Genomic DNA, 102,095 nt, shown 5'->3' with positions numbered 1-102,095 from the left:
ACTCGGCACGAGATATGACTGTTACTACTATTCAACGTGCCCAATTCCGATCTACCAAGCGATCCAGAAGATAAGCAGATAAATTATGCCACGTGCCTTTGTTTTTAATATACATATTACGGTGTCAAATATACCGTGTTGCACACCGGTTTCACTTTACGCAATTGTGGGCTTTAATAACTTAACCGCATTCGTAAATAAGTCCCAAGCAGGACAAATTATATAATAGGTGACGTTTCGAGGCAATGTATGTTGAACTTCTTTCACACCGTACGTAGCTAAACATGCTAATCGGAGGTGCGGGAAAGTCAATTACCCTCCTCCATAGCAGAGATCAGACGTCGATGCGATCTAGTTGGGAGATTGTGTTATGCAACGCACGTGCACCAAATAAATTAATCTGTTCAGCCACTTTCAGCCTGAAAATGCTTTTAAGCGACTCATCTAAACAATTTGCATTACCGTCCTTGTTAAGTCAAATTATTAACTATAAATTAAAATGAGGTTGACCACAGAATCAACTTACAATGCCAAACAGCATTTACAATATTGTGGTTACATTGTGCAATTTATACCGATAAAGCGTGGAGTCAACACTTGGCAGGTTCAACGACTTATCCCTAGAATTTTTTTTATCAATGGACTTGTGCAACCATTGTCATTTCACCCCTAAATGAGGGCCTCCCAACGCCGTGATTATTTATCCGTCAACCCATACGGTTTACTCATATTCTTGTACAGGGAAATTTAATTCAGGTCCATTTGCCGTACAGCCGTTTCAATACGGGCAAAATAAATTGTTTCTCCCTTGTGATGGGACTTTGTAGGATTAACGATGGGATTTACAAGTGCACGGGGTGACCAATAATATCTCAATTGGCCTGTAATGAGGTAGGCACTAAGGGGTTGACATGTATTACATTCCTGTACCACACTGGCCATTGCAGGTTGAAGGCTGGGAACAAAGACGATGCGTAGTTATTGCACTGCCCTGTGATGGCAATGAACCCTGCTGCAAAATCTATATGCATCGTCACGATACTAAAAAATTAACCCGTAAAAACAAAGTTTTTCACTATAAATCCTTTATATGCGTGGCGGCTAGAGTCCTCTCGTCCTCTGGCTTGAGATGGCTGCCACATTATGGGTCAGATGATTGCCTGCCACCATTAAGCAATTGGTAATTAAATATATTTTTTTTCCTAAAGTGTAAAATTTTGGAAAAAATGTTCACGAAAATAAATTGTCACGCACGAGTCTGTGCAAAATGTCAGCTCGATTGGATCACAGGAAGTGGGTTAAAAAACAACCGAAAGATTTGCACGGTCGTAAGCGCGCAAGTGAACTTAATGTAAAGGATTTTAAAAAATCAATCCTTTCAAGATTGGAGGACGCTACGACCCAAGTCTCAGGTAATTTAGTTTATTTCGTTTTTGGATAACTTCCAAGCCATCAGCAGTACTTGCATTGTCCATTTTATGCAACCATATTAATACTGGCCCGTCAAATACAGAAACAATTAGAGGAAAGATCAGAGTTCAATATTGCCATATTAAGGAACGATTGTGCTTTTCGTTTAAGACCATACTGTATTACAACACTTTGATGGCGAGTTTCCTGCCTGGATTCCTCTTCGGCTGGCGAGCCAGGAATAAACACCTTTGTGAGGTCACCCACATCCAACATCAGAAACAATTCCCGTGTGCCATCCACACCTAACCAACCCTGCTGCTTACAACTATGCACTAATTCGGAAAACACATTTGATTTTTTAAATGTAATGTTTATTAGTTATCTAAAGTACGGAATGTAATGCAATATACTATACATGACCCAGAACAAAACTGGTGCAATGCATCCGTCCATGAATATACAGCAGAATGAGGTGAACACCAATTCTTCTACCAGCTAAACATAACACGCACGAATACCAATTGCCAACAAAACACAAGTACCAACAACAGCAATGTTGGGAACTCTTTTATTGCCTCTTGCACTATACAAGATCTTTTGACAAAGCAAGCGACAACAAGTAGACGATGCCAAGAAGTGTTGCTGTGGGTGGCTGAACGGAGAGAGATGCTGTTGCAGCAGCAGCAGGCCGTTTAGCTGGCCACCTGCTTGGCAGCCAACCGCTTGTCCCTCTCCTCGGCAATCGTCAGACGGATGCCCTTGCCACGTGGCAGAGACACCCACGGCTTCTGGCCCTGATCACCGAATAGGCGCGGTGGGGTGGGCAATAAGGAGCATAGTCAACATTGTATATTAGAAGTGTGTTGTCAATATAACATGTAAACCAACAGTATTTCAACAAGCCTCTACGTATGCTGATGAGACCAAGGTCAAAACCTGGACCAGTTTTGTTCGCATGCTTAATCAATTGCAGTATGATATTGTTATTAAGAGAAAGGAGTTATGGTTATATCTGCTTAGTTAACAGATTTGTGTTTATGGGAGGTATTGCTTTCCAAGTGCAGGCATTACAAGGTCTGAATCAATTCATATTTCTCTATTAAAGTATGATGTGTATGGAATAATGGTCACAGGATAAAACTAAGGTTTTTAAGGATGAAAACTTTTTTAAACTCTAAATACATACAAAAAGTTGATTGGCAGTCCAGCTTATTAGTAAAGCCTTGATTACACGACTGATACTGCTAAAGTTAAGTTAAAGTAAAACACAGTGGAATTTATCTTTCTAATGGACCTCAGCCCCATATCCGCAGTGTCATCCAAAAAGTCACCAATTAAAAAATATCATCATCGGTCCATAACAACTAAATTCCATTGATGTATATTTATGCTTCAAGTGTAAAGCACATCCACCCCCCCCGTTTTCCCACATGGCAATGCGCATGACAAATAACACTCGAGACCATGTTTAATAACGGCGAACAAATCGTCATCTGGGCTTGGGAGTGCACCAAGACCGACTTCTCTGCGTGCCTCACCTTGCCGATGACGAAGATGTTTCCCAGGCGGGTGGCGAACGTGTTCCCGTTCGCGTCCTTGACGTGCACCACATCGAACGAACCCAAGTGGCGCTCGCGGTTGGTGATCACGCCAATACGCCCCAAGTTGGCGCCGCCGGTCACCATGCATAGGTTTCCTGCAGGTGCACGTAAAACGTAAGTGGAAAATGAACTGAAACGTCAAAGGAACCCAAACCCCCACCAAACTAAACTTAATTAATTCGACATAATGAATTCAATGTAATTGTTTTTTGTTTTGCTTTATGGTGATTCAGTCTTATTTCTGCCAGACCTCAGCCCCATATCCGCAGTGTCATCCAAACAGTCACCGACAAAAAGATATCATCATCAGTCCGAGCAGAATACGGCCACCAGATACTCATCGTATACATGCCAAACAAGTAGAGACCCATGAAATATCAAGAACAATTCTGTGATAGCGAATGACGCATTTATTTAGAATAAAAATTAGATGCAACTGCAAAGTCATATTCTATACACATACCTAGGCTCTTGACTATGAGTCAGATTATTTAATGAGGTAACAGAATTTAATGTTTGACAAGTGTTATTGTCGAGATTTCACTTACGCCCATGTAGACGTCAGAAAGACTATTATTTTAAGCCTCTTGGATTGTGTTAAAAAAAGTCTTGCGCTTTTTCATTACAGATTATATTTTGAAAAGTGAATCTTACCACAATTGTTTCTTCCAAGTTAATATTGGGACTGATACAGATTTTTTTTGCAGCTTAACAGGCCGACCACTTGTATTTCCTCTATCCAATGTTCAACCACCATACTGGTTAAAACATGTATCTTTCAAACGTTCCTCACACTGCTTAACTTTGTATTTCCCAAAGTTCCAGCAGCCTTGTTCAATTCAATAAATGCATTTACTCGTAAATATTACTACACCTTCATTAATAGCGTCATTCGCTGCTGGTAGCTTGGTGTTTTGGGCCTGTGCTCAGTAACCGCGCTGAGTTTTACCGGTGTCAAACTTGATGAAGTCCGTGATTTTGCCAGTCTCCAAGTCGAGCTGGATGGTGTCGTTGACCTTGATAAGGGGATCAGGGTAGCGGATGGTGCGAGCGTCGTGCGTCACCAGGAAGGGGATCCCCTTGGTTCCCACGCGAACCTTCTTCACTTTGCACAACTTGTACTGCACAGAGCCACCACAAACAACGCGTTAAAAACAGTTCTCACACAAAAAATATATGCAGAAACCTACCACTCTAAACTACCACATTATAACAGACAAAAAACACACCATATTCTCGTCATTGCAAGGGGCTCCAAAAAGTTAGATGCACCAGACAAATCCGGTCACAAAGAGTTACAAGATGCGTACCCAACTTTTGCTTCAAAACACAAGGTAAACAGCGGTCTGTAAACCATAGATTACGGTAAGAGGCTGATGTTTTGAATGCCACATCAATGAAGCATAGAGCAGATGCATAAATGTCATTGCCTGAAGGACCAATGATGTGTGTAATAAAGTAACATTTGGGTCCGTCAGTTGAAAGGTCTTCTTGGACGAATGCTCTTCCCTTAATCCATGGATGGATTTTGAGTTCTGGAGGTTGAGCAATTCAAATCTGTTCAAAACTTTGCCTTCTTAAATTAATACTACCCAAAAGCATTGATCCACATGGACTTATGGCTGATGAAATGTTATTTTATCTGTCGGTAAAAAGTGCTTCACAAATGATTATTTTAATAGCCCGCAATCCAAGATGAGGTCATAAAGTGTGCATATAATTCTCACGTGAAACATCAGCTTATCTGCACACATGCGTATCGTATAAAAAATGTCGTATAAAGTACGTGCCCAATTACGTGCGCTAATAATTATAATCAAGCTTCAAAAGCTCATCAGCAATATACTGATAACTTAGTGCGTTCTATAGAGGGGATGCGTAGCCACCGCAGATACAAATCTGATTGGTTAAAGTCCCCTCACATTGCTGTAGCATGTAGTTGGAGAGCAGTAGTCACTCAAAAAGGCTACAGCCCTTGGTTTCCATGCAGAATTATGGTATTCCCAGTTCTATTGCTGTCCCACCATCCAACACAGCTGCTTCCAACAAAAATGTACTTTATATGACGAGATCTCTACAGCCTAATCACCATCAGCCGTGCTCAACCTAATTCTAGATGAAGGCCGACCTATGTCAATGTCATCTTCTACGCAGTCAAACACCCACCTAGCATCTGCACACAAGCAAATTCCATCCATTGGCTGCTACGCCTTATTAATTCATCTATTTAGAGCAGAAAAAATAACAAAGCCAACTATGTTCCACGCACATGTGTACGACACAATGGGTGGGGGCCGAGTGATGCAATGCCCACCTTGGCCTCCTCTGCTGTGATTCTGTGAACGGCGAAGCGGCCCTTCGTGTCGTAGATCAGGCGGAAGTGCTCTCCGGTCTTCTCGATGGTGATCACGTCTGTTACGAGTCACGGACAAAACAAAATAAGTTATATTTAAAAAAACTTTTTTTTAATCACACTCGTAATGGCAGAACTCCACGACTCCAGGAAGTGGCCCCAAAGCTTGCCACAACGTAAGGGGATGTGGTCATTTACAGCCAACGTCAGTTGAGTGTGGACAATTAGACCCAAGCCAAAACACAACATATTAATAATAATGTTAAAAAATATATAATTTATATTTTTAATGATAGAATATAGTATTGTCATCAGTATGACATAAGTATACAAAGATTGCAGTCGATACCACATTGGGAAGTGGGTTAAAATTGAGTTACAAGATAAAATTGAGTTACAAGTTACTAAAAAGAGTGTAAAAATCAACAGAATTTAGAGTTACAGTAGAAGCTACAACGCACCCCCTGTGAGGAACGGTGGGTGAGCGTATATCCGAAGTGAGCTTGTATTCGATGTTACCCTCCGTCTTCCACCCCATAAGTGTAATGTAACGATGCAATTCCTCTGTGTTTATAAGCAGTTTAAGCTGAAAGAGGATACGTGAGGATCCATAGCCTTCACAAACCATCCAACTAGTCTGTTATACCAAGCCATGAATTTTACAGCAGTAATAAACTGTAGAGCTTTAATCTCTAATTCTCTTTCCAGAAACGAACTTCAAGACGACAGCTGAGAATGTAGTTGAACGTAAAGTTGCCACCAAAGCCACATGAATAAAGACAAGCGGCGACCGTCGTATCAACACGTTGCTATAGGCACCTTATTGACCGCACAAGGCACAAGAACAGCTCAAACGCGGGCTCTATTAGGGCCAGGGTAATGCACATTATGGCATTTTGTATTTCAATTCGTGCATTGTCTTGTGTATTTACACACTCAAATGGTTTGCATACAAAACTGTTCTTTCTAAAATGGAAAAAGAACAATAGTCCAATGTGATTTCCAAGTATGTGCTATCACACATGGGTTCAGCTACAGAAACATTGCTACCTTGTAAAACAATTACTTTGTGCATACAGGTTTTTTTTGGGTTCGATTACTTTGTGATTGCAATTCGTTACAAATTACAATTGACACCAAATTTGCCACACGATTACAAACATTATAACCACTCCCCTTGCGTGTTGGTTAAGACTTGAATAAATTAACGTTAATGCCCCCTTCTAAAAATCAGTGTGGAGGACCCCATGAAAATCCTCCAGTCTATAGCCAAACACCCCCAGGTGACCATGTCAAGGCTGAGGGGGGGATTGGCGCTGCGTACCCATGAATCCAGCCGGGTAGGTGCTGTCCGTGCGCACCTTGCCGTCCACCTTGATGAAGCGCTGCATGCAGATCTTCTTCACTTCGTCGCCCGTGAGTGCATACTTGAGGCGGTTGCGCAGGAAGATGATGAGCGGCAGGCACTCACGCAGCTTGTGGGGGCCCGTCGACGGTCGTGGTGCCTGCCCGTGCACACGCAGCGTTAATACTTCTCATTTGCCTCCATTGTAGACATTAGAGAGCCGGGACCATCAGATTCCAGAATCTATTTACTCTACCTGATTAGCGGTTCTATTATTCAAACTACAGGGACAAGACGATAGAAAAATAGCCTTGCCTCTGTGCCCATGATACCAATTTATAAAATACGTTTAAACACAACAGATGATTCTTTTAAAATGAATGGAATATCGGGATCATGCACAATCTTAAAGGTCTCGTGTAAAACTATTTAACTGTAAACATTTTTTTAATTTTACCAGGTAAGGCCCACTGTGCTACTCTGTATATCTTCTCAGAAGCGACCTGGCCACAAATGATAGCTTAACGAAGCGGCTTATCACGTGGGAATCTGGAGCGGCGAAATTCTCTAAACGCTTCCACCAAATTCAGTTTTCGTCCGCTTCGCGAGTGAATGTAGTTCACCGTAAAGTTGCCACCAAAGCCACGGACTGCAGGCAGGCGGCGACCGTCGTGTCAACACTTTGCTGTTGGCACCTTATTGACCACTATTTGGCACAGAAGCAGCCAAATGCGGCTTCGAGAGGGCCGTACTTGTTAGAGATGAATAAAGTATTCAGGCAATATCGGCAACACGAAAGTTTAACGGCTGCCCAAACGTTCTAATCGTTTTTTGCAGTTGTCATACAGTGAGTATAAGTTAAACTCACACCATCTAAACTGTATTCACTTTCTGGTTAAGGCAATCCCACTGTTAATTAATCAACTTTCTTTGCGTCAACTTCGTTGGCAACCTTTCGGCTCAAAAATGTCCAGATACTCTGGTGTCATCTCTCACATCCTGAGGTCCTTACAATGTAACCAACTAAACATGGCCTTACAGAACTACCCCCCCCCCTATCGAAACGAGCGTCACGACTAAATGTACTTTTAATCATGTAGGCGATTGTTCATGCTTTGTTAGGACCATGTGCGTGGCTGTTGGTGGTGGTCGTGGTGCAGGCGCTTACGAACACGCCCGTGAGCTTGTCCAGCATCCAATGCTTGGGCGCTGCCAAGCGCTTCAGGTGCTTCTTCGGTCCTCGGGCCTGGCCAGACGATGAACAACACAAGACAACATTAATCCACTCGAAAAGTCAATTTGATCAATAATAGTCGGGCGGGAGCCGGCCTAAGTTGTGTCGACGACTACCAGCGTTTTCAGCAGCGGGCAGTGCATTAACATACACACTTGCAATACATTCTCTCACGTCTTCATCCAACCTACACTGAGCAACGTGGTTGATAATTATGGTCAATTAACCCTGACCAGTCGCGCACGGTTCAATTAAGAGGCCTTCATCCAGCAGTGAATTGACCAAAGGGCTGGGGGACATTTAGATGCAGTTCCTATGGCTGGTTGCATAGAACACTTAACGATGAAAAATTATCCTTTACAATGACTTGGGTAAACGAAACTTTTCATGCAGTTATTTTTGGCATCTAGCATTGAACCACTTTAAAACTTTAATTTACCCAACTTTTCCACGAAAAGCAGCATGATATACATAAAGAGGAATAAACTAACGCGAAGCAATACATATAAATGACCATTAGATTTAGTTATAATCTATTTAAAACCTTACAGTGGCCAATTCGCGCTGGACGACTTCAGGGACACCATTTTATGAAAATAAAAAAAATTATAAAGTTACAAAATTTACTTGGAATGAAATAGGCTACGGGCCTACGTTACAAAGCCACTTAAAGACATTTCGTAACGCAACTTAACCAACACGCGTATACAAGGCACTTGTTCGCTTATACAGTATTTATAAGACAAGCGTATTTTAAAAGCGAAGTTACATTTTAACAGCCCTAGTTCTTAACTAACGCGATTTGTACCTATTAATGTAATGAGCAACGTGGTCTTACGAACAATCTCAAGTGAAGCCCGCCCGACTAGGCCGCGATTCTCTTTCTCTTTAATACCGAACCAACCACCGACAAAATTACGAAACTTATCTAGGTATAGATAATTTGAACACATCAGCATCTTAAACAAGACATTGTAAGCTCGTTAGTTTCATTCATAACGTGAGTCATTTTTTTAACCACTGCCACCACCCTTCCCCGGCATTAGCTGCCGGACAACTCAAAATATCTATCGAAATATATCCGATAACGAAACAAATAGTAGCACGGGCGCGCGCGCGGCAACTCAACGGAGCTCACGGAAACATTTGTGGCGAGATTAGCGAAGCGAAAGGCGAGGATTGAGTCGGATTGCGAAGCCGACGATGGGAGACCGGCGCGCAGCGCGACCCACCATCTTGCGAGGCGAAGAGGGAAAGGACAAACTCTCCCACAATGCCGCGCGACGTCACGTGAGCCCTCCTCGTGGCCACGCCTCCGTCGACTTCATTCAAAGCATTTCATTCGTCAGTCGGAATTCACGCGTTTCATTCGTCAGTCGAATTAATTAATTTCATTCATTAGTTCAGTTCATTCATACTCTTAATTCTTTCGGTAAAGTCACGTAGGTAAAAAATGAAATTTAAAATAATAAAATAAAACAATGAAAATCACGACGTTTCGGAGGCAACACAAGTCTCCGTCATTAGGTGGGACCTGTCACAGCCAGATTAGCTGCATCAAGTCACGAAAGCTTTAAATCTAGAATTATAATTCATTCATTTAATTCGTCAGTCGAATTTCTTAATTTCATTCGCCAGTCGAATTAATTAATTTAAATCATTAGTATAATTAATTGATTTAATGCGTCAGCCGAATTAATACATTTCATTCATTAGTCTAATTCATTCATTTCATTCGTCAGTTGAATTCAATTAACAATTTAATTCGCCAGTCGAATTTCTTAATTTCATTCGCCAGTCGAATTAATTCCATTCATTAGTCTAATTCATTCATTTCACTCGCCAGTCGAATTAATTCATTCATTCGCCAGTCGAATTCAACCAACAATTTCTTAATTTCATTCGCCAGTCGAATTAATTAATTTCATTCATTAATCTAATTCATTCTTCTAATTCGTCATCCGATTTAATTAATTGCATTCATTAGTCAAATTCATTAATTTAATTCGTCAGTTGAATTCACTTGATGCAGCAAATCTGGCTGTGACGGTCCCACCTGATGACGGAGACTTGTGTTGCCTCCGAAACGTCGTGAGTTTATTATTTTATTTTTATTAATTTTAATTTAACTTTTTTACCTACGTGACTTTACCGAAAGAACTAAGAGTATGAATTATTCTTTGGTTCTTTCGGTAAAGTCACGTATAAAGATAAAATAATAAATTAAATAATAGCATACGACGTTTCGATTGCAACACAAGCAATCATCATCAGGTATAAATGAAATAGCAACAAAAAATCTAAGCAGAAAACTATAGACAGACATATAAGCAGACACAGGTACCTGTGTTACTCTCTCTATGTATCTTGGTGATATCTGTCTGCTTATATGTCTGTCTATAGTTTTCTGCTTAGATTTTTTGTTGCTATTTCATTCATACCTGATGATGATTGCTTGTGTTGCAATCGAAACGTCGTATGCTATTATTTAATTTATTATTTTATCTCTATACGTGACTTTACCGACAGAACCAAAGAATAATTCCTGCAGTCACGAAAGCTCCAAAATTAAGATTAAGAGTATGAATCCTTGCAGTCACGAAAGCTTCAAATCTACAATCGTCGCAAAAGCCTGACCCCGCCCCCCCCCCAGCTGCGTGACGTCATTTATGGCCGGCCCCATACCCCGCCTGTCTCGCTAGAGGGCGGTGGCGAGGCGCACGAAGACGACGCAGGGAGCGAGGGAGGGAGGGAGCGCCACGGCGCAGTCCGCCCCCGGGGCGAGTTGTCTTCACACAGAGCAGCTCGTGACGGTCAACAACACCCGGAACGACTTCTTCCCACATCGACGAGTCCGTGTGTTGTGTAGTGGTGGTGTGGTGGTGGTGTGGTCTAGTGTGTAGTGTGTGGTCTAGTGTGTAGTGTCTAGTGTTGTGTTGTGTAGTGTGTTATGTGGTGTAGTGTGTAGTGTGTGGTCTAGTGTGTAGTGTTGTGTAGTGTAGTGTGTGGTGTAGTGGTGGTGTAGTGTGTGGTGTAGTGTAGTGTGTGGTGTAGTGTAGTGTGTGGTGTAGTGGTGGTGTATTGCCTAGTGTGTGGTGTGCGGTGTGTAGTGGTGGTGTGTCTAGTGTGTGGTGTAGTGGTGGTGTAGCGTGTGGCGTGGTGTAGTGGTGGTGTAGCGTGTGGCGTAGTGTAGTGGTGGTCTGGTGTAGTGTGTGGTGTAGTGGTGGTGTAGTGGTGGTGTAGTGTGTGGTATAGTGTGTAGTGTAGTGTGTGGTGTAGTGTCTAGTGTGTAGTGTGTGGTGTAGTCTGTTGTGTAGTTTGTAGTGTAGTGTATAGTGTAGTGTGTGGTGTGTGCGAGGTGGAGGTGGTAAACACGACGGCGAGACAATAACAACGGCGATCTGCAAGAAGTTGTCCAGGGCCATTTTTTGGTGAATTCGTGAGAATCCCGAGAGAGAGAGAGGGGACCCCCCCCCCACCCCGGGGTGAGATTACTAGGATCGGAGTGATGTTCAAGTCTCTGGGAAGCTGGTTCGGCGGCGGGCACAGTCCAGACGGACACGGGGAGAGGGGAGAGGACGATGAGAAGGTGGTGGAGGAGAAGGGGCAGGAAGGTGATCGGCAAGAGAAGCAGCAGGAGAAGCAGGAAGAGGAGGAGCTGGATGTGACGGGGCAGGCTGGCGTGTTTGGCAGTGAGTGGTTATCCGACTGTCGTCGGTCACACACACAGACAGACATCGACACACACACAGACACAGACGTAGACACACACAGACGTCGATACACACACACAGACGTGGGCACACACAGACGTGGGCACACACACACAGACGTGGTCACACACACACAGACGTGGTCACACACACACAGACGTGGTCACACACACACAGACGTGGTCACACACACACAGACGTGGTCACACACACACAGACGTGGTCACACACACACAGACGTGGTCACACACACACAGACGTGGTCACACACACACAGACGTGGTCACACACACACACAGACGTGGTCACACACACACAGACGTGGTCACACACACACAGACGTGGTCACACACACACAGACGTGGTCACACACACACAGACGTGGTCACACACACACAGATGTAGACACACACACACAGACGTGGTCACATACACACAGACACGTGGTCACACACACACACAGACACGTGGACACACACACAGATGTAGACACAGACACACGTGGTCACACACACACACAGACACGTGGTCACACACACACAGACGTGGCGGTGTTTACGTCAGCACGTCACGGTTGCTTGTGTGTCATCTGTATATTGTACCAGTGCGGCTACTGTGTCAACCCAACTACTTTGGATGAGTCGGGGCCGTTGCGGGTACAGTAGTTGCCTTGGCTATTCTGACCATACTTCACCACGCTGGTCCATTGCCGGTTTGGTGAAGCCAATGGTGCAATGGAGGGTACGGTACAACTATCGATTTTGGCTTTACCGCTGCCCTCTGCTGCTCACCCACAGCAGCCTATAGCACCTACCCAGTCCCCCCAAACTTTGTGTATTAGCTAAACCTATTGAGAGAGAGAAATAAGTAATATTTAAAAAAAACTTTTTTTTAAACACGCTTTAATGCCATGTGCCCTACTAGTAATGGCAGAACTCCAGGAAGTGGCCCCAAAGATTGCCACAACGTAAGGTGCCGTGGTGATTTACAGGCAAAGTGAGTTGAGCGTGGACAATTAGACCCAAGCCGAAACATACCACATAAAAATGAATGTTTAAAAATATGTTTTTTTTGGTAGAATATGGTATTGTCATCAGTATGACGTAAGTATACCAAGTGTGCAGTCGATACCACATTGGGAAGTGGGTTAAAATCGAGTTACAAGATTTGAGAATACGACAACAACAACAACAACAGAGTGAGTGAGTTCATAGAAAGCTTGTAAAATGATCGTTTACAATTTTATTTTTATTTTTGTGATAGAATATAGTATTGTCATCATTATTACATAAGTATATCAAGTTTGCAGTCGATACCATATTGGGAAGTGGGTTAAAATTGAGTTACAAGATTTGAAGATACGACAACAACAACAGACAGAGTTCATAGAAAGCGTGTAAAAAGATCGTTTAAATTATTTTATTTTTTATGATAGTATATGGTATTGTCATCAGTATGACATAAGTATACCAAGTTTGCAGTCTATACCACATTCGGAAGTGGGTTAAAATTGAGTTACAAGATTTAAGGATACGACAACAACAACAGAGTGAGTTAAATAAAAGCGTGTACTAATTTAAAAAATGTGACTTTAAACTTGTGAATGAGTTTTGGTGACGTCGCTATTCAACTTTATTTCATTTGACCAGGTAAGGCCACACTGAGCAATGCTAAATGTACAATTTAATCTCAACCTTCTTGATACATATTGAAAACGGTTTCATAATAGGCACTATCTTTAGATATGTAATATGAGAGATATTTGTTTTGTGTCGTGTTGAGTGGTCCCTCTTAGCTCCGTGGTTGTGAATGTTTGGTTAAAAGATTTGGCAACCTTCATATAAGTAACTTTTTTTTACAGAACTGTGTGCGAATCATCATGGACCGCTTAAACTCCCAACCTATTATTTTAATTCCAAAGTCTCCGAGCTTAAATATATCCAGAAGGCCTCTCGGCCAGAACGTGGGTATCTGCCATTCCTCACGGTGACAGTGATGAAGCCTGATTATGAATGATTGATTGTCATGTTGTATTATGCATAAGGCGACACACTCACTCACAGCCAGCAACTTGATGCCATAGAATCGGGTGTCGCCTGCAACACCCGTGCGATCTGGCAGAAGGAAGAAAGCAATGGCATGAAATGCATTGGCCGTAATATTTTTTAAACAAACTCCACACAATCGTGAATGACACCGCCTCAAAACTGATGATAATATATGGCAGGCGAAGTTTATGGCAATGGCTCTTCACAGCATACAGAGGCCACAGAGGCAGAATGTGTCCATGTGTATTTTAGTGTATTTCCCTCCCGACAGTTTGGCCCAGGTTAGTATTAGCCTGTATCCTTGGGGAAATTGATAATACTTGTATCCTTGGGGAAATTGATAATACTTAAGCTCCTGAAATCAGGAAGTCCAGGGAATAACAATAGTAATATTTGGATTCTATACCGCGTCATTCATGCAAATGGAAACCCAAAATTCTGAATACAGTACGCTTACTAATTTTACTTGGTAAAATATCTCCACATATTCATGTGGAAACGACCCTTGGCCTGGTGGCAGGACTACATTGGCCATGCTACCGTATTCTCTGGATTATAAGATGCGCCGGGCATTTAAGATGCACCCCAAACGTGTAGCCCCATGCCTCTTAATAAAGTTTAAAACAATCTGGTCACACACAAAATCGTACCAAAAATGTTGGTTTGAAATTACACAACATAAAATTCCATCTTGTAATCAGGAGAAATAAAGTATGTAGTACTTAAACGTATCCCGTTTCATTTCGTAAGGGGGTAACACTTGGATTAAAACCCAACAACGATGGCTGACGATTGCTGAATGTAATAGCAACCATCTGCGTGGGATGGCCACTTAAAGTCTTTCACGTGGCACAATTTTCCATTGGCTCAACGTGCTTTTGCGCATTGCAAAACACAGAGTTAGACTTCTAGTGAAAGTTATCTTTTATATTTATCTGAACTAGACATGGAGTTTGACGTGGTTATACTTATTTGACGTGACAGCATTTGGCCATACATCCAACATGATTTTATGTAAACAGTAATTTGCAAATGGGTCTACAGTGTAGGCTACGTGTTATCGTGAGGCTGAGCTCTTCCAATGATTGCATTTTCATGGGCTCTTTCAATTGGAGTGTTTTTTTTCTACGAGTAATCCGTTTAACACTTAGGCTTTTGCGACCAATATTATTCAAACGTTTTTGGGTTAGATCGCGTTATTTATAAATGTGTAGTAACCCTCCACCACCCGACACGGCCAATCAGTAAAAAAGTGTCACGTTGACAAAAGACAAATAGTTCACTGCTTTAGCCCACCGGTGTGTTGAAGCGTGAAACCACAACATTACAATTCTTGAGTACGACGCTTCGCTGGTAATTGCATCCAGCATCATCGGGAAATTCGCCATTCTGGCGACGTTTTGCTGGTAATTGCATTCTGGCGAATTGCCCGATGATGCTGGATGCAATTACCAGCGAAACGCCGTACTCAAAAATTGTAAATGTTGTGGTTTCACTCTTCAACACACCAGTGGGCTAAAGTAGTGAACTATTTGTCTTTTGTCAACGTGACACTTCTTTGCTGATTGGCTGTGTCGGGTGGTGGAGGGTTACGATACATTTATAAATAACGCGATCTAACCCAAAAACTTTTATTATGAGTAATCCGTTGTCGACAAAGACAATGGAATGATGGCTGAAAAGTCTGCAGGGAAACATGCAGGAGACATGCTGGGAATTCTAATGAATGACAGAAAGAGGAGCTCAAGGAATAGAGAACATAGGCAGGTTAGAGAGATATTATTTTGACTTCGGAAATGTACGTGGCCTTGGGTAGGACACGTCGCTCGAAAAGGTGGTGGCAGTTGGTCGAGACTAACGATGGAGTGGCAGCCAAAGGAGGGAAACTGGACGGAGAGGACGTCCACTGTGGATATGGTGCAGTCGACTCGGTTCACGCGCAAATGCGAGATGGATTGTCGCAATGCAGGACCGGCATTGATGGCAACGCCTTGGGTAGGCCTTAGAATGAAAACCCATTTCTTTATAACTGCTTTTAATGTTTAGTTTGTTGTACTTCCCCCGCACTTCCGATTAGTACAGTTGGTGCCAAAGAGGTTCAACATACGTACGTACATACAGGCCTTCATCCAGCAGTGTATTTATCACGGCTGATGATGACGATGATGTTGCCTCCACCGCTTTGTACAGACTACCTCTACAACGTGGCGGTATCTGCCACCAAGAAGGTGTCTGAGTCGGTGTTGGAGACGGCACAGACGCTGCGAAAGACGGTGGAGGAGGGGAAACTGGACGTGATCCTGGACAAGGTAGGGCCCACATTGGAGTCCGTATGGGACACACGTGGTGGTCATGAACTGATCTTTAAACAGGGATCTATTCATATTATTTAGTACGGTTATTTGAAATTAAGTTAACCAAGTTGTGTTAATGGTGCCGTGTCATGGGACAAAGAATCCAATTGGATTCTTCCCAGAGCAGTGCAAGCCTCCGTGTTAGAGTGTGGACCATGTAGGTGAATATCATAAAACCTTTATTATGAAGGATATCACAAAGCCTGCTACCTCTGAGATATCTTCAAATGACCTGGTCCTCACAATAGAGAGAAACACTTTAACACCTTCCCTGCCACGTATAACAAACTAATATTTTATAATCTCAGAGTTGGACTTCAACCAAATTATGTTAATTTTGTGCAGATTTTGATGGCTGGGCTGAGATCATCCACTCGCAAGCTTTGAGAATCCGACTTAATCACAGGCAGCTGCCTGGATTAAAATCCAGGATCTGAGCGATGTGAGCTGCTCGGCGCTTAGCCTTCCGATTCACCTGGCCACCTCCAGTGATAAAAGATTAATAATCATGTCAACGTCAGTCGGGCCAGCTGTCGTGACATCGCTGTGGTGTCACTCCCGTACATTTAGTGCAACCGTAGCTGGAGGGCCACGTGGCTTAAGTGTGTAGTTAAAAAAAAACAAGGGGCGAGTGATCACACGTAATCCATCCCTGGGTGTTATTTAATTACTTGCACAAGATTAAATTCGTTTGCTTCACTTCCGGGATTAAAAATGGCGCTCACAGTGTAGCCTGTAATTTCTCATCACAGAGTCACCTTAAAGTGTGAAATAATCTGAAGTTAAACATGGTAATAGTGTTTACAATTTTATACAACTTGAAAGCTGTATTCGTTTTTTTTTAAGATGATGATCGAGACGTTACCACGGCCAAAACCGTTGATGGCACAGAGGCCTACGACAAATCTGTCTGTGTTCTATTTTACCACTGCTGCACTGGCTATATCAAAGTTTTTCTTATTTTGTACAAATATTTAAACGGTGCTGTGAGATGATGATTTTTTTTAATTGACCGTACCCACCCATTCTTGCAATAAAACAGGTGTTTAGATATTCAAACACCCAATAGATGCCTATTGCAAGGCATCATGTCTGCACTAACCGCACATACTTGGCAAAACATGTAAAAAACATACTTTGATAATATATGCATTGCCTTTGAACATTGCATATGATGCAGACTTGATGGCTTGCAATAGGTATAATATTTTGTGTTTGAACATCTTACCACCTGTTTTATTGCCAGCAAGGGTAAAGCCTATTCTGATGTTTTCATCATCTTGATACTGGCAGAAAGGTCCCATAGTGCTGTGAGATGTGAGAAAAGAAACGCTTCAGCAACAGCAACCAGCCTAAATCTCATTGCTCGTGTATTCGTCGGCTTTAGGGCATTCTCGGGGAATTCAACAAGGAGCAAGAGAAGTTTAAGCAGGAGAATCTTAAAAAGAGATCCGGTAAGAGTATGAACTTACAGCGTATTGTTTTTGCGTCCAATGCTATGATTCGTAATTTTTATTTGGGTTAGGCTACTGAATGACCTGGCAAAATTTGTGTTGTAAAACCCTTCAACACCTTAAATTGTCATGCGTACAAGCGTTTAACAGGCCGGTGAGCTGAAACAGCACTTGGTCGCGTTGTTAGACGCTTGTGCACTGCGTACCAATTTAATTTGTTTGGCTACGTCGGATGGTTGAGGATTCTACGACTCAAATTTGGATCGAACATTAAGTGGCCTAACCCAAAAATGCATTATGAATCAGATAAGAGTCTTATCACAGTTTATTCCATATTTTAAATGTGCACACTCGATTTAATCGTAAACATTTTTTTTTACAACTTAATCTCCATTTCATGTCGGTATTTTATTTGTGTCATATATAATTGTAAAGTTATTGTCTGTGGCAGATGTTGAAAAAAGAGATATTCTCAATGGGCTCTCATCTCATAATAAACAAAGGATTTTAAGTTAAGGGTAAAACTGTGGGATTGAGTGGATTTCTTGTATAATTGATGTAAAGAATAAAATTAACAATTGTTTTAAGGTGAAGGCGCAGCCCTGCAATTGCCTTGCTCACACCACTGCTAGTGAACTCCAGAGGGTATTACGTCTACTCTTCCACATTGGCCAGATGTATTGTGTGAAATGGTTATACCCACACTTTACCACACCACACGCAAGTTAGTTCAACGCAAATGGGCCAGACAACTGCAAACCTGCAGGATTATATTTCCCGGTGTCACCGCACCGTCATGAATCTGCGTCACCGCGAACGCCGTGTGTGTGACAGATGTGGCGGTGCCCCCGTGGGTTGGCTGTCACGACGAGGACACGGTCCGCCAGCAGATCCTGGCCCTCTCCGCGGTGAGATGCAACCCGTCCGTTGGCATTGCCACTGCGAGCGGGTACCCGCTAGGTGACCCTGACGCCTGCTGTATATTTGGTGTTTGCGTGCCTCTTTTTCTCTGTGGTTGCGTGAATTTTTCTCCGGGTTATTCAGTTTTTCCCCTCCGCATTTAGAAGCACACGTTTCTAGTATTTGGCTGCTCTACATTTCCATGTGATAGGCCACTTGGTTGAGCTATCATTTGTGGCCAGGTCACTTCTGAAAAAGAGCTATGTAGCTCAGTGGGCATTACCTGGTCAAATAAAATAAATAAAAAGGTGGCACGTGACGGGTAGCCACAGCCATCGTGAGAGGCATACTGGATGTATGTTTAACTTTTTTTTTACTACAATGTACGTAGCCCACCGTGCTAATCGGAGGAGCGGATGAGGATGCCACGGATGCAGAAATATTCTCTGCGTCGCCAACCAGGCTGAGATTTAGCTCCATTAAATTAATCCCTTTTTATATATGAGGCAAGGATACATCGATTAATATTGATCCTAATATATGTGTTAAATAACAAAACACGTATATAAACTTAATTCGGCCAGGTGGCTTAGCAACAGAGCGAGCATCTCGCAATGTTGCGAGCTCAAATCCTGGTTTGGTAAATGCAATAACATGAGTACTGCTTTGTATGTAGAACTTGCTTTGCACCATATATAGCAGTGCTAATCGTAGGTGTGCGGAAAGACAACAAAGTAAACAGAAAAAGCAATGCTAAAGAAATGTGTTTTCAATCTAGATGTTAAAGTGCATCGCTCCAGTGGCTTCTTAATATTGGAAGGAAGAGCGTTCCAGATGGCCGCAGAAGCTCATCTGAAGGCGCGATGCGGTGACCGGTCTCGTTCCACGGCTAGCCAAAAGCCACTGCTTTGCGGTGACGTCAACGGCGGTTGTCCCATGGATAAACTCGACCCCTACCATAGGAATGTGGAATTTCCACCACTGACCCAGGGCTGTAACTAGATGAGCAGCGCCCCAATGCTCATGTCGGTATAAAATGTATTTGCAACAATTGTTTACTTGCTTCCCTGGATGAGAAGTCCCTTCAGAACGAAACCTCCGCACGTGGTCAATAACACTGCCATAGGGTGGGAAAATTATATCAGAGGCAACGTTTCAGTCAATGGCCCTTATTCATAGCAGAGATATTTGAACAAGGTCCACTGCCTGAAAACGTCACCTATTATATTCCTGAGGCCAGGCCGATCCGGCGCATGACGTCGGGTCCACATCGTCCCATCAGTGGTCTGTACAAATCCGAGCTAGAAAAATTCCTCCCCTGCTTCGACAGCGTTACCAATCATCACGCAGGCTTGCTTCGGGAGGTCCGGAGCCCAAGTTCTGGGCTTTTTTTTCTTTTCTGCCATGAAATATTTAGTCCTATTTTTCTTGCGTTGTTGTGGAAAATATTCCTTCCGCTTCGGTGCAGTGTTATTGACCAATGTGCTGAGTTTTTCTTCACTTACAATGAACGAGCGGACGGTTGAACTGTGTGCGTGTGTGACCAATTGACGATGACGATGATGATGATGACGATGATGATGATGACGATGATGACGATGATGATGACGACGATGACGATGGTGACGAAGATCGTAACGGTGTTTTCTAACATCGCGTGGTGTTCATCAGGAGCGACGGAACTTCCTGCGAGACCCGCCGGATGGTGTGCAGTTCCACTTCGACTTCGACGAGACCTTCCCCGTCGCCACGGTGATGCTGGAGGAGGACGAGCTGCTCAAGCAGATGCGCTTCGACCTTGTGCCAAAACTGTGAGGGTCCTGCGGCACTGGCGTTCTAAAAGATAAAGATCCCCCGTATAGCCTTAACAGACTATTGGGGCAAGTGCTGTTCGCAAACACCTATGAAGGCTGGCACGGCACACGAGGGGATGGGTGGCCAGCACCACGCCCGGCCGCCTTTGTCTCCCCAGTAGCGATGTTTACACACCGCACCAGGTACTCATTTGAGGCTGAGTCGACCGAGGAGATGCCCAGTACCGGTTCAGATAATCGCCACTGGTATTGGTGGCCGTGAGCGGGAATCGAACTCGGGTCGCCGGGTTCGTAGCGCAGCGCGCTAACCACTGCACTACCGCTCCCCACCGGCATTCACACACACGCGGCGTGTGCCGCTCGTGGTGTCCACTAGAGGTGCCACATATGCCACCGTGCCAGGGCTTAATTTCTGTGTCGTTGGTAGATTGGTGTAGGCCATAGAGGCAGGACATTTTTTGAGAGAGATGAAGGTAACGGAGGAGCCATAAAATTGCGCTGCTGGCAAAAGGATCAGTGGTGAAAGGATCAGCAGTGGACTTGCAATCCACAAGTCGCAAGTTCATTCTCCCCGCACAACAGTAGAAACAATGGTGCAGGTTTCTTAAATCTTCGCCCCCCCCCCCACGACCTCCTCTGTCCACTCAGCAGTAAAAGAAAAATGGGTGAACCACAGTTATTCACTAAGCAGGTCAGGTGTGGTGGGGTAAAGTGTGGGTACTTCCACCTCTTCTAAATCGATCGGCCAGTGTGGACGAGTCGCTCAAATACCCACGAAAGCTCTCTAAAGCTTGCTCTTGTAGAGGCCTCGGTAGTGGTGCGAGTGGGCAGTGGTAGGGTAGCACCTTTGCCTTTATCACCGATTTGGGATCGTTAAATCTTCATTTAAAGCTTTCGTGACTGCAGGGATTCATATTCTTGGTTCTTTCGATAAAGTCACGTACAAGGGAAACGATAAAATACTAAAAATATAAAATAATGTGGTTGCGGTCGTTGATTGGAAGCGTGCAATCCCTTACCCACAGGGTGAAAGAAGACCGGTTCTGGAAGAACTACTTTTACCGCGTGTCGCTAGTGAAGCAGTCGTCCCAGCTGACAGCATTGGCCGCTTCACCTCAGTCGTCTTCCTCCACGGCTTGCGAGCAGCTGGAGATGCGGGCAGGAGAGAGCAGGGACGCTGCGTGGACACACGACTCCACAGGTAGGGCCCCACTGCTTTCACGAGTGTTTGTCAAAAGAAAGCCTGTCTTGGCCATTCCCTCTGCAGTTTGGTTCAGAGCATTAGCAATACTTTTTTGAGTTGTTGCAGTAAATCGTTTGTACTGTTGGTGTTGGTGCCAAGGCTATAACAAAGGTTCTGTGTTTCACAGACAACTGCAGTAGTTTCACAGTAATGGGCAATGTTGCTTTAGGTCATTCGCAAGTAATTTGAAAATGAGAAAAAATTGGATCGTGACGCTGGCATACATGGCATCCACTTTTTTCAAATAATGTCAAAGTATCTTTGAGGCTCACTGCGAATCAGGGCGGCCGATCAGCTCAAACCACGAACCTCTGCAAAGAGCGTCAAAAGACACACCCTCTCGGCCGTGTCACGGAACAAAACAACAACAGCCGCCGCCATTAGCCACTAAGTGGCGGTGACGTGACCACAGCGCTTATGTCAAGCTCATTAAGGCCACGTGATGTGTCGAAGGCCCGCTGACAGGTCACGGGACAGACCCAGGTGTTATGGGGTAACTGCATGAGATGATTGACAGATGCAAAATAGTAACAAAACACACATGCAGAGAGTTGATTTATTGTGTCTAAATGACTCAATTACTGATTTTGATTTGCTGTTTTAGACTCCACCAAACCAAGGACGCCACCGCTGTCGATAACGAAACAGGCGACTGGACCAGAGGTATGGTGCCCTGATCTGAACAAAAATACGATTCTCACAACCCACCACACTCGGCAAAATATTTACTAAAAACACAACAGGGATTCTTAAGAGTAATAATACACAAATAAGGTGATTTACAGACAGAAAAGGGATGTTTGCGACCACACTCGCGCAACACTCTGAAGACTACGGGGAGCCAACGTACGAGCATCACCCAGAAAGGTGCCCAAATAATTGAACGTATATCGCGCCACGCTGCCACGCAGCGTTATTAACGAACGCGTTGAGTTTTTCTCAGACACTCAGTTGGTTGCTGTGCCCGTGCTGCCTCTCCTTTGCCCCGGCAAGGGAGAGGAGGAGGAAATGTCGATGAGCCCGAACCCGGAGGAGTTCGCCAGCGAGGCGTTCAGTGACCCGGGCGGCACGCGTCTGTGCGCCGACGAGCTGCAGAAGGCCATGCGGGAGCTGGGCATGGGCAAGGAGTCGGAGAGCGCGCCGGCGCCGGCGGTCACGGCGGCGGCAACAGGAGGAGGAGACGCGGCGCAGAGAACAGCAGGAGGTGGTGCCGGGGCAGCGGAATCGGCAACGCATGACGGGAAGCCTCGGCATAATTACAACACCGCGGGCCCTGTCGCTAAAACGATTATATGAGAGCGAGGTGTAAATGACGGAAGTGCTCTAATCGTAGAGTCCGGGCTGTACGGATATAAACGAGACTACGTTGCTACCAGCATCGTGGCCGTACGTATAGAACGTCCATGAAGGACGTCGGTGTTGTCTCATATGGTTACTTATTTCGCCCAGCACCAGCACCGTCTCCCCAGCGGCAGTGTGTAAACATCGCTGCTGGGGAGACAAAGGCTGCTGGGCGTGGTGCTGGCCACCCACCACCTCGTGTGCCGTACCGGCCTTCATAGGTGCTTGCTAACAGCACTTGCCCCAATAGTCTGTTCAGGCTATACGGGGGATCTTTTGTCTTGTGGAGCATCGGGTCGTACAGCTGTTCGGCGTTAACGAAGCTGATGACCGAAGCCGATCCTGACCGCTGCTGTGATAGAAGAGCGCTGCTGTGATAGAAGAGCGATCCTGGCATTGGCTGCATGGATGATCAGGATTAGCGTCATTTGAATATCGATGTCACGCAAGGCGTTGAAATTGTTCAAAATGCCCAGCTCCAGTTTTAATGTTGGAATGTATTAACAGGGTTGCGTGAAGGCGTATAACGGCTCACATTTTTCCTCGTGCAGTTAACCTTTCCAGATTTTCTATTTTGCTTTTGATAGTTGTGTTTCGTTAAATGTCTTCCTAGGGATTATAACGATTATTTAATTGTATGCACATGAAACAACTTATCTGGAAAACGTGATCTGGCACTTACAGGCCAATTGAGGTTCAACATCGCTTGACCTCCCATAAACGTTCCACGTTCTTACTTTTGCAGATGCCGAGTGGGAGGAGAAGATTCAACAGGAGATTCAGGACTACAACATCGAGGAGGATGAAGACAAGGGATCTTGGGAGGACGAGATAGAGGAGATGCTGCAAGCGGAAAACTGATGTTGTGGCCGCAGCAAAAAAAACGAACGGACATTTTTCACAGTGCCATTCGGCCATTTCCTAGCTGATGATGCAGGTGGCTCCCACCCACCAACTTGTGTCACATGTTATCGACAGATGTTTGCGCTCGTTGCGTCACCTTCCGGCATCCCTTTTCAAGGAATATAATTTGCGCTGTATTATACGCAAGTTGTTTAACTGTAATCATGTTGGCAATGTACACACCGTAATTTTTAGTACAAACGTACGGGTTGAAATGATTTGACGCCCCTTTTTTTGGTAACGAAGCAATGCAATACAATTAATAGTGCAAAGCCCTTTTGTCAACCCACCACTGGATGGAGGCCTTCCCATGCCGTGTTGGTCATGGTGTTCTTTGACCATACCTCACCACGCTGGTCAGTGCGGGTTTGTGAAGGGCACGCCCAGGAACGGTTCGATGCCCACTGCCAATGTTAGCCGTGGCCCGGGATTCAAACTCAGGGAGCTGGGTTCATAGCGCAGTGCTCTAACCATGCCACTGCTCCACGCCGCAAAACAATTACACAATACTATTTGTATAAGCATCTCTGAAATGTGCATGACTTTTCCATCTCTCGCTGGCAGACACTGAAATCCAAATTTAAGCATGCATTTATTACTCTGCACTACAACAGGTCTGCAAACATCATTCGCATCTCATGTAAATATTGTTTCAGGCCTAAATAAACAGTTGAAACGCAAGGACTCGTGACAGGTGTTTGGAGCCAGTGTTGCGTGGAGGCAGGTTTCTAGAACGGAGTTGCGCTTAGTGACGCAGTTGTGCACGTTCAAGCCATAAGGCACGGATGGTACCATTCATTCCCGGTTGTCTCATCCGTACTTTGTTCAACAACCTCACTGTAAATCACAACACTACTCTGCTTCTCCGCTCGCGGTGCTCCACTTTGTAAATCCCTCCAACCGCCTATTTTCCGAAGTTCTCACAACCTTCATTTCAATGAATGGGTTAATTATCTGCAACAACTTTTAAAGAACCAAGCTGGCCGCTTGGCTCTTTAGGCCTGTGTTCACCAACCGCTTGGTAAACATGAAACGTTGGGCAACGTTGGTCCAAAGTTCCATGTTTATAAAAAAAAAAAAGCCTCGGCAAAGTTTTTTTTTATCCTTGGAGCATTGCATCGCGGCAGTGAAGCGAGGTTCAAGAATGTTTGGCTCCGAGTGGTCTCCATCTGTATGGCCCTCCAGATGACAAGCGCTTGGGCAACGGTTCCAATTTGAGAAGTAATGAAGTGTGTCCTGATATGGTTCAAGCATAGACATGCCGTCTCCTATGCTGCGTTGGGCAGTCAGGCCCTCGTGTGCATTGGTGGGAGAAGTGTTGTCTTCACAACGCAATGATGCCTCGTTACTTTTCAGTCCCCCAACATTCTGTCGCCCCCCACCCACAGCTAAGACCAGGCCCATCCCAACCCCCCCCCCCCTATCACTCTTGTTTTGCCTGTCATCAAAACTACACCATCACTTACATAACCTAAATCTTAATTTCAAATAATTATCCTGTGTACAATTGTATAATTGCTCTTCTTGGTTCTTTCGGTAAAGTCACGTAGAAGGGAAGTAATAAAATAATAAAAATAAAACAGTGAGAATTGTTTTATTATGTTTTTTTTTATTTTATTACTTCCCTTCTACGTGACTTTACCGAAAGAACCAAGAAGATGAATCCCTGCAGTCACGAAAGCTTTAAATCGAAATGTATCATTGCTGTAAAGCGCCTTGGTTAAGGCGTTATATAAATTTAGATCCTGGAATTAAAACTCAACTCTCTGGGAATGACTACGGTAATCTTCCTCGTTTGAAGGAGCATCTTTACGCAGCACCTATATGTACGGTGGTTTGAAAGGCTGATCCTAAACAGGTTACGATGAAGGGGAACGCTGCTCTATATGGGTGCACGTCACATATTCGACTGGCGTATATTTATCTCGGCCAAGTAACCACGCACACCAAGTGCAGTATTGGTGCACGGTGGTGTAACTCACGACTACAGATGTTCACACATGTGACCTTTTCACATAACTGCACGTTGTCCCCAACGAAATGGAGAGTGACATTGTCCTGTATAGTCAACGGTTACCAATAATTATAACCATCAGCTGGTATCCTTTAATCACTCTTTAAAATGAAATCTCGCAATGTTTGCTACGAGTTACACATACGGATTCATAGTTTATGGGGGGGAACATTGTGGTGCGTAGGTGGTGTCTATAGTGGCATAGCTGTTGAGTGCACAGGAAAGGAAATGCCTATCACACGATGCCACTACTGGGCCCTTTCAGTTCTGTGTTGTATAAATGTTATGCATTCTTAATGTGCGCTTTACATCCTTAATAATGTACTTGAACATCAAGTGGTACTGTAAATGCTAAATAAACTCCACATTAAATTTGACGGCACCAACAGAGTTTTGAGTTGTGACATTACCAGTTGCTTTGCTCTAAGAGTGCAGTAAGCCAGTCTGTGTAACAATGTTATGGCCGCATCGGGTGATATCGTGAATACAAGTAATACGTTAATGTTTAGGTGGCATAGTTCATGCAAATTGTTTGAAGAATTTGTAACTCGCGTAAGGCAGTCCTCGATTTACGAATACCCGACTTACGAATACCCGCACTTACGAACCAGCTTCCATGAAATGTGTTTTTTTAAACACTGACTTAAAACGCGAACTCTCACTTGCAAATTGAACCGCGGCAACACATTTTGTTCAGCTCCGCGAGATGTAATGAGTCAGCCTCGTGCTGGGAGTGTGTGTCTGGGTATTTAAATCAGATTACTGTGACGACTTACGAACGGGTCTTAGGAACGAGTTGTGTTCGTAAGTGAAGGACTGCTCTGAAAGTTAGAATCATAGAGGCACGGGAAACCACCGACAAGCGGGAAGAGGCAATCCAAATCTCACGCCAACAATTTCCAAACTCTGTGGTCCTCTGTGAGGATGTTTGGCCAACTCCATGTATGGGTGACTTAAAGCTTTCGTGACTGCAGGAATTAATATTCTTTGGGGTATCCATGTATGGATGTTTACAGAGCTCCCTCTAGTGGAGGCCCTTCATCTCGCCACCCAGAAGTAGAATTGGATACACCACCAGCAGCTAGACAGTCCGGTGTTTTCTTTACTCATTTTCAGCGGGGAGGCACTTTCACCGATAAGACATCATCAGTGTGAGGGCTGCCACGCATGTGAAACCATTGGGGGGTTTGACTGCAGCACGGTGATGATGATGGGAGGGGGTGTTTTCACGCGTATTGTCGGAGGCCGCAAGCCAAGGGACCGTCAGTGGCCCTTGAGGCCGAGCAACGACGGACCACACGAGCTCGTCCTATCGGCAGGTCACATGTAGCGGTGTAAAGCGCGGCTCCTCCCGCCTCTTCCAGAACCGTTCGGCTCAGAGTGAACGAGTAACCCAAATACGATCTTCGAGTGAGTGGGCTCCCTTCTCGCGGACGAGGGCCAACGTCGTAGCGACGGGGAGGGCTACCTGCCACCAACTATCTCAGATCCATCGGAGAGCTCTCAACCCCCCCAACACCCCCCCCAACACCACCCCCCCGACACCACCCCGCCGCCACCACCCCCACACCACACCCCCCCCCGCCACCCCCCCCACCACCATCCCCCCCGCCACCCCCACCATCACCACCCCCCCCCGCCACCACCACCACCCCCCCCGCCACCACCACCACCCCCCCCCCGCCACCACCACCACCCCCGCCACCACCACCCCCGCCACCACCACCCCCCCCCCCCGCCACCACCACCCCCCCCCCGCCACCACCACCACCACCACCCCCCCCCCGCCACCACCACCACCACCACCCCCCCCCCGCCACCACCACCACCCCCCCCCGCCACCACCACCACCACCACCCCCCCCCCGCCACCACCACCACCACCACCACCCCCCCGCCACCAACACCGCCACCACCATAACCACCACCATCACCACCCACATGTGTTTCCATTGAAACCTAAGAATCGCGAGGCACACGGGGTGTGACGTCAGCCTCCCAGAGACCTCGGCGAGGCTGAGCATCGGGGCCCGGTGTGGGAGGATGGAAAACCCGGGCGGGCGACAGCGGAACGGAACGGAGTGCGCTCGTTCGGTTTCAAGAGGAAATATAAAAATCGAAACTTCGTGAGTTTTTTCTTCTTGGTTGTGGCCGAAACGTCGTGAGAATTGTTTTATTATGTTTTATTTTTTTATTATTTTATTACTTCCCTTCTACGTGACTTTACCGAAAGAACCAAGAAGATGAATCCCTGCAGTCACGAAAGCTTTAAATCGAAATTTCGTGAGTTTTTGTTTTTTCATATTTTTAATTTTAAAATGTTCTTCTTCAATTTTTTATCTACGTGACTTTACCGAAAGAACCAAATAATATAAATATAGAAGCGTTCAGAAGGTTGGGATTGGGTTTTTTGTTTTGTTTCACGTTGCTCAATTGCGTGCAAAAATATTTTTTTCTAAAATAAATGTCAACGAAATGACAACCTTTAAAAAAAAACAAGACAATTTAGGTGAACTTTTAAGTGTGCCGAGATACGCCACTATGTTAACTTTGTGATCACGCCATATACAATTTGTTTCCATCTCTATGGGTTTACTAAATGGCCCATAATTTGGGTTATTTGGCTACAATGCCACGGTGTAGTTACTAAATCGCTAGTCGATAACATCTCTATGGGTACTCTTTGGTTCTTTCGGTAAAGTCACGTAGGTATCAAAATAAAATAAATCACGACGTTTCGGGCGCAACACAAGCGTCCATCATCAGGTGGGAAAGCGTGGTCAGACTGTTTTAAAAGGTTTGAAAGAACCAAAGAGTTTGGATTCCTGCAGGCACGAAAGCTTCAAGATCTCTATGGGTCTCGATGGTTTTTACTCGACGGTTTGGGGTTGAATGTCCACCAAATAGCAGACACCCACGGCTGATAATAGTTATTATGGTGTTGAATTACGACTCAATGTGCAATTTTATTGAGGGACTGCGCGTGTTGTCTTGGTGTGGTCTGAGATTGTTCATTTGCTACATGGCCCAAGCTCGCATTTAGTGTCGTAAAATCGTACTTATGGACTGTACTTTGTTTTCATTCATTTATTTTTAGTGACTTCCTTAGTGTGTCTATGTTGTACTGCGATCTCTGTTGTTGTTGCTGCATTGTCCCTGTAACACGCCAATCCCCGCACCCTCTTACTGGACATCTGTGAACAAAAAAAGAGATTTATCTTATCGGATTCCTGCTCCACCTCCAGTCCAAATAAACAAATCCACTTGATTCTATGAAAAACTAAGAATTTGAATTTTAATCAAAGTTCCTATGATTACTGTTGTTACATTCTATTTTATAGCTTTAATTTTGGTGATTTCGAAAACATGGTTAAGCCATATTTCTTGCGGAAGTGCAGAGTTGGCCTGATAAATTGATTGTAAATTGTCTTACGGTTGTTATTGTTTGACTTGCATTACACTGGGATTTCTGCACACAGCGTTGCAAGACGGTGTTTTTTTCCTGGAAGATTTGCTGGTTTATCCAGGATGTTTCTGTTGCGCGTCGTCGCTTTAAGATGTTCTCTGTTAATATTTTAGTTTGTTGCGGTTGCACCCGACTCAAGAGCCACATGGCTCACAGGGTTATACCAAATAAATGAAACTTTAAAGAATAGGTTTCACCCTTTCTGGCAATCAAACAGGAGGTGTTAGGATGTTCAAACACCAAATAGAAAACCTTTTGCAAGGAATCAAGCAGTAACCACACGTACTTGTGGTGAGCATGCAAACGAACGTGTTCTGATAATATATGCTTTGTCTTTAAAACTGAGTGGCCAACACACCGGGTGTGCTGTACTAGTAACGAATTGGCATGTCCAGTTTATGTGACGAATCTTACTAATTGGCTGTGCCGGGTGGCGGCGGGTTTAACGACACATTTATATTGACGCGGTCTAACCCGCGAAAGCCTACTCGGTGTTAAACTCCTGTTTTATCGCCACGAAGGGTAAAAAAAACACTTTCTTACTATTTCATAGATTGGTGGTGGGGGGGCTGGTGGTGGGGGGGCAGGGGGTAGGGGGTGGGGGGGCTGGTGGTGGTGGGGGGCGGGGGGTGGGGGGGGCTGGTGATGGGGGGTGCTGGTAGTGGGGGGGGGGGGCTGGTGGGGGGGGTGCTGGTGATGGGGGGGTGCTGGTGGTGGGGGGGGGCTGGTGGGGGGGGGGTGCTGGTGGTGGGGGGGTGCTGGTGGTGGGGGGGTGCTGGTGGTGGGGGGGTGCTGGTGGTGGGGGGGTGCTGGTGGTAGGGGGGGCTGGTGGTAGGGGGGGCTGTGGTGGGGGGGGGCTAGTGGTGGTGGGGGGGACTAGTGGTGGTGGGGGGCCAGGGGGTGGGGGGCCCTGTATGCTACGTGCGCTGATTGGCAAAAAAAGTGTCCTTAACACCAGAGAAGACAGCTTTTCGATTCTGACGAACGCCGCACTCCATTCCGTAAAGGAGCCCTGACCCGGGGTGGAGTCTCGGTCCGGGTTTTTGTTGCCTCCCGGGCCCAACTGAGAGTCGGCGGCGGGCGGGTGGGGGGTGTGAGAGACGCCACCGTCGAAGCGAGCGGCGAACGCGGCGAATTCTCACGCTCTCACCTCCTTCATCCACCTCCTTCCTCCTCTTCGTCCTCGTCCACCAAAGTCGTCCTTCGTTCGACACCGAGGACACCATCCGGCGCTCTCGGCAAGAGGTTGCTTATTAAGCTGACGAGCTCGCAAGGGAAACAAACCACACAAACGACGAAGAGGCTGAAAAAAAACCCGGTAAACATTTTTGAACGCCTCATGCTCGGGTCGACCTTCGGATACTGTCACAGTGTAAGCCCCCCATCATCATCATCTCTATCATCATCATCTCTATCATCATCATCATCATCTCTATCATCATCATCTCTATCATCATCTCTATCATCATCATCACCACCAGCAGCAGCTGCAATCGTGTTTAATTGATGATGTCTCTAGTTGGTTAGAGTTGCCTTCCGAATTTGCTCAAACACGTGAGGTAAGAACGATGATGGTGATGATGGCGGTGATGATGATGATGATGGTGGTGATGGTGGTGATGGTGGTGATGATGGTGGTGATGATGATGATGATGGTGGTGGTGATGATGGTGGTGGTGATGATGTTGGTGATGATGATGTTGATGATGTTGGTGATGATGATGGGGGAGTGAATGAGTGGCGCGAACGGCGATTTTTTTTTTGGCCGAGGGAGGTCGGAAGCCGCCGACATAGGGAAGTGAACACGTGTTTGACGTTTACAACAAACAAAAACCCTGAAACTCTTTCACGTAAGCTTTCGTAACGTCAGTAAGATAATTTTTTTGCGTGTGTTCATTCATAAACTCATCGCCGGTCGCGTTCAACTTTGTCCCGGTAACTAAGTTTGTCACGGAAACTTGGGGGTCAATCTGTCTTTTGTCACCATTTGTGGCCGCCCCCTGAAGCTGCCTTCGTCTAAAGAGGCAGAGGTCGTCCACACGGCGTCTAAACAAGACCACGCACACTGGCGCTGTTCGCCGTCTGGAGGAGTTGATTTTGTTTATTTGCGACGAAACGGTGGCGTTTGGGGCATGCCCCCACGTGTTGTTGGTAAGCAGAGTCGTTGGTAACCGTTGGTTACAGTTACCAACGGTAACCAGAGTCGTTGGTAACCGTTGGTTACAGTTACCCACGGTTACTCTGTAAGCAGTCGTTGGAAACCGTTGGTTACCCACGGTACCAACGGCAACTCTGTAAGCAGAGTCGTTGGTAACCGTTGGTTACAGTTACCCACGGTAACCAGAGTCGTTGGTTACCCACGGTACCAATGGTAACCAGAGTCGTTGGTAACCGTTGGTTACAGAGTTACCCACGGTAACCAGAGTCGTTGGTAACCGTTGGTTACAGAGTTACCCCCGGTAACCCACGGTGGTGGAAAAAAAACCGCACACGGTCAGGAGGACAGGGGAAAGGGGACTAGCCTAGACTTTGCGACCCCGTAGAGTCACGGCAAATCTCGGTTACTACTGTCACCAACCACGACTAACCCCTAGTCCTAAACCCCCCCCCCCCAAAAAAAAAAACACCCCAACCATAACTCCTAAACCAAATTCCTAAATCATAACCCCAAAACCGACACTCTTAACACCAACATCTTGAATCAAAATGTTTAATTATAACACCGCCACCTAAACCGAAATCCTGGTACCATCCCCTAAACCTGAACCCCAAACCCCCAACCTCTAAATCGACATCCTAAATCATAACACCAACCCCTAAACCTGAAACCTAAAACGTAACACTATCCCCTGAATCCTAACCCTAAACTCTAATCATAAACCCTAAACCCCCAAAACCGTAACCTTAAATCATAACTCCGAAGTCATAATCTCTATAATCCCTCAATCTAAACCTCTTACACTAAACTACATCCCTATTCCCAAATGAGAAAACATAGCCCTAAACCTCAACTCTTTCGCCAAATACTAAACTCTAACCCTGACCACTTAACTCTCCACGAAAACTAACGAATCGCCGTCGCTTAATATTCTATCTCCAGAAATATAAAAAAGTAGTGGGACTTTGGATCACCAAGCGGCTAAGCACAACTCAAAGAAAGCACTGTGATTTGACAAAAATTTGGTCTATGATTGAATTAACATCCTTGGGGGACAGTGGAGTCCAGCATCCTGGTCTCTACCCCACAAGAATGGGGACAGTTTTCACTTCCTTAAAGGCTCAGGTTGAAAGAAATACAGGTAGTCCCCGACTTACGGTGGTCCGACTTACGATATTTCGATCTTACGATGGCGATAGTGATATGACAAAATTGTTAAATATTTTACATTTCGCGCGGCAGGCAAACACAGCAGTGTACGAGGTACGATACTGTACGTTGGGACGCTGCCGGGATGTACTGCACGCATATAGTTTATACAGTACGGTACTGTAAATTGCTCTTTTTTGCTAAATTATCACCATTCTTTAAGACTCCTGGGTAGGCTAGGCCATCTTCGACTTACGATATTTTCGACTTACGATGGGGTCGTCGTAACGCATCTCCATCGTAAGTCGGGGACTACCTGTATGACCACGGCAGGCCATGTGATGATTGGTGAAGTGGGAACGTAGCAGTAATGACAGAGCCATTCATTTACCCTGGACAGCCTCGCTGGAGGGAGGTTCCTGCTACACTGGGATCTTTGGCCATTTCCATTTATGAGTTTTTTTCTCATTTGTGCCAGGAAACTGGGGTAGTGCCTGGAGAAAAGCTCAGTTTAAGACGTAGTAGAGTTTTGCGACCAATATTTATAATAAAGGTTTTTTTGGGTGAGATAATGTAAATATAAATGTGTCATAATACTGGTTTTCCCTTTTGTCTGGCAACAAAACTGAAACCTTTTTACAAGGAATCACGTGTGCATTAAACACAAGACTTGTGGTCAAAATGCAAACAAAAAACACGCTGATAATATTTGAAAAAAGGGGGAAAAACCCGATTATTATACTTTGGTACTAGCAAAGGAGGTCTAATTATATAAAAGTGTGTCGTTAACCCGCTAACACCCGACAGCCAATTGGTAAAGTTTGTGACGTAAACAAAACTTGCCGATTAATTACTACATGAGCACACCACCAGTGTGTTGGAGAGTAAACTCATAACATTTACAATTTGAGTACGACGTTTAGCAGGTAACTGCAAGCAGCTTCATTGGGCGCTTTTGCCAGAATTGTATTATGGCGAAAACCTAGTCGTCCACACGAGGGAATAACACTGACGCTATTTAACAGAATGATTCAAGAATCCTTAAACTAACAAAGATAGTGGGTTTTGGAGTTTTACAGATCTGTTTGATCCACCAACCCTTGCCTGCAAAGTGCCAGGATCACAGGCGTGTCATTATGTTTCACTTTACATGTGCCTGCATTTCCTGTTTTATAATTGATGATAACTACCAGTTTGCAAGGTTTGCGTGCAAGTGGGGCCTGTTCGGAAATATAAATGTGACAATGCTTCATGGAAACAATTGCACTGCGGTGCTGTATTCACTGAAATGACATCACGCTTTCGGGTACCAAACACAGAAGTACTCGCACTTTTTTTATTTCCACATTATCTGTCCACATTGCTACTTTAGCAATCATCGGGCGTCACTGTAAGGCTTGTGAATGTTAAATAAGGCACCATGTGGAGATGAGAGAGATCCAGATGGTTGCTTAAAACACCATTTGCAAATTACCCCCCCCCCTGTGTACAGTACTGACGAATATAAATTTACTTGAAGCTGTTTCATTAAACTGGAAGATGGAATAAATTTTTTTTAGCAAAGTAATTTTCTCTGATCCACCTTGGGTCTCAGGTTTCTCTCATGGCAAAATGAAGCTAGCCGGCTGCCTCTCTTGTCGTATAATCAACAAGACAACGTGTGCACATTTCCTTTAGTGGCCCTGAGCCAGATGTGAACATTTCACATTCGCATGGTCACATTCACATCGCGCAAACACTAAAGGTTGTGTTCGAGGGTTTCGTGCCTTCCTCACCACATCACGTTTCATGAATGCTCACGGCCCGCTCTCTTAAATGTTTTCCGGGTTGCTGCTAGACTGGAGTAGGCCCATGCCTGGTCTTCAAGGCTGGAAAGACACTGGGCACATTCAGGGTGATTTGATTGTGAATTCATGGTCCTCTCTTGCTGACAGAGTGATGCGGCTTAGTCTTTTAAGTAAATAATGAGGAATGCTGAATGAGGTGCCAGTTTAACTACCGCCACACGGAGTTTGATTTGCTCCCTGCTGGCATTTTAGTTTCAGGTTTGGTCTCTGCTCCTCGTAGCACGTTTGGTATACAGGTGTGCTGGACGTAGTGCGTGCGTGTGTGTGTGCGTGTGTGCCGACTGGCCAGGCTCGCACGATCATGAACGGCTGCAGCAGCGATGACGCCGGCAGCGATGCAAGCTCCGTCCACTTGGCGCAGCCCCCTCCAGCGCCGCCAACCAAGGAGATGGTGGCGGCGCCGTGCGCAGCCTCCGGTGGCTGTGCCGTGCCGCCGATCCCCGGGGAGAGCGAGGCAGAGGTGTCGTGTGGAGCCACCGATGTCCCGGCCGCGTTGCCGAGTGCCAACGAGAGAGAATCCGGCAATGCCTCGACCGCTCCGAACGAGGTCCCGACGACTGTCGCCGACGACCCAGCCGGTGCTGACAACGGGGACAGCAACTGGGTGAGAGCGGAGCAAGTGAGGGAAGGAGAGGAGCAGGTTGGAGAGAAGCAGGAGGGAGAGCAGAGGGCAGGTGAGGAGCAGGTGGTAGAGGAGCAGGAGGGAGAGCAGAGGACAGGTGAGGAGCAGGTGGGTGAGGAGCAGGTGGTAGAGGAGCAAGTGGGAGTGGGAGCGAAGCAGGAGGGAGAGCAGAGGGCAGGTGAAGAGCAGGTGAAAGAGGAGCAGGTGGGAGAGGAGCAGGGAGAAATGGAGGAAGAAGAGAAACAGGAGGAAGAAAATCAGGAGGAAGAGGATCAGGGAGAAGAGGAGCAGCCGGAAGAGGAGGAGGCGGGAGAGGAACAGGCGGGAGAGGAGCAGGCGGGAGCAAAGCAGGAGGAAGAGAAGCCAGTGGCCGCATCCCCCGCCGCGCGGCTCCAGGGAAAGACGGGCGGCACCAAGAGGGAAGAGCGGCCGGCGAAGGAGAGCCAGGGGAAGGGCGCCGGAGCGGCGGACGTGGGCAAGGGTGCCGAAGCGCCGGCCAAGGATGGACAGCAGTTGTCCGCTGCCGAGAAGAAGAAGGCCAAGGGGCTCGGTACGTCCGCGCCGATTCTCGCCGTGTGGAGCCTTTTCCGCGCTCGGCTATGAACTTTTGTTTGCACGACAGGAATTATGGGATGGAAGAAATTCGGCTTAGATCTCGCACCGCGCGTGGTACGCGAACTCGGCCGAGAACCGTCCCGCAAGATGACGTCGCAGAACTGCATTTTAATTCGCTTGACTGATGCGGATGTTTGTGCGCGACTGCTCGAATGCCTTGCCGTGTCCCTCGCAGGCAAGGAGATCACTCTGCTGATGCAAGCTCTCAACGCCCTGAGTACCCCTGAGGAGAAGCTCGCAGCCCTGTGCACCAAATACACGCAGCTGGTCAGTTTCGGTGGCCCCCCTCACAGTTGTTGCGCCCCCCCCCCCCGCCCTCATGTGCTGTTTGCATCATCGCCCCTTCTTCCCCTTGAGCTGAATTTAAACTCGAGCAGCCGTGTCGTGAATCCAGAGTACGCATCCAGTTGTGTGGGTCGTGGGGGCTATGTGACTATGCCTCACCGCACCGGTAGGTGCGGGTTGGTGAAGGCTGGGAGCGTAGATGTGCGAGCAATGTACGGTATAACAGTGGCTTTTGCTGCACTGCCCTCTGTTGCCTTCCACATCGCTTGACTGCTGCCTGTGACAACCCGGAGTGCATGGTGGTCGCCCTTCCAATAAACTCTCCAGGCTTAACCATGCTTATCTTCTGAGAGCTATTGGTTATTATTTTATCATAATTCCTATTGTACTTGTGTGCCCAGGAAAGAGAGCTATCAGGATCGGACGCATTCTGAGTGATCATGACCTCAATCATTTTTTGCGTCATCATTTGTTATTAAGATGACTTACCGCCCTTTGTCAATTCACTTCTGGGTTGAGGATACCCCATGCTGTGCTGGCCATGGGGGTTGTTTGACCGCGCTTTGATCACGGTGATCAAGGCGGGTGACGAAGTGTGGGTGCCCAAGGCCGGCCAATTTATTACTTGCCACCAATGTTAGCCGTAGCTGGGAATTGAACCCACGTCGCCGGTTGCACACCGCCATAACCACTGCCCCACCACCCCCACCATCATGGACACGTGTGTGTCTTGTTTTCAGCCCCTGTGAAGTTGAAGTTAAAAGGCCCGGAGCTACAAAAACAGCCACATGCAGCGATATTAAATCACCGTAGTGATTGTTGTGTTTGAAACGAGCACATTGGCTTCTTTTTAAACTCACGCTTGACAAGCTGACGAGCGTTGCCGACACATGCAGCAGGTAGACCGTGACAGCGGTGCCGGTGATTGGATGCCTGTGATACGGGGGTCGCGAGCGTGGCCTTCAAAAGACATTTAAAAAGCAAAAAAAATATATACACACATCTATAATGAAACATCCCTTGGTCTGACAGGAATGCTGTCAGACCATAGGGACATCAATGAACTCTCACGACCGCGCAGTGGCTGACAGTTGACGGCGTATAGCTGGGCGTGGTGGCACATGGCTGTGATGTTGCGCTTCGGAGGTGGGGGTTTGTGGATCACGCAAAGATCACGTGTGCGCAAGACGCCTGCTTGCCGTGCAACGGAGGTGGCCGGTTGGCTGCAGTTACATATGCATGTTAAATTTATTTCGTACCATATGTAGCCAACCGCGCTAATCGGAGGTGCAGGGGAAGGACAACAAACTAAATACAAAATCAGTTGTTAAGTTTTCAGTCTAGATTTAAAAGTGCATAGCTCCAGCGGCTTCCTTATATCGGAAGGAAGAGCGTTCCAGACGGCTGCAGAAGCACATACGAAAGCACGCGACGCTGTTACCATCTTTGTTCGATGTTCAGCCAAAATCCGCTGCTGCTGCTGCGAATATAAGAGTACAGCTTGTGACCAAAAAGACCAGCCGGGTAACTCTGTGGCTCTTAAAAGGAAATAAAAAAGTAAGTACAGTAAAACCTTGGATTGCGAACATAATTCGTTCCGGAAACGTGTTTGTAATTCAAAGCACTCGTATATCAAAGCGAATTTCCCCATAAGAAATAATTCGTTCCACAACCCAAAAATATTCATATAAAAATTATTAATACAAAATACCTTTTTATATTTTTATTATTTAAATTTAATATAAAGTAATCAAATGTATTAATTTACATTTAATCGTGGCTGGTGTGAGGGAGACGAGAGAGAGAAGAGGAGGAGGAGGGTTAATGTGTAGGACGACTTTCACTGTCACTAATGGGATCACTGCCATCTGTTGGCTCAGATGGCAGTGACTTTAACAAGGAACCTATACAATGACATTTGCTTTTGCCTCCTTTTGAGGAGGCAAAAAGCATTGTTGCAGTACAGTTACTAAAAAACAGTCAATACACTTGGACACAAAATAAAAAAAATGCTTTACGCACACACACGTGGTCACAACACTATAGTAAACAGTAAACGCTCGCACGGATGTTGACTATACGAGTGAGGCACGCTGACTGAGACCGAGCATGGGAGACGATTACCCACAATCCCGCAGCGACAGAGAGAGAAGAACCATCGGCTCAGTTGTGATCACGTGATGCTCGGCAGACAAAGCGTACACGTACTACTCGTATTGCAAGACCTCGCTCGTTTATCAAGTTAAAATGTTTCGATTTAAAGCTTTCATGACTGCAGGGATTCATCTTCTTGGTTCTTTCGGTAAAGTCACGTAGAAGGGAAGTAATAAAATGATAAAAATAAAACATAATAAAATAATTCTCACGACGTTTCGGCCACAACGCAAGCAGCCGTCCTCAGGTGAAGAACAGGTCCCTTCTACGTGACTTTACCGAAAGAACCAAGAAGAAGTTAAAATGTATTTAAAACTTTTGCTTGTCTTGCAAAACACTTGCAGACCAAGTTACTCGCAATCGAAGGTTTTACTGTATTTGTTTTATTTGATGGGCTGCGCCACCTGCACATTACCGAGGATGATTCAGATAAATAAACTACACCATCGAGTGGGAATGTTTAAAGTGTAACCTTGTTGTTCGTCACGGTCTTTTCCTCGACGCGGCTTTCTGTTTTTACTGGCGCCTTTTCGACCTGTGAATGAATAAAACACTCACAGACCAAGTTACTCGCAATCCAAGGTTTTACTGTAACTAATTTTCTCGCCGGCCTCCCCGCAGCTGGAGGAGCACCGCGCCACGCAGAGGCAGCTCAAGGGGCTGGAGAAGAAGCACTCGGCGGCGTCACGTGAGCGCGACCACCTGCAGACGGAGCACGGCAAGGCGCTGTTGGCGCGCAGCAAGCTGGAGAGCCTGTGTCGCGAGCTGCAGCGGCACAACCGCACGCTGAAGGTGCAAGCGTGTTCTTTCGCTAATGTTTTATACTTGATCTCGATTCATACTCTTAGTTCTTTCGGTAAAGTCACGTAGGTAAAAAATGAAATTAAAGTTAATAAAAATAAAATAAAAATCACGACGTTTCGGAGGTAACACAAGTCTCCGTCATCAGGTGGAACTGTCACAGCCAGATTTGCTGCATCACTTGATTTGCTTCCTCACTTGATGCAGCAAATCTGGCTGTGACAGTCCCCCCTGATGACGGAGACTTGTGTTGCCTCCGAAACGTCGTGATTTTAATTTTATTTTTATTAATTTTAATTTAATTTTTTACCTACGTGACTTTACCGAAAGAACTAAGAGTATGAATCCTTGCAGTCACGAAAGCTTCAAATCTAGAATTGATCTCGATTATTGTGGTCATTGGCAACCCGAACGACTCAAACAGTTATTATCGGGGACCATCAACGGCTCAGCGTCACTGCGTGACACGACGCGGGCCAGCTCGCTGATAGCCGGAAGTTGCGGTGCGGCGGTGTTGCCCGATGTGCTCTGAAGAACCATGGCCTAAGGTCATCGGTGACTTGGCTGACAGAATCAACTCGCTTGCACGTGAGAATCTGGTTTAACTAAACAAAACCTATTTTTATTTTACCAGGTAAGGCCCAATGAGCTGTGTAGCTCTTTATCAGAAGCGACCAGGCTATCACAAACGATATCTCAACGAAGCGGCTTATTATCATCACGTGGACATTTATAGCAGGAGCCGAATACTCTAAGTGCGTGATGTTGATTGTAAATGTGGAGGGGAAAACCGGAGGACTCGGAAAATAATCCACGCGACCACGGGGAGAGAGACATGCAAAAGGCAAATATACAGCAGCAGGCATCGGGGTCGGGATCAAACCCACAACCTCCTGCATACCAGGCGAGGGTGAGTCTCGTCCCTGGAACATTGTCGGGTTAAATCAAGGAACTCGGCGATGGCAGTTTTCATCGTCTGGTTATTTGTGTCATTGCTGGTCTTGAAATAAAGTAAATAAACCAAAGCCGGCCCTTTCCCAGCAGGTGTCCACGTGTCAGTGCCACCCGGGGTGGCGTAACTTTTATCAGTTCCAAATCTTTCATGTGGACAACGGACAGTGCGTGGTGCGATAACCGTTCGAAATGAGTGAGGTTATCGATATGTATGTTGAACTTCTTTGGTATCGTCCGTAGCCAACCGTGCGAATCGGAGGTGCGGGAGAATGACAACAAACGAAACGCAAAAAGCAGATGTGAAAGTACAAGGTTAAGAGGCAAACTCCTTACATGTGTGGATGGTCATGAGAAAGGAAATAGGATCCAACCGTCTGTGCGGGAATCAGATAATTGATCATATTTGACCTCGGAGTCGGTATTCTACGTGGGTCAAAATGACAACCTCGCATTGGCACCAATTGAGATCGCGCGTGTTGAACGCCGCGCCCGGATGTGTTTGTGTGTCTTGCGGCAGGAGGAGAATCTCCAGCGAGCGCGGGAGGAGGAGGAGAAGCGGAGGGAGGTGACGGCGCACTTCCAGGCGACGCTGAGCGAGATCCAGGCGCAGATGGGGCAGCACAATGAGCGCAATGCGCGCCTCAAGCAGGAGAACATGGAGCTCGCGGACAAACTCAAGAAGCTCATCGAGCAGTATGAGCTGCGCGAGGAGGTGCGCTGTTCGCCGTGTTGTTACTTTGTATGTGTGTACGTTGAACTTCTTCGGCACCTTCTTGGTTCTTTCGGTAAAGTCACTCCAAGCCTGGGGCGTCTTCTCGACAGACCCGTTCTACATCTGAGGACGGCTGCTTGCGTTGTGGCCGAAACGTCGTGAGAATTATTTTATTATGTTTTATTTTTATTATTTTATTATTTCCATTCTACGTGACTTTACCGAAAGAACCAAGAAGATCAATCCCTGCAGTCACGAAAGCTTTAAATCGAAATTCTTCGGCACCGTACGTAGCCCAACTGTGCTCATCGGAAGGACAACAAGCTAAACACAAAAAGCAGTTCTAAAGAATTTTGATTGAAAGCTTTCGTGACTGCAGGGATTCATATTCTTGGTTCTTTCGGTAAAAGCTGTGAAAGGAAATAATAAAATAATATAAATATGAAACAAAAATTCTCACGACGTTTCGACTGCAACACAAGCAATCGTCTGTGGATTTCACATCTGATGATGATTGCTTGTGTTGCAGTCGAAACGTCGTGAGAATTTTTATTGTTTTATATTTATATTATTTTATTATTTCCCTTCTACGTGACTTTACCGAAAGAACCAATAATATGAATACAGTTCTAAAGAAATTAGTTTTTAATCGAGCTTTAAAAGTGCATAGCTCCAGTGGATTCCTGATATCGGAAGGGAGAGCGTTTCCAGACGGCCGCAGAAGAGACGTTGATGCGAGGTGCTTTTCAGTTGCCGAGGCGCTTAAGCGAGCATCGCAGTCCTTGCGAATCCTTCTCCTTCCGTGTCGTTGGGCGCATGCGCCCGTTCTGCAGCACGTGAACAAGGTGTTCCGCAACAAGGACTTGCAGCAACAGCTGTCAGACGCCAAGCTGCAGCAGACCACCGAGCTGCTGGAGGTTTCCGGAGAGCAGCACCTGAAGGAGAAGGAGCTGGTGGGGACTCGCGGCCACACGGCTGTGCTGGAGCACTTACACACACACACAAAGATCCCCCGTATAGCCTGAACACAATGTTGGGGCAAGTGCTGTTAGCGAGCACCTATGAAGGCCGGCATGGCATGCAAGGGGGTGGGTGGCCAGCACCACGCCTGGCCGCCTTTGTCTCCCTAGTGGTGATGTTTACACACAGCACCAGGTATTGATTTTAGGCTGAGTCAATCTAGGGGAGGCCCAGGAACGGTTCAGATAATTGTCAGCGGTGGTGAACGGAAATTGGGCCCGGGTCGCCGGATTCGTAGCACAACGCGCTAACAGCTATACTATCGCTCCCCCTGCATGCACACACAAACACACGCACGCTCATGTGGTTGTAAGGCTGTACGAATGTATTTCTGTGTAAAGCTCACCGATTTCAGTGACCCACTGACCCCGTCCCTTTGCTTTGCGCTGAATGGCAGCTCATTAAACAAGTGACGGAGACGCAGAGGAGATGCGAGCACATGAAGCAACAAGAAATTCAGCTCAAGCAACAGGTGACGACGACGCTCCTCTCAAACGCGGCATGTGGCATGCAGCGCCTCGGAAATTACATGTGGGGGAGCGGGGCCATGGGACTCTGGGAGCTGATGCAACAGCGGAGCGTTGAGTTGGTTATCATTGAGATCGTGGCGAGATGTTAAATCCCCTCGCCTGATATGGAGGTTGTGGGTTTGATCCCGAACCTGATGCCTGTATATTTGGAATTTGCGTGTCTCTCTCCCCGTGGTGGGGTGGATTTTTCTCCGCGTCCTGCGGTTTTCCCCTCCACATTTTAAAACATGCGTTTACAGTATTTGGCTGCTATAAATTTCCACATGATAAGCTGCTTCGTTGAGCTATCATTTGTGAGCCCGAGGTCACTTCTGAAAAAGAGCTACACAGCTCAGTGGGCCTTACCGGGTAAAAGAAAAAGTTTTTAGTTTAGTTAAACCAGATTCTCAAGTGCAAGTGAGTTGATGGTGTCGGCCAAATCACCGATTGCCTTAGACCTTGATGCTTCAGAATATTTTGGGCAACACCGCTGCACTGCAACTTCTGGTCATCAGCGAGCTGGACCATGCCGTGCCACGCAGTGCCACGCCATCCCAGTGACCGATGAATCGTTTAGGGTCTCCAATAAGTGTTTTGAGTGTTCGGGTTGCCAATGCCCACAGTAGTCGAGATCAAATCAAACCGGCAACGTCCGGATCAAGTCCCCTGTGTATTTTAAACCTTCCACCTCCACGGCAGCATCCCCCGTGCAATTTGATTACGGGCGACTTTTGAAACGACCATTGCGCGTTTGAGAGTGCCGAGGGCGGGAGGCAAGTGCCGCTTGCTATGTTGGCGTATCGCGGCGGTTTTATCGGAGCGAGCGTCTGTGCCGTCACCCTCGCAGTTGGCGCTCTACACGGAGAAGTTCGAAGAATTCCAGGGAACTCTGTCCAAGAGCAACGAGGTTTTCAACACCTTCCGCCAGGAGATGGAGAAGGTGGGGTTGTCGCGCTAACCGTCGGCTTTTCACGCCTGCTGAGTCTATGACGTGGTTGCTACCCACATGTAGAGTCCCCACAGTTTGAATGTTTACCCACAGACCAAAAAATGTCACGAAGCTACAGGTCTGGTACCAAAGTTGATTTTATTTAACCTGTTGAGTTATTAAATTGGTAGGTGGCAAATAGTAGATATGTACAAGTTGAGTTTGTTTCACCGAGTGAGACCTCAACTGACCAGAATTATCCACATTTGCAAGAGGGGAAGGGGGGGTCACCAAAATGAAACGTATAAATTCTAACTTTGCTTCAGATGACGAAAAAGATCAAGAAGCTGGAGAAGGAAACGAGTGTTTGGAGAACGCGGTGGGAGAGCAGCAACAAGGCCCTGCTTGACATGGTGGAAGAGGTGAGTGCTTGTTAGAACCTGTAGCACCTTGTCCTTGTACAGGGACGCCGCTGTGGCGAGATGTTAACTACCTCACCTGGTATACAGGTCGTGGATTTGATCCAAACCCTGACACATGGATATTTGGAGATTGAGTGTTCTCCCTGTGGTCGCATGGATTTTCTCCGGGGCCTTTCCCTCCACATTGAGATTGTTTGGCTGCTCTAAATTTCCACATGATACACCACTTTACGTTGGTGCGAAAGAAATTCAACATGCAGAACTTGGTGCATTAACCAAAAATACTCTTCACCGTCTACACCGCAATGGACGTTAAATATCCCATGATGTTATTTGAAACACATTCCTGCGGAGGGAGCTGGTAGGAACGTTGGGTTGCTCGGTCAATGGCCAGGGTCAACGGCGGCGTGGTGTATTCCGCAAATATGCCCGACTGTGAGGGCGGCCACAAGCCGGCGTGAGTAGGTTAAACGTTGAGTTTTATAAGGGCACCACGGGGTGACCAGCCCCTCCCCACCCAGCCCCTGCCCCTCGTACCCCCCACCCAGCCCCACCCTCCCCACCCAGCCCCTCCCCACCCTCCCCTCTTCACCCAGCCCCACCCCCCCCATTTTTGGATGCACGACGGACGGACACAATAATCCCCTGTGGGCTGGTGTAACCAGGAGGTTCCTACCAGTAAAAGATTAGGCTGTGTTCTGGCATCAAGGTCCAAGTTCTGTTAATTACTTGCAAGTCAAAGTGACTTACTTGGGAACACCACACAGCGACACCGACCCCTACTGGCAGACATGATCCACATGCAGGCCTTTACCGCATTCACCTTGCTCTGCACGGACAGCTGCCGCCAAGGGTCCCCTGCCATAGGGTACCTTAATCAGGGGGCGGTCTTTGGGCTTGATCTGTGAACCTCTGCAACAAGTGACAAATGCTCAACCATGGCTTCTGTCCTATGGCGAGGAGTTGATCAGCAACGTCTTTGTTCATGTCGAGGTTGGCGAGCGAGCTAGTTTACGGCTTCACAAGTAGCCTGGTGAGTATCTGAAACGCTGCCGGTGAGTGATCAAAGCGGGCAGTGGCATTACGATGTGGTCCATGGTTTGAGGTTGGTGCATGCAGAGCTCAAATGTCGGCTCCAATTGTCATAATGGCTTTGCACGTGTGTACAGAAAACACGGCAGGACCGCGAGAAGGAGGGGCTGAATGCCAAGGTACAGAAGTTGGAGAAGCTGTGCCGCGCTCTGCAAAACGAGCGTAACGAACTAAGCAAGCTCCAAGGCCCTGCCACCGGAGGAGAGGCCTCAAGCGCTGCCGAAGCCAACAGTGCTGCTGCTGATGGTGCCGATGCTGCTCCTGCTGCTCCTGCTGCCACATCAGCCGCCGTCGCTACTCCCAGCAAAGAGAGCGACCTTCCCAACACTCCTCAACCTGACCCCTCTAACCCCGAGGCCAACGGTGACCCCACGCTGGTTCCCACAGTTGGCGAACCACAGCAAACGGTTCCAGCTGAGCTTGCGGCTTCTGAGCCCAAACCGTGCGACCCCGCCGCCAATACCGACCCCAGTGTCCCCGACTGTAGAGCCGACGACTCCAACCTTCAGACCAAACCAACTGACGGGCAGGACAACACTGCCAACGATGAGTTGCCTCAGCCCTGTGACCCTCCCACTGACCAAAGTATCCCAAGGGTAGAGCCTGTGGAAACGGCGGGGCTGGAGCATCAACCCGAACCCGGGGAGATCCAGACATCCTCCGAGCCAGAATCTGGGAAAGCCCAGACATCTTGAGGTCTAACTGGAATGCTTGTAAGAGATTACAAAAGCAAATGTTAAACCAAAAACTGCATACTGAACATGCAGTGTTGTTTTCCGTTTATTTCAAATGTGGTCCCACTGAGCCGTATAATTCCATTATTATTTAAAGACTCCAAATCAGCTTAAGATTATCTGCTTCCTTACGTCTGATGGCACTTGCCGCTTTGGTTTTAGGGAAATGTATTCAGGGCTTGGAAAAAGCAAAATGATCGCGCTTTCAAATATCACTTCTTTTGCTTGAAAACGGTGGACTTAACTGGCGCGCGTGGTGAATGTCTCATATCTAAACATAACCACTACCTCTTTACAGATTCTGTTTGCTATACTTATAAGGGTGGTGGCAGCTGGTCAGGACTGCACCTTTCCCCAATTCAACCATCTTAAATGTAAACTCAGAAGGGACTGCGACAAGGTGCTAACATGCCAGAGTTGACACAATGAGGCTTGTTTAAACTTTCCGCATCACTGCCTTGTCCACGCAGTAGTGCCACTGACATGCACAAACAAGCACATGCTCACCCGACGAACGTGCTTCCACCACATTTGCTGTGGGTTGTTCCAAGATCCATTCTGAAAGGTGCACTCATTGTCTAAGCACATCCTTAAGAGGGAAAAAAACACTTTGGAGAAACGTGTGGATGTTAAGGTTGGTGCTCTTGCACATCTGTCATTGCCCTGCCTACTGACACGGTCTTCTATTTTGTACCAAGGGTCCTCGTGCGTTCATATTTTACTCGTGAAATTGCATTCCTTAGTTCAATAAAAGATGTTAATCTACTTGTCGATGCTGCTGACTCGCGGTCAGGTGACTATAGCTCTCCTGCTTTCTGGTTATAAGGTGGGGTGTTTATTTTGTCCCATCTTTTCACCCTACCTACTGGGAGCTTTTACAGGAATGGAATTTAAGCTCCCAGCATGTGGATCGAAATGTCGGATCTCACAGTAGAAGCTTGGAGAAAGGGAGCGCTGACGAAGTTCCAACTAGCACATGCTAAAAAGCACCATAATGCTGTCCTTTCCCAATACACAATGGCAACCTCTGATATAACACATTGTCCTGCGGAGGGAGCTGGTAGGAACGTTGGGTTGCTCGGTCAATGGCCAGGGTCAACGGCGGCGTGGTGTATTCCGCAAATATGGCCGACTGTGAGGGCGGGCACAAGCCGGCGTGAATAGGTTAAACGTTGAGTTTTATAAGGGCACCACGGGGTGACCAGCCCCTCCCACCCTCCCCTCCCATTTTTGGATGCACGACGGACACAATCCCCTGTGGGCTGGTGTAACCAGGAGGTTCCTACCAGTAAAATGTTTCTACAACACCATTTTCTTTGGGTCTTTCGGTAAAGTCACGTAGTTTCAAAGAAAATAAACAACACAAACGTGATGAACGCTTGTTGCGATTGAAACGTAGTTTATTTTCTTTGAACCTATCTACGTGACTTTACCGAAAGACCCAAAGAATATTAATTATTGCAGTCAAAAAAGCTTTAAGTCAAGATACAACACCATTGTCGAGTCCTTGCTTGTACTAGTAACAATCAAAAATCTGAACTATTCTATTTTGGGTTGCCCCCCAGTATTTCTGGTTGAAATTAGTTCGAGCCTGGATCTCAAAGTTTGTATTCGGCTGTTTTAAAGTCAAACTATTAAATGATTTCTCAATTTACGTTTTTTTATTGATGCAAAACCAACAATCATACATATCCATGACAATAATAAAACTGGCAACACCAATTGAGCTCCCTGCCCAATTTGAATAAACATAAGTGGAATAAATGTTTTGATGCCTCCGATGGCTAAATTATCAATGGTGTGCTAATAACAAACATACATCTGCAATCTACCACCTACACTAGCGATATTTGCCCACGAGTTGTAAGAGTTGGGTGGGTGGGTAAACGTTAAGTCGGGGTTTAAATAACAATACGAGGCAAATGTTTGTGAAACACGCACACACAACATTTATTACAGATCAATGGCAACTAAAATAAACTACAGTCACCAGTCTTACGAGCAGCGGCAAAAACAGTACAAGGGTGAAAAAACCGCCAAATTTATTGGGACAACTCTTGGCAAAAAATGTAATGGCCTCCCATCAACCCCCGAAAACGGGGATGAACTCTTTTCTTTGCCAAAATAAAACCTTGCGAACTCCGTCCCTTCCCGCAGCAGTTGTTTTTATCTGCAGCGATCAAACGTAACTCGCCGCTCCACCTTGGACCCAGAAGAGGAACTTCATGCACACATTTGGACATGTATTTTTTTTTTATCAGGGCTATCGGACAAGGCAACTCATTTACTAGTCGGACAGCACACTGCTGCTGGGGGGGTGCAATGAGGGACAGAGAGGGGCAGAGAGGAGGGGGGAGCCACAGTTTGTGTAGGCAAAAGGGGTTCAGGCTTTCGTGTCTACGTCAGCAACGCCAGGTTCGGTGTCTTCGTCATTGTAAATGTTCTCCGCCTGCGAAAAAGCAAAGGGGTGGACGTTGTGTCGTCATTCAAGTGCTGGAACAGCCACCAACTTTCGCTTGCCAACTTTCGATAATAAAAAAAAAATCGGGATGGTCACAGTTTATTTAACTCGACTCAATTGTTAATAACACTGCTCTAAAAGCAAGACGTCAATATGATAAGCGGCATTTCGGTCAATGCCTAAGAGATAATTTATTATATACATTCCTTTCAAGTAATTGACAATGTTTTTTGTTTATTATTTTTACTTGTCTACCATTGGTAATGCAATCACAGTGTTAATAAAACATTCTAGATACAAATATGAAAACGGCAAGTCAATCGGAATAAAATGCACTCAGCTTAACGGAAGCTTTTTTATGAACAAAGTTTTTTTAAAGTACTGTTTTTTTTCATTTGGACAAAATATACTGACTTACAAATATCAATGACATTACCACTGTCGGCTATGACGCAAATGTGACTTAAAGCCTATGATACACCGGGTGAACTTTAGGGCAATCGTCAGATGGTAATGCATTTACTGTGAGCAACAGTGGTCACTTGGTAGGGCGCTGACAAAAGTGACGGAGTTCTGCCTCGCCAATAAAAACCGCTTTACTCAAAAGCGTCTCATGCAGGATGGACTGGTCGAGAGCAAAACCTCAGGTAGTCACAGGTTATCTTATGTAATTTGAACTTGCAATTATAGCGGAGCAGAGGTCAGATTTGCCCATATTTCGGCAACATTTTTCCAATTTAAAATTGTCGTAGTGTACACACTATGGCCCATGAGGGAACTTAAGGGCGACTCACCATTTGCCACACTTGCATGATGTTGTCTTCGGAGACGGAGCATATGACCCACGGTTCATTGGGGTTCCAGGAGAAATCTGAGATCTTGGCCGTGTGTCCACCGTGGACAAACTGAACAGCGCACGGGGGATGCACAGTACTCGCGTTTAGCTGGAGCAAACCTTGCACACTGCACAAATCGCACGGCACACCGATTTGCACGCAAGGCAGTGTGTGACCAACAAGCTTTAAATACGTACCAGGAGCTCCGGAGGACCGTCTTCAACATCCTCAGCAGCCTGCTCCTCTCCAATTTTACTGTTGAGGACATTGTGAGGTGGGTTTTAATAAAGGTACAGCCCTGCAATTACTCGTTAACAACACGACTGACAGGACAGGCCTCTACTGCTCGAGGGAGCTCTACAGTACCTCTACGGGCTATATGGCCTACTCATACATGCTGGCCAGATATCACGGAAGAGGTGGCAGTACCAACACACTACCCTGCCACATGCAACCTGCTGACTGTGCTGTACCCATTTATACTGTTGGGCGAACAGAGGCGCCGGAGAGGGGGGATAGAAAAGAATGACCACCATTTCAACTGTCTTGCTGAGAGATGGATTTGAACTGGCACTGTGAGCAAATTACACCACAGCAGCATACCTCTTTTCAAAAACATCTCACAAATAAAAATGTAATTGTCCAATTCGAAGATATGTACATTGTGTGGCCACAAAAGTTGATTTGGTACGTAAAAATACAAATCCATTACAATGAAAATGGATCTATTGCAATGAAAATTAAGGCAACGGAAACTATTCCACTTTGATGAAGCAAATCCACTGCGATTGTTGGCACCTGAGGTCCCAGACGTTGAGTCTGCGGTCTGTGCCGCTCGAAGCCAAGATGGTCTCGTTGTGAGGCGACCACTGCACCTGTAGACAGAGTGGGGACGACGGCATCACAAAGAACATACGGCGCGCACACACACACCAACACGCACGTGTGTTTGCTTACATTTTGGCCCCAACCCTGTGTGCATGCATCACGATACGTCACTGCTCCCTGCACCAGTTACCGCTCTCCGCACCTGGAAGATTTCGTCACGGTGCGACTCAAAGGAGTGAAGTTTCAATTTCAGGTTCCGGAGATCCCACAGAGCCACGGTCTGATGAAAGAATTCAAAATGATCATGTCAACTGCAAGTAAACCGTAAGCAAAATGTTTAAACCAAACATACCACATCGCTTCAATAGACCTCTACACCAGTAATTAAATGTTTAATGTTATCTAAGTGTACAACATTTTATCACTCCAGTGCTGTTTAATGGCCTCCCCACATCATATGGGTCGTGGAGACGTTTGCACAATACTTCACCACACTGCTTCGTATGGATTGGTCAAGATGGGCAGTATTGAATTAATCATTGCAACAATGGATTTTTTCCCCACCTACTACCAAAGGCCCGCAGCATATAGAAAAATGTGTGGTTAGCGGTCACCCATTTAAGCACCATCCAGGCTCAACCTTTCCTAGTTGTTTTCTGTTTGTTGCGGTTGCACCCGATTCAAGAGCCGAATGGCTCACAGGACTATACCTAATAAATTAACTTGAACTAGTTACCCGGATTGAATGAGATCGGGTGCATTGCGGGTACTTTGGGCATGTGCATTTAAAGCTTTAGAGCTTCAATTAAAAACAATGAGCTTTGCCCCATTACAATTCAGCAAAGAAGCACCCAAAGATCATAAAGCATTTTAGAACAAAAAAACAAGTTGCAGTGCTAGCACAAATCAACTTAAGCCAAAGGTGGTTTGGAAAAATTAATTGTGGAATGGAGCGATATAAATTGCCACGCGAGCATGAGAGGAGAGACGACGAGAGGGAGCCCGAGACCGCACCTGATCGGCGGAGCCAGTGGCGAGGATGAACTCGCTGTAGGGGTTGAAGGAGAGGCAATTGACCTCGGCCGTGTGTGCATCCACCGAGTGGCTAGGCTTGGACGTGTTGTTAGACCGTGTGTCCCAGCTGCTCGTGCCACGCACAAACACATACATGCGGCAAAAATACAAGATCGAATGAAGAATAAAGTCTAAACAATCAATTATGTCAGCAAGCAATTACTCAACTGATTATAGCTCCCATTACTCGACCAATTGCATAACACAATTTTTTTTTTTTAAAGTCCACCACCGAGTAGTGGAGAAAAATCATGGCAGCTCTAAAATGGACCTCACAGGAGGAGTCTCTGATAGCAACAAACCTTTATACCGCAATTGTATTTACAATGGATCAGCTTCACGAGTTATACGCACTAATCCTACAGTCACAGCCGGACATAGGTAAACACAGAGCTCTAATGTATCAACGTTTCCGTACATCATGAGCTTCTGGTCGTCGGCGACGGAGCCAAACAGTGACTCGTGCAGCAGATGCCAGGAGACGTCCTCCACCACGGCTGTGTGCCCCGTGAAGATGGTCTTGGCCTCCACCACCTTGCCCTCGCGCGGCGTCCCACTGATGTCCCACAAGCACACCGTCTGCCGGGTAGAATCCTTCATTTAAATCAACTCGAGCCCTTTACGTAGCATCAAGTCAAAGCTCATTCAGACAAAATGAATTGGCTATACTGTTGAAAGTGGCTACACTGTGAGAACCAACAAGCCACGGGTTGCATAGGCTGGTTGCATGGAGAGATAACGTGGGGTGGTCATGCAGCCTGGTTGACTTGCACTAGTTAGCTAGAGTTCTGAATTAATCAATATGCGGTAGCATCCCAGGAGCACTCATGTCTGGCTCCGATGACGGGGATGAGTGCTTCCGGGCAATTCCCACTTCTGCAGATCGTTTCACTTTTAAATAAAATCATATTGAAGTTACCAATCAGCGGCATCTATATAGAGCCACACCTGAACTGCCCACAAGCCGAGGTTGGGCCAACCCTGTTATATGCTTATATACTGCGAGTGAAATTTCACTTGACAAACAGGGCGGGCGTGACCCCCATACGGTGAGCTGCGTAGCGCCAATTCGTGACGATAAAAGCTTGAGCTAAGCACAGCTCCCACATACATGGTCGTCGGACGCGCTCAGGAGGTGACCGCTCAGGTTGGGGTTCCACGAGAGGCCGTAGCCCTCCTTCTGGTGGCCGCGCAAACGAAGGTCAGGGTTGCACTCTCCGCTGGGGTCTGCAACAGATGGCACGCGACCAACACAGACACCATACATACTGTTACCTCTTTCACACTGGCACATCCAAGCGAAGCTAGCGCAGGGCCAACACGGTACGGGTGGTTTTCCACCGGCTATTTGCCGTGCGAAGCTGGAATCAAACTTAATAGGCTGGCTGCATAAGACATCTTAATTTGGCTCGGGGCCAAGCAGGGCCAGGAGCGAGGGTTAATCCCAACACTGACGCCTGCTGTATATTTGGAGTTTGCGTGTTCTCCCTGTGGTCGCGTGGATTTTACTCCGGGTCCTCCGGTTTTTCCTCTCCACATTTAGAAACATGTGTTTATAGTATTTGGCCCGACACATTTCCACATAAGCCACTTCGTTGAGCTGTCATTTGTGGCAATGTCGCTTCTGAAAAAGAGCTATGTAGCTCAGTGGGCATTATTTGGTATAATAAAAAATAGTTTAGTTTAATGATACATCCGTGCCCCATATTGTGTTGTGCATTGTACGGACCTGGCACTGATGGGTGCTTGGTGTAGTCAAAGACGAGCACCTCGCTTGTTGGCGTCTTGGTGGCGATGATGTAGGGGTTCTGTGGCATGTACCGTGCTCGATTCACTTCCCCTTCGTGGTTTATTTTGATCTCCACCTCGATTTTTGTTCCCACAGAGCCAAAACCTCCAAACTCTACACAAAGGAGAGAAAATCTTTATTAAAAGCCACACTTAAAGATAAAATTACCACTTGTTTCATTTGGATGTCACGGAAATATGTACAACATGTAGTGCCAAACAACGTGAAATATAAAAAAAAAAATCTGAAAATAAATTAAAAGGAAGGCATAGAGTTTTGCTAGTTATCACATCATGTAAATTTTTGCTGAGCAAATTAACACGATTGCTATTTGCAGCAGTACTTTTTTTCGTTGCAAAATTCTTTTTTTCAGGACTCTTAAAAAGGCGCCATAAAAGTAGTCTCTCAGATGACGATAATGAAACTTTACAACAGGACGAGTACGTGCGATTTTATTGCACGAGGGCAGTCTAAACTCCACGTCTTTGTTCGAACTTTGTCGGTGGATCATACAATGTCAAATACATGCCACCGGGCATCACTTGGGCAAAAAAATGCATCACTTGATTGGTTTACTCATCTCAGGATTAGAAACAATCTCCCGGCTCTAAATGTTCCGTCAATTATACACATATTGATTTATAGATACCTCATCGATTTATAATTACCCTCATACTTTCTTCTCAATTAGGCGATTGAAATGTTCTGAAAGCAAACCTAGATGAGTCTATCGGGAGAGCGATTAAAATGTACTACATTTGATATTTGTGGGAAACATGTAGACTTTTAATCAAAATGCCTCATGTTATATATCTCCAATTATTTCAGTGCGACATCAACACATAAAGCATCCTATATATTCTAATGGTGTCATCGCCCTTGTCAAAAAAGGAGAAAATTCAATTCGGAACTGCAAAGATCAGCTTTTACGGCCCCAACAAAAACCAAGCCAAATCAATGACCATAGCTTTCAGTTCAATGTTAACCAGGGCTTTTAAGATCAAAGAACTTGTGGTGTACGACAAACCAAAGCCCAATGACACTACTCTCCTAAAAGACAAGTGCCCGTATTTAAGCCAGATGACAACCAATCTAAGTTACTTTCAGGTGAATGACTTTAATAGGAATTACATTAATGTGAAAATGCATTGGCAGCGCAAACACAGATAACAAAATATGAATAGATCTGTCAATAACACAACCGTAACGAGGATTAAAAAATATATCAATCCATTTTCCTACCAAGGACTATTGCCCGAAAAAAACGACGCGAAAGGTCATCGATTGTGAACATCTTTTTCTCTTTAGGGCAGCGTTATATAAATGAACGTGTTCAACAATTATTCGTTGGGAGGGACTAAACCACCCGCTGAACATCGCGCGAGCTTCTCTCGAGTTGTGCCAGCGCAGGGTGTGATGCGGGCGGGGAGCTCACCCCCTTTCTCGCTGTCGTAGTGCGAGGCGTCAAACTGGGCGTCGTCGTTGGGCAGCTGCACGCTGGCGATCACCAGGTGGTTCTGCTCGTCGGATGTGTGTGTGCCGAGGATTAAGCGATGGACGCTGTAGTCCTTGCCCTCCGGCCTGTGAGCAGAGTAGACATTCATAACAATTTCGTACATTTTGTATTCAAGCCGTTCTTATAGCTCAATGCTCTCAAAGTAAGAGGTTTTTCTTGGGTTAGATCACGTAAATGGGGATTGCGCTCATTCAGCAGTGGACTGACAAGAGCTGTGCAACGGACTGGGGCGGTGCGCATACCGGGTGACGTCGGGAAGCCACTGGGCGGTGAGGCTCGGCCACTCGAGAGCGTGCGTCATCACCAGGTCATACAGGAACGGTGTGTTCTTCTTCCAGATTTTGTACTCCTCATTGATGACACGCTCCTCCACCGCATCGTCCATCGCCACTGTGGGTGCCAACAAGAGACAGCAAGGTACACGCAATGACACACTGCCCGTCAAGTGACATTGCATCGACACCAGCTACTATAGCATACATACATATGTTGTGTATTAAATGACGATGCTGAGACAGGTCTTCAGGTAAGGGCTTGCGCCGGTTTATTAACAAGGGTTGGTGGCTGGTGACAACTTCCACCAGAGGTAGGCGTCCTAAAACTCGGTCCTTCACGTGGACCCTCAGCTCTGACTCTCCCTAGCCTCTGCTATCTCTTGGGCTCTCTCACTCGAGTCGGATCGGGGGTTCAGCCAACACCGACCGACTGAGGAGAGAGCAGCACCTTCTACAACTACAGCCGGCTTCTCTCCAGACTCCCTGAGCTCTACCCCTCTGACTGTCTCTTCAACCTCTCTCCATCCCAGGCTCCCACAACGACCCCGCTTTCGTCACACCCCCCCCCCCCACCTTAAGTACCCCGAGGAGACATGATGTCATCGCACCGCGCGTATGACGTCACGTCCCCATACTACTCCTCTACACATATATAGACAAGAGATAAACGATAAATATTTGGGTTTATGATGGTAGACTAGCCAATTCAAACTAGAATCGAAGCCTTCGTGACTGCAGGAATTACTCTTTGGTTTTTTCGGTAAAGTCACGTAGAAAATAAAATGGCTAACTCAAATATGTAAACAAAACAATGCAGAAAAACTATTTAAAATTATTACAAAAGCATGTGTCATCATCATCAGGCATAGTCAAACCACAGCTGGATGATGCCCCCCCCACCAAGCCATCACTATCTCTCGGTCCTGGGATTAGCAATCCACCTAGTGTCTGGTTTCACCACTATCTCTGCAGTGGACGCTCTCCGTAATATTTTATTTCACTTGGCTGCCATTCGTCTTGACCACTAGCCATCACCCATTCTATCAACGTATACTCCCCACGCCCAATTACTTTTCTTAAAATTGAAAATGACATCTAAATTTACGGCTATGTTCTTTAATCTATGAATTCCTCTTTTTGCCTCTTCGGAAAATGTTTCAGTCATTGCACAACCACCAACGACCAGCAGACACCACCACCGTCCATAAACAGCAACTGGCACACCGCTTGTTTTTTCAATACATTTTAGCCAAATAATTAACACTCCATACTTCACCATGCTGATCAGTTGGGGGTTGGTGCACGGTGGTAAAAGTATCGATTCATATATCATTCCCGCCAATTAACTTGTGGCCAGTTTCATAGTGCCAATGCGAGGATGCCCGAAATAAACGAATTCATGCGTAAAGAGCAGCCACTTTAACTTTTCATAATTGACTTTGTGGGTCAGATCACGTAAGTAAAATGCGTGTCGTAAACCCAATTCCATCCGACGCAGCCAATTAATAAACAATTTTGTCGTGTGAACGTGAAAATTTGACACATTTTCGTTATTCAATCGGAAAGAGAAAAAAAAACTATAAATTATCATATCGGTCGCGAAAGCCGACGTGTTAAATATACTTAACTTGGTTATAAGTCAATCCGCTTAAAATCAATAGAGACCGAACCATTTGCCTTGCCTTGACTTACATAAGAGGCACCTTCGATAGACTTAACGAGCATCTGCGTGAATTAAATTACTTCCTACCCTCACATAGCCACGGCCTTGACAGTCTTGGGTGGTCTCATATGACGAGCGAACACCGCGTGTGTGTGCGGGTCAATTACAAGAGCGTGGGTCGAATTTGTACTTAACAACACGGCCATAAACCATCATAACGCGGGAGTAGGCGGGATTTTCAGAGGCATTCATCCAGTGGAGGATTGATAATGACTGATGATGATGAACCACACACTACTCAAAACTACCCCGAATAAAAATACGTAGAAAACCTATCGCATTTCATCATCATTAGCCAAGGTCAATCCACTGCTGAATGAAGGGCCCCTCTAGCCATGACGTATCCCGCTCAATCTTACTTATCTTCAGTCAATGTTATATTTTAACCAGCGCATGAGCTTCTATCACATTTCCAGGCGACACAGAAGCAAGCGAATTATTAATCGGACGCCGCTAAAGGTTGCGCGAATCTGTGAGGGTGGCTAACTCCACATTCCTAGGACGGGGCCGCGTTCGGTCCTGGAAGGCGGGCGAGCATTGACAGCCGCGCTCAAAACGCAACAACGAATCGCTAATGGCCATAAAAGCGTTGCTAACACAATTACCGAGAAGACAAACGCGAAACTTTAATATTCGCGCTTTACGATTTAAATAAAAACTCTGCGCGGCGTGCGGCCTACGCGGTCAGGCTGCGCGCACTGTACCCTCACACCGCGCGCAACTTGAGAGAGGGGGACGATTTTTTTCGGCAAAAAAACCACGCCGCGACATCGAAATCAATTAGAAGGAGCGACCGTGGTGCGACTCCCGGTGAGGAGACGCCGTGAGATGGCGACACGGTGAGAGGGAGGCGAGAGCCGCTTACCTTCCTTGTCCGCCATGGTCGCGGGTTCGCGGGAAAATTTCTCCTCTTTGTCCCGCCACGCGCGCGGGGCGGAAACACGCAACGCGCATGCGCACACGCACCACGGAGGCGAGCGGGGTAGGGGGGGGCGGAGAATGGGGAAGAGAGGCGGGGTCTCGCGAGAAAAAAGAGGAGGGGCACGAACGAAAGGGGAGGAGCACACGAGCAAGTGGGAGGAGTTTTAATGAAAGGGGAGGAGCGCACGAGAAAGTGGGAGGGGTTTCAATGAAAGGGGAGGGGCACACTAGCAAGTGGGAGGGGTTTCAGTGAAAGGGGAGGGGCACACGAGCAAGGGGGAGGGGTTTCAATGAAAGGGGAGGGGCCACAATAGCAAGGGGAGGGGTTCAAAGGAAAGGGGAGGGGCACACGAGAAAGTGGGAGGGATCCCCAGGAAAGGGGAGGGGCATACAAGCAAGTGGGAGGGGTTTCAATGAAAGGGGAGGGGCATATGGGCAAGCGGGAGGGGTTCCAAGGAAAGGGGAGGGGCATACGAGCAAGAGGGAGGGGCCCAAGAGGAAGAGGTGAAGATGGGAGGGGCGAATTGTGAATAAATTATGCTGCGAGTTAAAAAGGGAGCGGTTAAGAGGGGACGGGCGCGGGGGGCGGGCCGAAGAGAAGGGGGGGGGGGATTGTAGGACGAGGGGAGGGGTGGCCAATTGCTAAGGGGGCTATGGGGTGAGTGGGGACTTTCAGGACGAGTAGAAAGTGAACTCGCCCTCCAGAGTGGGAGATAGTGGTGGGGGGCTCTTGAGAGAATGGGATGAGTCAGGGAATATTGTTTAATGGGGTTATTTGCACGTCCAGGGTGAGTACGCATGGGCTAGTCTATGTGGTGGTGGGGATGAGACGGGAGTTGAGTGTGCTTCAGGGCGAGTCGTCGGGGTGAGTGAGCAAACAGGGGGACGTGTGGGCTAATGGGGGCTGAAGTGGAAGGGATGGTGAGCTGGGGCGAGTGCGGATCACTGGGTTGTACTATGGTATGGTGAGAATTATACGTTTTTTGAGCTTGTAAAGACACTGAATTTGGTACTGTCTAGGCAAGTGTGAGCAAGTGAAAAAGCTGGTAATTGGTCTTTGGGCCCGTTCATTAATGACGTCACGCACCTAGGGGGGGTCAGACGTGTGACGATGTGTGACGAGGGGGGGGGGGTGAGAAATGTGACGTCACATCAAAATGCGTAACATTAAATAAATATAGATAACACGTTATACTTAATTACATATACTTTTAAATAAATATTTTCTCCTACAACATCAGAGTGCAGCGCCACATTAAATACGCACTACAATGACAATAGTTTCAAGCGATTTCAAGCATGTTGATTTGGGGGGGGGGCAGAGCTTTGTGACGTCATATTTGAGGGGGGGGGGGTCTGACTTTTTGTGACGCCATGTGACGAGGGGGGGGGCGTCAAAAATAGTCCAAAATCGCGTGACGTCATTTATGGACGGCCCCTTTCGCTAATCGTGGTTATTCCTAATAAGGCACTGTTACAGCTAACAGATGACTTGGTAGTTTGGGTTATGAGAACACGCCACAATGATTCAATGAATTACGGTATCATGATTCTGCGGAAAATATGATCTTAATTGGTTTGTGCTGCAGTGAAAGTGCAATTAGTCTTGACAGGGGAGTTTAGACTACACATTGCACATGTGCTTTGTATTATCAGCGTGTTAGTTTTATCCGGGCCATCCTTCACTCGTATCGATTGCCTTGGATAAACGAAAATTAACTGTGAATTTAAATGTTTCCATAAGTGAAAACAATTACGTATCTCGATTATTCATATACAGTATTCTTAGTTCTTTCGGTAAAATCACGTAGATAGAAAAACTAAATATAATTCAATAAATTAAAATGAAAGAAAAAAAAGGGCAACCACGACGTTTCGATCGCAACACAAGCGGTCTTCATCAGGCGGAGATAAAAGAGGGGGCAAGCCTCCAAATGCAACTGCCCTTTTTTTGCTTTAATACAAAAACAATTCTATCCACGTTACTTTACCGAAAGAACCAAGAATATAAATTCCTGCAGTCACGAAAGTTTTAAGTCAGTTACAGTTCTTTAGTACCATTACCTCCAAGGTATTCCCATGGTTAGCATACCGGACTGGAAATTCATAACGTGGCCCGTTTGATTCGATCTCCCGGTGCGGCAGTTGAGTATAAATGGGTTCACCAGTAAGTCTATCGGCAGGTCGCTTGTGGTGGGGTAAAGTGTGGGGGTACCCCCTAACCTCTTCAAAGTTTACATTTTTGTTTGGGTGAAAACTCAAATGGCCAAACTAACAAAAGTAAAACAAATAAAAACAAAGTAGAGCAATGAAGCAAAAAGAAATGGCAACAAAAAAAACTGCATCACACGAGACATAGAAAATATTGCAGAGACATAAAGACATGTTTTTTTCCTAATTACAAACCTTAGTTAAGGAAAATAAGAATGATACTGTACTGTATGTGGTTACTGTTGTGCTAATATGTAGGCAGACACAAATGTCAAATGCCAGGAGTCTGTCCAGGGTGGAATATTCGGCCAAATACCCAGTAGAGGAGCTCTAGAGCTCCCACGAGTTTAACAGGAAGGCTTTCGCGACCAAAATCATCCATGAGATAGCTCCCACAAGCTATAGTTCTTGACTTCAAACTTTCGTGACTGCAGGGATTCATGTGCCCCCCCATACCACTCACCCCAGCTCTGCCAGTGTCGGGGCTTTCTCCGACATTAACATTAGCTGCCCCCCACCCCTCAATCTCTAAACCTTTATAAAACAGTTTGCCTGTTCCTGATGACGACCGCTTGTGTTGCGATCGAAACGTCGTGATATTTTGAGTAACTTTATTTACTGTATTTTTCGATTTAAAGCTTTCGTGACTGCAGGGATTCATCTTCTTGGTTCTTTCGGTAAAGTCACGTAGAAGGGAAATAATAAAAGAATTTTTTTTTTTTATAAAAATTATATTTACTTTTTTATCTACGTGTCTTTATGGAAAGAACCATAGAATAAGCGAGAGGTCCTTCCGCCAAGTGGCGTGAGCAGGGAATTGCAGGGGACTGCCTCTGGCTTCTGTATGTGCTGTAAAGAAGGCCCATTGGCCGAAACGTCGCCAATTTTATTCATTTTAACACGTAAGCTTTCACGACCAATATTATTCATAATCAACGTTTTTGGGTTAGATCGCGTTATTTATAAATTTGCCCGATGATGCTGGATGCAATTACCAGCGAAACGTCGTACTCAAAAATGTTAAATGTTGCGGTTTCAAGCTTCAACACACCGGTGGGCTAAAGCAGTGAACTACGTGACACTTTTTTTTGCTGATTGGCCGTGTCGGGTGGTGGAGGGTTACGACACATTTATAAATAACGCGATCTAACCAAAAAACGTCGATTATGAATTTTATTCATGATTCATATTATGGCCACACTGACGACTGTGTTGCATTACAGCGCTTTGAGATCCTTGATGAAAATCGCGATGTAAATGCAATTATTATTTTTTCGGGGGTAGTTGCAGTGCTGCGCCTTCATCCTTTTATATCGGCTTGGTGGGGAGGGGGTAGGGGGTGGGGCCACGGCACATCCGGGTCCCCCCGCGCGGGCGGTGACGTCACGCGCGTGACGCTCGCTCCAAAATGGCGGCGGAGGCGTCTCGAGGCTGAGGGAGGCTCGTGAGCTTTGGCCGAGACGACGACTACAACAAACAAACAAACAGCAAAATAAACAACAACAAACAGCAGAAACCGGCGACGAGCTTTGCAAAGCGGCGCGCTAAGGTAGTCGCGTCAGCGCAAAACAGCGCGCTGTAAACGAGCGGTAGCCCTCCGCTGTTCAAGGCAATGCTGGCGGTTTGAGGCGGCGCCGAAAAGATTTTAGATTTTGTTTCCCAAGGCGGTGTTTGTTGTGCGTGTGTGTGATTTACAATCGCTGCAACAACAACAACAGCAGCAGCAGCAGGAGCAGCAGGAGCACTGCTAGCGGCGTCGGCAGATAGGGCGAGGAGGGGTTAAAACAGCGGAGCCGCCGTCATGGAGGGGATGTCGCTGAGCGAGAGCGAGCAGAGCTACTACGCCGAACTCTTCGGCTACTGCGACGTGGACAACACGAAGAAGGTGGCCGCGTGGAGCCGCGTGAGCGAACTCTTCAGGGCCTCGCAGCTGCCGCCTGACGCCCTCCTGCAGGTGAGCCGGGTGGGGTGGAGGGTGGCGTGCTGGGTGGAGGGGGGTTGTAGGGGGTGAGTGGTAATGGGGTGTGAGTGGTATGGGGTGAGTGGTAGGGGGTGAGTGGTGTAGGGGGTGAGTGGTGTATGGGGTGAGTGGTGTATGGGGGTGAGTGGTATGGGGTGAGTGGTATTTGGTGAGTTGTATGGGGTGGGTGGTATGGGGTGAGTGGTGTATGGGGTGAGTGGTATGAGGGGTGAGTGGTATGGGGGTGAGTGGTATGGGGTGAGTGGTAGGGGGTGAGTGGTAGGGGGTGAGTGGTAGGGGGTGAGTGGTGTAGGGGGTGAGTGGTGTAGGGGGTGAGTGGTGTATGGGGTGAGTGGTGTATGGGGGTGAGTGGTATGGGGTGAGTGGTATTTGGTGAGTTGTATGGGGTGGGTGGTATGGGGTGAGTGGTGTATGGGGTGAGTGGTGTATGGGGTGAGTGGTGTATGGGGTGAGTGGTATGAGGGGTGAGTGGTATGGGGGTGAGTGGTATGGGGGTGAGTGGTATGGGGGGTGAGTGGTATATGGGGTGAGTGGTATGGGGGGTGAGTGGTATGGGGGTGAGTGGTATGGGGGTGAGTGGTATGGGGGTGAGTGGTATGGGGGTGAGTGGTATGGGGGTGAGTGGTATTGGGGTGAGTGGTGTATGGGGTGCGTGGTATGGGGTGAGTGGTATGGGGTGAGTGGTATCGGGGGTGAGTGGTATGGGGTGAATGGTATGGGGGTGAGTGGTATGGAGGTGAGTGGTATGGGGGTGAGGAGTGGTATGGGGGTGGGTGGTGTATGGGGTGAGTGGTATGGGGGGTGAGTGGTGTATGGGGGTGAGTGGTATGGTGGGTGAGTGGTATGGGGGGTGAGTGGTGTATGGGGGTGAGTGGTATGGGGGGTGAGTGGTATGGGGGGTGAGTGGTATATGGGGGTGAGTGGTGTATGGGGGTGAGTGGTATGGGGTGAGTGGTATGGGGTGAGTGGTATGGGGTGAGTGGTATGGGGTGGGTGGTATGGGGGGTGAGTTGTATGGGGGGTGAGTGGTGTATGGGGGTGAGTGGTATGGGGGTGAGTGGTGTATGGGGTGAGTGGTGTATGGGGGTGAGTGGTATGGGGGTGAGTGGTGTATGGGGTGAGTGGTATGGGTGTGAGTGGTATGGGGGGTGAGTGGTGTATGGGGGTGAGTGGTGTATAGGGTGAGTGGTGTATGGGGTGTGAGTGGTATGGGGTGTGAGTGGTATGGGGGGTGAGTGGTATGGGGGGTGAGTGGTATGGGGGGTGAGTGGTATGGGGGTGAGTGGTGTATGGGGTGAGTGGTGTATGGGGGGTGAGTGGTGTATGGGGGGTGAGTGGTGTATGGGGGGTGAGTGGTGTATGGGGGGTGAGTGGTGTATGGGGGGTGAGTGGTGTATGGGGGGTGAGTGGTGTATGGGGGGTGAGTGGTGTATGGGGGGTGAGTGGTGTATGGGGGGTGAGTGGTGTATGGGGGGTGAGTGGTGTATGGGGGGTGAGTGGTGTATGGGGGGTGAGTGGTGTATGGGGGGTGAGTGGTGTATGGGGGGTGAGTGGTGTATGGGGGGTGAGTGGTGTATGGGGGGTGAGTGACATGGGGGTGAGTGGTATATGAGGTGAGTGGTTTATGGGGGTGAGTGGTATATGAGGTGAGTGGTATATGGGGGTGAGTGGTATATGGGGGGGTGAGTGGAATGGGGGTGGGGGGGGGTCATGGTGTTCTGCTGATGAGTGGGGGTGTCAAGGTGCCCCTGCTGCAGGCGAAGATGGGGGGGGGGGGGTGCACATGAAGGATGGATGGTTGAGAGAGGGGGGGGGGTCATTACAGGAGAGTGAGGGAGGCCTTGCAGCAGGGGAGTGCGTGGTTGTCATGGTATCCTTGCAGCAGGAGAGGGGGGTCACTGCTGCAGCTGAGGGTTGTGGGCCCCCGTGCGCAAAGGAACCTCTGAGAGGCTGTTGAGGAAGAAGGTGATGTTGGGGATGTCACGTTTTTTCCTGCTACAGGTCAGCCTTGGTGACAGAGTATTGAGGTATTTCTGTTGCAGGACAATGATTTAGCAACGTGTCCCTGCTGCAGATGAGGGAAGGTGTTGTCCTGTGCGTGAATGTCATTGTTATCGCGTCTCATTGACGTTCCTGTTGCGGGTGAGAATGGGTTTGCGACTATGTGAGGCACTCAAGGTTCCTCTGCTTACAGATGATGTATTCCTGTTGGCGGTAGTCTCTTTGGGCCATGCTGTCCTTCACTGCAGGTGTTGTGGGATGTCCCTGCTGCAGGTGCCGCAGGTTACGCTGTTGGTCATGGTGTCTGCTTTCGGTGATGCCCGGTGTCCCCGTTGTATGTAAAGTTATAGGTGAGGGTGTCCGCCGCAGGTAATCCTGGTAGATGGCTGCAGGCGATGTTGCTTGGTTGCATTTGAGGATCGGTTGTCGCTCTGCAGGTGAGGCTTGACGTTGTGTTGGTCCTGTGGACGGTTGCAGGAGACTTGGTTATTGTCTCTGCAGCAGTTTGAGACTGTTTGGTTGTATGTATATACTGTATGTTTGTTGAACTACTTTCTCACCGTACGTAGCCAATCGCGCTAATCGTAGTGGTTGGGGGAAGGACAACAAATTCTACGCAAGAAGCAGTTTTAAATCTGGATTTTAAAGTCCATAGCTCCAGTGGCTTCCTAATTGCAGGTTGTCCCTGATACGGGTGACACTTAATGTTGCGCTGGTGTTGATGCAGGTGATTGCCGTGGTTGCGCTGCTCTTGTTGATATTGAGAGGTGTGATGCCCTCAGTGCTCTGTATCACTGTCTGGTGGCCTATGTAGGGCAAGTGCAGAGCTTGAAGAATAGCACGTGATTATCTCTCGCCTGTCTTGGTTTCACTCAGGATCATCTACTTTGTGTATGCTCGGAAATCTGTAAGGCATTAAAAGTCCCAGGTTTTGTCAGATGCGTAATAATGCACCACTAATGTATTTTGCAAGTAGTTCTCCCCCCCCCCCCATTCTGGTTTTTAATATAGTTTTCTTCTCGTTATTTTTCCTGGATTTTTTTTGTACCTCAGAGGTGGAAACCTGAGGAGGACCCCTGGGCTCTTGAGGCGAGTGAGCAGAAGGGTTTGTGGTAATAAGATGTTGGTGTGGAACTGCGCTGCTAAGTTGTATCTGCTTCCGCGTGAGGGTCACATTTTCTTTTTATAATCTGCTTTGCATTTTAAAAAAGAGAACTGGTGGTTTCCAGTTGAGCAGCTGAGAGAAGGCTTTAGGAAAACAGCCCTAAAGGCATTCCATTCAAAAAACCAAACGGCACGCAGGCGGTGTAAAATTAACATTACATGTGACTCGTCAACGTTACGTTGGGTTAGCACCATTGCTTTAATTACGTGCAGCAGGAGCAGCTAGATATTTCTCACATGACAATACAGCATGTATACAACTGTGCAAAGGTCACGCATGACTAAACTTATGTGCTCCTTCTAAGAGAATGGCGTATGACTTAGTCTATATTAATTCGCCTCCGATGAGTACAGAAGCAATGTTTACAAGGTCAGTTGATTTATATGGAATACATTTTCGTTATTAGAGTAGCATCAATTAGTTGCATCTTGACAGAGGGAGAGTCCGTGAGCCTATAGTGGTTTCATATCTGGTTGCAGTGCTTCCATATGCTTTCTGCCGCCATTATTAGTTCGTGTTTTTGTTACAGATGGCCACTTATTTTATGGTCGTTCCAGATTGAGCTTTGTGGCTATTATAAAAATTTCAGGCCACTCGATAGGACGACTTATGTGACTGAGCTGGGTGACTCAGCCAAAGGAATACAGTCGTCAAATTAATTTGCAGTTGCATTATTCTTGACAATAGGTTTGCAGTATAGAGAATAAATGATCTGTTGGAATGCTGTGGACCAGATAAAATTCACCGCTGTAACCCATTAGACAATGCGGGACACGACGTATGTCGTACTGTACTTGTAATTGTTGCTGTATATATCTGCTTGTAAGACCAGTGTGTGTGTGTGTGCACGCGTATGGAGCGGTAAGCGCGCTGCTTTATAAACCCAGCAGCCCAAGTTCGATTCCCGCTCACGGCCAACACCGGTGACGATTATCTGAACCGGGTCCTGGGCCTCCCCTAGGTCGACTCTGCCTCAAATGAGTACCTGGTGCGGTGTGTAAACATCGCCATTGTGGAGACAAAGGCGGGCCGGGCGTGGTGCTGGCCCATTCACCGACCTCGTGTGCGGTTGCTGGCCTTCAGAGGTGCTCTCTAACAGCACTTGCCCCAACAGTCTGTTAAGGCTATACGGTGGATCTTTGCCTTTGTGCATGCGTACACAGCGTGGTAATGTGAATGAGGTGCAAGGGTGGCCCCAGGAGGTAATGAATTCTAGTTAACAGGACATTCAGATGCATGGGTCTGCCCGTCCCCGCAGCCAAGGTTTGCTGTTTACAACCGCACTCCAGTAGGTCATTCACTTCTATAGATTGGTCCCCACGTATGTGTTTACAACGCACCCATGGTACAATTAGCCCAACACTGGAATCTGTTTTGTACACATCATAAACAATGCCTGGTAGCCATCTAAGCAGATGCCCTGCAATAAATGACTGGGCGTCTGTTTTACATTAAAATGTGATATACGTCGTTGTGCGTATTTGCTTTCGTTCATACTACGCTAATGATTAATCCCACATTGCAGAGTAAATGAAAACAATGAGACGTAAATTCACCGTTTAGGGAAACAGCTTACGTGGAGCTTGTAATGTAATCTGCATCCATGCTGATGCACAGTTGGTTAGCTTACTGGCACTTGGCAGTCAACGTGTTTTAACTTGTACGTGTTATTCACACTGTTACACAAGATGAGTTGATATTAATGCTTAACCCTTTTATTTTTAGGTGAAGTGAATCCTGTACAATGGTACTTTGGAGAAACTTTTAAAGCATGTTTTACCAGATCCACTGTTTTCACTGCACTGCTATTCATATTTAATTCCAGCTACCGTTGGCACAATTCAGAAGGCACCTGAACACAAAAGAAAACAAGTGCCCACCTGGCTCTGTAGGATTTCACCTCTTCATTGAATTTGGGGATTCATAGGTGAAAAATACCACTTGCTTCTTCTTGTCGGGGCTCACTGCCCAAGATGTATATCAAACTCCCATGGCCTCGTGACCTGACATTACCGGTCTCTTCATCAGTGACGACGGCAAGAAAATATACGATTTGGCCTCTCAGCGCTACTTTGGCGAAACCACTCGGCCTTGGCGATGAAAATAGAATGGCGGAGGAGAGAAGAAGTTAAGAGAATAGTGTCGAGGTGCAGGCCCCAACTCGTGCGATTACTAATGATACGTCTGGCCGTAGACACATCCCACGGCGTGTCTGCTGAGGGGGCTGTTCACAGCTTCATGCCACCTTGTATGAGCACTCCTGAATCTTGTTTGAGCTACTGTGTGAAAGATTGTTTACTTTGTGTCGTGAAAAAGTAGCTCCACCCCATCCGGAAAATCAACGTGTTTTTATGGTGTAGCTAAACACATCTGTGTGACTGTCAACTCGGAAATGTACACTCCATCCGTGCGTGCAAATCGCGGATTGTGCATAGGAAATCGCACGCAAAAAATTCGATCATAATTCAATCGCCTTCCAGTTTAGGTCGTGTGTAATTTAAGTGCAACACCTGGCAATCGTTTACAAAGTACAACCCGGACAATAAATTAGTTCGGACCATTCCCATGAAATTTGGCCAATTCACTGATGTACATTTGCCTGTCTTTGTGAACTGTCTTGTGGGACCTTTCATGTCAGCACACAACCCGTCAGTACGACATATAGTCATGGTATACATACGTTTATTTATATAGTGTATTTAAGCCATACTCATTGAGACAATTGCACGACCAACCAATGGGCCACCGAGTCATTCAATTAAACATACATTTTCAAATTACAAATGCAGAGCTGCTTGTCTACCTACACGGCTGTCTACATTGACAATGGGTTCGACAAGACTACCTGGATTGATAGTGGGTTTTTGGATCTGCCGATATGAGTGTGAATGTGGATAGAAGATAGACATTATTTACACTATATGAGAGGTACAGCCTCTATTATGCATGCAGATGTAGACTGCTGCTTAACTACATAATCTAGTGAGGCAATGTAAAACTATGGTCAATTACTGCCCCACATTCCACATTTTTAAATATACTTTCCGCGTATCTTTCTACATTTCATTCACTGTCTTATATGTCGCGGATACATTGAGTGTATTTTAAAGATCTGAATGATACAATTGTTTATATTCCAGCCATTACCAATCCACCAATGAAAGAAGGTCCCCTGCGCTATGTTGGTCTTTCATATATTTTTTTAACTCTGTTCAGTGCGGGGTTTGGAAGCCACGAGACAATGTCATCCGCGGCAAGAAATTGATCTTGGGTCGCTGGGTTCATAGCGTAGCGTGCTCACCACTATACCACTGCTCCACTCTGAATTCTACAGTGTTACATCGTTTTTTATGCAAGTCCAGTGGTCAGTGTCGCCACCTCTGCCCGACTTGCACATGCATCTGCACGGCCCAGGGATGGCTGAGGAAGACAGCTGTTCTGACTTGCTATATCTATCACTATCTGAGCAATGCAGCCTATCCTGTATCTCCCCAGCTCTATCTTTATCTCTGTAGCTGTCTCTGTTCCACTATATATTTATACATCACGAACTCGACGAAATATGGGTGAAGCCGTGCAGTATCTTCAATTGGTTATGTTTTGCATGCTTAGTTAAAACGTATTTAAATTGGTTTGTACAATTTTACATTGTCTTTGCACATCAGCTATTGCCAAATTGCTCGATCGTAATTTTTTTGTTAGAATTTGTCGAGCGATATAAAAATCTTCAATATTCAGATGATGGTGATTGAGTGAATGATGTAAATTATATTGATGCTCTAGATGGTGTAGAAAGTTGTGAATTAGCAGAAGTATATAGTCGAGTATGCTTATAACTAGAAAAATCTGACAACCCAAATTTTCCAATTGAAAAATTATAGCCTGAGGGTTAATTGATTTTACTCAGAGGGCTGGGTTAGCCTAAAGTTTTTAAAATCCTTTATATTTCATGTGAACACTTTAAATATACGGCCCCTGTCATCATTAAACCAAGTGATTGGCCTCTCTTGTAAGTTAAAGCCTTCATAAGTCACTATGCCAAATTCATTTTAACAAACCTTCCATCTTTGCGAAGGAAAAGGGTTGTCTATTTGCAAAAGGTCCCTCGGCAAGAATACAAATTGATTGGGTTGTCCTCTGATGGTGATGTGTGACTTCAATATTTACATTTCAAATGCATTGTGGTACTGTGTTATTATTTATATACAATCACAGTACCGTCATCACTATTGAATGATCAACTGTTTGCTCGCTGCAGGATAACCCGAGACGTGTCTCTCCCAGCCCAGTGAAGTCATTCCCAGGCCGTGGTCTTAGGAGCAGAGGTCGCAACCGGGTAACCGGCTACCCGTACCCTACCCGATACCCGGCAACCCGTACCCGGCCGGGTACGGGTACGGGTAGCCGTTTGCGACCCTGGTGGGGCCGGGTACGGGTAGGCCGTGAGTCACTGGTGAGTAACCGTTTGTCACTCATTTCGTGTAGGGTACGGGTACGGGTAGGGAACGGGTACCCGTACCCGGCCGGGTACGGGTACCCATTTGCGACCCTGGTGCGGCCGGGTACGGATAAGGAATCAAAACCCGTTTGCGACCTCTGCTTAGGAGGCAGTTGTGCTCGGCAACTGTACACAAACGCCCCACACTGTGCACCAGGTAAAAGGATAAGAGCAAATACCGCTTAGCGCGGTGATTTGAAAGCGTTATCCGCCTCGGCCGGCCACGTATCAAGAGATGCCAGGTAAGAGGATCCCAACGTCACCACGGTCTGTGTCGGTGAGGCAGAGTTGGGGAGGGGGACCAAGACTGAGTGAGCAGGAAGATTTGTGTGTGTCCTTGAGCGAATACATACTTAGAATAAGAAGAGCGAGTTGTACGCTTGTCCTCAGCAGGGATAAAGGCTGTGTGGGTGATGGCCTTCATTTAAATGCCGAGTGCATTGCACAAAAGCAGAAAGTGCTATTCTTTTTTTTTACAGTTGCTCACGATGTAGCGTGCCCGTTCTGCATTACAGCTCTGCACCATTCTCACTGCCACAGCTGTCCGCTTGCATCAAAACTGATGGGAGAAAGGGAGGCCAGTGTACAACAGCAAAGCGGGCTAATCTTCAAACCCCTCCGCTTCCCAACAAGTTGGGTTGATAACGTGGAAATGAAATGTCGCCGTTATTTCCCACCAAGGGGCCTTTGCAGGGGAACCAATTGGGACCGGTTACAAATTAATCTGGAGGTCTGCATTTTTTTACGAGGTTGGTGATTAATATATTTGTCAATTATGTGGGGTTTTTTTTCTTTTCGCCATGGCTATAACTTCCAACCAGAGATGAAAGCGTGACCGACTAGGGAGGGGCGAAATGAACTAGTCTTGAATGAAGACATAGACTAATCATATTTTGTAACGTTATTAGGGACAGCAATGCAATGAAGAAGACCCCAAATGGTAATTGGCTATGTATGTATATTATAAACATTGACTGAGTTAGTTTAAGACGTAGGCTTTCGCGACCAATATGCATAATAAAGGTTTGTTTTGGGTTAAATTTGTTCTGAGTTTACTCTCCAACACATTGCTATGCTGATGTAGTAACTAATTTGCACGTTTTGTTTTCCGTTTAACACGTAGGCTTTCGCGACCAGTATTATTAATAATAAAGGCTTTTGGGTTAGATCGTGGAAGTATAAATGTGTCGCAACCCTCCACCACCCGACACGGCCAATCAGTAAAAAATGTGTCACGTTAACAAAATGCCTATTAGTTACTTATTCAGCCCACCGGTGTGTTTGAAGAGTGAATCCACAACATTTAGAATTTGAGTACGACGTTTCGCTGGTAATTACATCCAGCATCTTCGGGTGATTTTCCAGAATAGTGAAGCCATCCACCTGCTTCCAGTCTTAAATCGTGCAGGACGACGTCAACATTGAATCCCATCAGGTTTCGAGGTGGGGGGGTACTTATATAATAGATTAGTAATCGGTTAATTAGTATGTGATTCCTCTATACGGAAATGTGATATGTATTGTGTATTACTTAATGATTGTTTTACGTGACAAACCTTACTAATTCGATGTGTTGGTTGGTGGTGGGTTAACAACACATGAACTGATTGGCTGACCTGATAATATCGATGTGCGGTTAAATTGCAATCGCCTCTCACCAGCATTTACTAACTAAGAACAAACTAAATGTTGAACTGTATTCGTCAACCAGAATAAGAGAACTCGGTGAAATCCAGACGAAGACTTGTCTGGATTCCACAGATTGTCATCTACTCGACCCAAGGGTCTGCAACCAAAATAACAAAAAGAGAATTTTTTTTTCGAATTCGGTAAAAACCTAAAAATTTCTACAGATGCGAATACGAGATGGTGGTCCTTGATAAACGACGTCACGAAGCAGTCCTTAAAGAGCCGCATGCGACTCTGCAGTCCCAGGTTGCCCACCCCTATACCAGACTGAGACTCGGACTAAAACAAATAAAATTAAAATACCGTCTAAATTAATGCTGCTGGAGGCCGACGCGTGACCAATTTGGACATGCCCTATCCTACATGTGTTGTGTGGGACAGCCGTCACCTTGCGCTCTGTTGCAGTGGAAAACCCTGGCCGACCATAGGAAATGGCCGTCTTCCTTCCCTGGCTGAGAGCTGTCACTTTGTATTGACGTACGAGTTCTCCGAAACCAAAAACGCTCTTGTCATGTTTTAAGTCTCCCTCCTTTGGGAGGTACAACTGCAGCGTGCGTGTAGCGCTTAGCTTGCTGTGCTCAGAACCCAGCGACTCGTGTTCGATTCCCGCTCGTGGCCAACACCAGTGACGAATATCTGAGCCGGTTCTGGGCCTCCCCTAGGTCGACTCTGCCTCAAATGAGTACCTGTAAAAATCGCCACTCGGGAGACAAAGGCGGTCGGGCGTGGTGTTTGCTACCCCCACCCCCTCATGCACTCTGCCGGCCTTCGTATGTGCTCGCTTAACAGCACGTGCCCCAACAGTCTGTTGACAATTCTGAGAATGTCACGGAGCAAAACGTCTTCTGAATTGACTGAAATCTTTATGGAATTATTGTATAATGAAAGGTATAGGTGCATCCCTGCAATGGCTTGCTCACACGCCGCTGCTGGTGAAAGAGCCTCTTCTCAAAAGGAGCTCTCGAGAGCTCGAGATTATGTTTTTGGTTGACTCTTCCATGACTCGCTGGCCCAGATGACTTGGAAGGAGGTGAGATTATCCCCCACTGAACCCCACCACCACACGAGCTGCTGATCGACTAGCTGGTGGATTTATTTATAACCAGGTGAGAGCCCATCAAGAGGTGGAGCAGTGGCATAGTTTTTCTAGCCCAGTGGTATGAACCTGGTGAACTTATGTTGATTCCCAGCCATGGGTAACATTCGTAGCGAGCGATATCTAATCCAATCCTGTGGACACTCTTCACTAACCCGCACTGATCCAGCGTGAAGCATCGTCAAGCAACTCCCATGACCGACACGTTGCGACGAAGGCCTTTGTCTCGTCGTGGATTTCCAACGGGCTGTAAGTTAAGAGCCCATTGAGAACAACATAAAAAACACATTATAAAGGAGATCTGGGTCACGAAAGCAATCCGGCACACTCGTGATGAAACAGTATGCTGGGTCCAAATATTAAGAATCGTGGAAAAAAAGTACAAATCATTAACCAATAAATAATAATTAAGCAGGATAAAGTTTGAAGTTGAACTTAACATTCCAGCGAGATTAATTTTAAATGGTGTATAAGGTATGTTTAAAACACATTAATAAACATTTGTCCAAGCAATAAGCCCCCATTGACCATTAAAAAACTAACCAGCAGGAAATACAGTGAGTGATTCTGCACATATTTGTTGTGTTTCGTCAGAAAGGCCTTTTTAACTTCCCTGTACCCATGCGTGATCGATAATGTATGCTGGAAGAGCGCATGTGGTTAAAGCATCTATTTATACCTTTCAACTTAATGGAGAAAAAAAATTCTACTTTTCAAGTGTTTTTAAAATCTATTTCAGACCTGCCCGCAGACACACACGGGACTGCAACAACCAGTTTTACAACAACCAGTTTTACAACAATGGCTATTAAATAACTGCCCTCAGGTTATGGCGCTCAGAAGGCCACGCTTTTGACGCTCACAATCTTCTTCGAAGCCGCAAGTCCCATTGCTACAAGGGATCGGCTGCTCGGATTTTCTTTCTTCATGTGCTTCTATACTGCGCCTATGCTCTGGTCACATCCACCACACTCGTGTCTCGTTCCACGACATACTTCACTCTCACCCTCGGGGTCTCCCACCCGGCACCGGTGGCATCTACATAGTTCTTCTCGTTCGTGGGTCTCTGTGTAAGTCTTTGGGTTTGTGTGAGGCTATGGGTCTCTGTTTGATTATATGGCTCTCTAATCTCCATCGTCCTAATTGCATCTTCTTGATCTTTTCTCAACACATGCTCAAACCATCTCGGTCACTCCTCTCTTAACCTTTTCGAGCATATAAGTAGCCCCTGCTGATGCTTAAACGCTTCCATTCCTCCTTTCCCATAGAGGTATTAACCAACATGCACCTTAGAATTATCATCTCTCCTTTCTAGAATTTTTCTTTCTTTGTGCTCAAGTCCCTTCACCATATAACAGCACTGGTCGTATTTACTGCTCTATATATGTTCCCCTTTTTCTTTTGGCAACTTTTGAGCGAATGCAATTTTCGTACATTGAATTTTTCTCGACAGGACGCCTCGTTGTTGAGCGATGCAGAAAGCTCATTTCTCACACAGAGAGGAGGGAGACCGAGCCGACAGGACTACAATGCCTTACTTGTTTCTTGTTATTGACTGGCATTACTACATCAGCTGTCTTTTAAGTGTGCTAGCTGCACTTAATATTCTCTTGGGGGTTTCAACAGCGCACCACCATAAGTGGAGGTGATTTTCTCGTAACTGCTTGAATCCAGGTCGTATTTTTTTTTCTCTACGTTGCAAGCGAGTGCTATTAACCTAAGTGATATCAGTTTACTGATGCTGCCGCGTGCGCGCGTGTTTGTGTGTTGTCCCCATTTGTGGCTCTTTGGTGACCTAGCTTTAGTAAATCTTCGATCGAGTTTTGTTTTGGTTGGCATTCTTGGTCCAAATTTAACTTGCCATGTGTACATGGCAAAAACTAGCACCGTGCCCCCCCACCACCACCCTCCTCCCGTCTGTCCAGGCTCAGTACGGTTCGTTGAATGACTGACTGTTCCCACGCAATCTGCCACAACTGACATGGATTTCCTGTTGGTGCTTCTGAGCCATTGGCCTCAAAATGGCTTATCTGTATCCCGCCTAGGGTGGCCAATGCGAACAAAAGGTTTTATTGAAGCATTATACTGTACCTTGCGATCACAAATGCGCATGATAGCTACGCCACCGTGATTGGTTTTAATGAGAACATTTTCATTAAATGGTATGTTGGATCATAGTATGTTGGATTGAGAGCATCTTAATGGGGGGGGGGGGGGAACTAATTTAATATGAAGCATCCACGGAATAGAAAATTAATGAGAAAGTGTGAGTTATATGAAACAGAACGTATATCTGCTAAGCACTCTGCCTATCGTGGCAACTGCCCATGGTGGATTACTACCCATGGTGGACACGAGAAGCATTTGCCACCCCATGTGGTACCAACCAACCCGCTTGGCTCATCCCCTATGTTAAGTGCGCCGACGTTGAAATCGCTGTGCTGACACGTTGAATTGCTAATTATGGGGGGGGGGTTTCCAAAGTCGATGCAGTTTGTTAATTGTTTTTCAGTGTCTCGGGAAAGTAGAAGGCATAAGTATGATTGAGGATGTGTCCTAGTTGAAGATAAATTGACTACAAAACTCTTCCTTCCGGTTTATAAAGCGGCCATCAAACCCATCTCACGTTTGCGGTGTCTCATACAGCGCTGCTACTTGTTTTAACGTGTTACACCATTTATGCAATCACATTGCAATGGCAGTTCCACAAATTATGCAACCTCAGTCAGAATTTCCCCGGCATCCGAAGAAAACCTGTGGGGTGTCATTTTGAAAGTCAATTATTTGTAGTTTTTATATATGGATTATTTATGTAATGATTTAATTGCTTAATACCTATTGCATAACCGAATGCACCATTACCATATCAGTGTGGATGGCAGTTGTTTCGGCTCACTATGTTCAACACTGGTATTTGAGCGTTTATCCATTATTAGGAAATGGTGAATAATTATTTCTATCTGAATTAAAGCCACAATCGGTTGCCACGCCATCTCCAAGTAAAACAGCACTCTTGAAGATTAATAATAATGATTACCCAAATCGAAATTTTGGAAGTGCCCACAACAAAGCATTAAACATTTACCCCGTCACCCTCGATGCAACCGATCTCGTCAGATCTCGGAAGCTTAGTTTGGTTGAGGATGGTTATTCCTTGGATGGGAGACTGCCTGCGAACACCAAGTGTTGAAGGCTTCAGCTATGAGGTGGCCTAGAGGTGGCATTAAAGCAATGCTTAAAAAATGTATAGAAATCTGTGTGATCTTTGAGTGTTATCCCCTTGTATGTTTGGTATTCAGTGGCTTTCTTGGTAGGGTTAGGGTTTCTCTGGTTTCTTGCCACATGCCAAACACTCATGAATGGGATTGGCCAAACATCCCAATGCAGGACCCTCCTGAATCGAAGACTTAAATACACTATTGATGAATGAAGGGCATGATTTTGTTGTATCATTACTGCTCTGTATGTGTGTCATAAAGAACCAAGGTTACATAATTTGCTGACACTTAAGTGATGGTACAGCTAAGTGGACCATGGCTGTGATCTGATCTCAGAACCTCATGGCTGGTGGCCTGATTGCTCTGCTGATTGAGCTATCTAATCTGAATAATGTTGTGTTTAGTTTGGTAATCTTGTGTTTAGTTGTCCTTCCCCCACACCTCCGATTAGCACAGTTGGCTACGTACGGTGCGAAAGAAGTTAAACATATATACATACCCATACATAGAGTTAAATATAATTTGTGTACACATTGTAAAATAAAAGGTATACTTTTGCCATAAACTGTATTTATTTGAAGTTAAAATTTAACAAGATGCATTGCTGCCTTTAATGAATGGCTACACGTTATTTATTAATGCCAGGTATGTTGGAGCTCGATGGACTATTGTTCAACTCTTGCCCCCCCCTCCACTCTGCCACAGATCACAGAGATGTGTGGTGCGAAACGACTCGGCTATTTTGGCCGCAGCCAATTCTACATTGCGCTCAAGCTCATAGCCGTGGCCCAGGCTGGGCTGCCGATGCGTCTGGAGAGCCTCAGTACAGGTACATCTCACAGGACTTGTGTTGGACACTGCGGTGACTTAATTAATATATATTTAAATAGTTTAATATTTACACGTGTATACGCACGTGCATTTTAGTTTTTTTTATTGCCTTCCTGGCTTATTTCCTACTTGTGTCACGTCTTGCCTTCCTCGTTTTATATCTTCACTCGTTCCTGTCCTGGGCCTTCACCCTCCACATCCGCTGCACATTCCTTCATATCCTGGTTTCCCATTTTGCACCACCTCTCTCTCTCTCTCGGCCTGCCTTTCGTTCTCTGCCCTGCCGCTTCCATGTTCATCACCTTTTCTTCTTCCGGTGTGAGTTTCCTCACTTCTTACGACTTGTCACCGGCCGTCTGAGTCAACTTTCTTTCAGCTTGTCAGAGAAGGTGTACCACTCTTGCCTTCTAAGTCATGTCTTCATTTCTGACCCGTTGCAGTCTTGTGATCGCTGAGATACAGCTCACCTCCTTATTTCTGTTGTGCACAACATTTCCTCCTCCATGGTTTCTAGTCCATCCAGTCCCGTATGTCAATACTGGTCTTATTAATGTCTGATCCATGTTATGTGTGCCATGCATGCATGATCATTTGCAGATGGAGCTATGGTAGAGCACAATACTCACAATTGAAATGTCATAAGTTGAATTCCTGGTGGGGGCTTAAATCAGCCCATATTTTTTTTTATTGGTAATAATATTAATACTATATTGTGAGTGGCCGCCTTGCAGAGAGACTGGTCCTTGCCATAGGAATTAAACACTGCCCCACTCTTCTTTGTGCAGAAACACACTGTGCAAATCATTACACCATCACTCCACCTCTTTGCTTGGTTAATTAGCGATAATTGAACTGAACTCTACCATAGAGACATGGACGCAGGCACCCGGTGCATTTTCTGGACTAATACTGGGCCAGAAGAGGCCACTCAATTCTCAGTACATGTGGGAAATAAAGTCCTCTGCCTCTGAGGTCTGGTTGCAGCACGGCGACTCCATGTACTCCATCTCTTTTAACACCGGTGACATCTTCGGTCCGCTGAGCACAGAGAACTATTCGTACCACCCGAGGCAAACATTTTGCAAAGACCACGTGATTTCTCAGTCGCTGGACTCATCACCTGGAACGCACTGCCGATGAAGGAACTAAAAGACCATGTCATCAAAAATCAAACTTGGCCTAAAACTCACCTGGTGTTACCTCGCCGCTATGCAGCGCGCTTAGAGATGTTTTGACATTCTGGCGTATTCTTTAAATGTCTGAATTTGTTATTATTTCTCCCCCACGCAGTGCGTGACCTCCCCCGCTTCGTGGTGGGCAAGAGCGAGCAGTCCGAGTCGTCCCGGCACGTGACGCCGTCGCACCACGCTCCAGAGCAACACGAGGGCGGCCCCGTGACCCCGGGTGGCAGCAGCTACTCGCGGGTCATCCCACCGCCGCCGGCACGCGCCCACCTCAAGAAGCTGGCGCCGTCACAGCCGCAGGACCCGCCGGGTACCGGCACGCCGGCCAGGATGCCCTCTCTGGATCAGCAGGTACGAGAGGGGCAGCTGATTGTGCCGGCACGTGGTGTCTTTTGTTATATTTTTTTAGCATGGTTGCTGAACCACAGGCGCAAGCGCCAAAAATACCAGGCAGCCACCAACAACAAGCATTGCTGAAGGTGTCATAGATACATTTTTAAACGTTTCTTAGATGGAGCGAGGTTATTGGAGCTTGAGAAAATAAACTGTTGGAAGGAATCCAATGCTCTCTCCTGCGAAACGTTGGACATGCTGAGCAACATTCAGTTCTTAACTGAATCTAAACTATTTTTGTTTTACCAGGTAAGGCCCACTGAGCTATATAGCTCTTTTTCAGAAGCGATCTGGCTATCACAAATGTGTAAATTTATATCGGCCAGTTCAACCCAAAAACAAATTGGATATACAGTTAAACGGTGAAAAACCTGCGTAGCAACAGGAAGGTTCTAGATTTGAAGCTTTCGTGACTGCAAGGATTCATATTCTTAGGTTTTTTCAGTAAAGTCAAGTAGGTAAAAAAATTTTTATTAATAGAAGTAAAAGTCTTTTATTTTACTTTTATTAATTTTTTACCTACGTGACTTTACCGAAAAAACCTAAGAATAAGCAACAGGAAGGGTTTGTTTTTCTACTGCCGACTAATCGATTCGCCGCGTTCCCTTGTGGTCGCCCAACTCGACCAGTCCGTGTCCAAGTCTCCTCCGCAAGAGACGCCGTCGCCCGTGGTGTCACCGCACCACTCCCCGCCGGCATCGCCCGTGGCGTGGCGCTCCGGCCAGCGGCACCCGAGCGGCGACAGAGGCCCTGCCTGGGCCCCGTACGTGGCCGAGAGACAACCAGGTGAGCTGGTGCAGTGCGTTTTAATCTCGACTGAACTTAAAAGCTGAACTATTTAAAAAAATTCATATTCTTTGTGTCTTTCGGTAAAGTCACGTAGATAGAAAAAATAATAACAAAAAAATAAAGTTAATAACAAATAATATATATTTTTTAAATAATATTTTTTATTTCACCAGTAAGGCCCACTGAGCTAAATAGCTTTTTTGCGGAAGTGAGCTCAGCGAAATGGCTTGTCACGTGGACATTTATAGCGGCCAAATACTCTAAACGCACGTTGATTCTAAATTTGGAGGGAAAAACCGGAGGACCCGGAGAAAAATCCACACGACCACGGGGAGTGCATGCAGGCGTGAGGGTCGGGATCGAACCCACGACCTCCTGCATACCAGGTGAGGCAGTTAACACCTCGTCCTGTACAGTCACTTATCCGCTCTGATCAATGGGCCAATGGCAGTCGGTGCAGGATTTGTATATGGGTATGATTGTGGTTTTTTGTAGACGTTCGCAAATCTTACATTTTCACACGCAGTCATGTGTTCTTGGTCTTACATTTTGTAAAGAGCACTCTCCCGCGGTTTGCTCTTTGTTTGTCCAAGAACATATTTGTGTATGGTGTGACTCACGTTTTATAGATGTTTACATACACTGGCGGAGCCAGTGGGGGGGGTGGGGTGGCATGTGCCCCCCCCAATTATCGGATTGAAATCCCTAATTTCGATCGGATCATTGGGGTTTATTAGTAATAAATGGGCATTTTGCGACCCCCACTGCCACTGTGTAGCATTTTATTACGTGCCAGGGACTCTATGAGATGAACTGCTTACGTGATTTTAACACGTAGGCTTTCGCGACCAATACCTCACCGTTATGGCGAATTGTCAGATGATGCTGGATGTAATTACCAGCGAAACGTCATACTCAAAAATTGTAAATGTTGTGGTTTCACTCTTCAACACACCGGTGGGCTAAAGTAGTGAACTATTTGTCTTTTGTCAACGTGACACTTTTTTGCTGATTGGCCATGTCGGGTGGTGGAGGGTTACGACACATTTATAAATAATGCGATCTAACCCAAAAACGTTTATTATGAATTATTATGCTTGCGTGATATTTTTTCCAACTAAGGTTGAAAGTATTCACGCATCAAACTCTGTGCATACATCTGTAGAGGGGCGCAAGAACTCTCGTATAGAATATATCCAATATAAAATTGTATTGTTGTTTGGGAACTCTCTTGTGTAAAACCAGACAAATTTGCTCTTTAGGGCTCTTTTTTTCCTAATTCTGGCAGCCCTGCTGTTTGTCCACGCGAAGGGCGCAGCTTTTATATATCCTGCAAAGGGTTTTGCATAGCAATAGCACAATTAATTTTTGTTAATTGTCTGAATCTCAAAGCCGGAATTTATGAAATTAAGTGAAAAATCTAATCTATTTTATGGTTGTGTTTTTGTTGGTGACCCGGCTGAAACTATCGACCCACTCCAAATGAAAACCTGATTTAGCCAGATTCTAACCAAGGCCTCTCAGCAATGCCAGCTCAAGTGCTTTGAGAGTTCTGTCCGTCCGAGCCACCTGGCTACCTCTTATAATTATTTTACGATAAAAAGACACCGCTCGCAAACAACAGTCCTTGTAGTTGCGTCACCTAGGCTGCGTGTACCACGTTTTGACATGAGTTTGAAGCTTTTTTAATACGAAAAGAGACACGAAATGTCGTATATCAAGTCACAAATTTTTTGATATCACGTTGGTACGGCTGCCATAGGTTATAACATAATGTACCCATTCTGTGCTCACTAACACCATACCTCGGTCACATGAAAGTTTTTTTGGGTTCTAATTATTGAAGCGATATACCTGTGTTGGACAGCCTGGGGGCTTGCAGCCTAGGTGTGTATATATAGGATATGCTCTCTATTGTTTTGGGGCCAAATCTTTAACCCATATAAGAGTAAGATTTTAAATCTTGTCTTGATGATATGACTGTCATGTGCGGCAAACCAGCCTTAGATGTGCAAATACAAATGGACATTAATGTTTTTTTTTTACAATTTAATGTATAAACAGATAGTTCGAATTTATACCCGCCTGTGTCTGAATACACATCTTTGTTCTCGGTTTCCTGTGGTGTATGCCTCACTGTAACTGCCACCGTGGGACATTTGAATACTCTTGTTTGTTTATTTAGGAGAGCGTCACTGAGTCTTTGTGCCTCATTTGCGTGAAAATCTTGTTTTTTTATATGTCCATAACTCCCATTTTGTGTGTGATAATAAATAATCACTAACACATTCAGTGACGCTTCTTCTTGAGTGGCTGTGTTTGAATAGCAATGGTCGTAAATCTAGGTTATTTAGCCGTGTGACAGCGTCCATTGATGCTGATTGTAGATCTTTCTATTCCTCCATCGAAAGATGTGCAGTGATGACCTCGTTGGTGGTGTTGTGTCGTTTTTTGGGACACTGAACAGGTTAACCACGTGAAGGTTGCCATCTTCAACTGGCAGTGGCACTGAAACTTTGCACAATTATGCCAGTAATTGTCATGCTGTACTGCACACCACTCTGTGTGTGTGCGCGTGCAGGGGCGGTGTGTAGTAAACATCACCACTAGGGAGACAAAGGCGGCCGAGCGTGGTGTTGGTCACGCACCTCACCCCCTCGTGTACCGTGCCGGCCTTCATTGGTGCTCGCTCACAGCACTTGCCCCAACAGTCTGTTAAGGCTATACGGGGGGGCTTTTTTTGAAGGGGCAGAGCGATACTGTAGCGGTTAGCCGCTGCGCTACGAACTTGGCAACCCGAGTTCGATTCTAGCCCACGGCCACACCAGTGATGGTTATCTGAACCGGTCCTGGGCCTCCGCTCGGTTGACTCAGTCTCGAATGAGTACCTGACACAGTGTGTAACCATATGCCATTCGGGAGACAAAGATGACAGGGCGTGGTGCTGGCCACCCATCCCCTCGTATGCTGTGCCGTCCATTATAGGTGCAACTCGCTAACAGCAATTCGCCCCAACAGTCTGTTAAGGCTACATGGGAGGATCTTTGTCTTTGCAGGAGCGGAGGGTGCCTCTTGGCCGGTAGGCTCCACGCCCCCGCAGCAGGAGAACTGGGTCAGCTTTACTGACAGCGCTACGACGATGCCGGAAGGGGGGGCGGCCGTGTCAGCCACTCCCACCGCCCCCACGCACTTTGTGGCCTCGCAGGTAGAGTTCTCTTCCCCTTCACGTCGTGCCAGTACCCACAGCTGCACGGCGAATGTCAGAACCAGTGGGAACTTTAGTTCGCATTTGGCAGCATGCCAGCCAAATCAAAGCGATTTCTAGCTCAAATGAGCTTTGAGGCTGTGTTCATCTCCTGTTGGCAACCCTGTGCCAGTGATGAAAATTCCTTATTTCTATGGCAAGGGTGAGTCTATCCATAGGACAACCACTGTTGACTTTCCCACAGTGGAATTAATTTTATTGACCCCCTGAGATATGATGGGCTGAGTGAAGTCCCAACCAGGCTTAATTATCTCAAATACTGTTTTGGCACTTGGCGATGTATTCCATGGGAGGTGTGGTATAAATGATGACGATGATGATAATAATGATGATGGTAAAGGTTTTGACGAATACATTAACAAGATTCCACACCAAAAATATGTTTAAACAGGCTTCTAATTTAATGGGTGTTGATGTGGCTGTGTGGTTAAGGGTGGATGATTCCATCATTGGAGCACTGAGTCAGCACTGCTGTGGTCCTGGGCTCAACTCAGAGCTGTCTTTCACTATTGAGCCAGGTTCTTAGGTCTAGCGAGGTGATCAGGGTCAAAATCAGAATATTGATTTATCCTGGAAGAATCCGGTGAGCTATGAAGCTCTATTTCACAGATGTCGAGTAGGGTCGGGTCGGCAAGTAACAACAACAAACAATACAAAACAACCGATAGGAGTGCAAAATAGAGATAAGGCAAGCAAGTCGTGAACAATAAACGAAATTGGGCAAAACAACAACAAAAACAGTCCCAGACCACACCAAGACAAAATGGCACATTAACATTGAACAATCGATACATGGGTAAGGGTCAAGGTTACAAATCACATTGACAAATTTGGTTGTATCCAGCACGACAGATCTTCTGTTTCAGGATCGTCTCCGATCACCAATGACTGCATAAAAGAAAATGTATAATATGATATTTGGTCACTTGGTTTGGCTTAATCCTGCTCTCCGGCTTAACAAAAACTTGAAAAATGTACTTGTGTTTAATAGCAACTTCAGTTTGTGCTAAGTATTATCTATGATTAACAGATATTTTTTAGTGCGAATTAGTTGAATATATATGATTAGTGTATGTGGCAGCTTGAAAAACCAATCGATAAGTGTCGGGTCTGAATTAATGTTAAGGATACTGTCTTGTCAGAATACATTGTTGACCGCAAATCATGCGTTACATTCCACCTGGTAATACTTTGGCCTACAACGATTGCATTGATTCATTAATTAAAATCGATGCCTTCGCTCACATTGCATGCATCAAATTGTGCACTTGATAATATCGCATTTACTATAAATAAAATAAAAGGCAAGCAATATGCTACTGGAGCTTTAATGCTTATGACTCATAAAAAACATGATGAAAAGGAGAAAACAAATCCTTAACAATATTAACGAGACTGTAAAAAAATTGTGAAATTTAATTGTAATGTAAGCAAATGACATGCTATTATTATAGAGTATACAAAACAGGACAAATGATACAGAAAACAAACAACAATACAAATGAGATGGTAGAGTCATATAATGAATTTGTGACCTCCATGACAATCCCATCTCGAGAGAGAGAGGGGGTGGTCAATCCATACCTTGACATATGATGTCACAATTGAGAGATGTCTACTCCCGGTAAACATCAAACACAGCTTATCAACTTCGGTTAATACCCCACACATTCAACACAAACTAACTATTAAAATTTTACCAGGTTAGGCCCACTGAGCTATATAGCTCTTTTTCAGAAGCGACCAGACCACAAATGATAGCTCAATGAAGTGGCTTATCATGTGGAAATTTCTAGCAGCCAATACTCTAAATTCATGTTTCTAAATGTGTAGAGAAAAACTGGAGAACCCAGAGATAATCCACGCGACCACAGGGAGAATATACAAACTTCAAATATACAGGCATCAGGGTCGGGATCAAACCCATGACCTATATACCAGGCGAGGTAGTTAACATCTCGCCACAAGAGTAATAGCCAAACTTCCAACATAATTACAGCTATAAGAGAAGTAGAATGACCCACACTGGGTGCAGGGTTAAAGTACTGCTATTACTACAGGGGTGAGGGGCTTTAAATATTTTTCTGACCACAGGGTCGAGTCCACAACCTCCTTCATACCAGGCGAGGTAGTTAACATCTTGCCACCACGGCGCCCACACCCCATGATTTCCCCCCGTGTCTTCACGCGTGTCACGTGAAGGATCACACTGCGACCGGGTCGGTATCGCGCGCGTCGGTGGCCGGTGGTGGCGGTGGTGGCAGCGGCGGCGGCAGTGGCAGCGGTGGTGGCAGCAGTGGCGGCAGCGGCAAGGAGCTGCAGCGCAGCGCCAGCTACAGCGAGGACCCGTGGCGAATCACAGAGGAACAACGCGACTACTACATCAACCAATTCAAGACGATCCAGCCCGATCTTGGCGGGCTCATTCCCGGTACGGCTGCCACCTTCACCTACAGCTGTGATGATGATGGTAATAATAGTAATGTGGACCCACATGTCTGTATCTCTGTAAGTACCCACGTGTCTGTATGTGTGTTGTCAATACCCATGTGTCATTGTCTACTAGCCCCACATGTTTGTACTTTTGTGTCCCATCCAGTAGCCTGCTAAAAGGTTTTAGGGCACAGTGAGACCTTCCTGGATTGACGTATATACAGTATTTATACTTTTCTTTTGTCCATGATGTGTAATGTGACGAAGATCCTTATTTGATGTTAAAAATGGAAACGTATTGGGACTAGAAGGGTTTGCGTTCCATGATTTTTGTTCACATTGGAAGTGCATGTCAACAAGTACTATTGCTCATGACGTGCTTTAATAATGTTGATGGATTTATTGCTGCATTTGTAGGCTCTGGTGCCAAAGAGTTCTTCACTAAATCCAAACTGCCTATAGTGGAGCTCTCTCACATATGGTGAGTAAATGTTGTCCTTGATAAAGCACCGAGTGTCTCTCCTGCTTTGCACTTTTCCCTTTCACAATGCTGGAGAACGATGTGCCAAGCTGTTACAACATTTCCTGGCAATTCTCGGTGTAAACCACTCACACGCCGAATTAAGTAGCAATCATTACATAACCACACCTTAACAAACGTGGAAAGACATTACGTTTTGTCTAAGCTGTTGAGCGCTTAACTCAATCTGAGGATGACACGTTGTTTCTTCACTATCAAAATGGTGCACACGCTTTAGAAAGTATCCCTTAAAATGATTGCAATGTGCTTGTATCCTTGTTAGTGTTAGATTTGAAGCTTTCGTGACTGCAAGGATTCATACTTTTAGGCTTTTTCGGTAAAGTCACGTAGGTAAAAATAATAATAATAAAGTAAAATAATTATATATGAAAATAACTAAATTAAATCAATGTAATTTAGTTATTTTCATATATTATTATTATTTTTTCCTACTTGACTTTACCGAAAAAACCTAAGAGTATGAATCCTTGTTAGTGTTTTTTGAGACGCAGTAAAATGTAGTTACTTTCTAATTGCAAACAATGCGTGTTATTGTTATTGCACAAATGCACAATGATGGAGTTAACCTTCATGTTTCTCTTCATTGCTCCATCCATGCTGGGGGATTTGGTCTACTAGACTGACTGCTTTGTCTCGTCCACACTGTTCAATCACCCCACCGCAGGCCACAGTAACTTCTCATTATGCTTCTTTACTTCACTCTTTTGCACTTTCAGCTTCTCTTCCGTTTTCTCTTTTTTTTTCCAAAGTTCGTATAACCTTGCTCTATTCAAGGAATGCATTACAGTGAGGGAAAAAAGTATTTGATCCCCTGCTGATTCTGTACGTTTGCCCACTGACAAAGAAATGATCAGTCTATAATTTTAATGGTAGGTTTATTTGAACAGTGAGAGATAGAATAACAACAACAAAATCCAGAAAAACGCATGTCAAAAATGTTATATATTGATTTGCATTCTAATGAGGGAAATAAGTATTTGACCCCTCTGCAAAACATGACTTAGTACTTGGTGGCAAAACCCTTGTTGGCAATCACAGAGGTGAGTAGTTTCTTGTAGTTGGCCACCAGGTTTGCACACATCTCACTCACTCTACGTCTCGTCTATTATGCCTTCAGCAGTGCCGTTTTTGATGCCTTTGCTCAGCAACCAAGATTTAAAAACAGTTTCGTAGACAGTCAGGAAGACGCGGTTGTGGTTGGGTGGGGTACATATACAGGAAGGAGGCGGGCAGATTTTCACGTTTGCGACCAGACCTAAAGTCAGTAGGTGCAATACTGTCACGGATACTCTGGCAGTTGTCAGCTGTGCAATAGCTACGGAATGCTGCGGAAATAAGAAAGCACTGCCATGGGCGCGGTGAAATCACATGTGGCCGTGATGGCCTCTGTACTCACCGCTGCTTTGATGCTCACTTCAGCCGCTGACTGGCAGCCCGGGGCAGATTATCTATGTCGCGGATTAAACCGTACTTACGAGCTAATTTCTTTTTTCCCAGCACGTGAGGTACTTCTATTATTGGCTGCTCCTCACTCATCAAAGAGTGGCGATTCGGTGCCCACTTGACCGCAAACGTTTCACCAAGTAAATTCATTAATTAAGAAGCAACAATAACAGATTGTTAGCAACAAAAAAACTACTTTTTTTTCTGGCCTGGACTTTTGCAGCTGTTTTAGACTAATTTCTTTCAGGGTGCTGATTCCAAATCTGATTTCAGATTTGCTCTATCACATCTCATTTTTATGCTATCGGCATACCCCATTTTCATTGATTTTACCAGAAATTAACTCTGTCACTTATGATTGCAAGTTGTTGCGAGTCAGTGACTGCTTTAGTGTTAAAATATGGTGCTGTATTTTTAGGATAGTGTGTTTATAATATAATTTTATGTAGATATCCACATTTATTTAATATTTTTCTTCTGCAGTTTTTATTGAAAATGCAATATTTGATATCTCAAAAACCTGATGTGATAGACAAAAACTGATGCCAGATTTGGAATCAGCACCCCAAAATTACCTTAAAACCGTTGGAATACCTTATGCCAGAAAAAGTGTGTTGACCAGTGTTATCCGTGCTGCATCTTCACCATTATACGTAGGTGCACATATATTATCCGTTGTTTGTTTTATCGGGGGGCCACCATTACGCCAGATCATCGAGAGTCAACCGTTCTGCTGGTTGCCTGCGCTCCCCTTCGGTTTCCACCGCCCCTCCCAGGGAGCTGTCGGACTTCGATCAGGACGGGGCGCTGACGCTGGACGAGTTCTGCGCTGCCTTCCACCTCGTCGTGGCTCGCAAGAATGGATACGAACTGCCCGAGAAGCTCCCCGAGAGCCTCGTGCCCAAGCTCATTGACATCGACGATGCCACCCGTACGTACGCCTGCTTGCCCTCTCGCTCGCCCGCTCGCCCTCTTGCTCGCCCTTGGGCTCGCCCGCTCGCCCTCTCTCCCCCTTTTGCCTACCTCTTTAAAAGTGAGTCCTAGAAATGATGTGGCCAGATGTCCTGTGTCCCCCATATTACAAGGTTTATTAAAAACATTATTTCCTTGTGATCGAGAAATATATAAAGAAGTTGGGAAACTTTTTCTCCAGTGTATTTTCGGGTTGTTCCGCACGTTGTTTGGCACGATGTCCGACATTTCACTCCACACGCTGGGAGCTTCTTGTGGACATGAATCGAACACGTGGAGCGAGACATGTGGGTTATTTGTAATCTGACCCAATAACCACAGGAACCATTCGCTAAGCAGGATACCACCCCCCGCCCCCCTCACCGACTCGCGACATTTGTACTGTGGCTGTGTCCCTGCTGTCGTAAGCACGATGGGGTCCAGTCCGGCCACCCTAACGTTCCGACGTTCCCGCCTCTGTTCACAGACGTGCCAAACCCCATTGCCGAGGCGTCGTTCACGAGCTCCCCCGTCGAGGCAGCGACGAGCAAATCGCCGTCACTCAACCAGGCATGGAGCGACCTCCACCAGAACAGCGAGGTGAGGCTCGACGGCTACCATTAAAAGTTCACTCGCAGATTTCCCCTTTTGCAATCGCAGACTTCTGGCAATCACCACTGTTAACTCCTGTCGCCCGTTTTCTTTTTTTGTAACAATGCAGGAGCCTCGCCGCGAGGGGGCCTCCTTGCTCACGATTCCGTCGCGCTCACGATGAATCGATTGACCTTAATTCGCTCGTTAATTCACGGCCACCGGCCGCATTAATTCGACCCCTTTTTGTTTTTTGTGTCGTTTTTCACTTGCCACTGACTCTGCATGTCACTTGCTGTGCTTAATGATGAGTGCGGGGGCTTTGGGGCGGAGGGCTAGCGAAGGCGGTGCTGCTGGGGCGCCAGCAGAGGGGATCGTTGCGTCCGTTTGTGCGCTCGGCAGCGCGAGCGAGCAGCGTGGAATTGTGCGCGCATGCGCCTTGGCGACCCGCTTGTCCCTCCCCCCTCTGCTTTCTTTGCCCACCGCTTAACCACCTTCATCTCTCGTCAAATTAAGCCTCAGTCCCACACGTGCGCACGAGGTGGAGCTGGCGGCTCCCGTGACATGGTTTGGCGAGTTCCGGTATCTATTTCGCTGTCTTGGATTTTGGGTGCTTTGGGTTGGGGGGACGACACACTGGAGCGTAGAGGATCCACATGGCGATGCTGCAGTTGTCGTTTTGTTGATGTCGTTTTAACGCCGCGATTGGCTTTGGATTTGCAGCTTTTGTCAATCCACTCCAGATTGTCGTGGCGGGGTCATCCTATCATAGTCCATGCTGGTCAGTGGTGGTTAGTGAAGGGAGCACCCAGGACTGGTTCAGATATCACTCCGCCCCCCCCGTGATGTTCGCTTTGGCCAGCAATCGAAATCAGCTCGGCAAGTTTCAGAGCACGGTGCACTCAGCACCGTGCCAGCGCTCTACCCTTTGGCACAGTCCCCACTTGTGTCGACTGAAACAACCAAATAAACTGATCCTGCGTATGTATTGACTTGTTGCAACTCCATTCAAGACCAACGTCAGACTCTTTCTGTACTCTTTGTAGTAGTGTTTGACGGTATTCTCTTTGTGGTACTTATAAGTGGTGATATAAATTCTGCGTTGCTATGGCAAATCCCATTGTACTTAAATAGCAGTGGCTCAATTAGGCCGCCGCAATAAACAGCGCGAGCAGTGAGTGTAATTATCTCGAGGAGGCAGGGTTAACTTCGGCACACGATTATTGTGGCGGCATCACCAAAGGCATTCTCACCGGCGTTTGGAGCCCATTACGATTTCTCACTCGCCATATCTGTGCTATTCCTCACTATCATCTTATCTTGCCCCTTCTCTGTCTCAGTTCACTTTGCCAAGCCGCTCTTTCATCCCATTGTCATTTCCTCTCGTCTCTCTTTCGCTGTTAGACGTCTACTCGTTTGTCTGTCGTCCTGTATCCTTTTAACATTCCGTTTGGTTTCCCTTTATCTTATCGGCCGGTCCCTCCGCTCCTCCCTCACTCCCGGCGGGCGCGCGCGCCGCGTCGTTGTGTGCCCCCCTGTGTGTGTCTGCAGCAGTGGGAAACGTTCAGTGATCGCTCTTCAAGCTGCCAGACTCTCACTCAGTTTGACTCTAACATCGCGCCGGCCGATCCTGTAAGTCTGCCGTACTCAAATCGCCACCTTTTGCGTCACGCCATCTCCCGCTCCTTCCGCCCTCCTGTATTTCTCTCCCCCCACGACGTGGCCAATGCCACTGTTGCCCTGCTCCTCACCCCACCGCTTGCGCTGTCCCTCGTTAGCATTGCCACGTCAACGTCGAGCTTTTTTGCACGGAGGCGGAAGCCACCCGCCCGCATTCGTAAACGGGGAACGCGTGAAAACGCGAGGCCATTGCGCTCGGCAAACGCTGCGGCCTGCCGATCAACGCGGGAACGTCTCGCCGTGAACCGCGCTGCTTGTTTAAACTGACTGGAACATCTGTGAACAAGAGCTTCGAAGCTCATCGGATTTCTCCAGGATAAATAAAGATTTTAAAAAACTCGAGCGCGTGCAAAGTGCGAGCGGGAGAGCTTTGCGTGGCTGTGCATGCTTGTGCCGCTCACCTGCTTAGCTTGGCTTTCTTGCGCAATTTAACCCCGCTCTCTGTGATACTGTGAGTTATGAATGTCAGCATGACAATTCTCTTTTTGTTTGGTTTTGCAGGCAACTAAGTTGGCACAGAGAGCAAAACCTGCACGAGTTTCTGACATGTGTTTGCCTTCTCCAAAAGCATGGCCGGCTTAAATCTGTGGATGTTCCTTTTGTTGGACGGTTTATAATTTTTGGCAGATTTTAAAATGTGTTCATTCAGATTTAAGTGCACATGTTATATTACTCAAGCCTGTTATGACAAATCGTTAAGCACTTCCACAGATTTATAAAAGGACTTGCGTGTTGGACTGCCAAATAATAAAATAATTTCCACTGTACCTTACGTATTTTACTTGAATGCGAATTAATTTTGCTCGTACATTTGCCTGCTTAACCGTGATAATTATTGAACTTTATACGACATTTACACAATTATTTTATAGTCAGAATTCTAAACAAATATGTAAAAAAAACGCAATAGAACACAAAAAATATAAATGTATGGAATGATTTACGTTTTTATATGGGTGCAACGGTGGCGAGATGTTAGCTACCCCGCCTAGTATACAGGAGGTTGTGGGTTCGATCGCGACCCTGATGCCTGCTGTATATTTGGAGTTTGCGTGTCTCTCTCCCTGTGGATGCGTGGATTTTTCTCCGGGACCTCTGTTTTTTCCCCTCCACATTTAGAAATAACACGCATTTATAGTTTTTGGCTGCTATCAATTTGCACGTGATAATCCATTTTGTTGTAGGCAGGTCGCTTCTAAAAAAAATAGCTATATCGCTAAAGTGATCCTTACCTGGTAAAAGTAAAAATAAAATAAGTGTTTTGTTGACACCTTGGCTCATGTTGGCCGGCATCTTTGTGGCTGCCAGTCTGCAGTAATCAGCTGTTTTGGCAGACCCTACCAGGTGCCTGTGATAGCCAGAAAGCGGTCCGTGCAGCAAGTCAAGGCACACCAAGAAGGGCGTTAACCGACATTACTCTTCACCACCCTCTTCCCAGTTTCCCCAGCGACTGTCGGTCACGTTTACACTCATGAGCGGCTTTGTATTGTCTCGGCGATGCTCCAAAGACTGTGCATGATTAATGTGACTGGGTGGGTCTGCTGTCAAGTGATTGTCAAAACCGGAACACTGGGTTTATACCCAAACGTAGAGTTTCTATGACAAAATAAACACATTTAATTTGGCTATACTGTCTGCCTTAGCTGTTAAACATGATTGGATTTAACAGGACCTTTATTTTGATTGCATTCTTGTGAGTGCAATATTCTTTTAAATGTTCCCCTTAACTTTTTATTTTGGAAAACCAGACTACGTTGCGTTCAAGCATCGCTGCAGTCCCTGCACTGAAATTATTGCGCCCATTAAAATGACTCGTTGCAAGGTGATCTTGTTAAAACTGCTCTTGCAAAGCCGGGTAAAGACGTGCCATCAATCCACCTTCCTCCTCCACCCTGAGACCACAGTCCAGTGACCCCGCAGACAACTCTTAATGAGCAAGAACGAACCAGAACTGCACCATGTCCTCCCCACCCCCATCCACCCCCCCCCCCAATCCCCCATCACGGTGAATGGCTCAATCGCTGGCCTCTGCGTCTGTCCGTCTGTCCGTCCGTCCGTCTCTGGGCACGTTGAGAAGCGTGGTGACCGCGTGGTTGCGTGCATTGGGCAGGAGACGGCAATCGTCCACCCGGTGGCCATCCGCATGACGCCCAGCAAAATCCACATGCAGGAGATGCACATCAACAGGGCCACGCCAGGTACGCACGCTTGGCATCGATGGCCACGGCGACGAGATGGTGCGGATCTGCGGTTGCGTTGCGTGGCTCTGCGCACTTAACCCCTTTCCCGTTACGATGACATAAGTGTACATCATCAGTTTTTCTTCCGATTCTTTATCGGTACCGAGGCTCCCACAAGGCCATGCGCGTGGCACAGTTTGACGCACGCTATCATTGAATTCGGTCGTGTCGCTACGATTCTTTGTGGTGAGTAAAATGTCTTTAAAAACAACGGCGCTACTCCTCTCTATATAGAATTAACGACGAGCCACTTGCACGTTTCGAGATTTCGTGGTGACGTGTAACTTGCAGACGTTTCGGAAGGGGAAAGGGTTAACGCTTTGTTTCACTTGGTTTTGTTTCTCTTTTAAAGCTTTTGCTTTGATGTCCTGCTTCTGACATCGTGCCGTGAGACCAAGTTATTTCCACTTGGAAAATTCCAAGTGGAATTTAAATTACCTCTTGTTTTTGTATCCGCAAAAATTCTCCTGCAAATGTTGTGCTCTTTGGACTAATGGCCAACGGATTGAATGTGGCCCCTAACGGAAGTAATGGTTCTCACTGAGACAGAAATAGATACTTAGTGAGATAAAATAAAATAGAAAGAGATGGAGATTCTCAAGAGAACTCGCATCCAGATATTATGGCGCTACGGCATCGTACGATTTCATAACATATATCACGTGGCCTGCCAGCACACACCAATTTTATTATGGCCTGTTAGAAGATATCGAAGTAGAACCGTCATTGACTGCATATAAAATCGTGTATTCATAATGCAGGATTGATGATGAGTGTCAACAAGGTGTCTTCGCGACTCACCGCCTCCTCGCGATTTGATGACCTGTCCTGATTCAGCGTGGTCACAATTCAATAATCTTTATTTGCAGTGCATGTAGTTAATAGTGGCTTCGGGGTTGTTCCACAAACCCATCGCATGCAACTTATGCAAATAAAATAAAACATGATTCTCGTACGCGCATTTTGACGCATGTATCACAACCTGTTTTCGTCGGTAAACTCAACGTATCATTTCCTCTCTGTGTACCTTGCCAGCTTAAGCTGCTTCAGGTATCATTTATCGCCATATTTTTTTGTCCGTGTTCAGCAGAGATGGGCACGCCGGTGAGCCAGCCACACCCCACGCCGTCGAGAGCCACGGAGCAGCCATCCGCCGCTAAATTTTCCGTGGCAAAAAGCGTCGGTACGGTGCGCACACATTCCCCTTGCTCCTTAAACATCCTCCCTCCGCTGTTGTTACGCTTCGAACGAGGTGCTCTACAATGCCAAGCCCCTGTGCTACCGCAGTTTATCTTCTGTCCCTGCCTTGTGTGCAACAGATGGTTTCCACAGCTCTGAGTCGTCCGTTTCGTCAGATGCGGAAGCTTACGGCGCCGGCTTCTCAAGGCCAAGGCGAGTAAACACGACCAGCGAAAGAGTCGCCCTCCCATTGCACCTTTCACCAAAGCGGCGTGATTTGTAAATAGTTACAAATAGCCACGAAGGGCGCGTGATTTATATTTTGAGACGTGACGTTATCGCACAGAGGCTGTTGGATTTAGGCAATCATCGGAGTAATAATTATCGGTGTCGTTACCAGTGGGGGGGAGGGGGGTTTTTCCCCAGAATGCTGCGCCGCTGAAGTTGCGTTTCACGTTGGCACATGCCGTGTTTGTGTGCAGGTCGTTCTCGGGCACCTCCGTGGACGATTCGCTCAAGAAGCAGGTGGCGCCACCCCCGCCACCCCCACCGAGGCCCAACCAGAGCCACTCGCGCTCCTCCTCCCTCGACCTCAACAAAGTGTTCCAGCCGCCCGCACAGGGTGAGCCTGCTTCTAGATTTGAAGTTTTCGGGACTGCAAGGATTCGTACTCTTTGGTTTTTTCCGGTAAAGTCACGTAGGTAACAAATTTAAATATTAAAATTAATTAACTCACGACGTTTCGGAAGCAACACAAACCTCCGTCATCAGGTCTAACTGCTCCAGTAAAATTGCTGTAGCGTATGAAGAGAGCTATTCAGTAGGGTGAGCCTGCGTTCACCCCCCCCCCCGCTACCCCCTGTGACCTGCCTGATATAACGTCGTTGGAAGAAGCCTGACGCAGGCTACAAGGCGTAACCATACGAGTGCTCGCTTGCCCACGCTGCGGCTGGTGGAAGGGCCTCCACTAGAGGGAGCTCTAGAGGGCGTTTGATCTTCCTTTCCATGCTGACGAGACGTCTTGGAAGGGGTCAGCGTACCGACACTTTACCCTACCCCATACCACAACTTCTTGGTTCTTTCGGTAAAGTCACGTAGAAGGGAAGTAATAAAATAATAAAAAAAAAACATAATAAAATTACTTCCCTTCTACGTGACTTTACCGAAAGAACCAAGAAGATGAATCCCTGCAGTCACGAAAGCTTTAAATCGCATACCACAACTTCGATTATTACGGTTGGCTATGTACGGTGCGAAGGAAGTTCATCATACAAACACATACGATCAACTAACTGGTGGTGTACACATTTATACTGCTGGGTGGAGGGAGGCGCGTTGTTGATTTGAGACACTTATACCTTTTAACTGCCGCTCCGGGCGAATGAACCGATGACCTTTCTGGATCGCAAGTGCATCCTGGAGCGGTGTACACATTTACAAATGTAGGGTACAATTGACTCGTGCGTGGCTGCCACTTAACTGTCGTGTATAATTACAGGCCAGCAGACCACCGGCCAGCAGCCTGCGCCGCCTCCTGCAGTGCCACCCCGGCCACATCCTCAGGTACCCGCACATTTCCGCTGGGCACATCCGCCTCGGTGGCACGATGACCGGCCTTGCCGTGTAACCGTACATTGTCGGAACGTGTTTTGGATTTGAATTTGATCAGATCCGCGGATGAGGCTTTGTTTTTAGGTCCAATGTTATACTTTGTCATATTTTCACATTTAAATAGTTTTAGTAAAATTTTGATTGAAAGCTTTCGTGATTGCAGGGATTCATATTCTTGGTTCTTTCGGTAAAGTCACGTAGAAGGGAAATAATAAAATAATAAAAATATAAAACAACAATTCTTACGACGTTTCGACTCCAACACAAGCAATCACCCTGATGATGATGTTTTAGTAACTTGAATCGTTTATACACTAAATATGACCGTTTTAATACGTTTCAATAATAAGTGAATTTCGGTTTCCAACAGTAAATCTGAACACTTACGTTATCTTAATAAATTTAAATAAAGGTGATGTCGCGTCTTGGTACTTTTGGCGGGAAAAGCATGGAAGTGACACCACAGGAAGTGACATCACAGGAAGCGGTGTTTCAAATTCATCTGCCGCTGTGATGTCACTAGAAGTGAACGATTTAAAAAAAAATTCTTTGGGCTATCCCAACATTTTAAACCTAAGCCCAATTTTCATTTTTTGAGATTCATCTGAAGATCAGAACACGGCCCTGAGCAAAAGAACTACCGTGGTCCTTGGCAGTGACCAACCGACCGTGGGTGTGCCGTGTACCGTGTGCCGGTTCCGGTTCAGGCGCTGCAGACATCCCGCTCCATCGACGGCGCCGACATGGTTCCCGGCGCGTCCGGAGTGCCGCTGCTGTCGCCGCCCATCTCCGAGCAGCCCAACTTTGCCGACTTCACGCACTTCGGAGCGCTGCACGCGGTGCCCGAGGTTGACCGAGCCACGGGGGACACGCCGGACCCGCAGGCGCCCGCGCCGGTGAGCGGCAGCGGTGGCGCCGGAGTTGGCGCTCGGCACGCTGAAAGCCCAAGAAACAACGGGGGCGGGAGTTGGCGGGGGGGGGGGGCATTCGTGGAGTACGTCAAGTATCGGCCCAAATTGGAATCCGGATAAATGCGAGCAGCTATTTAACGCACTAAAATTTTACACGCGACGTTCAGGCCTTCTGAAAGGCTCTTGTAATTTAGTTGATGGACAAACAAAACGCCGGGCTTTTATAATATTGATGCTCGTAAAAAAACTTACAATCCATCACTTAATTGGCTGGAAATGTCCAAGTTGCTGGATACAATTCAGTTTTATTACAGTTAAACTTAACTCGAAACTCAATAATCACTAGTGGGTAATATCTATTAGACTTTCATGAATTTGAATGATTAGAAATGTATTGGTTTATTCCAAGTGATTTCAGGTGAACTCCTGTGCAACGATATTTGTGTTTTTTAATGTGCTTAATTCTGCATTGAATAGACATTTATTGTTAATAATATTATTGCACTTGTTTAAAAATGAAAAGATTTACTGAGGTTTCAAGACTGGTTTTATAGAGGGTTTTGCTCAATGTTGCATTTAGGTGGTGTATACTGATGCGTGTGTCGCAACAAAGTTAATTTGTTGACTTAATTTGACATCTAAAATACTTTTTTTTATTCATTCACAGGTCGAAAAGGCGCCAGTGAAAACAGAAAGCCGCGTCGAGGAAAAGACCGTGACGAACAACAAGGTTACACTTTTAACATTCCCACTCTATGGTGTAGTTTATTTATCTGAATTATCCTCGTTAATGTGCGGGTGGCGCAGCCCATCAAATAAAATCAAATACAGTAAAACCTTCGATTGCGAGTTACTTGGTCTGCGAGTGTTTTGCAAGACGAGCAAAATTTTAAAATGAATATTAATTTGATAAACGAGCGAGGTCTTGCAATACGAGTCGTACGTGTATACGCTTTGTCTGCCGAGCGTCACGTGATCACAACTGATATACGAGCGCTTTGGATTACAAACACATTTCCGGAACGCATTATGCTCGCAATCCAAGGTTTTCCTGTAACATAAATATCACATCACATAATTAATAATGGTTGCAACTTGTAACGCGCAGAGTGTTCGCTCACTCTCGTACAGAGAGAGCGACGCAGAGGAGTGAGGTACCACAGACAAGCGGGAAGGCAGCTACGCAATGTGCCTGCGCCAGCACATTCAAGCAAAACTATTAACTTATTTTTATTGTCTATCATAAACTATAAACTATTTTTATTTGACCAGGATAAGGCCCCATGAGCTTTTTATTGGTCTTTTTTTAGAAGCGACCTGGCCACAAATGATAGCTCAACAAAGTGGCTCATCATATGGAAATGTATAGCAGCCAAATACTCTCCAACGCCCGTTTCTAAATCTAGAGGGGAAAACCGCAGTGCCCGGAGAAAAATACACGCGACCACGGGGAGAACAAACAAACCCCAAATATACAGCAGGCGTCAGGGGCGGGATCGAACCTGTGACCTCCTGTATACCAGGCGAGGTAGTTAACATCATCCAGTATGTACTTCTATTCTCATACATCCGTGCTCCCCGTCTTCACTAATCTGCGTGGTGAAGTATAGTAAAATCACTCTTGGTGACCCGCGCAGGCATCGCGAGACGCCTCTTCTTCCGCTAGTCGAATCGACACGCACGAGCTCCACGATAAAAAGCCCAACGACTCACTCGGCCACGACGTTTTTGTGGCACTAACGACTGCTGCCTCCGTGTCGCGCAGATACAGCAGAGGTCGACGTCGCCAGCGCAGCCGGCACCCAAGAAGCCATCGCGGCGGCAGCTCAAGTCGGACGAGGAGACCGTCGCCGCTCCCCCGCCGCCACCGCCGCCGCCGCAAGAAGAGCCCTTGCGCAAGCCGGGAGGCATCGCCGCCCTCGGCGCCACCCAGCCCTCGCTGCAGAGGTGAGAGCGGCACCTCGTCGGGCGATGGTATTTTTGTTCCCCCGGCAAAAATTCTGACCCTGAGGTCGGAATGATATATAATAACCACCCACCCCTGTAGTAATAGCAGTACTTTTAACCTGTGCCCAGTGTGGGTCATTCTACTTCTTCTTCTCTCATAGCTGTAATTATGTTGGGAGTTTGCCTGTTACTCTTGTGGCGAGATGTTGACTACTTCGGCTGGTATACAGGAGGTCATGGGTTCGATCTCAACCGTGACGTCTATATATTTGGAGATTGTGTGTTCTCTCACCCTGTGGTCACGTGGATTATTTTCTTCGTATCCGCCGGTTTTTTCCCTCCTCATTTAGAAACTATGCGTTTAGAGTATTTGGCTGCTATGCATTTCCACGTGATGAGCCACTTCGTTGAGTTATCGTTTGTGGCCTGGTCGCTTCTGAAAAAGAGCATCATAGCTCAGTGGGCCTTACCTGGTCAAATAAAAAAAAGTTTAATTGCTTTTATATAGACAAAAATGTTAACGGTTGTAAGATATCTTGGGTGGACACCTTAACTCCGTAGAGTTTTCTGACCCCCCCAGCAGGGGGCACATTCGACACATTGGGCCATGGTTTCAAAATCGATTCTCTCACGGCGCAACGTGTCGAACGGTGCACGTAACAATCCGCAGTTTGATGTGCGAATGACGCGATCATCTTATGTCAATGATGCACTGGCCGCCTATCCAATCGTTATCCAGGCTCAAGCCGGGTGATTTGATCGTCTGGTCATGAGCAATTGTATCACAGAAAACGATTTAACTTTTGACCTTGTTTGGCTGTTCGTCTGTGGTCCCACATACATGCTCGCCGATTTCACCAACCAGCGTTGTGAAATATGGTAATAATTATAAAATAACCTCTAAGATCCGTAGAGCATAGGGGAGGCCCTTATCCAGCAGTGGCTTGGCAAAGGGGGGCAGTCCATGTACACGTTCATGATTCATTAATGCAAATTGGAGCAGACAAAACCTCCGCAATGGGACAGAACAAAATAAACATGCAAACGATCACACATTTTTTTAATCGAATCGTGGCCACGAATCGTGACAATCCATTGAGTCCTCCCCGAGGGGGTGGTGTTGGGGAGGGGGCGGAACAGTTACATGGCCAGCAGACACCAGCGTGCGGCTTGGTCCAATCCGCTTCGCCTCTAGGCTGTGCGTACGCGGTGCTACGCGTGCATTCAATTAGAATTCTGTATTGGGGACCACGCGCCGGAGGCTGCAGCAACGGGAGTCGTTTTTGATCACTCGCAGACGCTAATGATTTGCACCGCACGCTTGGTCGAGAAATGGGGAAAACGTTTCTCGGAAAATCGCGGCGACGTTCGTTAGCGAACGATCCGTGTGCGCTTTAATTGGGTGGCCTCGTTGCGCAAAGGTCGGCGAGCGATTCCAGCTGAATGCGTGACGAGCCTGGGCCGTGCCGTCAAGGGAAATATAGATTATTTTGCAGCTATAAATTTCCACGTGATAAGCCGCTTTGTGGAGCTATTATTTGTGGCCATGTCGCTTCTGAAAAATAAGTTAATACCTCGGTGAGCTTCACCTGGTGAGATAAAAAAAATTAGTTTTTTTTTTATTAAAGTGATGTGTTTACACTCTCTGTTTTTTTCGGTAAAGTCACGTAGGTTAAAAAGAAAACATAAATTTAATCACGACGTTTCGGAGGCAACACAAGCCTCCATCTTTAGGTGGAACCGTCACAGCAAAATTATTGTATCAAGTGTGTTTACCTTTCCTATACTTTGCACTCCAATCGTGTTTTACGCATTGTTTTGTTGTAACGTACTGACCCCGTGCCCCTTACTGGACATCTGTGAAAAAGAGCTTCATAGCTCATCGGATTCCTCCTGCAGACTAAATATAGATTCTCATTCTGATGACTAACACTTTCGGCGCCGTCACGGGGGGCTCTGCGCTGCCGCCGCAGGTCGGTGGGAAACGAGAAGAAAGTGATCCAAGCGTCGATCCGCAAAAACAAGGAGACCAACACTGTCTTGGCTCGGCTCAACAGCGAGCTGCAGCAACAACTCAAGGTTCGTTTCCTTGGGGCGGATAAAGTGCCTTGTTGACATCCCAAATGTCACGTATGCGTGTATGTACGTACATTGAACTTCTTTTCGCACCTTACGTAGCCAACCGCGCTAATCGGAGGTGTCGGGGTGAAGGACAACAAACTGAACACACACAACATGCACACAAGCGCAACACTCTGTTGTACCCACGTATGAATAAATATTGGTTTTGATTGATTGACTTTCGTGACCTGTATTATCCAGCGACTTTCGTTTGAAGCGAGAAAACGCTGACCCCGGTTTGACATTGTAGTTCTCATCAGCAGAGTCAGGCCCCGCCCACTGATGAAACCCAGATGGGCCAGTAGGCTCAAAAAAATACATTTAATTTTTAATATGTGGAGATAGAACGGAGTTATTTTTATTATGTGTGTTGCGGATCATGAAGTGCTTCTAAACACAAAGTCCTACCCCGATATTTGTGCCCAGTGTCAATGAAGTTATAGAAACCTGGCCACTCACAACCACACGTGTACCGGATTATAAGATGCACCCCAAATTTTGTTTTTTAAATAGAGGGGAAAAAAAAGTCTCATCCGGAGATTAAGGTTAATGCTTTTGCCCATAATGCTTCAACCACGCGTAATGACTTTGTGTACAGTGTCACGTATCAGCTGTTATTGTATTTTCAGTCCCGCAAAGCCTCACATGCCACAGGGCGGTCACTTTTTGATACATCGGCGGTAACAATGAATACAATAACCGTCAAGCCGAGTGAATGAAGTTCCTCTGCATAAGGGGATTGCGAGAGGATCGTCCGCGAGATGCTTTTTGTGTCCGCTGCGCCGAACGCCCGGTAGGCCACGTCTTGTGGTGAGCACCGCCGGCGATCAAAGGCGGCAGCGCGATTGATTGTGGTTGGGCGCGTGCGTAGCAAAGGTCTCATTTCAATATTGATTCGGGCATTGGCCACGGACCAAAAAATAACTGCTCTCTTTAGATTGGCCGTTTTTTTTGTTTTGGTGAATTTGATATGTTTACCACGGGTAGAACAATTCATCCTCCTGCCAATTTGATGAAGTGGTGTGACTTACAGGTCACGATTGAATTCAATAATCTATTCTGGGTTTTTTTCTTACCATTGTGGTGAATGGTAGTGCCTACAGTGAACCCATAGCATTAGTTTTTACACGTGAGAATCCAATGCATGTAGTATGATGCTTATATTAATTGGTGAATTATTTCACCCGGAATATATATACCAAGGGAGAGTCTTACCGAATCTTTTTTTCTCTGAAAGAGGGTCACACTTGAGATGGAATTTTGTTTATTCTGGACATAAAAGAATGGTCGTGCATGTTAACAAGAGAGAATATGTCCAAGAATAAGACCACTGGGCAGATGGATCATTGAGATTATTGTGCAGGAGTGAGATGGCTGGCACTGGACCGTGAGAGATCGTGACGGCATGTGGAGGCCTTCCTTCAGTAGTCGGTAGACATCGGCTAATAACGACGACGATGATGATGTTCAAAGCACCTTCTGGTGTTCTTAAAATCCCGGTGATGTTTTTTAAAATGAAAGTGCCTATCGTGTGTATGTGCGTGTGTTTGTGCATGTGTATGGGGAGCGGTGGTGTAGCGGTTAGCGCACTGCGCTACGGACCTGGCGACCCGAGTTCGATTCCTGCTCACGGCCAACACCAGTGACGATAATCTGAACCGGTCCTGGGCCTCCCCTAGGCCGATTCGTCCTCAAATGAGTGCCTGGTGCAGTGTGAAAACATTGCCACTCGGGAGACAAAGGCGGCCGGGCGTGGTGTTGGCCACCCACCCCCTCGTGTGCCGTGTCGGCCTTCATAGGTGCTGGGGGGCAGCACTTGCCCCACGAGCCCATAATACGGGGGATCTTTGTCTTTTGTGTTTGTGTTTCGCTTGCAGGATCTGCTGGAAGAAAGGATTGCACTCGAAGCGCAGCTGGAGCAACTCCGTCCATTCTCGCACACGTAGCTACATCGGTCGCGCCCCAGACGGTGGGGGAAGTGGGTGGGGGGGGCAAAGGAGGAGCCGGGAGGGGCTGGCGGGAAGGGGGGAGGGACGCACTTAAAGAACTTTAAAGAATGCTCATTCGCTGAGTGCGTCATCTGGTTCATTGAATGCCCCCACAAAGAAGAAGAAAGGACTTGTTTAACAAACAAACAAAAAACACTTGCTACCTTAAGATGAGAATGTCTTGAAGATAACTGTGGCTAAGCGAAGGAAGTTGCTTTTTCTCTGCAATGTGTTTTTGTTTTCCGGGATGACACATTGGGCAGCAAAGAAAGCCCATGAAGATGTTTTTTTCCACGCCAAAGTTTTGCCAAAACGTCACTTTGTTCAGCGGCACGTTAGCATGCCACTAGCCAATTGCCATGAGACTATCAGTCATAAAAAAAAAACTCACCAGAGCACACGCAGGCGCTGATTTGGCCAAAAAGACTGCCGCAATCGGTTACCGAGACTTTGTTGGCTCAGGCGATTTGTCGAGGTTGTGGCACGCGAGGAATTATTTTGTACATTATCTAAGTTGCTGAAGAGAGGTTAATAAAACCTGCGATGTGATGGCGTTTTATGGCAGTTCCTGTCCCTTGGGCTTTGGCTGAGCCGACTCGATACTGGCTTCTCTAACCTGTGCCTTGACTGCCGCCGTCTACAAAACAGCACTGCTGCTACTGCTGTTGCTGCTGCTGCTGCTGGGCAAACAGTCATCGGAACCTAGCCCAAGCCAGTCGACCCCAGCCTGGTCAAGTCCAGCCCAGCTTTAAGTCAAGCCTGGATGCACAACCCCCTTTGCCCTACCTTGCCCGGTCCTGCCTTGCCTTTTTCCTGCCCTGCCCCATGACAGGTCAAGGAATTGTCTCGAGTCTTTGCCGACTAACCACAACAACCATTTTAGCACGGACTTGTTGACACAACGAGGATTGGGAGCGGTTGGATTTTAAAAACAAAAACTGTTTTTCTTCGGAACGTTTTTTTCCCTTCTTTATTGAATAAGAGCGAAGACAAGAATGGCCTCTTTTTGAATATAAATGTTACAGTGCTTATGCAAGTGCCTATTAGTGCTTCTGATTGTAGGCAACGGGTATTTGCGAAAGTTTTGAACAAACGGTGCGTGTTGCGAAACTGCAAAGAGGGCACGCGTGCGCACACGTGAATTCTGCCACCGACAGCAGCTGCTGGCGCGACGATAGATTTCTTTTTCTGGATGAAAAGCGAGACTCGAGGATTCCACCGCACGCTTGCAAACGGCAAAGACAGCAGGACGACGCCACGCGTCTCGGTGGGGGCACGTCAAAGGGGTCCCAGCAGCGGAAGAAGAAACCCCCAAGAATACTGTGGTTCATCCGAGCATTTGCTGATAGCTTTGGCGGGGGGGGGGGAATTGCAATCGTTTGCAGCAGCAGGCCCAGGGCTTCGTAGAGTCAAGGGTGGGCACCAACGCACGGCAGCGGCATCATCGGTTCCCCCATCCCCCACACGCTGGCCTCTGTCGAGACAAAGCTCAGGGCCATGGCAACTGAAAAGTAATTC

General features: G+C 46.4%; 5 protein-coding genes and 2 non-coding genes across 12 annotated transcripts; 3 read left to right on the top strand and 4 right to left on the bottom strand.

Moving 5' to 3' along the window:
- Window positions 1–1,967: 1,967 nt before the first annotated feature.
- Window positions 1,968–9,200, bottom strand: RPS4X (ribosomal protein S4 X-linked). Its single transcript, XM_078878236.1, has 7 exons — window positions 9,179–9,200; window positions 7,881–7,958; window positions 6,692–6,872; window positions 5,329–5,426; window positions 3,964–4,135; window positions 2,952–3,109; window positions 1,968–2,207 (listed from the first exon to the last, which is right to left on the bottom strand). Exons 1-7 carry the CDS (start codon window positions 9,179–9,181, stop codon window positions 2,106–2,108), a joined length of 792 nt encoding a protein of 263 aa, XP_078734362.1. The 5' UTR covers window positions 9,182–9,200; the 3' UTR covers window positions 1,968–2,105.
- LOC144948714 (small nucleolar RNA SNORA16B/SNORA16A family) lies at window positions 6,101–6,232 on the bottom strand. The gene has a single exon (XR_013640188.1). It is a non-coding gene; the product is annotated as a small nucleolar RNA SNORA16B/SNORA16A family (small nucleolar RNA).
- Window positions 7,323–7,464, bottom strand: LOC144948713 (small nucleolar RNA SNORA16B/SNORA16A family). The gene has a single exon (XR_013640187.1). It is a non-coding gene; the product is annotated as a small nucleolar RNA SNORA16B/SNORA16A family (small nucleolar RNA).
- A 1,487-nt stretch (window positions 9,201–10,687) lies between the features above and the next one.
- On the top strand, window positions 10,688–26,107 carry SYAP1 (synapse associated protein 1). The gene is made up of 9 exons (XM_078878235.1): window positions 10,688–11,638; window positions 15,898–16,016; window positions 17,449–17,515; window positions 18,350–18,423; window positions 20,087–20,226; window positions 21,255–21,430; window positions 22,077–22,135; window positions 22,466–22,676; window positions 23,559–26,107. Exons 1-9 carry the CDS (start codon window positions 11,455–11,457, stop codon window positions 23,672–23,674), a joined length of 1,146 nt encoding a protein of 381 aa, XP_078734361.1. The 5' UTR covers window positions 10,688–11,454; the 3' UTR covers window positions 23,675–26,107.
- Window positions 26,108–26,964: 857 nt separating this feature from the next.
- LOC144948622 (uncharacterized) lies at window positions 26,965–45,962 on the top strand. 2 transcript variants are annotated; one of them, XM_078878234.1, is made up of 11 exons: window positions 26,965–27,045; window positions 30,392–30,513; window positions 34,639–35,521; window positions 35,762–35,853; window positions 38,647–38,817; window positions 40,298–40,492; window positions 41,326–41,445; window positions 41,910–41,984; window positions 42,869–42,961; window positions 43,276–43,371; window positions 44,541–45,962. In XM_078878234.1, exons 3-11 carry the CDS (start codon window positions 34,651–34,653, stop codon window positions 45,156–45,158), a joined length of 2,331 nt encoding a protein of 776 aa, XP_078734360.1. In that variant the 5' UTR covers window positions 26,965–27,045; window positions 30,392–30,513; window positions 34,639–34,650; the 3' UTR covers window positions 45,159–45,962. The 2 variants fall into 2 exon arrangements, with proteins under 2 accessions (XP_078734360.1, XP_078734359.1); XM_078878233.1 differs by lacking the exon at window positions 26,965–27,045 and having other exon boundaries at window positions 30,281–30,513.
- Window positions 45,963–47,122: 1,160 nt separating this feature from the next.
- On the bottom strand, window positions 47,123–56,663 carry LOC144948621 (histone-binding protein RBBP4). 4 transcript variants are annotated; one of them, XM_078878228.1, is made up of 12 exons: window positions 56,565–56,663; window positions 53,944–54,091; window positions 53,621–53,766; window positions 52,126–52,299; window positions 51,508–51,623; window positions 50,815–50,990; window positions 50,337–50,463; window positions 49,513–49,602; window positions 49,293–49,369; window positions 48,692–48,749; window positions 48,453–48,563; window positions 47,123–47,646 (listed from the first exon to the last, which is right to left on the bottom strand). In XM_078878228.1, exons 1-12 carry the CDS (start codon window positions 56,578–56,580, stop codon window positions 47,581–47,583), a joined length of 1,305 nt encoding a protein of 434 aa, XP_078734354.1. In that variant the 5' UTR covers window positions 56,581–56,663; the 3' UTR covers window positions 47,123–47,580. The 4 variants fall into 4 exon arrangements, with proteins under 4 accessions (XP_078734354.1, XP_078734355.1, XP_078734356.1 ...); XM_078878229.1 differs by having other exon boundaries at window positions 49,525–49,602; XM_078878230.1 differs by having other exon boundaries at window positions 50,815–50,975.
- A 3,543-nt stretch (window positions 56,664–60,206) lies between these two features.
- LOC144948619 (ralBP1-associated Eps domain-containing protein 1-like) lies at window positions 60,207–100,559 on the top strand. Of its 2 annotated transcripts, none has more exons than XM_078878227.1 (20): window positions 60,207–60,785; window positions 75,185–75,308; window positions 76,601–76,845; window positions 77,517–77,673; window positions 80,733–80,881; window positions 83,144–83,372; window positions 83,792–83,855; window positions 86,135–86,289; window positions 86,797–86,909; window positions 88,452–88,532; window positions 90,691–90,778; window positions 91,911–92,003; window positions 92,140–92,212; window positions 92,482–92,621; window positions 93,498–93,562; window positions 94,318–94,506; window positions 95,189–95,251; window positions 96,287–96,468; window positions 98,442–98,547; window positions 100,467–100,559. In XM_078878227.1, exons 1-20 carry the CDS (start codon window positions 60,633–60,635, stop codon window positions 100,533–100,535), a joined length of 2,538 nt encoding a protein of 845 aa, XP_078734353.1. In that variant the 5' UTR covers window positions 60,207–60,632; the 3' UTR covers window positions 100,536–100,559. The 2 variants fall into 2 exon arrangements, with proteins under 2 accessions (XP_078734353.1, XP_078734352.1); XM_078878226.1 differs by having other exon boundaries at window positions 91,908–92,003.
- The last annotated feature ends 1,536 nt before the right edge of the window (window positions 100,560–102,095 follow it).

This window comes from Lampetra fluviatilis, chromosome 50 (genome assembly GCF_964198595.1).
Source record: "Lampetra fluviatilis chromosome 50, kcLamFluv1.1, whole genome shotgun sequence".
In the NCBI taxonomy this organism is placed as follows: Eukaryota; Metazoa; Chordata; class Hyperoartia; order Petromyzontiformes; family Petromyzontidae; genus Lampetra; species Lampetra fluviatilis.
This window is presented reverse-complemented; position numbering and strand designations above follow the sequence as displayed.

Bases quoted from the DNA above. Each gene is read 5' to 3' on its own strand.
- RPS4X (XM_078878236.1), bottom strand. The intron at 6,873-7,880 runs GTAAGCGCCTGC...GTGCACGGGCAG, and splicing joins ACAAGCTCACGGGCGTGTTC to GCACCACGACCGTCGACGGG. The intron at 2,208-2,951 runs GTGAGGCACGCA...TTCGGTGATCAG, and splicing joins ACATCTTCGTCATCGGCAAG to GGCCAGAAGCCGTGGGTGTC.
- SYAP1 (XM_078878235.1), top strand. From the start codon at position 11,455: ATGTTCAAGTCTCTGGGAAGCTGGTTCGGCGGCGGGCACAGTCCAGAC. The intron at 11,639-15,897 runs GTGAGTGGTTAT...CGCTTTGTACAG, and splicing joins GCAGGCTGGCGTGTTTGGCA to ACTACCTCTACAACGTGGCG. The intron at 22,136-22,465 runs GTATGGTGCCCT...TGCCCCGGCAAG, and splicing joins AACAGGCGACTGGACCAGAG to GGAGAGGAGGAGGAAATGTC.
- LOC144948622 (XM_078878234.1), top strand. From the start codon at position 34,651: ATGAACGGCTGCAGCAGCGATGACGCCGGCAGCGATGCAAGCTCCGTC. The intron at 40,493-41,325 runs GTGCGCTGTTCG...CCCGTTCTGCAG, and splicing joins AGTATGAGCTGCGCGAGGAG to CACGTGAACAAGGTGTTCCG. The intron at 43,372-44,540 runs GTGAGTGCTTGT...ACGTGTGTACAG, and splicing joins TGCTTGACATGGTGGAAGAG to AAAACACGGCAGGACCGCGA.
- LOC144948621 (XM_078878228.1), bottom strand. The intron at 50,991-51,507 runs GTATGTGGGAGC...ATTTAAATGAAG, and splicing joins TGAGCGCGTCCGACGACCAT to GATTCTACCCGGCAGACGGT. The intron at 49,370-49,512 runs GTAACTGGTGCA...CTCTGTCTACAG, and splicing joins TCTTCCAGGTGCGGAGAGCG to GTGCAGTGGTCGCCTCACAA.
- LOC144948619 (XM_078878226.1), top strand. From the start codon at position 60,633: ATGGAGGGGATGTCGCTGAGCGAGAGCGAGCAGAGCTACTACGCCGAA. The intron at 94,507-95,188 runs GTGAGCGGCAGC...ATTCATTCACAG, and splicing joins ACCCGCAGGCGCCCGCGCCG to GTCGAAAAGGCGCCAGTGAA. The intron at 95,252-96,286 runs GTTACACTTTTA...CGTGTCGCGCAG, and splicing joins AGACCGTGACGAACAACAAG to ATACAGCAGAGGTCGACGTC.